The following is a 144,179-nucleotide window of genomic DNA, read 5'->3' on the forward strand; positions in this document are numbered from 1 at the left end:
GGAATGGGTATGCACTCCAATATGATGGATGTTTCAAATATGGGCCTGAATACTCTCGATAAAGTTCAGACAGTGGACAATGTAGACAAGAAGCTGCTCAAATATGACGATGACGTGAAACTGAAGATCCTAGGCGACAAACACTTACTCCTGAAGCAGAAATTCATTCTGGATGTCCTGCTAGATCTTCAAAAGCCTATGATGCTGGACCACATGATTGACAATGTTCACCTTGTTGATGGAGAGATTTATTACAAGGTAACCAGCTTTGGTTCTTTAGTTATAACAAACCAAATAATTGCTAGAAAATTTAATGCTTCATTACTGCAAGATATATATAACATATGTCCTTCCTGCTTCCAAAAATAAATACGAAATTTCTTTTTGTACATTCAGAACTTCGACAAAGTCATCGATTTCTTCCGGATGTTGAAAAACAAGGAAGTCATTCTACCGCGAGGAGTACCATTCACAGTCACAAACAAACTGCACCGCAAACAGATGAAACTCCTCTTCCATCTCTTCTTCTACTCCAAGGACTTTCTCGTCTTCCAAAAGAACGTCCTCTGGGCTCGTAAATTCATAAACGAAGAAATGTTCGTCCATGCCTTAGTCGCTGCCGTCCTACACCGTGACGATATGATCGGAGTGAAATTGCCTGCTCTCTACGAAATCCTTCCGTATAAATTCCACACTAGCATGACCATCGACAAAGCGCTGAAATTGAAGGATGTTGTAATGGATAAGAAGGATCTGATTATCTTCAATAAGTACACCAAAGACTATATGATGATGAACGATGAGGGCAAATTGGCTTATTTGATGGAAGATATCGGCTGGAATTTGTACAACTTCTTCTTCCATATGGAGTTTGGAGCATGGATCGGAGGAAAGGACTTCAACCTTTTCAAGGAACGCCGCGGGGAAAAATATTTATACTTCCTTCATCAAATCTTGGCTCGTTACAATTTGGAGCGTTTATCCAATGGTTTGGGTAACATTAAGGACATTTCTTTGTGGGATTACATTAAGACCGGCTATAATCCAATGATGATCCAAAAGAATGGATTGCCAGTGACAATGAGGAAGAACTACTACGATGTCCGTGAGACAGGCGACTACTTCCTGATGAAACGTGTTAATGACTTTGAGCGCAGGATCCGTGATGCTATCGATAAAGGCGTTTGCACTACCATTGATGGTGGGTTGGTTGATCTAAAGCGCTCAGATGCGATCGACATCCTTGGAAACATGATTCAATGGAATATCGACTCGGTCAACTCTAGGTTCTATGGCTCGCTGCTTGTTGATATCTTCAAACTATTAGGAGGAGGATACGTTAAAAACGTGGATGATTTCAAATTAACTCCTAGCGTTATGGACCACTACGAAACTGCCCTTCGTGATCCAGTAACATACCAAATTTACAAGAAGGTCATGAAGATGGTTCATATGTTCAAGGGCTATCTACCAGCGTACACGAAAACCGACTTACTTTTGGATGGAGTCCGCGTAGACAACATTCGTACATCAAAATTCATGACCTACTTCGATCTATTTGATGTTGACATTCGCACCATGATCAACTTGGATGACCTCAAAATGAAGCACATGGACATCAGCGATGACCGCATTGGTAAAATGGATAAATTCGTCATCGCCAGACACATGCGTCTCAATCATAAGCCATTCACTGTGAATATCGACCTCACTGTAGACCAACCTCAAAAGGTAGTCATTAGGATGTTTTTGGGACCGAAATTCGACGCTGATGGCAAAATCTGGAAGCTGAAATATAACCGCGACAATTTTGTTGAACTGGACAAATTTACATATGATCTGACCAATGTAGGAAAGGTTGTCATTAAGCGAGATTCACGAGACTTTGTCTACACCGTCAAGGATCGCACCTCCATCATGGATATTTACAAGATGGTTCTGTTGAATAACGATGTGAGCAAGCTTATTGACATGCACATTGACGAAGCCAACTGCGGATTCCCAGATCGTCTAATTCTTCCAAAGGGCTGGGTTGGCGGTATGCCAATGCAACTCTTCGTTATTGTGACCAAGGCAAAGGATATTGTCAAACGCGACTTAGATCATACACTCATCTGCGGTAAACGAACCCTCATCAACGAGGTTGACGATTACGCTCTAGGATTCCCATTCGATCGTCGCATTGATGAGACCGAGTTCTACACCAAGAACATGCTCTTCAAGGATGTGTTGATCTTTCACGATGACGATGTCAATATGATGCTCAATATGATGGATGTTCGCGGAAAAATGAAAGATGTTGGTGTCATGAGCAAGACTATGGGCGTTTGGGACAACCACGATACACTGATGGATACTTCCAACAAGATGAATTTGATGGATATGATGCGAATGAAAATGACAATGGTTTAGATTATTAATTTGATATAGTTTGTAACTTTTTCCTTCTTTTATAGTGAATAAATTTATATGAGCATTCCAATTAGATGTGTTCTAACCATTTCCTTTAATTATTTTCCGGCAATGTATTTTGCAATAGATAAAGTTTTCATGAATCTAATGACGAATCCTCCTGGAAGGGAGGACCCAAATACCTCCTTGAAGAAGATATTCCGGGAGTAGGTTAGGTTAGGGTATCAAGGGTAGTTACTTGCAGCTCCAAGAGCTCAATCATTTTATTAGTTGTACTGTCACCTATTCCACGGTCTACCCACAGGGTTGTTCGCAGGCTTTTGGGAACTTCAAAACGCCTTCCAGAGGTACAGAGTCTGTAAAAAAAACGTTTCCAAGATGGCTAAATTCTGAGGAGGTCAGGCAGTTGCCTCTTCCTTGTTTTGTTACATATAGTTGAGACCACACCTGTATTTCCTTCAGGTGGTAGAATAGGGGGTATTGTTTTGTTGGAGTCGTTAATAGAGTTTTCATGTCCCCCATCTTAAGGGCCCATAGAGACTCAGGGCTCTATTTCAGCCTCTGCAGGATAAACTTGACAGTGGAAATTCAAATACCACATGCCAGCTCAGAGGAGTCAAACCCTTGATGAGTCAGACTGTCAGCCTCCTTATTACCAGAAATATTCGAGTGCCCCCACACCCACATAAAGAATGTTTCATTGATTCGCCCAAGCTTGGGCAACAACCAGTGTTAGCTCCACACTAACTGGGTTTATTTGTATAACTACTTAGTGCAGATTTACTTACTTAGCATGCTGGCCGCAAGCCCAGACAAAGGGCCGGGTTTGACGCAACGTACTCTGTGCTATCTTAAGTAACACATAAGCGAAGCACTAAGGTGACGGAAGGAGATAAATAATCTTTAGCTGCTGTTACTTCACTATGGTAAATCCTACCTGACCTACCTTAGCAGTAAGTTCTGCGGCAGGCCGACCGAGAAAATCCATTCAATATCGTTAAAAATCAAAATGACCGTATTTACTTATTTAAGCCTCGAAGAAATGCTAGACGCGTAAAGATGGACCACGGTCCTGGTAAGAAATGGGCAAGGATTCTTGACATATATATATTATGGCACCCTTACTGGAAAGATGGCGAAACTAAAATGCGAATGCGATAAAATGGCTATAAACTTCTCGATTTTCGTATCCCACGGAATCAATACGATATTGGAGATGAGAATTCTCAGGGTTTCCGCGATGCCATTTAAGAAGTCGAGCGATTTGATGACCAGCTGATCATTTGATGATGATTTTACGATTCTATTCGTACCCAAGACAGGTCGACCTGAAGCCGAGAAAGATGGTTTTCGCCAACTTCTCAATACAAAGGCATCAGGGGGACATCTTGTTCTCTTTATTAAACGATTGTTTCACCTTCCTACATTTTACAGTGGGAACGATATTTTACCACCGCCGCTAACTGCAAAGCTGTTCCCTATGAGACAATTGCAACTCAATAGCAGCAGTTAATTGCCGCCAGTCGAATGGAACTGGCGATAAAACGGCGTGAGGTACGCACTGGTCGCCGCGTATCAAATGTTGGCCACTTTGTGAGAAAAAGAGAGAAATCATCTCATTTAATGGTTCCACCCACATCTGCGAATCGTCCCGGACACGATGCTCCTAGGGCAGAAGTGAGGCGGCGATTGACGAGTTGCCTCTGGCCTGGCAAGAAACCATAAAGTTGTCTTCACTTTTTCTTTTTGAGGCTCTACAACAAGTTTTTCGGTGATAAAATGCGGGGCAACCGGGAAGCAAAAAAAACGGTCGCTGTTACTCAAGCGGTAACCTGGACACGCAGCATGGCGAGAGAAATCTGTGCCGATTTGTCAAAAGCTGACATCGACGCATACAAGGTATTGGACACTTCTATTGTGTTAGTGACAAGAAAGGTACTTTGTTTACCGAGCCGAGCCGCGACAGATAGATGACAAGAATATTTCGAGTAGATTTCAACGAGAAAATTTGTTCATCCGCCACTTCCTCAAGCACTGCCGACATGTGAACCAATTCCACTTGTCAACGCCATTAACGTTCTGAAGTGGCGGCGTGGAAGACAGGGCAGCAACTTTGTCGACCAAACCAAAACCAAGTGGTCGAGGTTTTCCTCCACAATGGTGGTGTCGGGAAACGCTGTACTCACTTTGGCTTGCTCGCTGTGATTCAGCAGGCGAATGCTCTGCACCATCGGCCAAGAGACGTTACTAGAGGTATACTGGTTTGGGTATTACCAGGTGAGGTTGATAGAAGCTGAATGAAGCGTCCATGCCTAGGAGGTGCTCATTCCCCAGTAGAAGACCAAACTAATGGTGGAATAATGAACTGATAGGCCTTCGATCAGCCTGCCACCGAGCCAGAAGAGCGGCTTAGAGAGCGGTAGGTAGAGTCGATCAGAGGCAAAAAGAGTGCGCCTATAAAGCAGCCCGAAAACCCTCAAGTTCGCCGCGAAGCAAGAGGAAATGCTTTGAGGAGCTCTGCTCGGAAGCGGACGTAAACCCTTGGGTTAGTGCTTATAGAATCGTGATGGGTCGACTCAGAGGCCGTTCATCTCCGCAGGTCACGTGTCCTACCCTCTTGCTGAAAATCATACAGGGATTATTACACCAGCAAGAAGGGAGCACCGGCACATTCCAACCACCCCTGAATGTGACGGAAATTCCGCCAATCACCACAGACGAGCTGCTGGAAATCTGCGATACAATAGGAGACAATAAAGCAACGGGCCTGGACGGAGTATCGCATAAGGCCCTTAAATTTGCCGTGAAATCCAGGCCGGATATGTTCGCTGAGTTGTTCGAAGCATACATGTCCGAGGTAACATTTCCAGTGACATGGAAGCGGCAGAAGTTGGTACTTCTGCCTGAGCCTGGTAAACCTCCATGTGGATCATCCTCATACCGACACATTTGTCTTTTGGATACTGTGGGGAAAATGGGGGGGAGGGGGTAGTTAGTACAATTGATTACTCCCGGCTGTTGAGAACCAAGGCGGCCTTTCAGATCGGCAGTATAAGTTCCCTAAAGCCAGATCAACCATTGATGTCAGCAAATTGGTTACTGATTTGGCCGAAGATGCAATCCACGAAAAGGTTAGTACCAGAAAATATCGCGTGGAAATAACCCTAGACGTGAAAAATGCATTCAATTTGTACAATGGAATCTAGTACGCAAGTCCTTAGCGAAGGTTGGCATTCCCGCTTACCTCGCTGCTATCGTTGATAGTTATTTAACTGAAAGGAGGCTCTGGTATGACACTGTTGACGGACTCCAGGAGTACTTTGTTTCCGCGGGTGTCCGGCAGGACTCCGTATTGGGCCCACTACTGTGGAACATCATGTACAACGATGTACTCAATCTTCTTCTTCAGGGGGAAGCCACAGGGATGGGTTACGCTGACGACATAGCGCTGGTTGTTGTCGCATAGTATCTTGAAGATGCTGAGTTATACTCAAGCGAGGCAATCAGTCCTATTAAAAGTTGGCGGGAGAGCTCTGATCGGACACCTGCGGAGCAAAAAACAGAAGCGGCCCTCATCACTAAGCGCCGGAAGAGCAATTACGCATATATTAGAATCGGGAATCATATTATCACTTCCAAGCCGACCATCAAATACTTGGGGGGTGGTGATAGACAGGAACCTTAATTATAGGTAACACGTGCAGTATGTTTGCGATAAATCATTCACTGCTAGTATGGGCCTGGCAAGGATGATGCCGAACGTGGGAGGGCCACGGTATATCTCTTGGTTGCTTTTAGCCAGGGTGCTGACCTCAATCATGCTCTATGCAACCCCAGTTTGGAAGGAGGCGTTGCGGATGTCAGTTAACGCTAAGAAACCGAGTGCAGTCTACAGGAGGACAGCCCTGAGGGTATGCTCTGCCTTCAGGACTGTCTCAGATGATGCAGCATTCGTCATCTCTGAAATGATGCCGATTGATATCTTGGCAGATGAGATGGCGAATATACACAAAGCGAAGCCAATCGCTCCCTTATCGCAGACAAAGAGCGCTGAGAGGGAGAAATCCATAAATAGATGGCAAGAGCAGTGGGAACGCTCGGGAAAGGGTCGGTGGACTCACAGGCTCATTCTTGCCATAAAGGGGTGGTTGGAGAGACGACACGGTGAGATTACTTATAATCTCACCCAGCTGCTCACGGCGCACGAAGGATATCGCCAATATCTGCATAGGTTTAAATTGGAGACCTCATCCGATTGTCCAAATTGCGACGAGTCCCAGAGGACAGGGACAGGGGTGTGTCCAGACCAGTGTCTTTTGGAGATTTCCACCCCCTGAATAAAAAAACAGACAGACAGGCGACGGACAGATAGACAGTAAACCGATTTGAATAAGGAGAGGCATGTCACGATACAAGTAATATGAGAACACTGAGAGCGCTGGGCTTGGACAAAAGTGTCCTGTGATTTACATTGTCGGAGGCTTTAGCAAAGTCAGTGTAGATAGTATCCACTTTCTGTCATGAATTTAGGCATTTCGTCACGAAGTTAGTGAAGTTGATTAAGATGGAAGCAGTAGACCTATATTTAACAAAGCCGTGTTACTCATTCATTCAGAAAAAGTTGGCCGCTGGCATATCAACATTTTGGAGCAGGCGGAGAGGAGCCAAATGAAACGGTAATTCTCAGCGATCACGATCCTCACTTTTGTGAATGAAGACTATAGGGGCCTCTTTCCATAAGCTATCAAAAATGGTTTTCTTCGAGGCTCTTATTGACAAAAATGGAGAGGGGAAGGGAAATGGACTGACCAGCTTTAAATAAAAATTAGTTAGAATAACCGCTGTAACCAGGACCGACATTGGCGTCAAGCTTGCCAGTGAGGTACCCGACAAGGAGAGGGGTAAGAAGGGGAAGGGTGGGGGATGCGGAGCAGACTGCATCCACTAATCGAAGAGAAGAAGAAGGGGGACTGAGGAAAAATAACGATACGGTAAATCATAGGTTAGTTGGGGAAGAGCAGAGGATCCAGAGGATTAATGAAAGGATGATATAGCTGGACGGGACTGCAGAAGATAAGAACTTCTTCCTAGCAGTAAGGTTTTGTCGTAGTTTTGGTCGATTTCAATGGAGAACCAAACAATTTCCACTCTGGAAACGACAACAGTAACAACGAAGAAGATCTGATAGACTGGAAAAGGAGGTGCTGGGTACTTGGTCACATGTTAATGGAAAGGAGGGGCACACCTGATTGTCGCCAGTTAAGTTAAACTTGGCAGGATTGCGCATGAGAGCGGAATGGAGTGGGGTGATCAAACTCGAAAGCATGATGATGAGCATGAGGAGCAACGAGTCTTATTTCCATGCACAAGTTTGAGAAGACAAGATCAAGAGTGGTATTTGAATTACCTAAATTGGAGGGCCGCATAGGTGTCCATGAAAAGGAATGGAAAGGTGTGGATAAAGGAGAGGAAAGGTGTGAGGAGTTGTTGGGGAGGGAAAGATGTCCGAGGGGATAAGAGGATAAGAAGGTTGAAATTGCCACAGAGGATGGAAGGAAGAGAGAGGAGCAAAATGGTTAGGAAAGGGGGCTGATAGAATCGTAGGTATAAGAGGAGGAGGTTTTGATACGCAAAGGAAACTTAACAGTTATCAGGGCACCTCAGCGCGGATAACTTGTTAAGTGTATCTTTCGAAGGACTCGAAATCCTGTCATCCAGGTTTCAGCAATGGACATGACGAATGGAATGCTAAGCCAAATAACTTGAGACTCGACAGTTTGATCCTCCCTCACATGTTGGCAAGAGAGTCTTATATTTAGAAAATCAGAATGCATGTTCAATTCCAAATCCAAAGAGGAGTTACTACCGCAGCGGGGAATGAATTTTCCACGTCAGTAGTAAATAATATTAGCCTGAGGAAGGGATAGTCATCTTTCTTTCACAAACGAGCTAGGTATAGTCTATGGAGCAGCTTAGAGTAAAAGGATTGCATTGGCTTTATTGAGAAGGTAGTGCAAGGCGCACTAGTATCCATTATCAAGCACTTCTTTGAGTATGTCTTCTATCTCCCACTTGGAACATGGCAATAAACAATGTAGAACACTTCCATCGTCACAATTGCTATTATGGTGTAATGACCCAAAACATTAACTCGATCAAATTAATATTGAAACTGTTAACAAATGTTTGCAATATTGTTGTCCGTATACAACATTTTCTCTAGCAGCCGTATCTATCCTCCACTCAAAATTGACTAATATCTTCGCCATAACTCACTTTGTCATTGTCCCTTTTGGGGTTCGTAAACGGTTTTCATCAGATGTGACGCACTTCACCCATCTCCAATCTGCCATCAAAAACGGCAGGTAAGATTGCGACATCAAAAACCATCAATATCTCTCCGTAATCGCTATCACATTTAATTTATTTCATCTTATTATTGCCCGATTTTATTGCTCCTCCTCCCTTGCCAGCATCAGCCGCTCCCACAAGGACCCAGGTACCGTGCAGCCACCAGGCACGAACCGTGGCAGGAAGAAAGCCACTTATTGCCGCTTTAACTCCTCCACCGCGAGGCAATGATAGTAAACGATGCAAACCCAACAACCCAACAGCCTGCCAACAATTTTATTGATTTACAGCCGAACCCCCCGAAATCGCAGGAGCCTCCCACATCGGATGGGAGCAAACAAGGAGGGGACGAAATGAAATCAAAGAATTCCTCATAAATCTTTGCATAAGTCGCTAAATGAGAATAATATCGATTGTAATTTAAATCAATTGCATGGGACACTTCTGGGAGTGTGGAAGGATGCAAGGACGAGGGAGTTTTATGTGAAAGTATAAAGTAATTCGTTTCTGATTAGCTCCACGTCTCGACAAGTTTTCGCCAGGATCGTGTCTTCTTTTCCACGAGCGGGAGGCACTCGAAGCTGGAGGAGCATTGCTTGAGGGATATTCAGGTCGATGGCTTGAAAATTAGTTTGAAATTAGGTTCTGTGAGCTTTTAATAAAGAAGATTTTAATCTTTTTTTTTTCGGTAGAAATAATTCCAGAAAGGAAAATAATAAATGTCCTGAGGAGCATCAGCCGCTCAGTCTGTAGTATGGAAAGTGTGAATCGAAAATTGTTTGAAAAGTGACTTTTAGAGCGTGAAAATATTAGCTTAAGAGCAAATCAAGTGGATATCACCATTAAACTTTTATTGTCTTAAGGGGAGAGCGCGATGATAACTATTATGAAAGGAGAGCTCTCGGCATAATGAGCAGATATCTGCCTGCCAAATTTCAATCAATTAACATCCCCGAAGAGAAGAAGTAACTTCAATAAGAAGAGTTTCCAAGGAAGAGTAAATGGTGCTTGTCGATTTTGATGAAAGTAAAGGATTTACCAAGAGCGATTTCTGAGCGGATTTCGGCCCAGGACAGCTCCGTCCCAAAGCAAAATATTTACACAACACTTTTCCAAATCTCCGAATAACATGCCATGAAACTCGTCACCGCTTTCCCTTCCTACCCCCTTGAATCGATAAAGTTTCAGAGACATAACATCCCCAGGATCCGGCGAGGGCAGCACCCAATAATCATTTTTCCGTTTGTTTTTGTTTACCGCCATTCTACAGCACTGATATCCATGGTTTTACGTCTGCTCCACCAGACGATGACGATAAGGACATTATTCCATTGAATTCAACCGAAACAAAACAATTGAAAATTCGGAGTGTTATCCGTGATATCACTTTGGATTGGATGATATTTTGTCTACATATATGCCAGGACCCCCATCTGTTTATACCTCTGACCCCCTCGAAAGACTCATAGTCTCGATACAATGATCTGAGTGGTATCCCAAGTATTCAAACGAAAATTCAATAGACACAAGAGCAGGCACAAAAATCGCTTCGACTCGATGATATCATCCCATTGTTTCAAAGAAAGTTTTATGTAGTTTTGGTGTATCCTAAATGGATTCATAAATCCCCTTTTATAGAGCTTCCTCGCTCGTTTTGTAGACATTTTCTGAAATACATAGACAGATAGTTCTTCACAGGATTCGGCCTTGTGCGCCCTCTTTCCCACTTCCTTTCGCTCTCCACCGTCGGGAAATATCTTACTTGCATACACTGAATGTCCGTCGAGAACTGTTCGTCAGCGACCTTAGAGAAAAAGGATGTGTAAATGGAGGAACGGCTTCAATTTCCTAGAGTTCCGGCGGCGAGCGAGTGAAAGAAGATTAGCTCAGCCATTCAAACAAAACGACATGCACACTTGTCCTTATCCTTATCGCATTGTCTGCCGTTGTAATCCTTGAAGTTCTGCGGAGCTCACTTGAAGAGTGGCAAACATAAGCTTCAGTGCATGCTAACCGGAGCGAGGGTACTTACTTTTCAACTGCATTCGTAGCGTTTTCTGTTCCGACTGCATTTTTAAGCTTCATATCTGCTCGGCACACTGCTCCTGCATCTTTTAGCTTCTTTAGTCAAACAGCAGTGACACCGTCAATGGCAGCCAGGTCTTTGGAAAGAATCGTAGCTTCTGGCATGGTTGCAATTTACAAGTGTTTTATGTTGTGTTCAAGCACTTGCCAAGGGAGTTCAGGGCCAGAATGAATCCTCAATTGAATGCATAGGTGAACGCGTATTCGGTTCACAGAGCTTTTCATGAGACAACTGTTTGCACTGCCGAAAGCGGTAAGGCGTATAAAAGGCGAGTTATTACGAGGATGCTTAGTGAATGCAAGGAAGAAGTGGAGCAAGTCGCAAGGACGGGAGATGAATGAGCTCTTAGGATCATTTACTTTTTCTTACACCTATTGTCTCTTCAAGGAACTCTAATTTGAAGTCGCGAAAGCAAGATGCAAAGAGGTAGCGGTTCAGATTGTTTTCGATTGAATTGCAAGGAAGCCTGCAAACTTACAAGTGGTTAATGGCTTTTAGCAGGTGCTGCATTATTCCATTCAAATAATTAAAAGATGCAGGCAGCGTTCCACAATGGAGTCAAGTGAACCAACCACGTCTTTACCATCAACTTAGTTTTTTGAAAGAGAAATTTAGGGACAAATATTTATTCATTTAAAACTAGAACTATGTGAAATTGGAAGGACGCTATGCAAAGAAAACCAAGGTATAACTACTGGGTCGATTGGTGAATGATCACTGAGGAGGTGGCCGCAAACTATGAACTTACCACTTTCAAGTAGTCCCGGAAATAGATGTTCAGAGGAGACCCAACCGCTTCCCCAGTGAACAAAGCCATGGCACCCAAAAATAAAATCTTCAACAAAAACAAAAAGGATGAAAACGAAAACTATATTTCGTTCGTAACTTGCTTATTGATGCCGAAGATAAGGCTAAGCTCAAATTCTCTACTTGCTCAGTAGAGAATCAATCCAATTGGAAGTCTTGCACGTAAGGACTAAAATAGGTCCTTTCTGCAGTACTACGGTTAATTGCCCGGGAAAGATAATGCCCCCGAACAAATTACTTTAGGGTCAACCACCTTCGGGCAAATCACAACCATTGGGTTGGAGTTGGGCTCGCCAGGCAACAGTTAATCTTCATTTCCGACCAGGGCTTTCAAAGCCAATATATGGGTCTAACCTAACAACATTAATCTGTCAAGTTACAATAGTGGACGATGTAAACAGTTTAGAAAGATAACCCCTCCCTCCAGTTGTAAGGACCGCATTGTCGTAAGGCATCTAACTTGACTTTGGGTCGACAAAAAAAACAAAGTATGGTTTCTCTCACAACGACATTTGAGGGTACGCAACCAACTTGAAGACGGCCTTTAATTAATTGCTTTTAGTAACTTTGTACTGCAGAATGGGGTAAGTCGCTCCCGAAATATATATTTTCATTTAAAACCAAAAAATGTTGATTGAAGAAAGCTACCCCTTGTCTATTAATTTTAGGCTGTACTACAAGTAGCAGACGAAAATTTAATCTCTTAGAGGCTTTTTGAGCTAAGATTATGCAATAAGTGAGTTCTATGGATTTCAGATGAGGATAGCAATGGCCTTGAGCTGTGGACCATCTGGATGCTGGCGGAAAACAGAGCGGGAGAAAGAACCGATAGAACAGGAAATTTTCTTACCATCAGCATTCCTGGTTCAGATATTAACATGATTGGCGGAAGTGACTTCCCTAACTTGGAAGCCCAAGTAGTTCTGACCCTCTAGATGGTATTATACCCCCGCCTTGAGTAGTCTCATTGAGAAAGTTTTCTTCAAAAAGGGAGTCCCCGGAGCCGATGACAACTCTTTGCCGATGTCGATGCGGTGATGTAAGCCTAGCTCTGCCAAGATGGTAGTTGTGGCGTGTATCAGGAGCCAACCCCTTCGGGACCCTGGTCGGATAATGTGATTCGGACTGATGTTCATGTTCATCGCGTAGCCCCGAGCGAGTGCTGATCCATCCGTGAATTCCGGGATCAACTAAGCGTAGGTCAGGCCTTAGAGAACTGGGGTAGGAGCTATGCTCCCGAGGGTACAACCGTTCCTGACTAGCGCGGGCCGCTCCCTTGTACGCGATGCGCTGGTGAATTTTCCATGGAAAATAAATGCAAACAAATAAAAGAAATCGACAGAATGTCAGCGAAGGAGGAAGAGCTGAATGCGTTTTAGCGCAATAAAAAAATGTGTCGTCCACCGCAGCGATCAGCAAAAGAGGCAGCGAGGCCTGAAATACTAGATGTGACACTGAGACGTTCAAATAAATTGGAAGCCTTACCAAGTGATGCGACTAACGGTATGGGGACGGAAACTCTCAATACCCTGTAGTGCTCAGTCCGAATCGTTAGTCGCTAGATACGAATCGAGTAAAAGTTCAGTCGACCGTCCCAGCTGGAGTCAAAGACAAAAGGTTCATCAGGAAATACGCGGCAATGGTGAAGCGTATGCGGTCGGCAAAGTCCCTCAAGAAGAACGTCAGCAAAGTCATCAAAAAACTTTAATGGAATTAGAGGAACTACTGGACCGCTTCTTCTTCTACACGCGAACGTGGAAAGCAACGAAAGATGATTGGAAAACAGAAACAGCCGCACTTCCCGTTGAGAACACTGCAGGCGCCAAACGGACAGCGGATAGATCACTGCAAAGCGAACTAGGGGAAAAGCGGAAAGAGTACGACGTACCTGAAGTAGACAAAGTAATATCAAAGTAATTTCTAGGGCCCAAAAAAGAAGGCGGAGAAGGATAAAAGGAAACGTGGCCCGCCAGAGATCGGTCTATCGAGAGACATGGACGCTACAAACCAAAAGCCAATACCAGAAAAGTCGAGGAAGCGAAAAAGGACAAGACGGTCAAGCTGTGCTCATTAATCCGACGGCTAAGGATGAAACCCGAAGACAATTGAGAAACGGTATCTTCCATACGCAAAACGAGCGTGGCAGAGTCCTCATCGAACTGGGTTCGAAGATAACTAGCAAGAGTACGTTCTGCGAAGCGGTCAAGGGGTTACTGGAGGAGAAGGCTCTTATTTCTAGCCTAGAGCTTATGTGTTCTCTAGAAATCTAAGATCCTGATTGTCTCACAGAAAAGGTCGAAGTGGACGAGGCCATAAAATGCGGATGTCCAGAGGTAAACAATGCCGGATAGGTATCACCTCTGTACATCCTTGAGGCTAAAAGCTCGTCGTGGTAGAAGGCCGCGAGCAATATGCGAAGAAACTCCTTAGCAGCGGGGAAATCAAAATTGGATAGGTAGTATGCAGGGTCCAAATCCGGATAATCTCCATCAAATGTTACAGGTGTCTGGACTATGGACACACGCTAGGAACTTGTAAGGGAGCCATCAGGAGAACAGAATATCAAAGATGCGGCAATGTAGGTCACCAAGCAGAGACCTGCAACGAAAGCGAAAGCTGCGTTCTCTGCGGGGGTCGTGGCGGGTTTGGTGAGAACGCCGCACACACTCCGGGCTCGGGAAAGGGTCAGGGTGCGAACGGCATGATCCGCATTTTACAAATTAACATGCACCGGAGTGCAACCGCTCACCAGTTACAAGCGTAGTTCGCTGCGGAGTTAAAGGCTGATCTAGTGCTAGTCAGCGGGCAATACAGAAACAGGTATCGGGTTTCATGGCATCTCGACTTATCGGGTACCGCTGCCATCCGGGTTCGGGACGACGTTCGACTTTGTGTTCTTACCCAAGGCCAAGGGAATGGCTTTGTTTGGATTCGGTGTTTAGGGATAACGTTTCTTAGCGTGTACCTGGCGCCGAATGAGGCGATGCCGGACTTACGGCAGCGGCTTCATGCTCTAGCCGTGGTGGATGGCAGAATTTTCCGACCTACGGAGAGACTGTCATAAAGTAAAGTGAATAAGGACTTGCGGGTACTTGGCTATAAGCTTGTCACTCGGAATATTGGCGCTCTGCGGAGGCGCTGCATACTAAATACAGACCAGATGAATCGAATAGCCGGGAAAGCGTCGAGGAGTGCCCTCTTTTCACCATGAGAGAGCTCGAAGAAGCGGTTCCCAACATGGAAAAGAAGAAGACGCCAGGTCCTGATGGTATCCTGCGGAAGTTTACAAACTCACGTTGCGATAAGGGTCAGATTTCCTTAATGTTTGGGGCGTTCAACCGTTGTTTGAAGAAAGGTATTTGTCATTATCGCTGGAAGGTGGCCAGACTCGCGCTGATCAGCAAGCAAAAAGGAGACACGCAGCTGCTTTCCGTATTCCGACCCACCCGGGAAAGTGCTGGAAAAACTCATCAGAGGAAGACTCGCTAAAGCGATCCGCGCTGCCAGGGACTTATTCCGAAGGCAGTTCGAGTTCAGATCAGAGGGATCCACGGTGGCTGCTGTTATGGAAGTCGTGGATGCGGTTCATCAAGCCGAGGCGCATAGCCGCCGATCTCGATGGATAGTGCCTCTCATAACGCTTAATGTCAGAAATGCCTTCAATTCCGTAAAATCGACAGATGTGGTAGTCACATTAGAAAACTCATTTCACGTGCCAAGCTATATCTTTCGGATATTGAGGGATTAACTGAAAAACCGCTCCCTCCTCTAAGATACGCTAGAGGACCAGAGGAGGCTAGAAATCGCATCGGGAGTAGCACAGGGATCAATCCTAGGAGCGACCCACGGAAACGCTTCCTACAATAGCCTGCAAAGCTGCATGAAATTCACATTTGGGGCCTCCGCAATGGACTCACGGTGATCGCTAGGAGGACTGGACTAGTTATGTTCACTAGGAACGTCATGTGGGACAGCTACAGGCTATCCACTTCAGCAGGGGCGCAAATCCAGCTGGCAGAAACAGTCTAGTATTTAGGAGTACATTTCGACTCCAATTTAAAGTGGAACATCATATCCAGGAACAATACAATACAATACAATGCAAGGAATGCAATAAGTAAAAACTGGGAATTTTCTCCAAAACGGATACATTGGATGTATACATCCATAATAAAACCCATGCATCGTCTGGTGGCCGAGACTGAATTTTGCTAATAGCAGGAAGCTGCTAACGCAGTTTCAGAGTCTAGTCTACGTATTACTGAAGCAATGAGTACTACGTCGAATGCGTCACTTGAAGGTATCTTAAATCTACCTCCCATTCACTTGCAGGTGAAACGGAAAGCCGCTAGTGACGCATATAGACTCAATGCCATTGGAGTAGGGAGCCGGCCAATACGGTCATGCGCCTATCTGGAAATTCCTTCACAAACATCCGTAGCTCTGATGCCAGATTCGTCTTTGAAAAGACATACACTGTCATAATCACCAAAAGAGAAGAATGGTCGATAAATAGCCATGAGTCTTTTCAGATTACAGACTTGATAATCTTTACCGACGGGTCAGTTATGGAGGGCGGATCGGGTGATGGAACTAAACCAACTCCTCGGAAAAATGCCGACCATATTCCAGGCGGTACTGTATGCCATTTTATTGGCAGCACAAGAATGTTTGCGGCAAAACCGGAGGGGTCGAATCATTTGCATCTGTTCCGATGGTCAAGCAGCATTATCAGCATTAAACACCAAAGGCATATCAAGCCAGATGGTGTGAAGTTGCTGAAACTTTGCCGACTGAACTAAACATTCCTGATGAGGAGGCTGACAGACTGGTGGGGCCAGAACCAGCTTTTGGAATCTGGGCTTCCACTGTCAAGTCTACTCTGAAGGGTGAAATTGCAAGGATTGACGCAGCCGAGTGGAGAAATTTGAACTCTTGCCGGCAGGCGAAAATCTTTGTGAAAGAACCTGGGGTCGCCAGAGCGGCATTTTTGTTGTCCCTTAAGAAGTGGGACATAAACATCCTAGTAGGGCTTTTAATGGGACACTGCTCTTTAAACTACCAGATGGAAGAGACTGGGATGGGGGTTTCGGGTATGTGTAGCCAATGTGACGAGGAGGAGGAGATGGCTCTGCACTTGTTATGCAGTTGTCCGGCCTGCTCAGATCTCAGACGAAGACACTTTGGTAAGATTTTCTTGAATGAAAAATCTGTACACTCTCTGCCTCTAGAGAATGGATACCAGATGGAAGAGAGTGGGGCGGTGGTTTCGGCTATTTGCAGGCAATATGAAGAGGAGGAGGAGACGGCCCTGCACTTTTTATGCAGCAGTCCAGCCTCCTCAGATCTCAGACGAAGACACTTTGATAACGTTTTCTTGAATGAAAAATCTGCACACTTTTTGCCTCTAGAGAATGTTCTCAGATTTATTAAAGCCATTAAATAGGCGATTTACGGGGATTGTACAATAGGCCTAACAATGGCCTGAGAGCTAGGAGCTGCACCTCCTCCCAGTAAACTACACTATCTAACTGAACTGGCGCAAAGCCGGTTTGGCATTATTAAGCGACGGGTAAGGAGATGGATGACTGCTCACGGTTTCAGCCTTGCGCTGGAAAAAATCGAAGTAGTCGTCTTAACTAGAAAGAGAATCCTAACCCTGCGTCCCATATCGATCGGCGAGTTGACTATATAGTCAAAACCAGCCGTTAAATATCTTGGTTTAATACTCCACTCGAAAATGGGCTTCTTCGAGCAAAGTAAAGCAGCCGCGTACAGAACTGCAGCTTGGGGGTCCTATATTTACTAGGAGACATCTTCTTATGGGAGCAACGCAGTCGGTTCTGCTTTATGGCGCGGAGGTACGGACTGATGCCAAGGAGGTGCATCGTAAACGCTTTGCTCAAGTGCAGAGTTGCGAGTGGCATCTACTTACCATACTGTTTCAGAAGCGGCCGTGATGTAAGCTATCTACCGCCGCCGTGATGGAAAAAACTTAAGCGAGGCGGTTGCCCGTGATGAACGTCAGCGCACCCTTACCGAATGGCAAAATAAGCCAAGAGGCAGATGGACTGTGATTGACTACTTGCTGACCCAACTACTTAGCGGGCATGGGGGTTTTCAGTCTTACCTGCACAGAATTGGAAAAGCGCGATCTGCTGATTGTGTGTTCTGCAATGAAGTAGTGGCTTTCGTCAATAACTTTATGCAGAGACGGGGGAGCTCTCTCCAGACAACGTTGTCAGAGAGATGCGGAAGGGCGCTGGCAGCTAGAGTCGTATTGCACATTATGTTCGGGCTTTTTTATTGCCAAGAAGATTGAACTCGACCGGTGGAGGGACCGGATGGCAAGGGGTTCTTTGAACTAGGAACTCTCTTCTTCCCCTTCCCTCTTGTTGCTGAAAGGGATTTCCTGTCTTGAAGGTTCTCAAAGTCGGGAGAGCGGGAGGTCTACCCCGCAGTAATGTATCAAACAGGTGCAAGCTAGTTCTCTGATGACAGGGAGTTGTTTAGTTGGTAGTCCGACAGCGTGCTGTTGCGGGTGTCCAACACTTTGTGCGTAAATGCATTCACCTACCCTGAAAAAATAAAATTATGTTCCATTTTCGGAGGTCAATAGAGGAGTGAAAAAGTTTAATGATGTCCTCAATGCAAACATTGGACCCCACAACCCTAGAAAGGAGATGCTGAAGTCAGAGGTCGCTTAGATAGCAGTAAAGGCCCCAATAATTACGGTCCAAAAGAAACTGCTGGACCTGGAATGAGCTCAAATGGGTGACCTAAACGTGCTGGTGTAAAACAGAATCTTCTCCATGAAGTAATGTTTCGTGGTGATCGCGTGTGGATTTGAGCGAAAGAGTGCGAGTTGTTTTAATCTCCGAGGAGCCCCACGATTTGATAGATAAAACGGGTACGTCAGTGACTGCACTTAAGAAACTTCTTTACATTCTTCAAAGACTATCCTTGGCGGTGTTCGTGGCTTGACTTCTTGGCAAAAAATACGAAAACTTAATTTTGTCTTCTCTTTATTTAAACAAAATTTAAAATTCTGAAAAGATTGATTTTTTCTCCATTTTGTTAGATTAATATCTTTTAATCTCCTTACAACGTTAAAACTATGATTTTATTCAATTCATTGAAGACATGTGAGGTGAAAAAAGTGAAGGTGAACAATTAGTTTTCATTTTTTTTTTTGTAATTACTTTGGAAGTGGTGATTTCACTTTGTTGAAAATTTCTCGAATTTTATCTAATGATTTTGCAAAAAATCGATGAACACTTCATAGTTAGTTGATTTTTGCTTGGGTAGTCCATAATGGTCTGGGCTGGATGGATGGGTGGCGGTCGGATATTGTGGTGAGATCTGGATGGAAGAATGGGCGGTAGATGGTTGGCTATTACTCCTATATGGGTTTCGGGTGATTAGCGTTGATAGTTTGTCAAAGTTCCAGTTTATTTCCAGTTGTAGTCAAAAAGAGGAAGTTTCTAGGCCACTGTGGCGTTTCCCAACTATGAGACAGTTTTTGTGGTTCAGTTTTGATTCGGCTGTTATTGTTTCTTTACTTCGAGGACTAAGGCAGTTCTTTGCAATTTCTGTTGAAAAAAATCCCAATTCTCAATCTATATCTAGCAGTTCTCCCAAAGGACGAGGATATTCGCCTCGGCCTGTTTGCATTCAGAGAACACTCACTATAATCCTGAGTCTATTGAAATTGTTCCGTTTCGGACTAAGGTCCTGCAGCTATTGCAATCATTTGCTCTCTAGTTTAGATATAAAAACAGATGTGCGCTCAAAATCCATCTCTTTCGAAAAAATTGTTACTATCCGTTTGGTTTTCATTAAAATTTCTCAGAAAATTTTCTCTAAATGTTAAACATCAACTGACTCACTGTCAGCCACCGATGATATGCTTGGCCGGCGATAATAATAATCGTCGTAACGCGTATTGTAGTTGGAGGAACGGCGAGCTGCAGTTTTTTGCCACGGTGGCCATATTGGCTATTCTTCAATAAGTTCCCAAACCATGAGAGAGGCATCAGTGCCCCCAACGGTGACGATGGTCCGGTCACCATAGAGGAAACGTGCACAGGCCAGCATCCCTGAATAAACCTTGGCCTCGTGGTATTCCCCGCGGGGTGTTATACAAGGATACCTGAAAAAAAGCAAAATGGATCAATTTTCCTTTTTCGAGTACACATTCAATAGTCGCGTGTTCACCTGTACAGGCGCAAGTATCCATCTGCATCGCCGGATATGAGAAGGTCCTGAACGGATGATCGGGAGCATGTAGCAATTATCGTGGAATTCGATGTGTAGTACCGATTGTTCCACATTCCAGCCACCAAATAACCAACTGTGCAGTTGTGCGTCAACCACTTGACATCCTTCATTGCTATCGGGCTGCGTTCCGGTGACAAGGACTTTGCATCCCAGAAGAGCAAATCGAAATCGATTGTGACTGTTTGTAAAAAGTTTCCATCTGCACTCCAATCAAGATGAGTCAAAGGTTGCGAGCCTCGAATTTTATTCACTTTTTTGTAGGAGAAACCATCGCGAGAGACACGGAATAGATAGATGCTACCGTTTTGTGAGCCCATCGCAATCATATCGCCGACTGAAAGGGCAGAGAAAGGTTATCAAAGGATAGGGTTACATTGTCCATTGGAATCATGGAAACTCGCATGATAGAAAGAAAAGTTTCGTTTTATGCAATACTTGGATTGCTTCAAAGGGATTTTAAAAACAGGAATCCCTTCGGCAATACCAATCCGAAATTCACAAAGCATTCATCATGGCCAGCATATCATTATACCTTGATTGTACGCAATGCAGTTCAGAGGTGATCCACAGACTCGTAACGTCAACATTGCTGCCCCATTTTCCGAATTGATTACAAGCAAATGTCCTTCTGTACTGCCCGCCGCCAAGGCCTGTCCGAACGGATGGAAAGCTAAAGAAACACACTCGTAACCTGATTGCATTGTCCACAGAAGTTTCTGCTTTCGCCACAGAGCAATGTGCTTGTCATGACCGGCAGTGGCAAAGATTTCGTCCTCGGGATGTGCCGCTAGACCCCACAATTGGCGTCCGTGGCCGAATACAACTTGATTGAATCGTCGCTGCAGAGACCCTTCCAGGATATTATTACGTGTTGTACCCACGTAGATATTTCCATCGTTACGACCAGGACGTTGCGGGTAAATGGTACGTACACCACCGGCTGATTCTGGCAGCTGAAAGAATGGAGAGAGTTTGAGATGGATAGGATGTCAGGATGAACTAATCAGATTGATGCGTTGCAGTGTCCTTTGGAATGGATTTATGTTCCATGTAAAAAGGTACCCGGACAGAGAGCGAGAAGTGGCCATCCTCGTCACCTTCCATGGAGCTTACCCCGAAACGAAAGCATCCTTGCCACTGACATTCATCCTAACTCGAAGGAGTACCATATTTCGTTTCGTCACCAAATGAAATTCATATACTTGTTTTCCGCACTTAAAATTCCAACCAAATACCGAAACTGCATTCGCATCAACATTCAGCATCGTATTTCCAATACCTTTGTATCTGTGATCCGTTTATAGTTCTGCAATGAATCCCATGCGGCAATTTTCCGGTCCTTTTCACCACCTGACAGCAATGTACCTTCTGAGAGCATAATCAAACAACCAATTCCTTTGTTATGGGCCTCGAACTCCATTCGTACAAAATAGGCACCATCAGAGTCCACACTATAAATAGTGATAAAACCGTCACTGTCGGCCGTTATAACGTCCCCGTCGGGCTCGAATTGAACGCTTGTGACATGGGTTCGTGACGGTGGCTTAACAATATCGGTCCTTTCGAAGAATCCATCTTTACGACGGTGCCAGAATGCTAAATGACCTCTCCCGTGGGTAATTATCAGATTGTCGTCAAGTGGATGGAATGCGGCCCCGGTCAGTCCTTCTTGTAGAGTCTAGTGGGGAAGGAAATAGGAAAGGAGAAGAATATTAGTTTATGATAATGTGGGCTCGGAAAATGTTCAATTAGGATTTCTAATTACAGCGACTTTTCCGAGAAGATGTCCCCACTGCCACTGCCATACGGAGAGGATACTTTCGCGGCCTGCATCCACTGCGAGAATGTAGCTCCCACCATTCTGGAAAGAGGACAAGAGATTAATGCAGGAGTCTCGTTTAAATGCAATTTTAATGGACCTAAACGAGATTAAAGCTTGAAATGAGTAATTCTGATCTAAATTAGAATTAGAAATAGGCGAAATTGGAAGTAAATGGTTATCTAATGTTTTCCTTTTAAAACCAGGATACAGCAAGCGAAATCGTAAGAAACGTATGTCCCTTTCGGTGATAGCTAAATGAAAATGTCAATTAGCACCTAACCTTGCTTACCAATTGCGAAAATGCAACTGCCATAACGCCGGTGTCAAGTTCACCCATTCCGAACACATAGAGAGTTTGTAGGGAGTCTGTGCTCCAGATTCGTACATGTGCCTGAGACTTTCTATCCTTTCCGGCTCGTTGACCTGATGCAACAAGTTCTCGCGAAGGATGTACATCCATGCTATTGGAATTTTAAAGAAAATATTGTACTTAGCATTGAGCCTTCTTCATATTTAGAGATTACGAAGAATAGAAAGCGAATACCGAGAACTAGTACTTACCACATAATGTCCTCTGTATGTCCTGTGTAATGCCTTTGTGCTTCCTCGTCTCGGTCGAACATAACAGCCACCGCAGCAACATAATATAAAAGCTCTCCGGACGGAAGTACCCAAAGGTTACGTCTTGCATCGATTCCACGATATCCATGCCTGCATGTAATACAAAAAAAGGATATTTTCAATACCACTTTGGCTTCTAGCTAATATTCACACTATGGTCAAAATGAGATGATAACATTTAAACCAGAATTATGAGAGCCGATATTACATTCACATCCAATCTTAATGAACCTCTAAGTCCTGCATTTAAAAGATAGCTTCAACTATTACTTACACCCATGCCAAAGCCAATTTCTTGTCCGGTGGTGAATTATCAGCTGGTGGATGATGAATTGGTGGATAAAAAGTTCGTCTTAACCCACGAATAGATACTTTTGTCGGTTCCTCTTTCATAACGTCCAGGACGGAATATTCGCCGCTAGGACGGACAATCTCGCTTTCCGGAGCGTAAAGAATTCTGGGTCGGCTTTTGCTGCGAGCACGTTGTCTGGGTGACACCTTTGATAGATCATCCTGAACTATAGGAGCTGTAAGAGCACCTCGTGAACGAGATCGACGAATCGGTGAACTAGCAACTACCATTGATGGGCCCGTTGCTAAGTAGAAAGTATCAATATCGGCGAATTCATTGCGAAGTTGTGAAAAGCTTCGAACCTAAAAAGCGAGGTAATTAGTACATTAAAGGAAAATAGGTGGGTATAGGTAATGGTACCTCTTGGCCAGTTCCTGTGTACATCTTTTTGGCTCCTGTTATTTTGAGGACTTGGCCTAAATCTTCCAGAACTTCTTCAAATGGTTGTGATGTGCGTAAATTTAAGAGAACACGGCACTGAAATTAAAAAAGGATCAAGGATTTTCATAATAGATATTTAGTTGAATGCATTAAAAAAGAAGATACTCGTAAATAGAAGAAAATAAAGAAGAGTATATTATGCGAATGTATCAATGCTACATCCACTTCAATTTCCATCAAAGATAGATCGAGACCTATCTTGACGTTGTAGCGGAAGCAAGTACCACCTCATCGTCCCGTCGCTTGAAGCCGACCCTCTCCAGCAAGTGGCCTACATTGTGTTAATTTCGGCAGGGATGAAAAGATACGCGTGTCTAAAGAGAGCGGTAATCGACCGTCTCCAGACTCCCAAATCATTCACCGAATAAGAGCTTGATGACAAGAAACCCTCATAGGCCGTTAGGTAGGTGTACACGCTCACAGGAACGGACGAAGGTTTCTCACCTCAACGAATAGTCAAACCTTACAGACCATCCTGTTTCGTCTCCATCTTCCATTGGCGAGCCGTACCTACAGGCATCTCCAGCAAATATCGACCTTGTGACAGAGAAATAAGCATTTGACGGGCAGTCTTTTGGAAGCTAACGAACCATAACAGCAAGAACATTCAAGAATGATAGGGCGCATTAAATCTAGGATCCATTTGAACAGACTCTGGCGCTGGTTTGCCTCACTGAAAAGTAGAGCAGTTGTCCCTTCAAAAGCAATACTGGGAAACTTGGGAAAGCAATTTTCGACCCAAGCGACAGAAGTCTTCGCTAATGTTCCCGCAAAAAGTCGTCTAAATGCATTTAATCGGAACAGTCGAATTAAGTTTCTGATGGATTCAAACATAGTTATATCGCCGCTTCCAAAGTTTGACATCAAGAATAAGCGGCTCTACTGCTAACCTCTCACTTTATATGGAACGAACGACTTGTTGATCGCCTCGTTTGGCGCTCCGTACTACTTCATAGATCGCAAACGTGTAATCAGTGATCATCTGTGGTGACGTCTTGTTCCAACTCGGTGTCCTCATCGACATCTGAGGTAAGAAATTGCATGTCTCGTTAACTGGGCCTGCTTTGTACCGCACTGTGAAAGTAGCTTCCATCCCCAGCATCTTCGATATTTCAATATTCTGTTACACTTTCAAGAAATCTTGGATATCGTTGCGCAGTTCTTCATATACCACGGCCATCTTGCTTCCGGACGTACCAATGTCTCATGAGATTCACAATACAGATCTTCGACCGCCAATATAGGCTAATCGGGCCACACCCCAAAACCGTTAAGGAATGTTTTCGCGATCTACAGAAACAGGGTATCGTTCGGCCGCGTCTAGCCAGGGAACAAAATAATGCCCTCTATCTCATAGCTAGATAACACATGACGAGCGTGGGCATCTTAATGTTACACCGTCTCTGCAGAGGGTATTGGGGATTGTCCAAGGCCAGGAAGAACCACCGTCTGCTGTTAGCAATTTTTCGTTTCTACCGCCGCTCTTTTCGGAGAGCAGTTGGCTTATAAATTCCACTGAACGAGCTTTTTAAAGGAAAATTCCATCGAAGATAAAAAGTTTAGCTTAGTCTCGAAACCTGAATTGGAAGCTAAACTTCGAAGCAGCATGGCAGCGCTCGATGACGCTGTGACAACCTAATTCTTATCACCGAAAGCCGTTGGCCTTTCTCTCTAAACTCGGTGTTGGCATCTCTCTGCAGTAGGAATTCATCTGTAGAAACTTTTCTTCAAAAAGCTGCTGCACAGTGAACGATGCTGTGGTTCCAACGATTCAGAATTTCTCCCTGTTTTCACTGTTAAGCTTTCTGGTAAACCACAACCTCGCAGTTTTCAACGACCACCGACTATTGGTCTACGCCACCCAGTAACGGGGGATGACGATCTCACTCACAGAGGCGCAGCAGTTGGACATCCTGGAGCACCAGGCAAATTCATCAAAGGAATGAAAGCGAAGCGAAGCAGCCTGCGTACGTGTCCTCTACATCCAATTTAGAAACCGCCACTGAAGCCTATGCGAGTGACAAGGAATTGATCATCACTATCAATCAATAAACATACTTCAGTAGGAAAATCCAGACATCCTCGTTTTGCGCCGAGGTCCACCCATTCGATATCCTTGAGGGCTACTTGGCGTCCTGGGCTATGCTGTAGCCCTATTTGAGGAAGATCTACCTCCTCTCCTATTTCCGCTATCAATATTGCGTTTATAGAAAAAAGAAGAGGAAATTCGTCACGTAGTTGGAAAGCCTAGGCTCGTACTTCAATGATTCAAAATCAATCTCCACCGCACCCTATGTGAGATTTGAACCGCAACCGTTAGGTCCTGCTTACCACTCACTTTATGTAAATGACCTTCTGGAGTCCTCAACGTTCATTCCATTTCGGCGCCGAAAGGCTTGAATACAGACCTCATCCTTTAGGGCTATCCACAACGCGCACCACGTCAACTTTTACACAGGAAGAACTTGACTCCGAGGTCACCCTTTAGGGCTATCTAGAACGCGCACCGCGAACTTGACTCTCCTACAATGAACACAATTCTGAATTATCCTTCCACGCTAAAAAGAGGAGGATGAAAGGAACGCATTCCACCAACCTCCCAACCAACTAACACTGATATTTACATTTTACTGTTTATTAAAAACAGGGTAAAACTGTACACGGCCATGAGAGAAGTCGGTATTCCAGGTCCCAGGTCATTGGCTGGCTAACTGATTGTAAACGAAAAGTTCTGCGTAGTGTACGCTGTAATAAGAAAAAAATTTGCTATTGCACTGGTCAGGGAACTGGAAGATTGCGCAGGATGGAATGATTTCAGGAGTCTATACCGTATCACGAAAGAATTTGCCAATCTTTTGATGGCCCGGTGTAGAACGTTAACGGACGACTCATCATCCACGATGACGAGCAGCTGAAGGGTTGGAGGGAGCATTTCCGCTTCTTGTAGAAGAAATGGGTAATCACTACAACATGCGGACACGGACTGTTCCTCCAAGCAGAAGAGAAATCATCTCGCCATTAATGCACTCAAACGGTTTAAAGCCGCTGGCGTTACCGAAGTGACTACAGATACACCAAATACCTTCTTATAGTCACTTCGGCCAGCTCCCAGGGCAGAGATGAGGCAGCGTTTGAAGAAGACATTGCTCTGAACGAAACCGCTAGTTTAATTTTAGCGTCTTGAGTGCTTGGCCAAGCCTGAGCGGTACGTGCACCACAACGGTCTAGATAAGTTGCTTTCCAATTTATCCGTCCGCCATCAAGTGGGTTTCAGATAGAGAACTCCTTCAATCCCTAAACATATAATTCACAGCCATATCGTGGAAATACTACCTTATGGCTACTTCGGTCGCTCTACTTCCAGTGGAGAGATAAGGGAGCGTCTGACGAGTTGCCTCTGCCCTGGACGAAACCGTAAGTCTAATTTAAAGGAGCCCCCATTCAACTTCTGAGAAAATGTACTTTTAATGACTATAGTAATATACTATTCTTAACTTCATTTGAACAAGTAGCGGTACGGAGAAGATTTTGAGTACTAGATACCACGTTCATGGACCAGTATACCCTTTTTAGGATATTTGAGCTGAGTAGTTTCTGAGAACGGGTCATTGAAGTAACTGACTCCTCTCGGACTCCCAAACTCCTCTCGGACTCCCAAACTCCTCACGTTTGAAACCAATGTCAAAACTAATATCGAGAATGATCTCCGTTTTCCTTCTTGCTAAGGCTCATTAAGCAACATACAAGCGCAAGGGAGAAGAACCAAGGGATGTGGCTGTTCGCGAAGAGCGGCAACGCACTCCACATGAGTTGCAATTCTCTTGGTAAAATGAAATTAGAGGCAGATGGACTGCGTGGCTTATCCGCAACTTAAGAGCGTGGCTGTCTCGGAAGCATGATGGGACTGACTATTTCTTTACTCTATTTTTATGTGGGCATGGAAGTTTTCAGACTTACCTGCACAAGATTGGAAAAGCACGATCTCCGGATTGTGTGTTTGGCAGTGGAGTTGTCCACGACGCCCATCACACTTTTTTTTCTTGTGGAAGGTGGGATGGAATTCGTCAGCAGCTCTATTTATACACAGGGGATCTCTCTCCAGACAACATTGTCGAGGGGACGCTGAGGGGTACTGACAAATGGAGCCGTGTTGCCCATCACGTTCGGGTCCTTGTCGTTGCTAAGAAGATAGAGCTGGACCGGTGGAGAAGCCGGATGTTAGGGGGTTCCTTGAACTAACAGTTCCCTTTCTCCTTTTCCCTCCCGTTGGTGAAAGGAATTACCTGATTTGAAGGCTTCGCAAGGGAGGAGAGTTCGGGGACTAGTCTGAAGTAACGTGACAAATGGTTCCAGGCTAGCTCTCTGACAATGGGGAGGTGTTTAGTTAGTAGTCCGACGACTTACCGTTGTGGGAGTCAAATACTCCGTACGAAAATGCATTCACCTACTCTAAAAAAAAAGAAATATCTTGCAGAATTGAAGGCACTTCTGACATCAAGCGATACGAGAAGCCCTATCTGTCGAGATTAGCGTTTTTTGTGCCTTGGCTCGATGATCGGCTTCCACAACTTTCATAACAGCATCCACTGTGGATTTCCCTGCTCTGAACCCGAACTGCCTTAGGGATAAGTCCCCGCCCGAATCGCTTCAGAGAATCTTATCCTGAAGAGCTTGTTGAGCACTGTGTGTGAAGTATACACAGCGGTCAGTATGCAAACGCAGCTCAAGATCTGTTCTTTGCTGACTAGCACGAGCCTTGCCAGCTTCCAGCGGCAAGAAGGAATGACCTCCATCATATAAGCGTTGAACGCCCTCAACAGGAAGTACAGCCGTTTGCGGAATGCGGTTTGTAAACTTCTGCCGTGGTACTCTCACAACCTAGTGCCTCCTTATTTTTCATAGTGAGAGCTGGCTCTTAGAGCTTTTTCATGGAGATTAAGGGAGTAATTTTTGACGCATTCCTCGCTATTGAAATCAACCTTTACTGGGTGCCTGGGGAATAATGTCTGTAGAATGTGGTGCGACTGGTCGATACTAAATATGCGCGGTTTCTGCAGAGCCTCGATTTCTGGGTGGCAGGCATATAACTAAGTCGCACGGGTCCGCATTTACTTTGTTGATTAGGTTCTGCCAGCCGCGAACTTGGCTTTTATTTGCCACGCCGCAGCGTCTTTTAATTAATTTGTACCCTGCCTTCGTGACACATACCTCCTGGAGCGTGTAAACATTGTGCCAAGTGACGGAGCGTATGGCACTCCGCCGTCTACCGTCATACCATGTTTGGGGCTTCTTTGAGACAGCCTGTCGCTATCAGGCTCATATCTGAATTGACGACGATGTCAGCGGCAAAACGACCTCCCCCTCCCCTCCCAAGATGCTCTCCAGCGCGACTCTACCTATTCCTGCAGTTTCAACGGATCTGCCGATGGTCACCCTCGCAGCGTTCTACGCCGGATTGGTGGACATCAAGAGTTGGGCTTCGATCGTGATTTATTGAGAGTCGTTCGCCGAAAAGTTTTTCAGAACTCGCCACCCGTCCACCGATGGTACCAGAAACTCTGACGCAAAAGTAAGGTCAAGAATGCTTCCAGCGCAGCCCGGACGCCAGAACGTTGGCGTAGATCTGGTGTTTAAAACTACGTACGTATTCTCGCCGCTATTTCCAGAATTCGTTTGCCTCTGGCCAATTCAGGGGCCCCAGAATGAAAGTCCCCTCCTATCAGGTAGGGTGGCCTGGGTATCAACCCAAAGTCAAATGGTCCCCCGAACCCAAATGGCAGCGGTACGCGAGAAGTCGAGAAGTCACGCCTTGTTCCGATATCGCTTGCTGATTAGGACTAGATCATTTTTTACCTCCTCAGCGAACTGCGCTTGCAACTCATGAGCGAATACACTTCGGTGCATGTTAATTTTACGGATGCGGATCATGCTTACCTCACATTTGATATCCTTCATTGCTATCTTTGATGATCGATATTTATGCCAAACGTGGAACGATGGTATTCACTACACAGCGTTCTCAACGCTCCAGCCAAATTTCGTGTTAGTGGATATCACCATTTTTGAGAAAAATGTGTGTGACAGGCAATCGAACAGACAGACGGACGGACGGCCCGTGAGCTAGTGAACTGATTTTAATGAGATTTCGTGTTGTTGCATAATCATTGTCTACTGCGGATAGCACGAGAGATGTTGCTCGTTCGTTGATTTACTCATTATGTTTTCGATTGATTCTGTAGATGGTAAACTCATTGTTGGTAGAACACTTTTGAATCTTTCTTGAATGTTATCCTTTTCTTCCGACTGTAGGATGTCTTTGAAAAAATCCTTTTCTAAAGTGGTTTTGTCCTATTGCAAGACGACTTCCTTGGATAGTAGCAGTTGATCCTTTGCGAATTGTGTATCAGAATTGATGAGTGGGTATTCTAAGGTCTTTTGTAGATGCTTAGATTCTCGTCATTGCAAAAATGTATTCTAATATTTCTGCTGAAGATGTTTAATATCTTAGCCATTCCAAATGTCATCTCTTTTCAACTTCTCCAATATTTGGCATACCATGTTATACCATTTTTTCTCTGGCAAGATCCCTCGTACCTTCCAAATTGTCCGTTTGCAAATATGTAATGTGTTTGAGGCCGATTTCGAGGAGACCATCTCCGTATGCCTATAATGTTGGGTATAGAAGAGACAGAGTGTTGCCTCATGTCTCTTAAGAAAGACCAAGCTCAACTCAGTATTCATTTCATAATTTACCTAAATTGTCCTTCAATTAATCTAAATCTCACAAAGTTTTCTTTCAATGGGACAACATGAAAGAAGTAGCTGTTTCGCGTGTCGCTGCTCTGATTTATGCAACTCCTTCCGTTTAGTAATTAAGACAAGTCCTCTCCACGACAATAATATGCAACCTACTCATTATATTCTAACCCAATTTTCAGGGATATTGCCACACATTCATAACAGGAAGAAAATGTTCATTATAATTCATCATTCCAGGCCACATCTATCATACATTCACAGGTGGAAATCGCTCAGGGAAAAATTGAGGAACGTGTAAAGTGTGTCTCAGTTACATACTAATTACACATAATAATTTTGTACGGTGGAAATAAAATTTCTGCTTGTAAATTTCCTTCTCGGGGAATAAAATCGCATGTCCTTGTACGTCAAGAGTTATTAGTGGAGGACTTGAATTATATTTCCTCATTTCTAGCCGGATAAGTTGGCAATTCTAAATAGAATTGCACACGCATAAAGACCAACAATTGAATAAAATTAATTAGTTTATGCGTGAAAAATTGCGATAATTATGTGGAAATTGTGGCAATGACATAAATGAGGAGATATGAAACTGGAAAAGCCTTTGATTATATGTATGGTAGTGAAAACCTTTATATAACTTGAGAGGTCACTTTATGCGGTGGGTGTTTGTGCGATTAGCCATTTTATTAGTTACCATTATTTAAGAACTTGTACATTTTTGCAGTGCGGTTGGCGCTCAATATTTGAAATTATCTGTCCACAGGGTTAATTAGTGCTACTGCAAAATATATTTGTAAAAGGTCGAAACTAAAATGGGGAGTACGATACACACTCGTGCGATATGTAAAGTGCAATACTTTTCTAATTCGATTTGGAATTTCCCAACAAAGAGTTGGAAGCTGCAGGGAGTATCCTCATTGATTAGGTTGTAGATAAAATCATGGGTGGCTTATTAAAACTTGAATAAAATCCGACATCATATATCAGTCCCTTACTGCTTGCCCAAACTCCAAATGTTCAAGAAATGGTAGGTAGTTATCAGTGGCCCAATTAGCGCTATGGCGCGCCGTTTTGATGCCACAAACTCCTAAGACCATGACTGTTGTTATGAGTGCAGGGAGGCAGAGTTCAGCCGGCTCAGATCTCCAGAGCCAACCTCAGGAGCTCTCCCATTTTGTAGCAAGAAATCTCTCTGAGGTCCTCAAATATTGGTTTACTCAGTGTCCGTAGTCTGATTCTAGCTAGAGCTGGGTAATCGCAGAGAAAGTGCATGAGGGTTTCCCCCCTCTTCGCAGCTGCGGCAATGCGAAATGTAGGGTATGCCGAGCCTGGCGGCATGGTCCCTATGGGCCAGCGCCCCGTACTCTTATACGCATTTGCACACATCTGGCATAGGAGCTCTCGTGATTGGGTTTCGTTATAATTAGGCCAAATCCTCCTTGGCTTGACACAGGTGGTAAGCCTTCACCATCCAAGGCCTGCGGCTGCTAAGTAGTGCGAGTAGATTCCGTCCTGGACTTTCGCCACCGAGACATCAACTGTACTCGCGGAAGAACTGCCAAGAGCAGAGCTCCACCTGGCCAATCTGTCAGCCCGCTCATTCCCCTTTATGTTTCTATGACCGGGGATTCAGGGGAGGTTGACCTTGAGCCTGCCGCCCAGAATGTTCAGCTAATTTCTGCACTGCCCCACCTACCTGCAGGGTGTTGTGGCTGATTACAAGGTCTTACTGGCGGCTTGGCTGTCGGTCAGAATGACTATATTACGCTTGGGGCTCGGATCTTCGGCAGACTTCCAGTATCGTTAGTACTTCCACTTGGAATACACTGGCGAAACTTGGGAGACCATACGACTCGGAAACACTATTTGTATTTAAAAAAAAAACGCACCAACTCAAAAGACCGTCTTTGATCCGTCGGTGAAGAAAACTGTGCCATAACTTTGCAACACGCCGCCGGTCTTCCATTCTGCCCTGGTGGAAAGTCCACAGCAAAGTTTCTCGTAAAGTTTAGCTTGCGTGTAGAATAGTCCTTGCGGAATGCCCGGATTTCCGGAAGTACTTCGTCTAGGATGTTCCTATGTCTGACGGCACTGCACACTGCAACGGAGGTCTACAGGGATGAGATGCAGGTGTACATTGTGAGCATCTGCCAGGCAGGACAGCCCCAGTAGCACCTGCACTCGCAGTTCTTTAAATTCTATTAAGCTTCGTCGTATTGTATTTTTTGCTCAAAGCATACCACCATACAATAGAGCCGTACCTTAGGACTGGGGGCAACGCTGCGCTGAACATCCAGAGAACCATCCTCAGCTGGAGACTCCATTTATTTGCAAAGATTCTCTTGCAGGCATAGAAGGCTATACAGGCCTTCTTAACCCTCAGTTCTATATTCTATTTCCAATTTAGTTTTGGAACCTATCTTTGTTCATTCACCCCTGGTAGGCGGAGTCTGCTCACAGGCACACCTTTCGCAACGCTCCTTCCATGATGTCGCTCATGATAGACGGAAACATCCCTCACACTAATATCACCAATTTGTCGGCATACGCCACTACCATCACCCCGCTGCTGTCCAATATTCGCAAAATTTAAAAAATCACTATTAACCAGAGCACCGAAGAGATGGTCCCACCCTGGGGCGTGCCTGTGTTCATTCTTCTGGGCAAGTGGTCGCCTCCCAGATCCGACTGGATTATCCAGGTACTTAGCATGGATATAATCCAATGCATAAGATACCTCTCCAATCCAATACTGGTCAAAGCTTTTTTGGTGTCGTGGGTGCTAATGCTGCTGAATGCTCCCTCTATATCCAAAAAAAGCAGGAAGGATATATTATAATAGCAAACATAGAAAAGGAAAGAAGCAGGAACGATCCTCGAGTAACTCAACCGGGCACACAGGAACATCGAGTTCACTATGGAGATCGAAAAGGATGGAGAGATACCGCTCCTGAACTTAAAAATAATCCGGGAAACAGGGGAGTTCGAATTCGACATCTCGGCTTCCTGTAGATATCGAATTCAGAATCGGAGCTGAATGACGTTTGGAAACTAAACTTGTACGAGAGCCTCCGCATCTCGAAAATTCCCCTCGAAAAAACGCTAAACACGGACATGAGCAATAATTTTTCCACTTTGGTGAAATTTTAAGGAACGACTAGGAAAAAAAAGGGATAATTAAGATATCATAATTGCAGGACTAGCATTGAAAAAAAACAAATTCTAAAGAAATTTTCAGAAGAAAAAACCCAGAATTCTAAAAGTAAATCCCTGCTTGACCCCATACGGATACCTTTGAATTTTAGGGCCTTCTTATTTTCCATAGAGGAGAATTCCTATCGCAGTTCTTCCATAGTGAAAAGTGGACCATTCTTGATGCCTTCCATGGTATTAACATCACCCCGAACATTTTCGGGTGACCAATTTATAACCGAGTCTCCATGGATTCCCTTGCAACTCGTTAAGTAAGCTTTGTTCTTATCTATTGTGCTGAAGAGTCCCATTTTAGCTGATCTGCATATATATGTTGCCATTCTGATGTATGCCTTCCCCGGTCGGTTTGAACGCTGTGCCAAACAACGGGGCATGCCTTTCCTTAGGTATAAAATGCCTGCCTCCAGGGCATGGAAGCGGTGCAGGCTATCGTTCTCAGTTTCATAAATGAATTTTTGAGCTAGAGTTTCTTCAGCTCAAAAACTTTTTCAAGAGTTTTAACGAATTACCCTATGTTCGCTTTTGGACGTTCTAGCCAGAAAAGCACCGAGCTGGTGGTCGGCGAGAGTCGGGAGGTATCGATGATTGCAAGCTAACAATTTTTCGAACACTCGCGACCCTTCCATAGACAACACCAATGATTCCTATGCGAAGGTTCTGTCGGGAATGCTATTTGCAACGTGGATCCGTTGTTTAAAACTACCATGTCAGTTCTCGGCGCTACTTCGATGATTTGTCTTCCTTTGGGATCTGGATCAAAGCAGTCCTAACCAAGAATTTGCAGAGGTGACGTCTATCCGGGAGTTTGTTAGCTCTGTGAATACATGGCTGATGGCCTTTTCCACTTCGGTCCTTCTTGTAAGATAAACAAGATCTCATAATTCTCTCTAGATTAAATAACAAAGTCTTTTATCTCTGTCTATAAATTGTCGTAGGACTTAGTCCAATGAGAACAACCATGCGTTTTCCGAATAGTCTAGTCTTGGAAATCAGCGCGTTTGCCTTTCCACCATGACTTTAGGCAGAATGTTTACTATCGGCACCGCGAGATATTTTGTCTTGTCCTCTTTGAAGTTTCCTTACGATTCATCTCCCTGTTCATGTCCGTCTGAAGAAGGAGGTGCGGTCCAGTAGCTTTTCTTGTTCCGCTAGTCCATTTTTCAAGGCTTGACTGATTTTTTCTGGGAGAAGATTGCAGGCTGCATGAGAAATGTATAGGTCGCATGAAAATAGTAAACAAGGTACATAGTCGAAAATTGTATCAAATCCACATTCAGGATATTTGTTCAACCTAAATTGTCTACGTAGATGTTTACAAAATGCATCAACAAATGTTCCACTATTGTTATATGTAAATTACGTAACTGTGACCTACTAAGGCTATAAGGACAATTTAATTTCACAAAACATTATTCCTCTGACCTATATTAATATGGTTTGATTAGGCGCGAAAGTTGGGACCACCATTTAGGTATTACTTTGTGGGGTAGGCTTTCCTTTGATCATACGTGACTTTCGAACTTTGAGCCTCCCTCCTCCTTATTTCCCTCACCAACTTCTTCTGTATTTTGATCATTGCGAACGAAACGTAAGCCAGCCCTGCTTCGACTTCATCATTTCCGCAGCTATACTCTCAGGGCTTAAGCTCTTCCAAGCGCTTGATTCCTTCCGTGCATCACGAACCTTGCAGCCAAAAGTGGTATAGATATTTCCTGTAGCCGTGTCCCGTATGGCCCTGAATAATGAGGTAATTGGTTTCTTTGTGTTTCCATTCAAGTCATCCCCTAATTTTGGAAATAAGTCTGTGCCTCCATCGACCCTGCAAAGACTCGTCTCAACTGCGTTGCCAAGGATCATGCGACTCTGGCCTTGTCACATTCCTGCTTTCTGTGTATCCTTTCTGCGTGGTATAGGACACGGAACGTGTCGGCTGGGATTATACCCGTAACCACCAATATTATCTCATCTTACGCAGGTTTAACAGCCCTGGAAACTATTATACTATATCCGCCTGTAAACCGAACTTATCTGCTTCCTTCTCTTAGATTTTGTAAGCACCTCCATCCACACAGGCGATGCGTAAAGCAAAATGTATCGCACCACACCGGTAAAAGGCAATCTCCTTCTTTTTTTGGTCCACCGATATTTGGTAATTTCCAGCAAGCATCGCCAGCGCACCAGCTGGCTTTTGACATACACATGCTAGGAGCTCTCTGAAGCCCAGTTTGGCGTCAATTATCACTAGCAGGTATTTGATAGCCAGATTTGAGACGTTCATATGTTCGTAGACTTCCACCTTCACGATATTTTTCCTTCAATGGTTCGTTATTAAAACTTCTTCCATTTCCTCATTCGCCAGGGTCAACGCGCTTTTTCCAGCGAAGCCTTGTTTCTTTCACTGTCTCTGTTGCCTAGGCTTCCACATCCTCTGGGTGTTTTGTAGCAAGAACTACAGTCAGGTCATCGGCAAAGCCAAGTCATCGATGAGCCTCCTCTGGGACGAGAAGTAAAAGCACTTCATTATACACGGCATTCTACGGCAGAAGACCCAGTATTGAGTCCTGCGATACCCCCACTGTGATAATGGACTCATTGGAGCCCTCATTGAAGTCGTAGCAAAGAGTTCTCTCTGAGAGTTAATTCACGACTAGATTCACTAAGTATCCAGGAACACCTATGTCAGCCAATGCGCCTTTAATTTGGCCCCAATACGCTTTTGACATTCTCTCCCAAATGGTACAACAGCCACCGCAATTTAATGTGTCTTTTGCCAAGTTGAGAACCATGCTTAATGCGTTCACCATTGAAACCCATACTGGGGCTGCGACAGTTCATTGTCATATTCGACGATGGGTAACGATTTGTTGTAGACGGCTCTTTTCATAATCTTCCCCATTGTATTGAACAGGCATATTGGAAAACATGATACTGAATCACAAGATGGTTTGTTGGGTTTAGGAACTAACACTAACTTCTGTATCTTGTATCTTGGACAGGGAATATTGCTTCTTTTAGGGATGCCTTGAAGGCGTTGGTGGAGAGTTCCGGCCCAGTTCCTACTGCCAGCTTCAAAAGTCTGTTAGAGATGCTATCCAAAACTGGAGCCTCATTGTCATCGATTTTACCACATATTTTCAGCAATTCTTCTTTGGTAACTGGAGGTAGTACTGACTCGTTGCCCTCGACCATAGTTTGTCTTCCGGTGCTTTCGTGATGAGGAAACAGAGCGGCAATAGTTTTTTCTAGAAGACGCGACGCGAATAGCTCTCCTAACATGATCTTCGTATCCTTTTCATTTGAAGGGTCTATATCGGCATCTTCGCACGATGGTTTGAAGCAGTTCCTTTTATTTTTGCAAATCGCCTTCTTTAAGCAGCCCTGCAGTTGTCAACACATCTGCTCTCGATCTTCGCTACGGGATTTTCTCCATAGCCTCTGGTAAAAAATCCTTGTCCGCAAACATGTGGCTCGTAAACTTGCGATTTAGTTCTGCCACCAATAAATGCGTTCAATACTGGAGAGCAGTCGCAGTCGCTGGGCAGGTAGCAGCATATGCATCTGTCATCTATTGAGTGATCTTTGTGACTTTTTCAGTAGTAGTATTCAGGAATATATTAGGCCCAAGTGCTACAGAGAACGTATCCCCCTCGAAAGCTTTCACTACTCAAACCGATAACATACCCGGCACTCTGTGGGACTTCTTTTTGGTGATCGATTCGCCCTTAATCTCCATGCAGATTGCCTGGTGGCCACTATGAGTGTAGTTCTTGTTAACTTGTGAAGCTTTCCTGGAAGACTTGTTTTCCGCAAACCAACAGCGCTGCTTGGTCCTTTTAATCCTTGACCCAAAAGCCACTACGGTGACTTCGATATGGCTCACTAATTATGGCCACATTGATGTCTCTTTCGTGTTTGCAGGAAAGGATTCTGCACCGCTCGGCAGTGCTTGACGTTGATCTGTATCAACTTCATTGGCAACTTGCATTGAGGACTCTTGTGTATTTAGGGTAACTGCTGCTGCCTGGAATATGCCGATGGTCCATCTGATAAGGGATTGGAAATTTTCTCCAAGCTACATTGGTACTAATGCGCTAAAGTTTTGTGAAAAATACGAAAAGAAGTATAGCTTGAAGGAACGAGTTATATCTTAAAAAGGTACTACTACCCGGGAAGATTGTTTGAATATTTTCAGATTGTCATATTTCCTACCAAAATTAGAGCTCGATGGTTCCTTGCATTTTAAAGTTGGCCAGAATTAAAAGCAGAGGTTTTAATTAGGTAAATTCAATAGAGATATATGCGCTCCATTTTAATAATAGAACCCGAGTCCTCCAATTGAAGAGAAAATTCTGATTATAATTTTTCAGACCCAGAGTGTGACAAAGCTGTACACATCTAGCTGCATCTAGTTACAGTTGCCTATGGCAATTCTGCCAATAGTGAACGCTCATAGTTTCAGTCAACGCAATCAGAATTTCGGAAAATTGTCAAGTTATTTGCTTATTCGTGTGCTAGCACAACTATGTGTCCTCCCGTTGCTACTCTGATTACTTCGCAGGATTTCACACTAAATTTTTTTACCAACTGATATGAAAAATGTAAAACGTATCTGCCCATAGGAATACGAAACTTCGGTGTAAACTAACAATAAATTAAAAAAAAATCCTTTATTGAATTTTACAGAGGCATTGTCGCAACATAGCTATGCGAATTCATTCTTCAACTTTCAGTACCAACATTTTTCCCGATTAATTCACTGACGAACACCCTATGTAGGCGCACAGGTCAAGCTGGTCCTCGAAACTCCTGGTATTGATTGAAATTGCTCCTCGAGCCTAGCCCAGCAGGACAGCAAATCAACAAATTCCGCACTGTCGGTTACAATGTGGAATGTTTTCGTGTCTGTTTGAAGGCTCTCCATTTCTCTTTTGTTTACGGCCTGTATTGGATCATAGTTTGCAATTGTTTCCCACCCACTCAAGGTCGCTCCTAGCTGGAAAAGATTTTATTTGTGTTTTTTTCTCTTTTGTTGGGGAATTCCGTTTGGATGAGTGGTTGAGCGCTAGAGGAAACAATAACCAAGAACTCTCATTACTAAGAATTGGGAACAAAAGCTTAGTGAGTTGGCGGAGCATATAGTAAGCATTTGCTGATTACCTTCCATATTTTCTCGAAAGACAATGGTCTCGAAATAAATGAGCGCGTAGTCCTGAGCGCTCCGGCCATTTCGAATGTTATCCTTGTTTGGCTTTAATTCTTTCTCTCAGAGCTGTATATGAACTTCGTGCAAAAAAGTTAACTTCCACTAAACCCTCACTCCTTTTCCTAAAACATCTGCCAAACACTCATCCTTTTCCCAGGTTACTTAGGCAGGAGTACATGTTGTGCATGTTTCCAAAAAAAATCTCCTCATAGACCGGCATAGGATTTCGAATAATAAGAACTTTAATAACTTGAATCCTTAAACGAACTAAGTCCTCTCCTGATTTTGTTGACCCCCCGAATATTGCAACCATTACGTTAGTAGCCATTCTGACCATATCCACTGATTGCGTGGTTTGATTTCGGAGTACCAGATGAAAAGTCCTTGATAAGCCCCAGAAATTTGTTGCTGTTGTTTTCCTCTTTTGTTGTTGATTTCTATTCATCTGCGTGTGGACAGCCTTGACACAATAGTGGGCTGGGAGAGGTTTCTCGTGCACGGCCCAACTCGATTATTCCCATGAATATACGCACATACGAGTGTGGATTTCGAGAACGCCGAATATTCCTAGATGGTTATATTATGCGTAAAGGAATATAATGGTGAATTGATTATAATGTTTATGGCACACTATTTCACTTTGTTAGACATTCGCAGGGTAATATAGTGTTTATTAACATAAGTACCGGAGGAATGGTGTGAGGAAAGTTCATAAGACCATAATTAGGTCAACAATGAAATATGAAATTCAGAGGGTCATAATAAATCCGTCCTTCAGATTCGATGGAGAAATTATTGAGCCGAATAAGAGAGAGCTGCCAAGTTTTAGCAATATTTCGAGGGGACGAAACTTACCACATTAGACGGGTTGCTATGTTTTCAAGATTAGTAGATACACCTAGGTGTCGATTATATATATATGGTTGTTACAAGTCTATAAGTGGATAATAACATATCAAATCCGCTTACATGTGATTACTGTTAATTTCTGGCAATGGCCCTCAAGATTTGATGGTGATCGACCCACTCGGGTAGCCTGCCATAGTCATAGGAATGGGTCCCACTGCAAAGTATAATCATGGGCCTATCCAGTGACTTTCGTATTGTAGCTTTTGACCCTTATAAGGATATAGGTTTGTTTCTAGCCACAGTTTTTATTAAGTGGACTGGATGAGATTTTATAGAAGCTTAGATCATTCGAAGATAGCTGAGGAATTCTGCTATTCACTATTTATATATGTACAGCAGTATTGAAAGGATATGCTTCGTCTATCCTTTCAGTAGGACATATTGCAACTCCAAGTTTTTAGAATTTAGTATTTGAATATACATTTCAGGTTAATTTTGTTTGAGAGTTGAAAGGATATCGAGTCTTTATCCATTTTGTTATGCCCCAGACAAATTGGAGCGAATCCCTCTCCTTTTTTTCTGCGCTCGGACCTCTCTTATTGGGCACATTGCAACAGCCAAGGTTAGGCCTGAACAAAGCGAATTTCGTTCTGGTTATGATCTGCCCCCATATTATGAAGGATGTCATTGCTCTTAGCCTAAACGGGAGAACCGTTCGCCAAAAAATGGAATGAGTTTCTCCCGAATTGGTTTCATCTATCATCGAGTGGATGCTGACTGAGGACCCCTCAATCTTACACAAAATCCAAAACATTTACTTTTGTTTTGGTCTTATTATAAGTAAATCACATTATAACTTGTTTATCCTTGACCTTGTTCAGATACCAATATTATCCGGGAAATGCAATGCCGCTGCTCCTTTGATGATCCCTCATCCGCAGTTTCGGCAAGTAGGAATACCGAAAGTTGGACGCTTTAGGAATAAAAGTTCTTGTGTGGAAAATTTCCTATGCACGTTTTTGCATTCATAAATGGCTAAAAATTCAAATATTTCTCCACTTCATCCATTAAAATGAGTTTACTTTATATGATGAATACAATTTATGTGAAATGATAAACTTTGAGTTTCTGTCTTTCTTAATATTAGTGGCATTTCCATGAAACTTTCCAAAATTGTGAATGTATTCTTACTTGTAAACTTCCTACTTCTAGGATTAACTTAAGGGGATTTTGTGGCCAAATTTCCAAAATAAGGTAATATAATATAATACGTTTTTTCCAATATCAGAAATAAGATTAGTTTCGAAAAGCGCTGCTACTGCTCAATCATTTAATACTCCACATGATATATTCCGTACACCCCCTTTCGCATGTATGAAGAGCCCCCCTTAAACTCAAAATGGCGCCACTAGTTACATGTAAAGAGATCCACGGAACACATATCCTCACCAATTTTCGTAACAATGGCTTCATCCGTTTCCGAATAAATTGGATGTGACAGGCTGACAGACAGTCCGACTAACTGTCGTGAGGGGTTGCTAATTCTCCCATCAGGCGGATAGGGGCATACCTATTGATGTGTAAATATGCGTTCATGCACTTTTCTTTTCTTACTGTGCATGGGCTAGTGTTTGCTTATCTCTGATACTTGAACTAAAATGGTTACGGGAAGAAAACCCAGAAAATAAAACTAAAATGGACGAGTTGACAAGGAGTAAAGTTACGATGCACGGGCTCGGAATCCTAATACTGGCGGCTTTTGGAAGTGAGCAAGCGGGCTCCCGTCCGTCGATATCTCTCGACGGCAGTGCCTCGTGGGGGACAACTTGACCACCGTGGCATCTAACGGTACGAGCCTTTTAGCCTTTTGGAGAAGGAGATATTCAAACGAAGCACAACCCAGTCAAGGACACCAAATGCAAAGGCGAAGAATGATTGGCTGAAAATATATAGCTGGCCAGAAGGCGACTTTAACACCCATTACATCTGATCATGAGGTACTCCAGCAGGAGCAAATCTATCATTAGGAGAAGCTCATCAATTCTACGGTCTCCTCCAATACCACAGACGGCATGAGAAAAACCCAATGGGAGCTCAGCAATTGCTAAAGGTGAAGGAGCCTGTAAAAGGAGTAATCTGGGCATGACTCACCGGGAACAGAACCCTGACCCAGAACAACTATCTCTCGTGCAGCTTGAGGCTAAATTAATTGAGCTGTCCGAATTCGTCAAGGACAAGCACAATGTCCACTAAGGCATTAAGAACATGGTGAGAGCCATCAGAGTGCTTTATAATAGGTCGCAGGAAGAAGGAAAAATCTAAGGAAAAGCAAATCATTCCTGCAAAGCACAAGGTCATCGACCTTCGATGAAGCAAGAGAGTGGGAGACAAAGTAGGGGAAGCCTTAAGGACAACAAGCACCAAAAAAGAAAAAAAGCGTCTTGACCAGTCCAACAAACGGAGTTAAAAGTTCAGAAAGGGAAAAACATGGGTCCAAAGTGGGAATGCCGGCTATCAAAGCGAAACCCAAAGAAAATAAAAATTATGGATGGACTAAGGAAGAATCTACCGTGAGCCTCAGAAAAACTTATGACGGTGCTCAAACGGCCACAATGCAACTGCCAGTGGAGTCAGCGCAGAAGTTGTTAGCCATGGGGAAGGTTCGGATTGGATGGGTTGTTTGTCGACTGAAAGATCTCTCTAAATATGTGCTCCAAATGCGTGATCTTTGGATAATCCGCGAAGGCAAGCACTAGCGGCATTGATCGGTCTGATCGATGTCGAAGGACCCCAATGCATCTTGTGCGGAGGAAAGGAGGGCCAGAATAACCGGCATATTGCCGGAAGTGGTAAATGCCTCGGATTTAGGAAGGCGTTAACTGCAGTGAAAAAATGAGGTGAATACAAATAAACCTCAATCATTGCAGGGTCGCACAAGATTTACTTGCGCAGACCACTTACGAATCCGCGATGGAGGTTGCTATCATTAGTGAACCGTACAGAAATCTTGACGGTGTTGTATAGGTCACAGATTTGACTGGTGGAGCGGCGTCAAGCCATATAATATAGCATGGGTCCGGCGCTCGTGACTTTGTGTGGACAAAGGAAGACCAGGATGGTCTGCAAAAGCGATGGATGAGCAGACATTCATGGAGGTGTGGCTAGACCAGTTTAGTACAGCAGGCACCTCCTTAGATAAAGCTCTTAATGCTACATAAAAAAGCTCTAAAGCATGCGATGCATCCATGCCTCGGAGATGCTCATTTCCCACTAGAAGACGCAATCATTGGTGGAATAGTGAACGTGCCCGCTTTCGATCGATTTACCACCGAGCCAGATGAACGGCTCAGAGGGCAATAGGTAGAATCGATCCCGTAAGAACCTCAAATTCGCTATCCGGCGGAGCAAGAGGGAATGATTTAAGTAGCTTTGTTCGAATGACGACCTCAGAATTTGACTCGATTTCGATAACAGAAGACAAGTTGCCATGAATCCAGATAGTGGGTGTCAGTTTAAATGAGCCCTTTATAAATTCTGTGTTAGATTTTTTATGGTGATAGAACGATTATCATAGAACAATCTACTAAAAACACCTTAATACCACTATTAATAGATTTATGATGGTCAGCAGGCGGTTAACAGGAACATTCTCTATATCGATAAATTGAAAGATGGGGCTTAAACCTCCGACATATTGACTTGTATGTCAATGAAAGTAATAGATCCCGTTCCAGTATGTTGTTTCAAAATAGCTTCAAGCTTTCTTGGTAAACCACCTGTGTGACGGCGACACCAAAATGGTTAAACTGGCTATAAAATCAACCGAGAGATAAGGAAATTCTATTTCCACTTATTTCCCCTATGACGTAAATGAACTTCCCAATGGAACATTCATCAGAGCTACCCAATATGCAAGAAGAAAAGGGATGGGGATAATTGCAGGATGTGATGTTAATGCGCAACACATATGCTGGGAGAGTTCTAACATCAACACGAAAGAATTGATACTATTAAAGTGTCTGGTAAGAACTGGACTGCAGATCCTCAAGTTGGGTAATGAAGCCACTTTTTCAAAGTGGTCAGGTGAGAGGTCATCGACATTAACCTGACATTGCGACTGTTGTCGGAAAGTGGAGAGTATCAAACGATATCACGCTATCGGATTGACTTCGTAATGGGCAAGGATCCACCTCCAGTCACTCCATTAAGGAATCTACATAAGACAAATTGGGTGACGTAAAAAACAGAACTGAGGGCCCGAGTTACGATTCCTGGGAAATGCATCAAATCCATTGCTGGAATTGAGAAAACAATTCAGATGATCACACCTAGCATTAGAGAAGCTTTCAAAGAGAGCTGTCCACTCAAGACGCCGAAGAAGGATAAACCACCATTGTGTAATTCGGATTTAGCTAAGCAGCGAACAGCGAGAGTGCGCCTCAACCGGGTTCAAAAGTTTTATTCAGCCACAAAGAGGTTCAGAAAGGTCTAAAGAAAAGCATCAAGTTACATAACGATCAGCATGGAGGCGCTATTGCGAAGAAACCAACTCTTTTGAGGCAATCTCGAGCTGACGCCGATCCTATTAAAAGAACTTAGCCAGGAGCTGGGTTATCTAGGTTTACAGGGCCGAGGTGACGGCAAAAACTGAGAAGGCCATATCCGATAAAGAATACGCCTTCGGTACATTCATGGACATCGAAGGCGCTTTCAATTATCCCGCATTCGCAGCTATTTGTAACGCGGCAAGAAAACATGGAATCAATCCGCTGTTAATTATATACCATTGGCGCGTGGAATGGCGGAGAATCATACGGTCTTGCGTCCATGGAAATTGCGTGGCTCTGATTCCCGTCGTTCATATGGTTTCCGTATTCGTTTTTAAAAAGACATTCTCCGTGGTTATCATCAAAAGAGAAGAATGGCCGATAAATGACCACGAGTCTTTTCGGACTACAATTTAACGGATTAGTCATGGAAGATGGTTCGGGCGCAGGGGTATTCTTATGAAATCCGATTATGTAACTGGTCCGACCTCTCCGCAGAAGAATGGTTGCGACAAAAATGGTGGGATCGTACCATTCAAATCTGTTCCGAAAATCGGGCACCATTATCAAGACTAAACAGATAAGACATGTCATGCTAGTTGGTGTGTGGAGTTGTCATCAGTTTTTGCTGAAACTTGGCTAACTGAACGAAACATTCTTGATGTGAGTGCAGGGCGCTGGTAATGAGGAAGTTGACAGACTTGCTCGGCTAGTTTCTGAATTCGCAATGGTGGGTTCAGGAGCAGAGGGAAATTGCAAGGATTCAATCATCCGAACAGAGAAAATCGAACTTCTGCTAGCAGGCGAAAATCTTTGTGAAGGAACGCAGGGCTGCTGGCTGTTGGTGTCTATATGTTGATCGCGGCCAGATATATGCATATTTCTGTACATCCGATCGGGTTGCCCCGCTGAAAAAATACGCGGGGTTGAACGTGTTGACTGAAATCGTAACGTCCTGACCTCGTCTCTTTAAAATGAATGACTTATCGGTCGTACTTACCGACGGGCCGTCGTAGGGCATTTTTATCATGGTTTTCACCGCGTCGTGTCAGACAAAAGCGTGCGGAGCCCTCTTCATATCTTTGAAGGCAAATAGCGTACCCTGACCCTGTCGTATCGGTGGAGCTGGTCGCAACATGTCAAAATGTCGACGAAGTTCTTGGACGAAGGTAACTTGCTTGATCGGGTCATTGGAACTCTTCAAATGAACTTCTCCTGGTAAACGAAGTAGTTTTCATACGCCAGCTCGGTTGAATTTGCTGACGAATCCTCGCGCTAGGCTGGTTGTATGCCCAGCAGCACCGTTGGTAATATTTGGGTCCCCGAATCATTGTGGTCGCTTCGGGTGGATACTTTCATTGTCGGTGGAATCGCCTGACTAGACCGTTCGCCTAGGGATAGTATGAAATCGGGTACTGGTGTTTCGCCCCTGACAAGCGGTTAAGTGCTTGAAAGAGGTTGGACTCTGATTTGCGACCCTGATCGCGATAATACGCAGTGGGCTTCCAAAGCAGCAAATCCAGACCTCGTTAAAAATGCGCGCAACTATTTCGGCTCCTTGGTCAGCCATGGGAAAAGCCTCTACTTCCTGTAAAAATTGGGCATACCGTGGAACTCGCGTAGTTTTTTCACCGACATGGGTTCCAGGAAGTTCGAGATGATGGCTACCTTCTCTATTGATGGAGTGCCGCTTGCACTCGAGATGATGTAAACAAGGAAAAGCATGATGACGCTGAATTTCTGGAGGAGGGCGTAGACCATCTTGAGGTGTTCAAGGTGTTGTTTTTCATCTTTCGACGCAAGTGGGATATCGTCAATACCCGCATAGACGAAATCAAGATTACTCGCATGTTCCGTCCTTTTTCGGTGCCATTGCATCGGCGCTGTCCAGCTACTACATAGACGACGGTTGTGCGATTCCTAGACTCACAATAGCCTTGAACTATTTCTTACCAGATTGCACAGCAATATTGCAGGATGCTTCTGACAATCGATTTGAAAAGCGTTAAGGAGAACTGGGTTGAAGTTAAATTGAAGCAGGAACGTAATAGAAAACTAGACATTTTGGAAGCTCGATTGATGATGTCAATGAAGTGGGAATTGAAACGAAGTTTGTCGTCGAATATTACACTCTAGTCACGGAAGGAAGTCAGTAGGGGAAGGGGTTAGCCACCAAGAGAGTTGGAAAAGGATGTTGCGGAGGGTTTAGGTGAATAGCACATCCAGTTGCATTTGCACCAACTGACCAAAATATTAAAGTTTGTCTGGAAGGGAGTACAGTGCAGTGGTATAAGGAGTAGAAGGATAGCCAAGATGTGACTGAGGGCTAAGTTGAGTAGAGAGAATTTAGGAAGAAGAATGTGATGGTCAACAGTATCAAAGGCTTTGAAGAAATTAGTATAAATGGCATATACTTTAGTCGTGAATTAAAGCGTTTAGCATCGAAGTTGGTAAAAGCCGGAAGGTTTGAAAACGGAAGCTTTGAAACCCTGCCGTTCCTTGACAATGAAGTGACGTAGTGCGTGATCAGCCAGTTGTTCACGCATCTCTCGAGGGTTTTAGAGCAAGAGGAGACAAGAGAAATGGGACGGCAGTTCACTGCTAAAGAGGGTTCTCCGCTGTTGAGGATAGGGATGATAAAGGCCTTTTCCAAAGATGAAATTAGGAAGCCCCGATGGGCTTGCTAGGTCCAACATTGGTGTCAAGATTACCAACAAGGAACTCAACTAAGGAAGGCGTAAGGAGAGGAATGATCAGAGGTTCGGAGCAATCTACATCGAGAAGAGACGTAGAGGGCATTGTGGAATAAACACAGAAGATAAGTAAGAACAGAGCAGTTAAGTCAGTTTTGCTGATGGAATGGAGCAAAGAGAAGGTTAGACGGAGTTACAGCAATGACGGCCTTGACATTAAACAACTATCTTTTATGCGCTTTTTTAATCAGGGACTAGACAAAGGAGGCTAGAGCTTTGAAATGAGGAAAACCTCATTCTTAGGAGCTCGAAACTTCTTCTGAAGCCCTATTTCAGGCGGATGTTATCATATTAAGGATCCCCGTAGTGAACCAAGTTGGGTAAGAACGCAGATAAGTAGGAGAAAAAGGGACATAACAGATGAGCAAAGGGTATCAATCAAATGGCAAGCCTTTTAGATCGAAAGAAGATTGACCGGATGCCAAGAGATAGCATAACAAAGATTTTCATTTCGATAAGAAATTGATGATGAATTGATGATGGATATTTCACAGTAGATGGGTAGGCACACTAGTATATTTCAGGTGAAAAACGGCTGAAATAAATGCGCCTCCCTATATATACAAACGAACTATTTGAAGCATAATACTGCGATTCTGACTGACAGCTAGAAGCTATCAAGGCACTTAGATCCATTTAGATTGGCTAGAAAACTGGCGCTGGGATGCCTTAGTTAATGGAAGACGTTTGGCGCACACAATTAGGTCTAGATATTCCGAGTTCCGGGCCATTATCGGTTAAAAGGCAATATACAACGGAGGAGCTATATAGATCTACACCGGAAGGGGGAGGAGTTCATGGCCATGGCACTAAGGAATGAAGGAAGGCAGCTGACTGACTACACTGAGCGAACTTGCCAGGAATGGTACAGTCGAGGATGCTTGTGGGAGGATGTGAATCCAAACGCTTGTACGATTGTCTAAGTCTCAAGAAGAAAAGTCTAAGGATGAAAGTGGGAATACGCATGGATCATTACATGCTGAACTACCACCTATAGTTCCTAGGGTTATCTGCTGACAGTTGGTGCAGATTCTGTGGGCAGAGTAATGAAGCCTCCCTATATATTAATCGTTTGGAAGTAGGCAACATCCTAAAATTTGTGGTCGTGATATATAACTATTAAAGGACATACTAGCCCTTTTAGGAAGGGGTGTAACTTTCCCTGATTATTAGAGAGCTTCATTCATGGCGCCTTAGAGGCAAGTCAGCCTCATAAATTAACAGTTAAGTTTCGGTCTTAAGGGGGCAGTTTGGGAAGGACGTCGGCCAATGGGTGAAATCCTCTTTCGCGCCTTTCAGTTTGAACGCCAAGAGCAGTAATATTTTTCTAAAATGTTTGGCACTCCAGTGTTTACATGTCTCCAAACAGCCTTTTGAGGCCTATACTTATTCGTATTCCGAAAGAATTTATATAAATTACGTTAGTTCGCTGCTAAGCATTTTATCATCCCGCAAATCTAGCATATTAAATCCATTATTAAATATGTATATCCCAAGGATAATACGGCAATCAGTAGTCTCAATCAAGAATGGGGCCAGCGGATTTCAACTGCCTACGTTCAATGCTTTGCGTGCTGTATTACAGGATGCCAAGCAACATTTCCTCCTCTGCAAACGCTTTTATTACCTAATCCTAGTGTCGAATAAAAATTGTGTCCTTCACTACCGGATCCTAATTATAATAATCCTGTTACGACTGAGATTGTTTCCTTTCGCTCAATTAAGAAGGGTTAAAAGCCGCCACTCAACGGTCGAACAGTCAGCCAAGTTGAACTAAATAATCACAGTCAAATGCATGAATGAAGTGGATTTGGTTGATTTACGTTCAAGCGAATATGTAGACGCCAAGCAGCTGAAATACGAGTGTGTCCTTGTTTCACTATTCCATCCTTTTCTGATTCAAATATGTGCCGTAAACAGTTCCTTTCTTCGCCCATCCACGTGGCCTAATATATGGATTTTTCTCGATGTTAGATTTTCATTTTGCGAAAAAGAAAATATTAAGATAACACACACACATATGTATACTATTGCGAGGTCGTTAGAAGCTGAATTGTTTTAGGAAGCAATGGCAAGGACATTGAGTCCTGCGATCCATGCTCTAGTTTCATGCCTTCTGCCTGGCGAGTTCCGTTAATCATGATTTCGCAAAATGTTATCAGACATTCACGTTGCTCAAAAGAACAAGAGGAATATAATGGGGGAGTTTAGGAGTTCGTCATGCTACTGCTGTCCATTGTTTCCTGTACACAGTGGCTGCAACGACGAGGAGCCCATAAATATGTATGGGGAAGTCTCACATATGGTGGAATTATTATTTTTCAATGTGGTATCAGATGTGTAGTGGAGCTTTGGGTGACATACAATTAAGTACACACGAATTCACCTATGGAAAATTTACTAGGAATCCTGGTCAGTACGTATCTGGCCATATTAAAGATGCTTATATAAGGGATCAAGGTATGGGGTAGCTACTACTAAGGCTGTTGAACAAGCATACTGGTTGTAGCAGCGTTTACTGGAGGCATGAATTGGCAACTAGCATTTTAAACGGTGTAGATATTTGGTGTGGAGATATAGATATGCATATTTATGTCGAGTTTCGAAAGCTAATTATTATACACTTTATAAGGAGTACATATAGTCAAGGTCACCTCTCATTTACATTGCCAAATTTCTAAGGCCAAAATGGTGTTAAAAATTCGATCCTGAACATGTTTTACCGACGTACTTAGTATTTTATCTTCATATTTATTTGATAATAGTTTGGTAAATGGATGGCTACCTACCTGTATAGTATGATCTAAATTATTGATAATCCTTATGACTCTACCGGCGCTGCGCTTTATTGATCCAGATGTAGTAGACAATGTTCCTAGATCAGCTTCCATAATCGATGGCTTGCGACTCAATTGTTTAGAACCCCATCCCTGATTTCCAGGTGATGTATACCACATACCGTTCTTCTTTCCGTAGCTGGCAGGCTGAAATGACAGTTAGAGACAAGATAGTTATTGGGAGAAGTAGAAAATAGAGAAGCCGAAAGCCTAAAGATACCGAACTTATCCTAAATTTGATAGGTTAGTGCAAAGAGGGTGGTAAAACAACACTGTTAACAGGTACAGTGGCTATAAAATTGGCTGCAAAAGAACTGTGAACTAACAATCTATATTGAACTTTGGATTACCATACCCAATTCCGAACCGGCGATGCCAACACTAAAAACGGGGAATCTTCCTCGCTTTCAAACATTTACAGAAAAGTATCTCTATTCGTTTTGAGTGACGAAAACCGCAAAATTCCCGACGAGCTTACACAATAGAACAACAAAGATGCAGGCCGTATCTACAATCGTGAATAACACAAAGAATAGGAAGGACGTTCTCAATTTATGACTACAATAACTGGGTCGAGTTATTCCTCTAGTTCTAGACTTCGATCCGTTCACTTGCATAAAAACACAATAACTTATCAGTGAGTTGCACTTTGTAACCTTTTACATGTTCAAAGGAGTCCGCTATCATTCACACGAAGACAATGCTGATCCTTTACTTCACAGGATAGTTCGCTCATAATCCGCAAGTTACCGCTCCGTGGTATCAACTCAACCGCGATGGTGGTTACCGTATTCCGAAAGCGCTCAGCGCTTTATTATGACTGACAAATAAAGTTTTCACTTTCACAACTTTTCGCAAAACCGTCTAAATACCTATTAAGAATGTATTTAAGACACGTTAAACGTGTAATCCTAGGTAGGGGTCTGGAAGGTCCACTTACACGGAGGTGGGTGATTACTTCCTACATATTGTACGGTGGCATGTCGAGCAAATCAAACGATTGTGCTGTACACGTTACACATGAGAATTCCTTACGGTTGGTTGTTAGCGAAAGCCAAGCAAACAACGTTAGCCCACTTCTTCCTACTTTCTATCAGCAGACCATAGCCCCCTTGACCGTATCCACCCTCGAGCTCTGTAGTGTTCCAAAAAGCTCGAATTAAGTGGCATTCCGTTGAAAAAAGGACGACGAATTTGTTGCCTCTTAGCACTTGTACACACGACATACGACCGTAACCACCCTCAGTCGACGTACTGTAACCGCAACAATCGCCATGGAACGTCAGTCCGCCCAACAATAGAGGAATATGTCGACCACCCAGCGAAGTCCAAAGGAAATTCACCATTCCTGCTCCTTACAACGTGTACTTGTTCTTAGGAGTACTTTCATTGGGGCTAATGTAAATTAGAGCTGAAGTCACACAAGGGGTTCGTTTGTGTCTAGAGTCTGCGGCAACCCCCGTCGGTATATTCGACTAACACTTGTCGGTCTAATTCAAATCCATTGTACTGGGTATGGCCAGAAACCTTGAGGCATGGTCATTGTAAGAAACACGTAAGAATATGTCTCCTTTGTGGGGGGTAGAGTGCAGTTCGAAAGTAAGCGAATAGTTTCGGCTCCATCGTGAAGGTTCTTGCTAAGGAATTCAATAATGTAAACGTTTTTATCCTGGGACAATTTTTAATAAAGTTTGTTGAAAACATTTTCCTTGCACTTTTCTTTATAACAAGACAGCTATTCGCTGCTTCCGAAGATATGACTAAAAAGGACTGACAAAGTGACAATCAATCCATCTAAGTTGCCTCAACTGGGTTGAGTGCAGAGAGCAGATTTGCATGACTAACGACTATTACAATATCTAAGAGAGTTGGGAGCTGGACTCGTTTGATATCTGAGGAAGTAGTAACAGGAGCAACTATTTATTCATTGAAAAAAAAAACCGCTGTATAATGACAAGAGATTTTGTCCACAGGAATGTGAGGGCACTTGATATAAAGGGAAGGAATTAGGAACAGAGTCAAAATTTGACCCAATGGAGAAAGGAAACGAAAAGAGTCGCTTTAGTCCCACGAATATGTAGAATGTGGTGTAGGGAAATGAAATCTCGGATGCTTTAGCAAAAGAGGGTTAAATTTCCGCCACACCCGGACCGGAACCAGCAATTGGGGCGTCAGTGGCATTGGCTAATGCTGCTATCAAAAATAGGGAACAAGCTTCCCATAAAGCCAGCTGGCAGAACTTCATTGCTGCCAAATACACCAGATTTTTCCTGTCCAAACTAAATAAACTTACTGCGAAGTTTATCCTGTCAAAAAGCAGGAAGACTTGCGGGAGCATTGTGGGCATTCCGACTGACCTTAATTCACGTGAAGGACTCGAGCCAGTATAACGCCTTACCCGTAATTGGCTACCCAAAGTGGTGACCCCGATGTGATTTGAATACGCAACCTTCTGATACACCGTTTCCGAAGAGGGAATTAAACCCCCGGCCCACAAGATCCAGGCTCTCGAGGGTTTCCCGAAGCCTGAAACAGCCCCGAGCTTCGCCGTTTCCTCGGCATGTTCAATTTCTATCACCGCTGCATTCCTAAAGCGGCAAAAATTACGGCTCCAATCAATGGCCTGTTAAAGGAAGTCCTTTTAGGAGTAGTAAGCTCAAGAAGGCTCGTTTAATGTAGACAATGGAGGCAGAGACATTTCATGAAGCAAAACCGCGCTCGCTACAGCCGTCACGACCTCTTTCCTGGTACCAAATGCTCCCTTGACATTGAAGACAGACGCTTCCAACACGGCCATCGGTGTGGCGCTTGAACCGGAGTTTTCTCCGGGCACCTGGAAAATATTAGGTTTTTTTCCAGGAAGTTATCCACCGAGAGGCGATACAGCGCATACGATCGCAAGCTACTCGCCGTTTACGCTGCACACTTTTACCGCCGCCCACTTTTACCATCGCCCTCTCATATACGCAGCACAACAGCGCTCAGGCAAGGCTTCGCCACGCCAAGCTCGCCAGTTTTACTTCATTTTGCAACCCCAAGCCACACTGCGTTACATCAAGGGAGAGGACAGCATCGTTCCTGACGCTCTTTCGTGCACTTGCGCCGTCGCCATGCCGTCAATAATCAGCCCCCAGAAATTTGCTAGAGCACAGGTAGACGATGAGAAAACGCCTCACTTTTCGAGCTTTACGTCCATAGACCTTCAGCCGTTAATCATTGACGGCCACTGCATTATGAGTGACACGTCAACGGGAAGTATCAGGGCATATTTTCGCGCCACACTCCGCAAAATAGCTTTCGACCTTCTCCACAACAAAACACATCCGAGTGTCAAGGCGATGGTACGCCTTATGACACAAAGATTCATCTGGGAGGGGATCAAAAAGGGCGTCACACGATGGTCACAGCAATGCCAACGCCTGTCAACGCCCCAAAGTACATTACCATAATCATTCGGCCCTTGGAAAGTTTATCGGGCCAGACGCCCGGTTCGACCAAGTAAACCTCATTAAACTTCCATTGGTGCAGGGGTATCAATATAATCAATCGATTTTCGAGGAGGCCAACGGATATCCCGAAATCCAACCAACAACTTTGGTTCGCTACGGACTTTTACTTCAGACCAGGGCGAACCATTTGAATCGTCGTTGTTCACTGAGCTGGCCAAACTCCTGGGCGCTATTCGAATACGAACGACTTCTTACCACCCGCAATCGAACGGCATGGTAGAGAGGTTCCAATCCACGCTAAAAGCGGCTCTAATGTGTAATCCAGATGTGCCGTGGCCAGTGCTACTGCCAACGGTTCTCTTCGGGTTCCGAACGGCGTTCAAGGAGGATTTACAAGCACCCCCAACCAAAATGCTCTTCGGTACCACACTCAGAGTACCTGGCGACTTCTTTGCAACGCAAAATCACATCCTCGTCAATCCACAATCGTTCGTAGAAAGTTTGCGACACCTCATTCAGATCATCAGACCGGTCACGCCTTGCGACAGAACAACGTTACATCGCCACCGCACTCCCAACAAAACCGACGCAGCACGGACCAGTGTGAGTTCGACCACCGAAGAGCACGTGCGAAATTCTAGCCATTTTAGGACTGGCAGATTCCATTCAAGACTTGTTAGAAATAAATTATTGTTTTTCTTCGTTTTACGGTAAACGACCGCGTTTCTTTTTTAAGAGAAAAGGACTCGAGTCAGGAGGATAACGGTTCACCCGTAATTGGCTATCCAAAGTGGTGACCCCGACATGATTTGAACACGCAACCTTCTGATACCTCGGCTACACCGTTTCCGAAGAGGGAATCAAACACCCGGCCCACAAGATGCAGGCTGTCGAGAGTTTCCCGAAGCCTAAAACAGCCCCGAGCTTCGCCGTTTCCTCGGCATGTTCAATTTCTATCGCCACTGCATTCCCAAGGCGGCGGAAATAACGGCTCCACTCGATGACCTGTTAAAAGGACTTCCAGCCAAGCTTAAGAAGGCTCGTTTAATGTGGACAATGGGGCAGAGACAGCATTCCATAGAAGCAAAACAGAGCTCGCTATATATGAAGACAGACGCTTCCAACATGGCCATTGGTGCGGCGCTTGAACAGGAGTTTCCTCCGGTCACCTGGAAACCATTAGGTTTCTTTTCCAAGAAGCTATCAGACACCGAGAGGCAATGGGGCGCGTATGACCGCGACCCACTCGCTGTTTACGCTGTCCTTTCAGTCTACACGGACCATCGCCCTCTCATATACCCAGGACGACATATATTCCCGTCACACTCTGCAAAATAGGTTTCAACTTACTCCATAACAAAACACATCCGAGTGTCGAGGTGACGGTACGCCTTATGACACAGAGCTTCATCTGGACGGGATAAAGGATTTGCTCTCGCCCGCTTCATACACACCCATGAACATGGAATTTCTTGTAGGAACCGGAATAACACTTCTTGAGTTGATATCTGAAACTTCAAAACGTTAAAAACCGAGAAAACTTCAAATGTTGGGCTGATTTTGAAAAATTCATCCCATGGACAGCAAAGGATGAGGTCTCCTTCAACCAACTCTCCCTTCTCTCTCTCTGCCCACGTTTATTTGTGGACTTCTTTCCGGGCAAACCAGGTACTTCTAACAACCACTTCATGTGACACTGGTAATTGAATAATACGCAGTCCGTTATCGTTAGTATCCTTATGCTATGCGAGCCAGTGTTTCGCCTGAATACGGGCTCCATTCCTACTTCGCTGCTAAAATCCTTCCGTATGATTTTGATATCTGTTGAGCGTGAGCGTTAATGAGAATTGTATTTCTAAATTTGCCTCGCAAGTGCAGCCGTTCGCTTATGTTTTCAAGCCGATAACAGCAGGTTCCATTTTTTGGTTGACTAAAAAACCTACTCCGAGCACATGGTTTACTGGATGGCCGCTATAATATATGGTGTAGTGGCTCTTCTCCAGGAAACCGGTCCCTGTCCATCGCATCTCTTGCAACGCTGTTACATCAGCCCTATATTGGGACAGGGTATCGGCTAGCTGCTTATCAGCTTCATCTCTGTACGGGGAACCCACGTTCTATACGCAAACCATTATTCCATTTTTGTTGTCGGTTTCGTCATTGTATAGTCAAGCCTGTCCGAGGTTCTTTTCGTGGTCGGTTTTCTGTGTACTGTTATCAGCCCTACCCCCTGGAGCACCAGTTGATACAATTTGTCCCATTTTTAGGCGGAGGATACTCGCCTTCATCCTTCTTCGTCTGGACATTTTCGTCGAGGAGGAGCTCCCAGTGTCCGAATAGTTGGGTTGGTTAGAACACAAGGCTACCGTACAGAAGGTGGCGGTTCAACTCTCACAGGTGGCAGTGGGATTTGTATCATAGTTTGACGTCAGATACCAGTCGACTCAGATGTGAATGAGTACTTTAGTCAAATCAGTGCAATACTGACCATATTGCCTCCTGCAATGTACTGCAGTGTACCGTTACGGCCTTGAATGAAGTACTCTAACCCACTTCACACTTGTCTTGATCCAATTGGATTGTTACGCCAACGATTATTATCATTATTATTGGTGTTAGATCAGCAGGCTTTTACAAATTTTATGCTCTATCGTAGGTACCAATCCACATTTAGTCCTGAGATCAGTACTATCCTTCGACCACTAACAACAAATATAGTTAAGAAGGGTCGATTATATGTTGAAGGTACCAAGTTTAACGTTGTGATTGACTACGGATCACTCTTTAGCTAGATGGGCATTGCAGGGATTTAAGTTTCACATAAACCGTAGAAAAGGCTGCCACCATCTGCTACTGCTGAGCCACCTGGCTTGGATTATCATGTAGCAGCTCAGTACCGACTTTGTCAACATCCAGCTGTTTCATTTCATGCACCAGTTGGCTTCGCGCACGGTCACCTAACGTTAGCTCTGTCAGTAAGCGGTTAATTTTAGCCGTCCCACTTAGCGGCAGGCGTCTTATGAGTTCCTCCTTTAATTGCCAAAAAGAGCAGTCCTCGAGGACGTCGGAGATAGAATCAATTGCCCTCCCGTTCAGCCCGACCAATGTGTAATTAAAACATACGGCCTCCGCTATGACGCCGGCCAAAGTGAATTTGGCCTCGAGTTGGAGGAACCATGCTGCCGGGCTCCTATGCCGAAACGCCGGTGTGGGAAGGGGAGAGCGGTTAGTTACCGAGGGTAGCCTTTCGCAGAAACACACAACCCAAGAGAGAAAACGCGCAAGTGGAATGAGCGGAGTTGGAGCAACAAAGAAATGAGCGGAGGAGAAGAAAACGGTCCTGCACCGTCTCTTGCGGCGTTCTCTCTTTCTTCATGCTGACAGAAAGAGGTAGTGCCGACTTTTGCAGGCTGCCGTTATTTTTTACCTTAACAAAAGACTTTACAGAAACATAATAACTTAAAGTATTCAATAATATAAATTCATTATCTGCTGGGACAACGGTTGCAAGGTTGTAATGTTGATGGTTATATTGGTTTTGTTTGGAATCTGTTGGAAGAATGGTGCTTACACCTCCGCTATACGCTACCCTACAAACCAATAGTCTGACAACTATCAAATTTGTACACGTGTCTTTTGAAGGTTAGGGTTAACTAAAAATCATATGGATTTAATACTAGTAACGCCATCTGTGTTAGCCTATGAACTCCAGCCCACCTGCTATTATAGTGGCTATCCAGAAAACCATGTGCTCGGAGTAGGTTTTTAGTCAGCCAGAAATGAGACCTGCTGTTATTAGCTTTGAGAACATAGGTGAAACACTGGGCACTCTACTATTGCAAGGCAAATTTAGAAATATTAACGTTCATGCTCCTATAGAGGAGAGTGCAGAGAACCCTCGAAGCCTGTCCCAGGTATGATATCAAAATCAAATTTTGAGATTTTAACAGCCAAGTAGGGACGGAACATGTATCGATGCGGTACGTTAGCGTCCATAGCTTCCAATGTAAGCGCATCAACGATAACGAACTGCGTATTATTAATTTAGAAATGGTAGCCGGAAGTACCAGTTTTGCGCGGCAAGCAGTCCACAAACAAACGTAGGCCTCTCCAGATGGGACCACTTTCAACCAAATTAGCCACGTGCTGATCGAACACCGCTAATTCTCAGCCAGGCTCGAATAACAACACCGCCCATATCCCTTTGACAACCAGGTGAGAGGGAACACTGAAGCCCTCCGTAACACCTAAGGTTCGTTAAGATGAAGCATCGACAGCATCTTCCCAACCACATGAGGAACGCTACCATTGATACGGGCACTATACTTGGCTCCAATGCAACGACAAATATAAACTATCAACGGAACGCTGCATACGGGGTAATGCTGCACCCTTAAAAAACGCTGGCACGCGTAGAGACCTGTCATGAACTTCATCGAGTGGAGAAGCGACTTCACAGACGGAAAAAGGAAACGTGAGAGAACCAACAAATCAGTGAACTCGAAAAGTACAGGGAGCAACCACACCTGACGCGGAAGTTTTACCAACAAATCGACAGGACGAAGCCATCTACACCATGATGTTCATCCGGTCAAGACAAAGAGAGAAATCTGAAGTAACAACATCAAATCGCACTGGTTAAATAAGAACAATAAATGTAGGAGACTACAACTTTACGACCGTTGATAATTTCTCCTATAGAGGGTCGACGATTATTGGCAGCCAACAGAGTCTATTTCAGCTTACAAAAACTGTTCCGAGCTAAACGTCTCCCACATGGTCAAAACTCTCAATTTAGTTGAAACGCACAGCCGCTTTCAATCCGTGGTTTCCTTTGTAACATTCGACTAAGACAACCTTTGCGGATATCGGAAGATTACTTGAGACGCGTTACCATCTCTGCGAAATCCAGATATTTGGAATTCCTCATGGGACGGTCTCCCTCGACTCAGGATGGGTTACGAATTGGGATTGGACAGGTACAAAAATGCTACAGTAATATTGCTACAATCGAATTTAAGTCGGCCGTCAAATACCTTGGTGTACTGACAGGCTCGATGAAGAGCTTCTTTGACACGGACAAAGCTACAGCCAGAATATTTGCCATTAGCCGAATAATAATCTTTGTTTTTGAGGTACGATGTCCAGTGAGGGTCGTTTACTAATGAGCGCAGTTCAGTTGGTTTTTCTCTGCGGGTAGTGTTCGCCTGCTTCACTCTACAGGTGTAATTCCGATTATTCTATACGCTGTGGAGTCTTCATCAGAAAAAATGAGAAAAATATGGAAGCAGCTTGCAGAGGAGAAGCTTGCAGCTCTGAGCACATGGCAGAGGGCAGGGTACCTGGAGCTTCTTAAACCAAGAGTTGTGTGCTTTAAATTGAATAGGTGCACGCTGATCAACTTAGATCAGAGGTCCAACGCTCTGGATGACTAAAATCGGCCAACTACAGGCTAATTTAAAAACCGTTATGGTAGTGAAATCCGTATCCATGGAATTTTTCTCCGCAATAGATAACGATATTTCCACATTCCAGACAAAACAGCGAAAGCATATTCAGCGCTACTAATGCGCTGTTGAGCTATGTAAACTCGGTCGCATCCTTACAGTAAGGAAAGTACGATGGTCAGTGAAAATGAAAACCACGGCCCTTCTCTCGTTCTCCAAATTCAAGAACATTTATCGAAGATACATAAAGATAGGAGGCTAGAACTATGAGGTCATTGAAAATGAAATCGATAACAGCTATGACGCAGCCAACAGTGCCTATTTCGGCTTACAAAAACTGTTTCGCTCAAAACGTCTCACCATAGCGTCAAAGCTCTTACTGTACAAGACTATGATCTTGCCAGTCCTTATGTATTCCTCACAGAGCTGGGTTGTTACCAAGATAAATTGCGAACTTTTCGGCGGTTCGAGGGAAGAATCCTCCGAAGAATTTTTGACTCCCTACATGAGGATGGACGATTTCGGCCGGATTACTTAGTCCGTATAGCATCATGATCTAACCTGGAAAGTCTATAAGGACAATATCTATGGAAAAAGAAGAAGACGAGGCAGACCCTGCCTGAGATGGAGCGATAGATTAGATCAGGACGAAAGACAGCTTTTAGAGATATCGAATTGGTGGACCTCGGCGCACTGGAATGTCTGGAGTTTTTTACTAAGGCAGACCTAGACCGGATACCGGTTGTTGGGCCGTTGATGATGATGATTGACCAACGACAAATAAGCGTCGGGATCGAGCGGCACACCCAGGAAAATGCAAACACTGACTTTCACAATTCCGCCAGTGGGATAATTTCGGTCAAAACTGTAACCGTTTAGAGCAGGACGACTTACAATTATGAAGTGAGGGCTTCTGTCCTTAATACGTACTTGGCCCGCAATCGACTAGCGAAGCCTTGCAAAAGCGTCCGCTTACCTCACTGTTTCGGAGCGAGCGGTATGGTGATACCAAGAGTAATTCTGATCGTTCTGCGGCGCGAAAAAAAAAAATATAAGGAAATGCTTGAAAGCAAAGCAATCTTGGGAGAACAAATTGGGAGATAGATGAATCGCACAACCCATGTGACCACGGATTAGCTGAACGTGCCTGAGACTGATTATTACCTAACCTAGCTACTCAGTAGGAACGTGTATTTTCGATACTACTATAACTAGCCAAAATTGAGAACTCACGGATGTTCAACTTTATTTGCAGGAGGGGCCAAAACTTTTATGCCTGGAGGGTACCAATTAGTTGCGGATGCCTTGATCGATGCTATGCTGCAAAAACGGATGTGACACTTGCGCACAAGGAATTTTCAAAGGGCAAAAGATGGAGATGGATAGAAGAGGCGGACTAGACGTATGTAATGTGTCAAACGGTTCAAGGTTAGCTTCCTAGCAGGAGGAAAGTCTTTGGGCAGGGAGTCTACCTAAGAACAACAGTCCAACACTCTACTGATAAATGCTTCTCACCTCCCTACTCCAGAAAATAATATGCGTAAACTTGGTCAATGATTGGCAAATTCAGAAATAGTTTGCTAGTGAAATCTCCATCCATACCTCGGGAGAAAGCAGTCTTCTCAGCTACTAGCTTTACCCATTAGATTGAATCGATTCACGGAATACAGAATTTTTTTGCGAACTGGTATTCCATGAGGTGTGACTAGAAAGCCTTGAGGCTGGTTTAACGTTATTTATGTCCTGCGAATTTTCACGCGCAGTTAGTACAGCGCCTAATGATATAGCCCTTAAGAAATATGAGACCATATCATTTTTCAGTTTTCGAGTGAAGTAGAGCTATCATATTCAGTGTCACTTCTTGCAGGATTGGTCTCTAGTCCAACTTGAACCTCGATCATGGAGTGCACGATTGAGAGTACTTGATTTCGAAATTAAATCTATACGCCGGTAGGCCATATAGTTAGCGTTGTGCCCATTCGGAATTATTATTTTGATTCAGTTCAGGTGCTCCTTTGGCGAAGACCAGAGTACTCCAATAGGACGGAATTGATACGGGTTGCTGAATGTTTGCAGCATCCGAGTATGGGTGATAGTTACCCTTCCTTTACTACCCTATGTAGCAGCACAGAGAGGACATTTACGCGGGGCAGCCTAAATTTGACGTTGGCGTACAGGCAGCCATATTTTCAGATTTTTGACAAACCCGTAACGCATCCAGCGACATCAATTTGGTAACACCATACGCCGGTACAAGTGAGAAGAGTGGTAATTGCCGGTCAGACTGAAAAACATAGCTGTCTCTACTTTCGGTCACGCTGCTCCCAGGGCAGATGTGAGGCAGTGTCTGGTGAGTTGCCTTTGCTCTGGAGGAAATCATTAGTCAACTTTTTTGAAAAACTTGGGTGTTTGACCCAAAAAAGAGAAGTCCGTGGACCACAAGAGCGGAAGTAAGTTGCTTCCCAAGTGGTGCGGTCCATTTTCAAGTAGGTGCGGACTCAGGACTCCCAACATCCTTAACAAAAAAAAATTTTTTTTGTGTATCATCAGTTCGATGCTCCTGGATCTCCCATCCTCCTTCCCTAAAATCAGGGACATTTGGCCAAAGGTCATCATCAGGGAGCAGATGTTGTTAATGTAGAAGAGATATTTGGGGAAAGACGGCGTAGTCCAAGGAACTTTCCGCGTCCTCCATTGAAGACAGTTTAAAGGACATCAACCCTTAAGCTACCCTTCGTCACAATTTTTGCATATATTATATCTGAAAGAAAAGATAAGTTTCGCGAGTATCTATTTGGTTGTTGAATGCAAAATGTATTGTCGATTTTTCATCAATAATAAGCAAATCGATTATATCACAAACAATTTGCAACATGTCTCCAACTCGTTTACAAATTGCTGGAGTCATATTTTATGCAGGCATTGTACAAAGATATAACTCTCAGTGGAAAAACATGCATACATACATCTACACATCCGCGATATATACATTAAAGCAAGTCTTGCTGCTCATTTTCTCCTGGCAATTTTTTAAAGGTGATTTTGTCAGCCGGCTAGCCACTAGCCACGTGTACGTCTCAACAATGTCCTCGTGAGGGTTTAAAGCAAAGCCAATTTCCCTTTTTCTTGGATATTTCAGCATACATACATATTGTACGTCCTTGTACGGTCACGCGAACATCCTGCACCCCTTTTATCACCACTCGATTGGTCTGCAGTCACTCTACTTCGCCTGCCATGGGAAAGTTTGGTGGCAGGCAAGAAAGCGCCGAAAGTCCTTCGAACAGGTCGACTTTCCTCAATCAGTGAGAGTGTTCAATTGCAACTTCATGTTGGTCTCCACTGGAGTTTTACCACGCGGACTTTTTACTTTGTAAGAAAATGCCGAATGGTCAATGAGAGATAGGGAATTATTACGTGTACATATGCAGAAGGTGTGGTTGCTGTCATTAATGATAATGGAGCACTGTGGGCAGGTGGCCGCAATCAAGGAAGGATGTTATGTGTGCACGTACCTACATACGAGGTAGCGCTCCTCCTTCCGGTCAGGCGAGGTCGATTTTATTCGTCATTATTGAGGGTCGGTTGTCTATTGGACGGAATTTTTTAAGGACATTATCATACATAGCCACGAAAAGAGGATAATGAAGGTAAATGGTTTTATGAGAACATTAGGGGCGGTCGGGACATGTAGGTGTTAACAATTCGGTAAATTACCTTGACTAATGCATTTTCGATCAGGGATAAATGTGGGAGGGTAAGCGTACATTTGAGTATGGAAATTAAGTTGGTTAGAATTTACAAGGATATTGGAATTTAATTTAAGTTACCAAACCGCACCTGTGAAATCATTTGGTAAGGGAGCGGTTTTGACCTTTTCTCTTCCTATAAACTTTTAATTTCAATGCCAAGTTTTACGTATTCCATGTGCTTTAAGTTTTATCTCATTGTTAGTGCCCTGAGGGGAAGACAAATACCGATGAATGACTAAGATAAAATGGCAGCAGATAGGTAACATAATCCGCGTTCCAATGTGTTACCAAAAGTTTTAAGGTAAGATTGATTTCCAGTCCATCTGCGAAAAGGAAAGCTGCTTCTTGTAAGTAAGTGACTGCATATTTAATTTCACTCTCGAAAATCAATTTTCCGCTTTTCAACTCGAAATTAAAGTAGACCACCTTTGGAAAGGTCGGGTTTTTTTAAATTTTACAAAAAACGATATCATGGAAATCTAGTCTCTCCATATCGGGTGAAGTTGTTGCATAATTGCATAATAATTCTGAGTCAAATACAAACTCATAGGAATATTCGGCGGAAATCGGCAATAAAAGTTGCAAAGCAGTTTTGAGAGATACGCCATCCATCCAGAATAGCATTATCTTTAGATGTTCGATTTCGAAAAAAGCTTCAAACCAAACGGGTAACAGACTCAGCTCCCGGTTCCCTGTTTCTCCTTTTCGCGATGAAGTGTCTAACGCAAGGGACATAAGTGATGCCTTGGCTCTTCAACCTCTCAGCAATGGTCAGTGTAAATTATGTATAACCACGAGGGATGCGTGGCGGCTGTTGGCATTTTTTTCGATGATGTTGAATTTTGGTGTCGGTTGCATCGTAGGGTACAATGCTGGTGAAAAGCTGTTGTTCTGTTTGAAGCTAGGTTTCCAAATGCCATTTGTATTGTTACTTCTAGCGAGGAAAATGACATTTGCACCAAAATGGAAAATGGCAATTGAGGCAGGGCTGATAGACAGGTCTCTCACTTATTGCTTTGAATACTGGGGCAAATCAGTACAAACCAGTACTTTTATACTACCTACACCATAAAGATAGTTGGAATTACTCCTGATCTCTCTTGGGAACAGGTCCCGTGACAGGTCGGTCAAGAAAACGCATTCAACGTCTTTAGAAAGAAAATTTAATCACTCCGAAAGGCGCTTGGAGAAATTCTAGGACGTTCACCTTAGTCGACGCGATAGGATGGACCCGGTCCTGTCAAAAAATGAAGTAAAGTTTTTACCACATGAACGGCGCCAGGAGTAAGTAAATTAGTTCAAGCAAAACAAATATGTGTCTGCACGCTAAATATTGGTACCCTCAATGGAAAGACGGAGGATTTCGCCAGAGCTCTATGGAAGAAGCGCGTTTATATTTGGGCCCTACAACAAATTCGAGGGTGTGGTGCCAAAACTACAGCATAGAACGCGGACGCGGTAAACATAAAATGTCTAAAAAACTTCTTTTTGTGGTCCACGTACGAAATATGGTGTCGGCATTGCCATCTCTGATATAGCTGAAATGCCGACGATGCGATGACATCCGCACCCTTGGCTCGGTCCAGTTTTTCGACGGGCAGTCGACCGTCCTACTCCTACTACGTATTAAAGAAATCGTACCATTTTATGACCGGCTGATAAAACTGATGCAGAAAAAGATGCCTTCTGGCAACTACTTGGTACAAAGACCTGCAACGTGCCTGCCGATGACTATATTGTCATTGCAGGCGATCTTGATGTTTTTGTTGGTAGAAAGGCAGACGGTCATAGGTGCCATGGGGGAAAAGGGTTTCAAGCACACAATGAGGGCAGACCTTCACTTTGCCAGTACAAGGTTTATTAAACAATTGTTTCATCTCCCTACATTTTGTAGTCGGCACAGGAAAACGCAAATCGATCATATCCCCGCCGGCATTTTATCACCGTCATCGATTGCAAATCCGTTCGCTATGAAACTGTCGCTCCTCATCTACGGCTGTTGATTGGTGTTTTACCAATAAAAAGCAAAGCGAGGAAGGCACTGACCCGCTGCGAAATGATGGCGATTTCGTGAGAAAAGAGAACGACTTGTCTCAATAACGCGATTGGCGATCACTACGAAGGATCGCAGAACTAAATTAAAATCACGATCCACAAAATATTCTATGCAGTCTGTGGACCTACCAAGCCTTCATCAACTGGAATACTTCGCTTTGAAATGACGACGTCCAACTGAAAGTCCATGAAAAGAGTCGCTTTTAAAACAAGTTTCTCCTCGATAAACCACTCGATAATATGCCAATTTAAAATGGGGGAGGAAATAAAAAAAGGCATCCCTGCTAGCCAAACAAAGATTTTTATCATAAACTAGACATTATGGAAGGTGAGATCATCACGACAAACTGGATTTTTCAGAACACGATATCAATGCACACAGGATATCGAACACTCATGTTGCGTTAATGACAAGGAAAACAAGCCACGACAGATAGATGGCGAGAATATTTCTACCAGATTTCAACGCAAGAATTTTTTAATCCGCCAGAGGTGGCGGCGGTGGTGGTGCTCAGAGGTGGCGGTGAGGAAGACGGGGCGGCAACCCTGTCGGCCAAACTAAAACCAAGTGGCCGAGGAGAACCTCCATAGTGGTGGCACCGGGAGACGCTGTATTCACTTTGGCCGTGATGCAGTGGCGAATGCTCCAAAAGCCTAATTAGGGCGATCAGACCCGAGTCTGCACGGGGACTCATCTGAAGTGGCAATTGGTCACGAAACCTTAGCAGGGGTATACTGGTACCATGGGAACCGAGAAAGCCCCTGGACTCTCATACTTCGGGTGAACTCCCGTTGTATGTGAGGACAGCTCGGTTATTTGCGGTTGGCCCCCCTAGTGGGAGTTTCATGGTGGTTGTGGTTGTGCTCAAGCGAGAAGAGACCTTCGGGCCTCGGCGTGGTGTTGCGTTTCAACACGGGTGCCGTACTCCATAGTTCGGTAGAGATTTAGGTAATTCTTGCATCCACCAGTATGAATGCTAAGCGATACACTTGGTATAGACTGGTACCGTTGTTGCTTGTCTCAGCGGGGCTCTGATTGTGGCATTTTTGGATTTAGAGAAGGCGATTGACAGTATGCTATACGAACCCATCTAGTATGTTTTACGGTAACAACTTGTGCTACACAACCGGAGTGCTGAGTTAAACTACTCTACTCTGTTCATCAAGAAAGCGCAATTTCGGTACTCCTCTCTGTTCTTGTTATGGATACTGTTCTTGTTATGGATACTGGGGCATCCAATGCCCAGTGCCCTATACACCGCTAATACTGTTTTCGTAGCGACTCATAGCAAAGTGACTGACCTCAATGAAATAGGCACTATAGCTATGAGTTGCAGTGGCCCGCCTAGAACTGTGTGATTTAAATATCTCGAATAAACGCTATCATAAACAAGTCCAACTTAGCGAAGCGGCGTTTCACATTTTTTGTTATTGAAGCATAAACGACCTTTGGTTGTGAGTATTGCCCGGTTAGAAAAGCCAATGAATGACGCCTCACTGTAGTGAAGACTAAATATTTCGTTGGATTAGTGAAAGACGAAAAAGGCGCGTTTGCTGCTGTGAACGTGTAATTCACGCTGATTTAGAACTCACTTGCCATCAAAATCGATGAGAAAACGTTAAATATCCCTCTGAGACAACGTTCGCTTGATACACTAGATGCACCCTTGATCCAATCCATATCAAAAGCTAAAGGAGAAGAACAAGATTAATCAAAGAGTTCTGCTTTCGAAAAACGTTTCACTCTCAGCAGTGTCAAGACTATTATGGTTCAGGTCAGAATTGACAAAGCGGGATAGGAGACAACCAGGGTCTAAATAATCAAACTCAGAAAGGTCCAAAGAAGTTTTTTAGGTCAGCTAATCAACAACGAAACGAAGGATGATCCTGGTTGAAGGGTGCAATCAGTAACTAGCTTTGTTTGCATTTTGCAAAATGCACGAAAAGTGGCAAAGAAGCAGGTTATTGAGTGTTTCCTGGGTAGAGGAAATTTAATAGAGATAGATCCATAAAAAGACGAGTTCATAAACTACACTATCTACATGTTAACCATAGAAGGTTGGAGCTACTACTCGGCTAGATATATAGATGCGCTGATCAGAGAGTGGACCTGGCAGTTGATAGAACACATATTGACAAATGGCGAAAACTACATCGTGGATTATGCCATACTATCTGTGGATGGAACTGGATTCCGCACCACAATTTGAAGTTTCTGAACGCTACTTCCTCCAGGAATCCTTTCATCGCCATCGGGCAACCCTCGACGCGTCCCTCAAGTGGAATGTGACCCACGCTTCCATATTTCCTCTTGGACGAGCAGCGAACGAGGACGGCCACACGATGACTATCGAGAACTATTTCTGCGGACAGCGGAAGGAGAGGGCTACGCCTATGTGTTAGCGGAGAAACAACCTTGATCCCCAAAGAGACGAACTCCACATGGTCGGTCAATATAAGAGACAATTTCGGGAATATTAGGTGTATTAGGGTGAAGGTGCTAAATGCCTAATGGCAGTAACGGACACTCTGAACTGCAATACGTTCCAGTGCATATAACGATCCATCGTTGTGGTTTGCGATGGTCGAGGGCACTTCCGAGGCCGCAGAAGTGAGAATAGAAGCTACGAAATTTAGACCTATGCTCGGAATGTTAGAGCCGAGGTAGGCGTTTGAAGTAAAGAGCATTATTAAGTCACCGACAGTCGACCTGTCGTTTACAAAGGTCAAGGAAGAGCTTATGAAGCGTCTCGGCTCATTACAAGTAGCCAACACTTGACGGCATCTCGAAAGAGAAGAAATCTACGACTGTAAGCCATTACAGTTTTTAAGTCGACTATGTGATTTCGTAAGTTTTTTTGCGAAAGCTGCAGATCGGATGTCTACCACAGTCAGTGGAAGCAATCCTCGCGACTCAGAAGGACGTACACACGTTTATGACTCCAGGGCCAAGGTGGTGCATGTGACTTTGTGAAAAACACGAGGGCTGAAAAATAACGCAGGGCCCGACTCGGCCAATCCGCGCCAACCCTCTTCTTTACTGATGAGTGAGAAGCAACAATTCCTTATCGAAACAAGTGTCAACATCTGCGTCACTGCACGCACGAACATTTTTCAAGGGTATACAGTCCATGTACGAACTCGCAGTAGCAAATGACCCTTTGATACATATGTATGACATAGCTGAACTTTACTTCGATCTCGAGTTTGGTCGGTACTTCCTTTGGCTGACGTTACGAGGTCAATCATCCAGGGAGATTTCCTCACACATTACAGCTTATTGGTGGAGTTAAAGAACAGCCAGTTCATCGATGGAAAACATAACGACCATGACACCAATCGGCCTGTTTGAATCACCGTTTTCGGCGTGCTGGAGTAGTTTTTTAGCAATCTGGTCAACGCCGATGGTGTTCGCCAACGACCCGAGAAGGTCAAAGCGTCTACAGCTATCAGAAGCCGAACATCAGAAGTTACGTCGGTTTCTTAACGTCATTAATTTCTACAGGAACTGTATTTCGGACTGTCCTCAAACACAACCACCACTCCACGGCCTTCTTGTGGGCAACATCAAACGAAAGGTCTAACTTGACTGTGCTCCTAAAACTGAAGCGGTTTTCAGAAGGCAGAAGACGACCTCGCTCTCAGGTTCGAGGGCCTCTAATTTGAGAGCTGGAGAATCCCGTTCAGCAGCAAGTTAACCGAATGCAGGAGTCGCTAGCATTCTTTTCAAAGAAGTTGAGCCTTACTCTGACTCACTACAGCGCCTTCGACGGAGAGCTGCCCGCTGCCTACCTGGCTGTCGAGCTCTGCATCAGAAACTCAACGTCGTTGTTATGCCGTGCTTACAGGCCAAACGATGCGGCTGGATGGATATAGGGAAGATAGTTCGAAACGCACCTGTTCAAATCATCTAGTCAGTTGACAGGTATGAATCATCTCCGTACATCGCTATACTACGCTCAAGCCAACAGAGTAGTGGAGGGTTTACATCGACAACTTAAAGCTTCTATTCGATGCCACGAGAATACTCACTGTACCCACGTATTACCAGCAGATCTTCTCGGAATTCGGGAGGATTTAGAAGCCACTGCTACTGACCTTGTTTACGGCCCACCTTTCCGGCATCCTGGCGAACTGCTTACGCTACAAAATTCCAAAAATCCGGATCCGGCTTCGTTCATCTTCGAGCTGCGCCAGGAGCCAGGTGGACGATCGAACGAACGCATGGTGAACACTAAAAGTTCATCTTCAGGGACCTTGCTCTACGCAACATGTCTCCGTAAGACGCCGTTAAAGGTACAATTCAAATGTCATACGACAGTCCTTCTCCTATCACCAGCCGCTTAGAACAGACTTTCCTCGGCAACATTCATGGCAGGGAGGCAAAAATTTCAATCGACCGTTTGAAGCCTACCTACATACTTGGGAAGAAGCTGGATGATGAGCGACGAGCCATTAACACCGATGGCACATGATTTCAACAATAGCCGGCTTTGCTGGAGGACTAACAGTCAACAATACATCCGAGAAGATCTGTGAGACGTGTGCGTGTTGGTGATCGCTATCAGGCTGGTTTCGCTTGATTTATATTCTTTTCACCCTGAATTTGCATCGTGACTTTATCACTGGCGGAAGAGTACTGTGGCGGCTGGCACCATCTATTAGCAGAATTGGATTCTGCACTACACTTTGAAGTTTGCGAATACCCCCTTTTCCAGCGGTCGTTTCAGCGTCGTCGGGCAATCCCCGACGCGTCTCTCGAGTGCAATATGGTCCACGCTTCTTTCCTTTTCATGGACGAGTAACGAACGAGGACGACCATCGAGAGCGATTTCTGCGGACAGTCGAAGGAAAAGGCTACGGAGAACCGTCCCGAATATTGATACCCTGTTGCTGGAATCAAATGATTTGCTATACCCATGCGCTAGCCACCGAGAACCGCTCTGAACATCATAAATTCCTTTTGAAGATTACGTGAAATATATCATATCAAACGTGGAATGATTCATTTTAATTGCCTCTGTGTCAGTTGAGAAACAAGTGCGACCAACAAACATCAACTGAGATTCCCGATATAGCAGAGTAGGACACTTTCAATGAGTAGCTAAGTGCAGTTCAGTGGTGGTTTCCTAAAGGCGGCATTGCGATCGTCTTGGATGATTGGAATGAGAAGATATGTTCTGACGAAACCTTGGTCGGACATGTGATCAGGAGGCATTGCCTTGGTGACCGCAACAACATCTGTGAACGATTTTTAGACTCCTGCAACTTTCAGCACCTTATCATCACACAAGGCCGCAATTTGGGTTCGACTAATCGACTACATCTAATCAGATCGACCATATCGTAGTCAGAGTAATTTAGGAGTTGTCACCGGGATGTGCTCGACAAAAGAACGGCCGGAGTCTTTCTCAAAGGGGATAATCGAATTGATGATCGCTTACCTTCGTTTGTATGTCGCTACTGCATTTGCCTGCAGTCAAAGAGAGCGGTAACTACCAAATTCAATACGGGCCGCCGCCGGGTCTGCGCGATTCAGATCCCATAGAAAGTACCTTCACCCTTGGAGTTTTGAAGTTTTCGGCCAAGTCCTAAAAAGTCGTTAAGACATTTTGCTGATTTTAAGGATATCAGAGCTGCGCTGTTGCCTGCGAGTATAAGAGAGCGTGAAAGTGTCTTCTCTTGTTTGTCCTAAGTTTGAAAAGGCAAGTCCCCAATAACATCAAGTTGAGGCTGCTCCACGCCAGTGTTTTCTCTGTGCTATTATATGGCAGAGAGTGGCTGGCACTGTTACCATAAAGCTCCAATCTTTCGTCAACTCATATCTAAATTTCCATCATTCGTCGGGTCATCAGGATTTCGTGGATGTGATGAAGAAGTTGGTCATAGCACGGACCAGATACCTGTGGAAGAGTTGATCCGGAAGTCGATCCGGAGTGGCAGTAGATACGCGAAGCATTAAGAAAGTTGGTAACTACAGTGTGGGTTATCCCATGCAATGGAACCTATTATTCCATTATGGCCGAATAGTGGTTTGTCCTTGAATGACCTGATATTGAACAGTGGAGAAAGAGTGCAAGCTCCTCAGAAAATGGTGAAGTGGTTTGAACGACATTGCCAAGAAGCGACAGCGATGCCACGTAGGTGTGTACCCCACATAGGGTACTACCATATACATCTATATAGGTTCGGTTGGGAAAATGGAAGACTGAAAATAAATAAGTCCCCCCCCCCCAAGTCACCTCATACACTTATTCAGGCGGTGCCATATCTTCGATGCTTCCAAGTTTCCGAACCTAAGGAACATCTCCTGAAAGCAGAGTAGACACAGATTTGCCATGGAAGAAGACCTTTCGTCTGAGGTCTCGAACGCCGGGATGCTATACAAGAAGTGCGGGATCGCCTTACCGTGCGAATAAAAGAGCCCACCACCCCGATATGTGTCAACTTAGAATTAGCTTTTGCTTTAAGAAAATTTTTGGAGAATAATAGAGGAAGTGTACCTTCAAATTTATTAATAATATAATAATTTCAATTTCATGCAGTACTGCTCAGCACGAAATTCCACTTTCGAATAGCAATTCATGATTACAATAGCGAGCTAGTGCTCACTTCTCGACTCGTGTTCATTCCTCTCCATGGGGATATCACATTTCATGCTTTCCCGAAAAACAAATCTAGGTTAACAATCCCCTCTCGATGCAGTGCAAAATGGGGTCATTTAACTTCATATTCGCATTATGTCCTCCTTGAGGCCTTTTACAACTTAAACGGGCGTAAAATGCTTGTATTGCAACTCACAACTTTCCCCCTCCCCCAATATGAATTTTCCACACATATTTCTTACACCATTTCTTCTTGCGCTGCTTTTCTTACTTCTACGATGGAAGATAAGGATCACATAACAATCAGGACAGATTCCTAATTGTAACTTCGCATGCTAATTAATTGGTTCCCCAGGTGAATAATATTCGCCTGGCGTCGACCAGGGGTGGCGGAATTTTCTCGACTCGTCCGGGTTCTCCCTTGTGGAAAAATTCAAAAATCGCGGTCAGTGGTTTTTCTGGCTTCAAGGCGACGTGAAAAGCAATTTCAGCTTTTTGGACGCAAAAAAAATATCTTATTAGTTATTCTATGACGGCCCCCAACGCAGTTGCAAAACGGATTCTTTGAAGGGGAAGGAAACTCATGAGGGTCTCACCCTCAGTTTAGCTGCGTGTGCCCGCGATAAAGGATTTCCCAACGTTGTGGGGAAATTGGGGTCAGAGCGAGGTGTCTGGGTAAGTTATGCCATTCAAATTGTCGATTCGGCAATAAATCATCGTCTCCCGTTTCAGGTAATGTTATGAAAAATAACGCCTTATTACTTCCACTTATTACGTGTTTGGCTGTGATTTAAGGACACAGCAAATAGATGAACTGCGGCGAAGGTTAGCGCCTGAAATGGTGCTTGCCATCAAGTTCGTACTAGTGGAGGCGGCTGGAAATGCCAAATCTTAATAATATATTTCTCACTTTCGGAACCTATGGTCGTTTGTCTCCTTTATAATCCATAATGTTACTGTTTCTAGCCCTACCTTTCAAGGAGACCAGGACGTGGGAGGAGATGATTTCGGAGTACATAACCTTTCCTCTTGCCATGAAATTCGACGGATCATATCAGAGGAAAACCCACAAGAGTGAGCAGCATTGAATGATAAGATGGTTTCATTATGGGATCGTGTGGGAAAACAGTCTTGTCGTATGACTACATGCATGGAGACCGACCAGAGGGGTAGGTAATGCGTGATTAAATTCTCCTAGCACGTTGTGTATTATGTGAGGATACGCGGGAAATTAACTTGTGCCCCGGATAATACCATGAAGCACAACAGGGTCATTGTTTTACCCTTCGCAATCGCGCCCTGTATGCCACTCTCTTGGCGTGTAATACCTCGTCGCCACAATAACAGCGTTTAAGGAAACTCTGAGTGACACGCATGTTGAGAAAAATGTCAACAAGAAGATTATGCAAATTTGGTAATTGTTCAAGAAAATTGCTAGCTTTTGTAGGCATTGCGGAACAAAGACGCCAGCGACGGGGGGCGCAATTCTCATGATTGTGGAAGGAGATTTTAATTAAATTTCTGAATTGAAAAGTTTCAAGTTCAGCAAAAAATGGTTGGGGATCAGATGACGGCACACTCAGATTGGCGGTGGAAGTGTGGAGTACAAAGCGTTTTCAGGGATGAGTGAGTACACGTCTAAATGAGAAAATAATGATAATGATGATGGTAGCTAAGAGAGATGATATGCATCGTTGATTATCAATTTGATCTGACGTGATTGAATTACGTTTTGAGAGGGATTTGCTTGAGAACTTTCCTATATGAGGAACTCCCCCTCTTTTCAAACAAAGGATTTAAACACGCTCCTAAAATAATTTGCAAACTTCTGCTTACTAAGCAGATATGGAATGAAGAGGACCCAATTACATACTTTTATATGGGTTTAAGTAGCAGCACCTTTTCATGTTGGGAGGAAAAACGAAAATTATCATTTGAAAGCAGTAGGAATTATTCGCTAAATCCTATCCCTACCAGCAGACCTGTCGATGCCTTCAAATAACTTTGCATCCCTTGATCGTCATCCTGAAATTCTGCTGGATTGGCTGAAAATGTCGAATGTCAATCATCCACAATTACTTTGTAGTAAGGCAGAAATAATTAAGTCTGATTTTAGCAATGGTGATCTCCCTGAAAGGGATGAGTAATGCAGATAATAATCTAGCGTATTACTGTAAGTAAGCTGAAACTAGTTGGTTCTGAGCAGAGAATAGTCATTGACTAAAAATAATCCCCAAAGCTTTCAAGTTGTTATGATTCCAAACCTGAACCACCACCAACAGCTCCACTGCCAAACCCTATCTCTACCTTCACGTAGTGAGATCTGGAAGTTCTTTCTTAATGAAAAGCTGCAGACGGAGAAGGATAAAGGTGAATCTCCAGCGCCTAACAACTGGAAAAATTGTACCAACTGAACTCCCAAATTGGTCCTTGGGTAGGGCTACCAACCCTCCACGGAACCCCAACGTTACGAAGCCACAGAAGGAGCCTCGAACAGGATGGACTTTACAGCGACGAACCTGGCAACTACAACGAAATACGGATTTGCGCATTTTCTCATGGAAGGTGTGCTCCCTGCACAGAGATGAAGCTTCGAAGCAGTTAGCCGATATCTTGTCCCAATATAGAGCTGATGTGTGTGTGTGTGTGTGTGTGTATGGTGGGGGAGAAGCTACAGCTTCTGAGCACTCACGCCGTGTTGGCCCATTGTACTCGCCTCCCCCGTCTAACGGAATATTCCGAATTCGTTAACATATCGCAGGATTTCCGTTAGTGGATGTGATGCTACCCGTCGCAATTGGAGGACATCGGCACCAAAGATCTGATGCCTGATGCGTCCATAGGCGGGGCATTCAAATAGGAAATGCTCGGTGTATTCCGCTTCCTCATTACAGGAGGGACACGTATCATCTTCGGTAATTCCTATTCTGAACATATGCCCAGCTAGTGAATTATGGCCTGCCAGAATGCCCACAATACACCTGCAAGTCCTCCTGTTTTTCGACAGGATAAACTTTGCGGTACGTATGTTGGGTTCTGGCAGGAAAAGTTTGATGTGTCGAGCAGCATTTAAGCTCTGCTACCTGTCGTTATGGGAAACTTCTTCCCAGTTTTTGAAAATAGATTTAGCCAATGCTACTGATACCCCAATTGCTGGCTCCGGTCCCGGCATAGGGGAGATTGACCCCTCTTTCGCTAAAGCGTCCGAGATTTCATTTCCCTCTATGCCACAGTGACCAGGTACCCAGAGTAGTTCCACCGTATTGAATCTAGATGATTTTCGAGGTGATCAAAGGACTGCTCAATGCCCTCAGTGCAGCTTGACTGTCACTGCAGATTGCGATGCGCCTGCCCTTCAACCGCTCGTCAATCACCCAGTTTGCCACCCTTAGGATCGCATAAACTTCGGCTTGAAAAACCGTTGCATATTGTCCCAAAGGAAAAGCCCACTTCCCGTTTTTATTCGAGAGGTAGACTCCGGCTCCAGAACCCTCTTCTGTTTTTGAGCCATTGGTGTAGATGACTTCCGTATATCCCGCCACGCATTCCTCTGGGTCTTCCCAGTCCTCTCTACGCGTCAGGGTAACTACATATCTTCTACCAGACAGATGTATGGGGACACGAGAATCGAAAGGCATTGTAAGAACTGGATTTAGTCCTCCCAGTAACTCTTCCAATGCTCTGTGCCCCCCACATCCGTTGTTTTCCCATAGATCTAATCGAATTAGCCTATGAGCTGCTCTCATTGCAGTGCTTTGAATAAATATATCCAGGGGCTGCAAAAATTGAGTAGTGCGCTGCAGGAAATGCGTTGGACAGGGACCGGTCTCCTGGAGGAGAGCCACTACAACATATATTATAGCGGCCATCCAGTAAACCATGTGTTCGGAGTAGGTTTCTTAGTTAGCCAAGAAGTGAAACCTGCTGTTGTCGGCTTTGAACATATAAGCAAAAGGCTATCCACTTCGCGTTTGCAAGGCAAATTTAGAAATATAATCTTCATTAACGTTCATGCCCCTACAGAAAAAACTGCAGGGTCGGAGAAAGATACCTTCTCGAAGCCTGTCCAAGTTTGATATCAAAATTATACTTGGAGATTTCAACAGTCAAGTAGGGAAGGAGCCTGTATTCAGCGATATGTCGGCTCGCATAGCTTACATAAGGATACCAATGATAACGGACTGCGGATTACTCGGTTAGCAGTATCACACGGAAAGGTTGTTTGGAGTACCTGCTTTGCGCAGAAAGCGGTCCACAAACATACGTGGACCTCTCCAGATGGGGCCACCTTCAACCAAATTGACCATGGGTTGATTGCCGCCACCACTCAGCCTTGATGAATGTCAGAACATATAGGGGAACCAATATAGACTCGGATCACTATCTCGTTGGTATAGTACTCAAATTACAATACCACCTATAATCCTCTCTGACAATCAGGTGAGAGTGAATACTAAAGTCATTCACAACGCAGCCCTTCGTAACATTTATAAGGGGGAAATGGATGCAGCAATAACCGCAGTTACCAGAGATCCTGGATAAGAAGCATCAACAGATGATCTTCACAACCGCCCGAAGATTGTTATCATTGATACGGTAACAAACATACTTGGCCCTAGCCGCAAGAATAGCCGGAACAGCTGGTTTGACGATGAATGTAAGCTAGCAACGGAATGGAAGAATGCCGCATAGCGAATAATGTTGTATTCGCAAAGAAGGCGGGCATGCGCAAGCGGAGAGGCGACTTCACAGACGGAAGAAGGAAGCCTGGGAGAACCAACAAGTCTGTGAACCAGAAAAGCGCAGAGAGCAACCGCACCAGGCGCGCAAGTTTTACCAACAAGTCGCCAGGATGAAGCTTTATACACCCCGCTGCTCATCCTGCCGAGACAAAGGGGAAAATCTGATTTCCGACAGAATGGGCATATTGGAGCGATGGGTTGAGTATTTTGATGAACTGCTCAATAACCGAAATATCGGCGAGTTAGAGGTCCCGCCAACTGGAGACGACGGACAAATATCGCCACCACTAAATATAAAAGAAACAGTCCGTGCAATCTACCGGCTTAAAAACCATAAGTCGATGGAATTAAAGCCGAATTGGTTAAATATGGAGGCGACCAACGGTTCATTTATTGACAACGAATCGATGCCTGAGGACTGGCAAAGAGACATTATCATATCATGTAGTGCAGCAATTATAGAGGTATCACGTTGCTGAGTACCATCTATAAGATATTCTCCGCTATCCTGCTAGGCCGGATAGCTGAGTGGTTAGAGTACAAGGCTGCCGTACGGAAGGTCGCGGTTAAAATCTCACTGGTGGCATTAGAATTTGTGTCGTAATTTGACGTCGGATACCAGCCGACTCTGCTGCTTAATGAGTACCTGAGTCAAATTAGGGTAATAATCTCGCATAAGCGCAATGCAGTGCTCTACCACACGTCAAGGCTCTAATCCAATTGGATTGTTGCACCAACGATTATTATTATTATCTTGCTAGGCCGGATGGCGGCATACCCCCAGAACATCATCAGCCCATACCAAAGAGCAACAGATCAAATTTCTCTCTGCGGCAAGCGATGGAAAACAGTTGGAATATGGACATCAGTTGCACCATCTTTTCATCGACTTTAAGGCCGCTCATAACAGCATAGTCAGGGTAAAATTGTACACAGCCATGAGAGAATTCGGCATCCCGACGAAATTAATAAGACTGACTAGGCTGACCCCGACCAATGTGCGAGGCCAGATAATAGCAACAAGATCACTCTCGAGACCATTCAACATCAACAACGGTCTTAGATAAGGGCTCTGGAGAAAGTGATTCGCGATGCAGAAGTAAATGCGAGAGACACTATCCTCTTCAAGTCCACACATTAATGAATGCAAGACGAAGTACCTGCTGGTAATGTCAGCACCAAGCACCAAAGAACGAGGAACATTGAATCGCACTGGTCAAACGAAAACAATGAAGACAGGAGAACACAACTTTGAGACCGTTGATAATTTCTCCTATCTAGGCTCGAAAATCACAGACGAGGCAGCCCTTATGTATTTCTCAGAAACTGGGTTCTTAGCAAAAAAATTTCGAACTTTCTGCCGCGTTCGAGAGAAAAATCCTCCGAGGAATTTTTGGCCCCCTACATGATGGTAGACGATTCCGTAGCCTACATAACGACGAAATCTATGAGTGATATCACGACTGTCAGGTTGTGGATAAAATCCAACTTAATAGGTTGTGGTGGACGGGTCACTTGATACCTATGGATGAGGACGACTTAGCCTGGAAAGTCTATGAGGGCAATGTCAATGGTAAAAAAAAGAAAGAGGCAGACCCTGCCTAAGATGGAGTGATGGCGTAGGTCAGGGCGCCAGACAGATTTTAGGGATATCGAATTGGTGAACGTCGGCGCAAAACCGGGATATCTGGAGGTCCTTATTAAGGCAGGCCTAGACCGGATTGCGGTTGTAGCGCCGTTGACGATGATAATAAATTCCTAACCAATTTTTCTTTGTTCTTTGAAACCGCTGTGGTTATGATTCCGACCATGTGACAAAAAAAGTCATCTCTGCCAAGAGGCTGGGAAGCTGCAATTTTGAATTACACAGGTCTGATAAAATTTACTGCTACTCCCCCACTATAGTAAACAGTTTTTTACCAAATATCGACATGTTAATTGTTTAAAAAAAATCCAATTTGCCCAATTTTTCAGGCTTTTCAGTGGTTTACTCCCTTAACACCAGCATTGTTCCAATTTTCTGTGCTGCTATATGGGACCAGTAGGTCGAAAATAATCGCCACTTTTACTAACGAAATCTAACCAGTAGTTATCGGATGCCCCCGACATGCTGTCGAAGTATTCTGGGTACGACTCATGTGTCAGTAGACGCGTTGATGTAGTGACAGTAAACAGATCACACTTTAAGAAAGGCTGGCAGCTTTATTACTAACTATGCCATTCAATAGATTCAAATGTTTTAGAATAGCCGACGAGTGGGTATCCTTTAAAAGCACGTGGCGTAGACCAGTAGAGCAAGAGTGCACACGTTTAAGAAAGGCCTAGAAAAAATTTCAGCGAACCGACAGCCCTAGGGCAGGTGGGCGCTATGTCCAATTTAGAGGATAATGACATGGCAGAGGTGTGGAAGCATCTATTTTCAGGGTCGACAAATTTTGACTTTGGTACACTCATTCACAAATGTTGTAATGAGGCTATGTGATGAACTTAAAAGGCATTATTGTCGAAATAGATGAGCGTTTGGATCTCAATTTCTTTGCCCGATATCTGTTTGTACTTTTCTCGATCTCGCAGGGTTATTATCTTTACAAGTTTGGATATGACTGCCATCGAGTCGAGGGACGGTTTTATTGAAAATCAAATGGTGAAAACGGTGTAATAAAAAAACAGACCGCGCCTAGTTTTGACGCTTCAAAACCGAGTGAAGAGCAGATAGTAAACAAATTTCAATTAAAGCAATTAATAACCTCATAGTCAGGAATTTTCAATTTCTTAAGTCTGAAGATTTGTCGACGGGGGTGTGGTTACCTAGGTAATCAGAGGCGAAGGGTTTGATTTTCAACCATCGTGGGTTGTTTCTGGGGACAAGTAGGCTGAGCTGAGTCTCCAAATATTCCGCAAAAACTTGTACTTCTTCAGGATCACGGCAGCTAGGCTCCTTATTCCCTTCGTTGTACTCAGGCAGTTATATTTGACATCGCAGTCATTTTATTTTTTCTAAGCATATCGCCTCAAATGTTTGCGCCAAATCAGCTTGCTACTGCAACGTTTGAGGCAGGAATTGTACTAAAACTAGTAGACCACAGCAAGTTTAGAGACGCAAAAATGGGGCATACATATATAACTCCAAATAATAAAGTTAAGGAAGCTCAGCGAGGGAAACCCTCTGGACAACTAGAGGAGAAACCTGAAGCTTACCAGCAATCAAACCCCGCGGCCCGGTCTTCCGACAGCCTCGGATATTGAGTGGTCGTAGGATTTAAGATGTGGGAGGTGGCCTCTCGAAAGTGACTCTGTCGAGAACTTTCCCTAGTAAAACGAAAACCATGGACTTCAAATCATGAAATAACTAAGAAAATAAAAAAAATAAAAATTAAACTTTGATCCCCTAAACGCCGATCCTTTTTCGTGGAATCCAATTGGGTGTCAGTTTATATCGGACGAGTCAGCTCTCCTGACCCTAGATTTAGCCCATACCGCAACGGTCGTGGTCCCAATTTGTCAGTCCAAATGACGGCAAAGAAGGCTCATCCGGCAATGGCTAAGTCTCCATTTGCAGTTACGAATATCGAAGCCGATCCATGGGTTTTATATAACGACAGGAGTCCATCAGATTACGAATAACCGATGTGAACAGTTTAGAAAGTAGCAACTCCCAGCCCTAAGGGTTGCATCATCTCCATACATCAAACTCTGCTTTGAGTTGATAGGTGTATACCATGACAATTACAATTTGTTAGAGACAATGCGATTGAACTGGAAGAAGTTCTCCGAGCTTCTTTCGTTCAATAAGGGCTTTCTCTCGCTTTCAGATAAAGATCGCAATGCAGCACAGCCTCAACATTACCACTTGGATCCTGTTGGGCAGTAGAACAGGAGCAAGAACTGATAGATCGGGAATTTTCCTGACTATCGGAGTTACTGAAGCGGACGTTGAGAAGATTCCTGCACAAATGGGCTGCCTTGGACGCTAGAAGGAGTGGGTTGAGAATGTTCACTAGGAATGTTAAGTGAGCGGTTCTATGCTATACACATTATCAATGGTAGAAATCTACGGAACAGAATTTAAGGACTCTAGGGACCCTTCCTCTCTGAAATGAAAATGAAGAAAGGGTCAGGGTGAGGCAGGACAGCAAGAAACGAACTGAACTAACCCTTGAGAAACCGCCATGTTAAATGGATATTTTCGATAAGAAAAATGAGTTGAAATATAATATCAAAATTCCAAGGAATAAGTAGTTGAGTAATATTTTATCAATGGAAGGGACCTTGTACTGAATCTGGTAAGTAGTTGAAAAGAAATATGCATAATCCAACCACAATTTTCGAACTTTTAGTTCTAGGTAGACTTCTACATTGCTCCAAAAATTTGTTTTCAGTCAATTCTTCTTCTTTTTCTTCTTGTTCTTCAGCTTTTGTCCCGTTCACAAGCAGAGTCGGTTCGTCGTTATCGGTTTCGCCATTTGACTTTATCGAATGCCTGATCTGGGTGCAATCTCACGGTTTTTAAATCCCCATCCAGCGTATCAAGCTACCGCTGTTCCGGTCTGTCTTTTGGTCGTTTACCACCGACTTCGATGTTCAGACCAATCTTGGTAAGTGAATTCTCGTTAGCACGAATTGCGTGACGAAGACGCCTCTTCCGCAATTTTTCTACGATCGGTGTAGCCCCATAACGATCACGGATATCCTAATTTCGGATGTGATTAAAACGTGTCACGCCAATAGTCCAACGCAACATTTTCGTCTCCATTACCGCAAGACGCCGTTCATTGTCTTTTATAGTAGGCCAACACTCAGAACCATAGAGGGCGACAGGACAGATGACATTGCGGTAAATTTTATATTTGAGACGTTCGTTGATACTTCGGTCACAAAGAACACACACATACATATTCAAGACAAGACAGGTTAGAGGAATAGTTGAAAGATTTTCCTTATCTAGTGGAATATTTAACATTTATACAAAAGATTTTTAAAGTTTGAGTAAAAGTCATGCAAAAGTTTAAAAATATTACACACTTGCTGTACATTATCAACAAAATTTGAAAAGAGTTAGAGCTATCTACGTCAGGGGTTTCAAATATGTTATCAATCAAGAAGATTTTATCGGAAGCATTCTAGGTGCATCGGCCCAAGGCTAAGATTGTAACTATATATAAGGATCGAAAGTATCCAATGAGCACGTTTTTGTTTTGGAGAAGCATTGCATTCATAAGCACATCCTAATTATTTGGAAATTTTGATGAAGAAGCAAAAATGGTTTTTACATTTGGAAGCTACAAGCTCTAATGGCAAGCTAGCTTTCAGTACCAAGCTCTCACCTACATTTAACTTCCCTGTATTATGAGCTACCTGTTAACCTCTTCCTATTTACCTGCATGCCTTCAAATACTCGTGTATCCTGGAAAGATTTTTAAATTTGAAAATTATTTAATTTTTATCTTCAGATTTTTGATGATATTGAATTATATTCGACTCTCCTCGACCATCGATCATTCGACTTGGAACCAAAAAACTTCAGTCTTGACATAAGGAGCAAACGAACTTTACGCTGTGTTCACTTAAGATTTTGGAGAAAATGGATACAAGAATGAAATGGAGTTATTAATTCATATAAAACGACTTCTAATATTGGTTTAATTTTGTTAGTTTCACAATCTACTAAGCCTGTTTCATTTCATTTCTCGTTTTTCAAAATGGGCTGTGGTGCTGGATGTAAAGAATGCCTGCAAGAAGATGGATCTAGGGGTGTCAAGAATAATGACCCATCGACGCCTTCAACTAGGCCTGGACAGCGTGCAAATTGGCAGTGGCATTCCTCAGGGATGTGTTTTACTTTCAATGTTGTTCAACCTTTATACAACATCCCAGCACAATAAATGTTCTGATAGTATTGAAATCTTCCAATATGCGGACGATTTCCTTTGGCAACCGGAAACAATTTGAGTTCGACCTCTAAATATCCGCAAGGGCAGGTTTGTTGATGAATCCCGTAGATTGGGCCTACCAATCAACACAACCAAATCCCAACACATATAAGAAGCAGGGTCACACCCCTGCTCATTAAAGTTTGTAACCACACCCTTGCTCATGTCAAGTCCATCACGTACTTAGGCAGGGAAGTAAGTAGGACTTGTTTGGTCAGAGATCATTTTAACTCTATTATCCTGAAAACTTTAAAGGCTGGTAGGCTGATTGACTTTGCAACTAGTTTTTCTTGGAGCCACCCCAGAAGGCCATCAATCTCTGTAGATCGGTGGTAACGCCGATCTTAAAGTATGCAGCTACGTCCACTATGAATCCGCCCAGATACTTTGAAAATAAATTTAACTCTATATCTACTTGAGTTCTGAGAAGATGCCTGCGCTGATCAGAACCATCCTCTTGCACCAGATTTTTGCTACAGCTAAGGAACCGGCACTCCGTTTCAGAAGGTCTCTCTTTGCGGCAAAGAACTTCTTAAACTAAAGGAAAGGAGTTCCAAAACCTACAATTTGTTGGTACGAAACTCGAATGCTGACAATGGTCTGTCTTCGATCTATAGGTCGTTCCGGAGCTTGTTTCACATTGTAGTTTTTAATGAAGTTCCTATGATTTCAAATAAGGTGCAGGTGATCTTGTTTTATGATTTGGGAGGAACCTGTGGCAGGGTCCACGTGGCGGCTGTTTGTGGTAGGTTGGTCGATGGCCTTAAATTGAGAGGTTTTCTGGTACTGGCGTGGGGTGCTGCCTTCAGGCGTGATGGTTCGGTCTAACGCGGTGATTAATCCAAACGGAACCTAGGTCTCGCGCTTTTCCTTGAATGTTAGTTTGGTTTTGGCGCCCTGACTTTTTTTGCTGCCCTTCAGGCCATGAAGGTAATTGTGAGGGTGGGTTAGGAGAAAGTTGTCAAAATTACAGACATTAAATGGACATGCTCATGTAGAGGCCCACAAGTCTTTGGGTTTGTATTCCGCGAGATTGGTCGGGCCCTCCCCTGTTGATATTCTGAAGACAGTTTAGGAGCACTCATACAAGCAGTGGGAGGAGGACTATTTGGTAGCGTCACGAGTAAAAGGACATTTTTTTCATATTCACGCAACTTTGCATATAATTAAATGGGAGGCCACGTGCCTACTTACAGCTTTCGAGGAAAAATTACTGTATCGTCTTCAAAACAATCGCACATATAATGAAATCTTTGTCAGGGGTTTGGAAACATAACTTCGGATATATGTAGCACTTGTAAAGTTAGGGAAACTAATGAACACCTAATCTTCTGGTGTAAAGAGTATACTAGGTTTCGGTCTGCAGATGGCATAACAAATTGTTTAACCTTGAAGAAATCCTGTTGAGTAGGAATCAGTGCATGATTGATGATCTTTTATATATTTTTAAGGAGGTTAGATTATGATACGTTTTCTATTGTCTCACGGTGCGGCATTTCCCGCCACCACCGTCTTTGGTTTTTGGCATTGATACATCCGTGCCCCTCTGCGCTTCAGTGGTTCGCTGTTGTGAGTAAAGTCAGGGTGAACGTCCTGTTTCAGACTTTGCTGGATACAGTTATAATATGGAACAGCCTTCATGCATTCGTGCTTCAAGTTTTGCCGGCCTTCTGGTCCGTTCTGGGCCTTTGCGAATGGAGATTTAATATCATCACTTTAACTTCATCAACGCAATGACGACTAAACACTCCCAATCCTAAAGCATTATTGACTAAAATTGGAATACATCCTGTTTTCCTAATTTCACCGACTGCACACTAAAACCTTCAATAAATCTTGGTCATCCATTCAACTGGATAACGATTAAAACTGCTAACATGCAGCATCGCTTGAATATAATTATAAACTTAACAATTGTAAGTCATTAATGGCTCATAATCCGAAGAAAATTTGGTAGACATATGGAAACTATGAAATCCCACGCGTACAGTGAGTGACATTAATTTACGTGCAGTTTAAAGGAGGGCTCCCCATACATGCAAAGCGGGGATGTAAAAATTGTTTTGTTTTGAATGTAGTCATGTCGGATATCAAATGAAAGGTCTCAATTAGTACTTTCCGAATCTGATTATTAGTTCTGACCTGATTGATTAGTTTTGACGTAAATTGCAAAGTGTCTGGATAAGGAGTCAAAATGTCAAAGTGTTCATTAAGCAAGCAGAAAATCCGAAAAAAATCAGGGTGGTGCGCTTAGATGAAATCTAGGCCTCAAAATATGTCCCATTCCGATATCCGCTCAAATAAACTTACTAATTTACCAACTAACAACTATTCTATTCTGGATAAACCCCTTAAAATCACCTTAAGACTATCAATGTGTAACACAAAACCTTATTAAAATCGATTTACTGTCTGTCTCTCTGTCCGTCACATCCATTTTTCTCGGAGACTGTTATAACGATTGACTCCAAATTTGGTGGAAAGGTGGAAACTGAACTGAAAACTCATGAATACAGTAAGTTACATTCTTTTACGCCGAATTTAAGGGGGGACCATACATGCAAAATGTAAAGTTTTTTTCACCAAATATAGGCATGTGGAGTATCTAATGGTCTAGTCTAATGGTCTAATGGTAAAGGTCTCTAGTACTTTCCGAAGCCGGTCTTAGTTTTGAAAATTGTATAACCGGTGGGGAGGGCGGGGGTCGAAAGTGATCATCTCTTTAACGGATCCATTTTCAGAAACTAGCCAAACCAAAAATCTGAAAAGAATCAACCGGCTGCCACTATATTATGCGTCGGCTCCGAAATACCCTCCATACCGATATCTTTCCAAATAAAGTTAACAACAGTATATTACTATAATTTTTAGTAATTGGCTGCAAAACCCAAATAAGGTTATCTTAACATCACGAAGTTTTGCAGTAATGAAGGCTATAACATAGAGCATGATCCTACCAAGTTTGGTGGAAATCACACGATTACTAACAACGTCAACATCAAGATCAAATAGAGACTGTTCAGTGATAGTTTCATTTCTGTGTTTCTATTCGGGAGTAGTGCATGGAAAGCGACCACCACTGTCAGTCCAAAGCTCAAAGCCTCAAAGCCGATGTATACTGGCCTGATATTATTTGAAAGAAAAAACCGGGTCTGTGGAAACCCATGTTATCCATGAGCGATGTGGTTAGAAGATGGAAGTGACAGTGGACTAGTCATACATTAAAGAGGGGCAACAATGGCTGACGCGCTGTACCACATAAGGTGAATAGCAACCATATATAACGTGGTAATGGTAACCATTTCGGATAACACCGACAATCAGGACTATAGCGTCCCTTGGTAAGTTCAAATGATTCTCGAAAACTGATCTCATGACATCCTCGAAAAGAATTTTTTAAAAGCCAATGGAAAGTACGATTTTACATGACTGAGTTAGAATGGACTGAAGAACGCCTCAGCTACCTTATTGACAAGGATATTTTGAACATATTAGTTGGGAAGTGATACTATTGATATAAACAATTTAGATTCATCCTACGCGCTCTTTAAAATATTAGTACTGCATTTGCCTAAGTGCCAGTATCAAAGTGAACCTATCAAAATCCACTCTTGTAGTAACTGAAGTAGAGTTTCTAGGATACATATTATCCCTTTTATCATCCGAGGATCGTCAAATTAACGGAATCCAGAAAATTGGGCACTACCAAAATTTTGAAAAAAAATGAATCCTTTCCTTTCGTAGGACTCGGAGCAATAAATTTATGAGGCTTGAGTAACATCATCGGCTTAAGTTAAGCCTCGATCGATGGGACCAATGCTCTAAGAAATACACTGAAGTGGTATCTATAGAGTAGACTTGACTGGAGAAGTGCCCATCCAGATCCGCTACGCCCTTTAACAAGTTAAGTATGTTAATGATGTACATCAACCAAAGTGTACCCTGCGTTTAAAGGTACTATGGAAAAGTCAAGATGACTTAAAAGACGCGGAGGTGTTTCAATTAAATTAAAGAACTAAAAGTTTCGAAGACTTGAACAAAATTTGAGAAGCGGATTATATTGGAAAAAAGAACAATTTTGACTGGGTCACTGGCCATTAATTTGACTATGACATTTTGATCACCTTCTGGATTCTGCAAACGCTTTCAAATGCGTTAAAAAATTTTACCGGACCTGCTCCGTGAAGACGGTATAATCAGAAAAAAGGGTTTCTATATAGCCTCTCGAAGCGGACGTTTGGGACATTTTCGTTGCTTTATCCTATTTTAGCCTGTTCAGCAGCTGGTTCCGCTCGCATTGGGATTTGTTGGTGTCAATTGAACTTGTCACTTTTTTTCAATAGCGACTTCCAGGATAATGTGGAAACAGTCAACGTTCCGCGTTGACTCTACACGAATAGGGCTTCTTCCGAGAGAGTATTCCCTCAATTGCCACCTGCAGAAAATCATTGTAGTGGGTTCGGCTTCGTTAGGAATGTGGCGGCCACTTTCTATGCAACTGCCCAGTATCCTCTTATTCCTCGGAAATGTTGATCCTTGACAGGGAATCCACAAACACCCTATTTTTATTAGAAGTCCTTAGATTTATAAAAGCCTTGGAGCGCTCTACCAGAAAATGGTCTGAATAGACGTAAATACGGATAGTTTAATTATCCTTATGCATGAGGATGGAATGCTTGGAGCTACAACTTTCCTCATTCTTTCAACCTAACCTATTATAAGTGGCCAGTTTGAGGACAAAAATACCGAGATGGTTGAAAGTCAGTTTCGTGTTATCATGCGTCGGTCGGTGATTTCACTCATAGATTATTGTAATTAGCCTCGTTGCAAGCTTGTTGCTTAACAATGGATAGTCCAAGGTAAAACCAGGGATTGACCCAGGTGGAGAAAGTTAGGGGTTTTTATCATTACTTGCCTCAAGTACTCACTCGCTGTTGAATTCATATACCACCATCTCCTGTTGCGATAGTTTAGTGCCCTAAAAAAAGTGACTTGAAGTGCTGCATACTTTCCTTTGATATCGCAAGATAGATGCCAGCCATTCCAGATGCTTTGAAGTCCTCGAAAGATATAATTGCACTCCTTCCACTTCACCGGCAACCGCCGTTTCCTCAGTGCTCTGGGCTTGTGCAATCGATAATTATCTCCTACTCAATTCTATCGCCATCTCTGCAGCATGGTTTCGTGAAACATAGATATACGGCTTCGAACCTTCTGGTCTTTACCAACTTGGTTGCTAAATGCTTTAATTCATGACAGGAGGTACATGTTATATACATTGATTTCTCTAAAGCCTTTGATACCGTTGACCATAATATTCTCCTCCTAAACTCTCTTTACTCATCTTCCCTCCTTCAATCATCTCCTGACTTTCTTCCTACCTCTCACTTTCATAGTTCCTCATCTTGCTCCTTCTCTCCATCCTCAGGTGTTCCCCAAGGCTCTATACTTGGCCCCCTACTCTTCCTGTTTTTTTATCAATGACCAGCTCTATCCTCTCCTGCCCATGTTTGCTTTACGCAAACGACCTTCAATTGTTTGTCTTTGTTTCGCATCCACTGCACTGTGCCCTCTTACAGTCCAACCTTAATAGTCTGGTCTGTTGGTGTTCGGTCAATAAGCTGACACTGAATGTCAATAAAGGCCATTGCAAATGCTATTCCCTTAAACCCTCCCCAACATCCTCAATAGAGCTTCAAGTCTGGTTTTATCGTACGTTCCTCCTCCGACTTTACCTCAATCAGACCTCCTTAATACTCTTCAACTCCTCTGTCAGAAACATCCTTGAATATTCCTGTGTAATTTGGTCCCCCTTCCGCATCCGTGACTATCGCTTTGTTGAATGCAAATTCACTCGGACCCTCTTTTACAAAAAGAAGCTTCTACGAGTTGACGTCACGACTCGGCACACTATCTTCTTTTCCTGCAGCAGCGCCGTATCTTCCTTGATACGTGTACTCTTTTCAAACTCTGCAATTGCCTAATGGACTGCTCTGCCAATTCTTTACTTTTCGAGAGATTTACTTTCGATCCCTGATCCCGAGGCTATGACGGTCCTACAATGCCCTAAAGCTTGGGTCCTTTGACTCTGTCTCCTTCTTTAGCTTTAAGCGTGATATAAGCAATTTAGTTGCTCCTGTCTCTGAGGACAGTATGTAACAAGGAATTTGTTTTCTATATATTGTTTTAATTAAATGAATAAATAAATATACTGATTTTCCACAGTAAGGAGTTAGGCTCGATTAAGTGAGTATTACAGCATCTCGGCTTTGGCTATCGAAGAAGTGACAACCGGAAACATACCTGTAGTAAAAAAGCTCAAATGTTTGGTTAGTCTACAAATACTTTGGATGGAGGAACATTCCTGGCGGTTTTAGATGGTGGTCACGGTCCGAAAGGATCAGTGGTGGAAATGGTGGTTCAGAACTTTCAGCGGGAAACTGAAGCAAGCGACGCTATAATATCTGAGCGGAGTTTGCGATGCAGCAAGAAACCAAACTACTGGTGAAACCAATAAATCTCGCTGTTGATACCAAGCCTTCCAAACATAATTACGCCATGACTTCCAAACCATAGCAAATACGCATTTTATTTATAAAAATTTGCAAACAAAATATGAACGTCAAGTGAATCTCTTCTTGTTCCACATGTTGTCGTAAAAGGGTTCCTTAGGAAAATGAATTTAAGGATAATTGGAAGTGAAAACTTAAATAAGGTGTCATAACTTGAACTCTGACATTTTGGATGCCATTACACGTTTATATACTTGCATACAACTTCAATAAAAATAATTTTCACCCCCGAGACTTTCCAGCACGAAGCAAATGTACATTCTAACCTACTTTCCCAAATCTCTATCCACAATCCCAGCTTTTTCTATTCTCTTCTTCATCCTAACCTGAACAGATGAATAAATTATTTCCACATGGCACAAGGAAAAAGGAGGTTAATCCTTCGTCTTCTAGCGAAACACACAACTGTAAATTGCTGCGCCACCCTCGCTCTATTTGCTCTAAACAGCACTTCTCCCCAATGAAAGTCATTGTTTCACAATTGTTACTTGCATGTTGAGCAAACCGAGAAATTTATGACATGATGGGGCACATTGTCCTGGGAGAAGTACCAGCCCCAGTGGGAGTCGAGAAATGTGAAATAATTATTATGTTAATAAAAACATATTACGCTAGCTGGGAATCTGGCGAGCCACTTAAGTAAGCACCGCTTCACTGGGATGATCTATAGCCTTTTTTAATCGGTGCGACACAAAAAAGGACATAGTTGACTCTCTAAGTAATATGGAGTGCCTACTTCGCAGACGAGTGCATTATGCAGTACTTTTGAGCGTTGGCATTTAGAATAAATGGAGCATGTCGAAAAAAACGGTGATATGTGATACGGATAATTTGCCAGGTATGAATAAGTGGAGAAATGGAGGAATGTGGATGCATGTGGGTATCCTTCTTGGCGTGATGGACTGCATACGTTAACGTAATTCGTCTTAGTGAAAATAATGGAGCAGTTACCAAAAAACTCGTTAAGTGTTATGCAAATTTTCACCTCTAGCACACGAAAAGGTGAGAAAAGGCAGGTTGAATGATACAAATGAAAAATTTAGGGTTTATTATTTAGAAATCAACTGCATACTCTTGTCGGAAACTAACTCCTTTGTAGTGTTTCTTTATTCATCATGATTAACATTTACGATTAATTAAACATTTTTATAGATATGCTGGAAACTATGACAGTGTTGAAGCCTGGAATCAAATGCATACATCTAACCGAAATGTGACCTCAGAGTATTTTCATTTCTAGTCAAACAATCCCCTTCTTAAATCAATAAATTATATTTCAATTTCCCGAACTAAGGAACCTTTGGACTTAGAATTAGTACACGGAACCCTTAAGAAAGAATGAAGGTTAGCACAGTGAAGGAATGTCAAGAGATTGACTAGCGAGGTCCTAAAAAGCAGATTTGTTACCCAATGGTGACAGCTCAGAAGAAGAACTTGCAATTGACTTGCATGTCTGATGGGAAAATTGGGACCCTGAAAAAGTCAGACTGCAGACAATGGATCTCCAAAAGAACATTGGAGAAAATAATAGAAAGAAGGGAGCTTAAAACACAATTCCTGATTCGAAATCATAAAAACATCAAGCAAGAATCCCCAACTGGGATCCGCTCTAGGCCCCACAATAAGGATTTGCATAGACGGTGGTGCGCAAAAATCCACCCATTCGACACATCTGGCAATTATTGGCATCCGAACGCACGAAAAGACCATGATAATGCTCAGAAATTTATTCGAACGGCCGTGTGTGGGTGTGCGTTTGTGGTGGGGAAGGAGCTACAGCCTCTGAGCACTCAGACCATGGTGGCAAATTGTACTCGACCCCCTCGTCTTACTAAATGTCCCGAATTCGTTATCCGTTGCAACCGGAGCACATCAACACCAACGATCTGATACGGGGGTAAACCTAGGCTTAGGATAAACTTTGCGGTACCCATGTTTGGTTCTGGCAGGAAAAGTTTGCGAGTCTAGCAGCACTTAGGCTCCGCCATCTGCTCTTCCCAGTTTATGAAGACAGTCTTAGCCAATGCTACTGATACTCCAATTGCTGCTTCCGATCCTGGCATGGAGGAGGTTGAACCCTCGATCGAGAGTAGTTCCACAGTGTTGAATCTAGAGGTAGAGTTCAAACGATCAAAGCACTATCCAACGCCTTCAATGCAACCGGCCCATCACTGCAGATTACGATGTGCTTGACCTTCAACCACTCGTCAATCGCCCAGTTTGCCGCTGTTAGGAGCGCATACACTTCGGCTTGAAAAACCGTTGCATATTGTCCCGAAGTAAAAGCCCACTTCTCGCTTTTATTCGAGAGGTAGACTCCGGCTCCAGAAACCTGTTCGGTTTTTTATCGGTGTCTGGGGTTTCCCAGTTCTCTCTATCTTTATGGGTAACTTCATATCTTCTACCAAATAGATGAATCGGGACCCGAGAAGAAGGTATTGTAAGAACTGGATTCAGTTCTACCAGTAATTCTCCCAATTTTCTATGATCAGTTCTCATTGCAGCGCTTTGAATAATTATACCCAGGGACTGCAAATGCATTTAGAGCTGGACCGGATGTCGTGCTCATGGCGTCGGTAATACCCAGACACACAGTTCTTTGTAGTGGGGCTAGTTCGCGGTGAAAACATTTTTGTCTCACCTTAACACACCACATTACGGATGTATTAGCAAACATCCGCCACATGAGTCCTCATTTTCAGGCAAAGGTCCGTCAGCACAGCCCATAGGCTGTGAGATCTTTTTTCAACCTTATCTGTACATGTTTTTTTCAAAGAAGCTTTTCATCTAGAATCAATCCCAGATATTTTACTTCTTTGGAGAGTTCATCATCTTTAGGAGGCAAAGTTCATACAGTTTTTTCCTTTTTGCAAATAATACCAATATAGTTTTATTTGGATTAACTGAAAGTCCATGTCTGAGGCACCAACTGTCAGTCAAATCAACGGCACGTTGTATATTTCTACACATCGTTTCCAGATCCCGATTAATTGCAAGCACAGCCACGTCATTAGCATAAGCTTAAGCTTGTATTGGCAAATTTTGCAGTTCGCATAATAGTGAGTCGATTTGCATACTCCACAGTAGTGGTGATACCACTCCTTCTCGCAAAGTTTTTGGAAACGCGCACAGTCAAACGCCCCTTCAATGTCCACGAGCATCCTATCGCGTACACACCCTTCATAGTTACACCCTCTACCTTTGACAGGCGGTACTATGTACTGCAACTCAGGCAGCTTTGTGTGGGCGAAAATAAGTGGTGTATATGTAAACAGCTGCTACCCCCCACCAAGTTTGACATTATCTGAATTCAAGGAAATGCTTGATAATCTTGCTCTCGACGCAAGGGGACGAAGTCCAAAGGTGATTGCTGGTGATTTCAATGCTTGGGCCCTTGAGTGGGGTAGCAGAGAATTAAATGCCAGGGGCCGCAGCTTATTAGAAGTTTTCCGCAAATGGACTTAGTTTTGGCTAACGAAAGTGCTGTGAACACTTTTCAGAAAAGGGGGTCAAGTTCGGTTATAAACCTGACCTTTGTCAGCCCTACACTGGCGCCTGGTATATCCTGGTGCGTCAGTGAACTCTACATCCTCGGCGATCATCAGACAATCTTTTTTGAGACATGTGTCGAGCCACAGGGGAAAGACCCATAACGCGCGAAACCGAGCAAGATTTCAGGCTGGTCTGCAAAGGTTTGAATGAGCAGACCTTCATACAGGTGGGTTAGATCAACGCGATAAAATAGGCGCTTCTACGGAAAAGTCGTCCATGTGGCCCAATGCATCGCCAAAGCATGTGACGCGTCCATGCCTAGGAGGTTCTCGTTCTCCAGTAGAAGACCAAACTACTGGTGGGATGGTGAACTGGCCAGCCTTCGATCAGCCTGCCACGGAGCCAAAAGCGCGGTTCAGAGAACGGTCGGTATAGTCGATCAGGGGTTAAAAGAGTGCACCTATGAGGCAACCCGTAAAACCATCAAGCTCGCCATCCAGCGAAGTAAGAGGACATGCTTTAAGGAGCTTTGCTCGGAAGCGGACATAAATCCATGGGCAGTACTTATAGAATCGTGATGATTCAGAGGCCGTTCACGATTCAGAGGCAAATCACGTGTCCTACCCTCATACCGAAAATCATCCAGGGGTTATTCCCACAGCAAAAGGAGGACACCGACACATTCCACATGATGGCCATTCCGCCAGTCACCAGAGACGAGCTGCTGAAGATCTGGGGTAAAATAGAAGACAATAAAGCGTCGGGTCTGGAAGGACTACCGAATAAGGCCCTTAATAATAATAATCGTTGGCGCAACAATCCATATTGGATCAGGGCCTTGAAGTGTGTTAGAGCACTTCATTCAAGACCGTAACGGTACACTACAGAACACTGTAGGAGGCAATGTGGTCAGCATTGCGCTCGCCCGAGATTATTACCCTGATTTGACTCAGGTACTCATTCACAGCTGAGTCGACTGGCATCCGACGTCAAGTCACGATACAAATCCCACTGCCACCAGCGAGATTTGAACCGCGGCCTTCCGTATGACAACCCAGTGCTCTAACCACTGAGCTATCCGGACACTTAAGCTTGCCGTGAAATCCAGACCGGACACGTTCGCTGAGTTGATCGAAGCGTGCATGTCCAAGGGGATATTTCCAGCGGCAGAGAAGCGGCAGAATTTGGTACTTCTGCCTAAGCCTGGTAAACCTCTAGGTGAACCATCCTCCTGCAGGCCCATATGTCTTTTGGACACCATGGGGGAATTGTTAGAGTGGGTAATCTATAATAGATTACTCCCTGCTGTTGAGAACCGATGCGGCCCTTCAGATGGGCAGTATGGGTTCCGTAAAGCATAAGAGTCCGGAAGATTGACCATTGATGCCAACAAATTGGTTACCTACTTGGCCGTAGACGCAATTCACGGAAAGGGTAGTACCAGTAAATATTGCGCGGTAGTAATCCTGAACGTTAAAAATGCATTCAATTTGGCCAATGGGAACCAAATACACAAATCCCTAGCGAAGGTTGCAATTCCCGTCTATCTCACTGCTATCGTTGATATTTATTTAACTGAAAGGAGGCTCTGGTGTGACACCGATGACGAACCTCACGAGTACGCTGTTTCCGTTGCTGTCGCGCAGGGCTCCGTATTGGGGCCACTACTATCGAACATTATGTACAACGATCTGCTTAATCCTCCCCTTCCGGGGAAAGCCACGGTGGTGGGCTACGCTGACGACATAGCGCTGGTTGTTGTCGCAAAGCATCTAGAAGATACTCAGTTGGCGCAGCAATCAGTACTGATAAAAGTTGGCTAGAGCGTTCTGGTCTGCCACTTGCGGAGGAAAAAACAGAAGCGGTTCTCATCATAAGCACCGGAAGAGAAATTACGCCTGTATTAGAATCGCAAATCATATCATCACTTCCAAGCCGACCATCAAATACTTGCGGGGGGGTGATAGAGAGAAGGCTCAATTATAGGCAAGTATGTTTGCGACAAATCATCTACTGCAAGTATGGCCCTGGCAGAGATGATGCCGAACGTGGGAGGGCCACGGCATACCTCTAGGTTGCTTATAGCCAAGGTTGTAACCTCAATCATGACAGTTAACGCTAACAAACTGAGTGCAGCCAACAGGAGGACAGCCCTGAGGGTATGCTTTGCCTTCAGGACTGTCTCAGATGGTGCAGCATTAGTAATTTCTGGAATGATACCGATTGACACCTTGGCAGATAAGATGGCAAACATATACAATGCAAAGCCAATCTCTCCCTCATCGCAGATGAAGAACGCTGAGAGGGAGAAATCCATAAATAGATGGGAAGAGCCGCGGGCACGCTCGGGAAAGGGTTGGTCGTAGCGGTTGGAGAGACGACGGTTAATTAGAATTTCACCCAGTTTCTCACAGGACATCCCCCGTCCTCACTAATACCTACACATATTTAAATTGGGGACCTCACCTGACCGTCCGAATTGCGATGGACTCTCAAAGGATCCAGCGCATGCATTCTTCCACTGTCCGAGATTTGTGGAAGAAAGGAGGAATCTAGAGGAGGCTCTAGGTGCTGGTACTAGAAAATCTGGTGCCGAAGAAGGTATCTCATCAAGAGAATTGGGATGCGGTTAACTCCATGATCCCATCTATCCAAAACAAACTGAGAAAGCCAGAGAAGAGGAGAGAAAACGTAAGCCGCATATAGAAGAAAGGTGACTAAGCCAGAGTGCAGTGACTTCGCCCCGGGATGTAATAACTTATGATGGTTACGCAGGGCAGGGAGGGAAGCGGGGATTGTTTTAGGGGGTAAAAGTCTCAAACATTCGTGTGTTCAGACCAGAGTCTATTGAAGATTTCCACTTCCCCAAAAAAAAAGACTAACAGTAAACTGATTTTAATGAGGTCTTGTTTTACACAAAACCTTAAGAAAGGGCTAGGGAGAAGTAGATTCTGCTAGAATGGAATTTTAATATTTCACTTAAATGTCAATTATTTTCGTTAATTATGATGTCAGCATCTTATTTGCATGACTTCAAATGCAGTAAATCTGCACGAAATTAATAAGACTGAACTGAAACTTGGCGTACATATGCGAGACATTGACCTCTGTACTGGTGAAAGTGATATGGTGAATAAACTTAATGGGGGTCTTCAGTTAATTTCTAAAAGTTGGTAATGTACTATTGGTAAGTTTATTTGAACAGATATTGGAATGGGACATATTTTCATCTAAGCGCACCTTCCTGGTTTTTTTTTCTGATTTTTGGGTTGGGTAGTTTCCAAAAATTGGTCCGTTTCACCTTAAATGTGTTTTTTTTGACTCCTTACTCATGTACTTTGCAATTTACGTCAAAACTAATATCAGATTTGAAATTGCGGCCCATGTTTTTTTTTACAGTTGATATATAAGTTAAGAAAAGGACTAGGTGTTTTTCCTTATGCTGTAAATATTTTTATTTTTTCCCCCGCATACAATTGTTTCGGAGACCACGTGCCTCCTTCCTCAGTGCTAGTACCTAACTAGTTAACCTATCTTAAACTACCCATATTTATATCGTAGCTTTTTAGCTCTACTAATTACGTTATAAATAATTTTCTGATCCTACCCATATTTCCCCCTAAAATAAAAAATAAAAAGAAGTAACTTGAAAAATCGGGGCCCTGCGGAAACCCTATTCACTTAAGGCCGAGCAGATCGACCGTATTGTAAGGGCACCCCGTATGGGATGATGACGTCGCCGCGAAGAGCGCGGAGGACGGTCCACTTTTCTCTATGAAAAAGTTGGAATAGGCAGTTTTCTCTATGAAAAGCAAGAAGGCGCCAGAACCCGGTGGTATTCCAGCAGAAGTATACAAACTGGTATTTCAAAACCAGACCTACTGCACGGCGTATTCAACGCTAGCCTGAAAGAGGGCACTTGCCCTGTTCGTTGGAAGGTGGCGAGGCTTGTGCTGATCAGCACAGCGAAAGGCAACCCCAAGTTGCCGTCTTCATACCGCCTACTATATTTGTTTCATACTGCTGGAAAAGTGCTCGAAAAGCGCATCGGAAGTAAACTCACTGAAGCGATACGCGCGGAAAGCTTATTTATCTCCCCGGCAGTTTGATTTTAGAGCAAAGAGATCCACAGTTGATGCTGTCATGTAGGTCGTGGATGCCGTCCGACGAGCGGATGCACATAGTCGCCGAACTCGACGGGTGGTGCTCCTCGTAACGCTTGACGTCAAAAACGCCTTTAATTCCGTAAGATGGAAAAACATTCTATCTTTTACGGATATTGAGGGACTATCTGAGGAACCGCTCCTTGCTCTATGAAACACTAGAGTGTCAGAGGAGGATGGAGGTCACCTAGGAGTAGGCCGGATATCTGGAATGCTACCTATGATAGTCTACTTAAACTCGGCATGCCAGAAGATTCGCGTATGGTCGGCTATGAAGATGATGTCACGGCGTTTGTTGCTGGACGCACTGTTGAACAGGCACAAAGCAGGCTCAGCATACTGATGCGACGGGTAAACGGATGGATGACTACTCATGTTTTCAACCTTACACCGGAAAAATGACTACGCAGTAGTCATCCTGACAACCAAAAAAAAAAAGACGACCCTGCGTCCCATATCGTTCTGCGAGTCGATAATCGAGTCAAAACCAGCAGTAAAGTACCTCGGGCTGACTCTTGACTCAAAGATGAGTTTCTTTTTAGCAAATAGTCTGCAGCTGGAAGGAAGGTGGGATGGGGCTCGTTATCAGCTCTATTTAAAAACAGGGGATTCTTTCCAGACAATATTATCGAAGAGATGCTGAGGAGTGCTGACAGGTGAAACCGTGTTGCCCATTACGTTCGGGTCTTTCTCGTTGCTGAAAAGATAGAGCTCGACCGGTGAAGGAGTCTGATGGCGGGGGTTCCTTGAACTGACAGTTCCCTTCCTCCTCTTCCCTCCCGTTGGTGAAAGGAATTCCCTGCTTTGAAGGCTACGCAAGTCGGGAGAGTTCGGGGACTAGCCCGAAGTAATGTGATAAATGGTTCCAGGCTAGCTCCCTGACGATGGGGATGTGTTTAGTTGATATACCGAACCAGGAGTCCAACACTCCCTTTAAATAAAGTTAATAATAATATATTACTAAAATTTTTAGTAATTGGCTACAAAACCCCCCCTTAAGTTCATCTTAGTACCACGAAATTTTGTAGTAATATTGGCTATAATATAGAGCATACCGAGTTTGGTGGAAATCGCACTATTAGTAACAAAGTTATAATAGATCAAAGTGGTCATTTCTTTACAAATTCAAGATTCTGAACATCAATATCAAAGTGGATACTCTCACATATGATATGCATATAGTACGTGCTACGTACTAATGGGGCAAACGCACACTCAAATGCCTTTATATAAGAAATAAACAAAAGCTTTCACACTTGAAGCGTCCAGCTTCCGGTTTTCCGACTTGTTTTTCATTGCCCGAGATTCGCAGCTCTTTGGCCATTGGAAACTACAACCGGGGAGCAATTTACACTCGAAAATATAATGGAACATAATGGTGAAAGCAAAGGGGATATGGACCGAAGTCGAAAAGGTGATTGCAGCCATCGCTAAGAAGCTTAGACAGGAAATAGTCAGCCAGAAGAATGAACGCGAGAGAAACACGAATGTTAACACGACGGGAGTCCCGCGAGGAGAGTGGAAGAAGGAGGAAGTGGTTTTATGTGGGTAACAGTCCACATAACCATGTGGCAGGACCCTGCGGTAGCTTTTGAAGCTTTCCACCTTCCATCGACCAAAAAAGACACACAGTCAGAGAGACAGTGAATCGATTTTAATAAGGTTTTGTTTTACACAAAACATTAACAGAAAAGATAATCTAGCAAAGTCGTTATAAGCGGACAAGATGTACCACAGGCTATTGGGCAAGAATTCCTAGGTGGCCATCGACAACAATTTACAAGTAGATCCTAAGGTCCATATGGACGTACGGCATAAACCTGTGGGAGTCATACAAACGTTCCAAAATAAAGTGCTTGGAAGCCTAGTAGACGCTCTCTGGTTCATTCGTATTGAGGATCGATATAGGGATCTGAAAGTGCAGTTGGTTAGTGAAGTCATCAAAGACCAAGCAATTAAACATAACCACCGAACATTGATCGATATCACTGATATAATGAGACGACTGGAAAGAATAAAGCCGAACGACTTGCTAAGACAAAGGATGCCTCGAGATATAAGCTCAGTAGCTGAGGAACAGCCAGTTACTCAGAGAAGCAAACCAAAGTGCTGGGGTGGACCAGAGGGTCTTTTCTCAACAAAAAAGAAACCTAAATATGCAAAGAAAGCTGCTGGATGGGGAAATCTCAGTCTAAGCGTTGCGAGAGGTGGTCCTAGTAGGTAAAATTCTCACACTATTAGGGATCGTGAACCCTGAAGTTAGTCTTTTGAAGATTACCACTTCTTAAAAAGAATCTTTCGCCGTACCGTCATTGTGGGTGGAGATGGATCAATTTCAAAAGACAGGATAAAGAGAGTTTGATCAAGGAAAACTTTCGATAGCAAATTCGCAAAAAGACAATCTAGTGTGTTGATTGGAATCCAAGTGTGAGTTTGTCCTATTGAGGCATCAACCACGAAACGAACTAAACGTCTGCGTCTTGCGAGAATAGATTGAACTAGACTTGAAATATAGTCAAGTAGGTTTCCACATTTCGTCAAAACTGAGTACTCCGTCTTGCATTTGTTTTATAAATACTGAAGATACTAAAGGTAAGTTCATAGTTTACAGAAATTCGTATGGTCATGATGGTCATCCGTTTACCAAATGATAATCAAAATATCTGTAGTATTCACTTTCATCAATGCGTACTAAAAAAGATACTTTGATAGTATAGACTTGTTGAAAAAATCTCAATAACGGACGATGGACATCTTTAATTATGATAATTCTTGTATAGGCCTAATTTTTAAAAGCAATGAAGTGTTAGGATTTATTGAATAGTCACCATGTTGAACTGTAAATGCGTAATAGAAACTCGAGGACTTGATTGATGTTCAAATTTAATTTAAATTAGATACTACGATTTAAAAAGTGTCAGCTTGTTTCTAATTAAAAACAAAACTGTCACTTTATTTAAGAAATACTCGGAAAAGAGATCTTCCACTAAAAATTTATTACTTACGCATAATCAACTAAATTCCCAAAATTTACTTCAAAAATAGCTGCAAACTTTCGCGTCACTAAACAAAAACTTTTGCCCCCATTAAAAGCGAATCTAAGATTCAACCACGTGCACTGAATCAATTCACTGTCTACAGCGATACCACTTGAATGTTCAAAACTTGGAACTGCTAATATCACTAACAAACACCGCCTACACTTTAATTGAGAAGTCAATTCAAAATTGAAAGTTTTCCGCGAACGAAGCTCGGAAAAACCTCAGCTTGTCCTTTCTGGTTGCCCCACTACGTCAGGTTCCCCGCCAAAAAACCGCCAACGAAATTCAAATTCTCATTCCGTTCCATATCAAAAAAATATCACTCGTATAAGTAATCGTATTCTAATGAGTATAATTTCATTTGGATTCAAGAAAATGGGGGACGAAAAAGGATTTACCTGAAGGGGACCAAAAGTCGCGTGCATACGGTCAAGTGAAGAGAGTCCTAGAATGGTGAAGGGTTGCTTGGCCCATGGATGGAGAGCTTGCCTAATAGTATTGATAGTGGTTGGGCAAAACACAAGAGAAGAGAGTGAAAGTGCGGAAAGTCCCTAGGCACGTCGACAGGTTCTGATTTTTGCCAGCGATTCGACCTTGTCCTGGATAAGATTTGGCCAAACATTCGCGCTGGCCAAACGGTTGAAATTTGTTCGCGTGTGAAAGAGTCGGTTGCCTACTTTTTTGAATTCCCATTTCACGACAGTTCATACTCTCTTTGAGTCTTGACCATTACCTCCCCTTCAGGTTGGGTTACAGTTGTTGGGTCAGTAGTAGCGTCTTGGTTGGGTTTTCCAAACCTCACTCCATTCCTACCGGGAAGTTTATCCTGACTTTGATTTTCTTGCATAACTGATTTTGCGTGTTGACCACTGGGAGAGGGTAAAATATGTAGTCTGAAGTCGGACGAGTATTGGGAAATTCGAAGCTCAAAAGCTCGAGCGAGTATAGTGGCCACTTTAGCCTCTCCTCGGCATTATTCAAAGAAATTCTAATTTTATTGATTTGACCGCAATATAATTCAAACGAACTACGTCGCACGGCACTTTCGCAGCGACACAAATTTACGGATTATACGTGTGTAATAATTAGTAGGTTAGATTTTATGGGAGAGGTTATTACAAAGGTTCGTCGAAAGAGATGTGCGTCATGTGGTAAGGGCGGGTGTATGGTGCGAAGAAAATATAGTTTCAAATCGTGCTCTTGACTAGAATTCCACAGAAAGTACCTACCTTGAATGATTTGAAGGAAGATACCACATATGAGGCTCCGTCTTCCAGCTCGTCCAGTGTATATTTTCGATCACCGTCCATGGAAAAAACATAGCGTGCACCACGCGGCAAATCGATTTTTGGTGAAATTTTGTCCAAAAGTCCTTCCAGTGAAGTAACATCACGACCAGGTCTAAAGCGGAACTCAACACCAGGAAAAAATGGGTCACCGTTACGGTAGAAAATGCAGCGTCTTGCTTTCCAGTAGGAAAGGTTAGAATATCGACTGGTGGCACCACCCGTTGCTCCGCCAGTGGCTAGTTCTGGCCGCGATTTTGACCGTTGCATCGGTACTGGGCCCTGCGATGCGCTTATTTCACTCATATTGTCCATTACACTTGGCGGACTTGCACCGCGACTATGCGCTCCGACACGAGTACTCGGCGGTCCTCCCCAAAAGCCTGCAGTAACACCTGGTCCTCCGCTTCCACCCACTATCGGCACAATAGCGCCCGGTCCACCGGAATTGTCGTAGTCCTGATCGTCGTATTCGTCGTCACTTGGTCCACCGCCACGTCCGTTTGTCTGACTGATATCTAGGGAATCGTCTTTATTATCGTTTGAACCGCCACCGCCTCCACCACTCCCGTTACCGCCACCGCCTCCTGCGGTACCATTAGCGCCCAGATGTGATGCGTTTCCCTCGAGAGGTGTAACGGCACTGGCACGTGTTGGTGATATTCGTTCGTCCATTGCATCAGGTGTTGTAACCTCATTCGACATTGCTTTATTGGTAGGAAAAAGCTGCTAGAGAGCCTTAGGGGGTCGGCTAGTTGGTCAGTTGTCCGGCCAGCTCTAGTTGTCTTCGACCACTCTCTCCCCACTAGATATTGACCTCCTAATTTCTTTTGAAAAGTACTAAAGACTTTTATCGGTTGTAATCTGAATGACTGTGGAAAAATCGCAAGAAAAGCGTAATTGGAGCGATTTATGGTTCGTCCCTTCGCCAATTTTCTAGGCGAGAACAGCACAGCACGGAAGTCGCACCTGCAAGATATCGGCTGATAGTGGCTTAATACGGACAAGGAGCGTATCGTGTCGGGTTGAGAAGTAAACAATTTGAAATGTTTAATAAGGGCAACTGATAAGGAGCGTTAGAGTCCTTTCCCGTACACACTTTCAAATCACAGTACAAAAAAAATCACGGCAAAGGAGCAAGCTCTCACTGTCAGGATACTTTTACGAAAACTTTATCGCACTTTCTTGCACATAGGATGCAATCCTGTCCCTGTGCACAGTTGGACCATAAATTTCCAGCTCTTTTTAAAATACAACTGACTTTATTTATGCCTCTCTTATTAGATTTCCACTCGAGTCCTGAATATATCCTGAACGACAGAAATTTACGCGAAACTAATGCTCCCAGTTTTTATGCCGTACTTGAGTGTTCCATGGGTAGCGGTCTATTTGTATGGCCACAACAAAGTCGTACACTGACCGTTGCTGCACTTTGGTCCTGTTTATTTATAATAATGGAAGTAATGGCGGAGAAAATCCATGGAGCCAGTTGAGAATGGACGATGTGGAAAGAACTACTAAACCGCACGAAACACAATGTTTCAATTCGTTTCGGAATTGAGGTCCTTTCCCGTTCGAGTTTCTTCACTTGAAAAATTCGATTGGCTCGAAAGTAAGTATGCCCGGTCGAACCTGGTGTGCACCGGTCCGTCCTGGTCAGGTCGGTTTGGAGAAATGTCCTTTGGGATATGATGTCGGCACCAACCGAACGGGCCAAGAATAATCACAACAACCGGAGGCTAAGCTCAAAATAACAGTAACCGTCACTGGAATCCAGTGAGTAGTAGTCATCTAACGTTCTAGTTCTTACTCCTGTAAGTCCTTATTCCCTTTCTCACTTCGTCCAGTCACTGGCCGGCGGTTTCATTACAGTCTAGTCTTAATAGTAGTCGCATGAGGCCGAGCATGACTTTGTGTACGACACGAAATGCAAATTTCTTTTAGAACAATTTGATTTTCCGTCTTTTTTCGTGGCCAGGCGTAGTTAAAGAAAAGGAAGAGAAAACTTCATCTCCTTCACCTCGACTTCTTGGGAGAGTTGGCTGTAAGAGGGGAGGGGTGAGCGGGCCGGGAACTCGCTACGACGTTAAGTGAAAAAACTTAAAACCTCACCCCCAGGTTCGTGGTCAGTTGCTCAGGAACAGGTCGTGCTGTTCCTAGATTAGGTTACAATCGGTTATTAAGTAGCCATCAAGCTCTGCTCGTACCTTTCAGCCCGACCAACCTTATCAGGATCTCGCTGGCGGTGTCCCCGTTATGCGAATCGGAAATAAAATGCATAGGAAGGGTGGTTTCATTTGGAATTTTCATATTTATGAGATTTATTTATGGTTTTCCCAGCGGCTGAGTTAGCTGGAGGGCTCACAACAATTTCCCAAGGAATATGGAAAAGTTTGAAAAGTGGGCGGAATGTTGGACACCTCGAGGGTTTATGAGCTGCGAAGAGAGGGCACTTGCGTGTCCAGTACCAAGAAAAAAGTCCCATAAGTTGTGAAATTTGAGAAATTGTTATGGAACTGATTTTATCTGTGGACTCAATCTTTGAACAATTCATTTCTGACCCCCGAGGACGGCTTTTCGGGTGACGGACGATTCAGGGTGCGATTCAGGTCCGTTAATCTTTTTGCAGACACGGACAATGTAAATTTGCTCATTAGCAAGTTTGATTAAATAATGTCCAGGGCAGCGCTGAAATATGAATTTACTTTTGATTTCATTGAATGTTTCCAGCGGAGTAAGAAATTGAATTTGCTCCAAGTTGGGGCTTAATTTTCTGTTGGTAATTGAATGGGCAAACATGATTATATCAGCAAGTGAAATTGGATGTATACGTACCTGCGTACAAATGGGCTCATTGCGGATGGATTTACCCATAATTGGATATTGCAATGATTTCAGCGCCATATTAGCGGGACCTCAATCATTGGAATGGCTGAGAGCGAATTGTTTTGATTACCAATAATTACGTAGGAGCCCAATGCAAACAATAAGGAATTAATTAGGCATACCTCGGCATGGTGACTTGGTTTGGCTAACATAATATTAGGTGATTGAGTTATTTTGTATGAAAATATCCTTGATTGAATAAATAAGAATTGAGCTCGTGGACTGACCTACAAGAATGTAACCTTGGTTCAGTTTCCAATTTTGGGATCACGCAAATATGAAGAAATTCCAGAAACCATTTCCGCATACCAGAAAGCGCCTTACAAAACCAGGCAATTGCTTGAGATTTTCCTCGAATTCAGATCTGAAAGATTCATACAAGCGTATCTACCAGATGAAGCAATCATCTTAGTGACGTTTCAGATTATGTTTGGAGTCACCATAAAATATATGCGTAAGTATATGCTAGGGGTCAAGCAGGATAGATTGACGTGGAATATAGCTCCCTGAGGCCAACCTATCTCTCTTTGCGGGTGAGCTATCTATTCTCTAGGGTGATGTGTGGCTTTTCAGGGGCGAAACCTCTCGTGTACCAAGACCGTTAGTGAGTGTTGATAGCCACACCCTGTACAAGGTGACCCTACTATTAACAAATTTAGCGTGGAGAGTCGAAAAACACCTCCATCAATACAATCAAATGAGTACTAGTAATAAAATAAAAAAACTGTAGCCAATAAAGCGGGACCCCGTACCGCACACTGGTTATCCAGGAGGAGGCTCATCTCCGAAATATTGAGAGCCAGGTGATTACACCCAAGAAGGGAGGAGTTGGAACGTTAAGCAGTGGATCCAAGGGCAACATTGGTATACTGCAAGGACAACAACCAACAAACATCACTGCTCAAAAAGCAAGAACTGACAAAAGCACGTTTGAGTTAAATATATCAGACGTCAGGAAAGAGACAGGTCTCAGTGGCGTAGGTACTAAATGATACCTGCGCTACCTGAAGGAAGGCCTGAAACCAGAAGAGGCCCTTAAGAAGGCTCAGGATAGACCTAAGCCATCCTTATCGGAGCCAAGAAAGTGGGGAGCAGCAGAGATTAGCGCGCATGAAGGGAATGCTCCCAAAAAATTCAAACCTGAACCCAAGGGGGAGAAAACCCGGGCAAGTAAGGGGTGAAGGCAGGAATCAGAAAGCCCGCCATTAGCTATGCTAGTGCGGTCAAAGGCATTCGAATGGCCATAATGCCAAAAATGTTTTCCGAGCAAATATTCACTCGTGAGGAGCAGGGAACAATCGAAAACCTTGTCGTCAGGCAGATGTGCAAGGGATGCCTTGCGAAACCTGTGATACCGGGGATAAGCTTTCGACCAAGTCATATACTGGTGGACTGCGCGACGAAAGACACTGTAGAGTGGATTAGGACCATAGCTCCCAAATTGCCTGGCTGGGAAGGAGCAGAACTGTCAACATGTGCTGGGGATGATATACTAGTAGCACACATGGTGACAGTTTTTTTCCCAAAAGCCGCGACAATAAAGACGGGAGATCTCATAGGCTTCCTAACCGCGGAGGATCTCCATACATGGTACGCAGACGGCAGCTTAAGGTTCGTTTTCCTCTGCTGACTAGCATGAGCATATCTTCCCGTGAAAAGTAAAATGCCATCCTTCCGGCAAGCGTTGAAGGCGTAGAGCAGTCTGCAAGCTGGTGGAACACCAGTTTATATACTTCCGCTGGGATACCGTCAGGAACTTATTTGTCGAACAGCGAACAGTCCTTGATACACTTTGTATTGTTGGCGTCAAACCATACGAGATGTCTAACGAATAATGCCCGTTCAATGTGGCCAATTTGGTCACTACTAAGTATGTAGGTTTTCCCCAGAGACCCGATTTTCCGGTTAATAAGCTTATAGTCGAATCCCCACGGATGTATATTTAGCTCGTTGGCTAAGTTCCGTCAGCCTTGCTCTTAACTAATCTGGATTCTGTCATTGTATTACATACCTCCTCCCGGGCGTGTGCAAACGGCAAAGTTTAGAAAGTCCTTAGGTTGGCAATTTCCGACGTCCAAAAGTACATAAAAGGCTTATCATGCCTGGGGCCCGTCTGGGCGTGAAAGTTTCAAAGATCATCTTCATCAGGTTCATCACTGAATTTACAACAGTGTAAGCTATAGCACGGCCACCCCTAGAAGGCGCTCCAGCGCGACTCTGCCTGTTCCAAGAGTTTCGACAAATTTCCCGATGTTCATCATCCAGATGTTCCACGCTCAGGAAGAGAGCCAGGCTGGTGCATGCCGTCCAATAGCGTCACCCACTTCGAATACCATATATTGGTGGTGACCTGCTGAGAAGCGTTCCAGGTTCCAGAACTCGCCAGTCGTTAGCTTATGGCGCTAAAGATTGCGAACCAAGGGTTACATTTGGAGCATTGGCGTAGATTCGAAGTTTAAAACAAACCCGGTTTTCGTCGCGATTTCCTGAATATGTTTTTTTCTCACTCAAAGACTATAGCATTGAAGTTATCCCACTTTTATTTTTACCCATCCCAAACGTTTTCCAGAGGATCGAGTCTGCTATTAAAGTCCGGTACCGTCTCATTCGGCGTTAAGAAAACGCTAAAGAAAATTATCTCTTAACACAGGACCCCGATAAAGCCATTTCCTTCGCTTCGGGCAAGAACCAGAAGTCGAGTGCCTTCTCGAAACCAGATAGGAACCATGGCCAATAGATTGAGAAGCCACGAAGGTGGACTTGCTTCTTTCTTGCTCGCTGGTTAGCACTAGATCAGCTTTTCCTCCGCAGCGAATGCTAATAGCCCGTGCGCGGTTGCATTCCGCAGCATAATGGGATGATGCTAGCTGCGACCTAGCCCTTTCCAGATTTGCCCTGAAGACTGAACACTGCAATAGGTGCAATGCCCCCCTTCCAGACGCGCCACAATCCTTGCAAATAACACAATCCTGTTTTCTGCTGCAAGTCTGCGTTTGGCAATCTACCGTACGGTATCTTCAGTGTGCTGTCCTCCTGTTGGGTTTCTGGCAAGTTGTAGAAATGTCTCGATAATCCTAGCTGTAACACTCGATGAGGGTTATCTGCAAAGCTAACCTGCATACTACCCTATCCAATTTTGGTTTTCTCGCTGTTGTCGTGTATTTCTTTGTAACTTCCATCGCAGCCATTTGTGGGTTCCGAAAACTCCCAGAAAGGATACTTATCCGAGCGGTGGTTACTTCTGGGCGTTTACACTTCGTGCCTTTCTTGACCTTTTCTGCAGGCAGTCGAGATCTCGCATTTCTAGGGAGTGCATAGGCTCTAGACTAGAAACGAGCGGCTTCTCTCCCAGTAGGTCTCGCAAAACAAACTTGTTGCTCGAATTTTAGAATTTTGTTGGGTTATCTGATTACCTTTTTAATTTTTGTTTTTTTCTTAAGCGAAGTCAACAATTCTTGCTTTAACTGAACTGCTATTACTTTTCGTCGTTTTGTTAAAAACATGGAAAGAACATCAGACGCTGCGTTTCCTCTGCCCTGGAAGTGGCGTGATGAAGCTGCCCGCAGATGTTATACGCTCCCTGTTATAATTCGCAAAACTCGATAAGGTTGCGAATTATATTCAACGTAAACCCACAATTCGGACTAAAGCTTGGCCAGAGAGGAGTCCGTGGACCATAAAGAGTGGGAGCAACTGGCTCTCCCATTGATCCGGTTCGCCATTAAGTGAATGAGAACATAGGACTCCTGCTTTGGGCCTAATTCCTCGAGGATTCAGCCACCCTTCTATTTCCGTATGGAAGACACTTCTGCTCCATCGTCACTTATCTTATAACGGATTTCACTGAAAACTTCCCTCCTCTAGTCCTTCTTTGTTTTCTCCTTTTTTCCGTTTTTGATTTACCATTCGTAATCGTCTTCGATTTGGACAGATGAATTTCTGACGGCCTTCTTTTTTTGGGCCCTGAAGGCTACTTGGATGAAGACGTCATCTTCCTTTTCCTGCTTTCTCCTCAATTCACTTTACAGTGTGATTTCTGAGATCCATTTGGCATTTACGGTGTACCCAGCGGAAAGTGCGATTGTTTCTGTTTTCCACGCGTATTTCACTATGATTACCTGTAGAAGGCAATGCGGTGTAGTAGTTCTTTCAGTTCCATTAGCCCGTTCTTCTCGGGGAACGTTGCCGACGGCATGTGCTTCACCGCTATCCTCTTCGGCTCTAGTAAGAAAAATTGACTGCATTCCCACTCTGCTTGCATTCAAAACTGCCTGCTCAGGTCTATCGATTTGTTCTATATTTTATTGCGGGAATGGGAACGCGGCTAGGTACAGGAGCTGCCATCCACGAATTGGCAGAACTTTGCAACACTTCCTTTTTATTTGAGTATCTTGTCGACTATTTCAGATCTCGTTGCGCACAGCGAAAGTGCGCATCGTGAGTGGCTCATTTCTATGGTGCGCGCAAACTCAGTCAACTCTTCTTCCTTCCCTGCAATTTTGTCAATTTTCTTTATTTTCGAACTCCATAGGAATTTGACCACTGCAAGGGAGCGACCCGCAATTGCCAGAACCGAGTGTGCCCTGGAGACAAAGCCCCTACTCAAGTTCCCTGGGGGCTAACCTACGCTTAACTCGAGACTACTATCCAGGACGCGAATGTACTGCCAGTTAGAAGGTCAGAGCCATTCCTTGTATCGCTGACCCTTGAGGGGACCTTGCGGAGGTGAAGGTAGAATGATGAGAGAGATGACGTCCTTTATTACTTTAGATTGGCATTGAACCGAAGGTTCGCAAACACTGTTCAATACGAGAGAAAAGTTGAGCTGTCAGAAGGAGCGGTGGCCGGGGGCCAATCATCAAACTGGACAGTAGCTCTATTTAAGGAGCAAAAGTCATTCTTGACTAAAATCATTTTTATGTACGCAATTAACGTGTCATAAATGAAAATGATAAGACTAGAAATAACGAACAATAAATAGGCCAGATAAAATATGCTAATCCACATCTCATCCCTGAAGCTAAAATCTACGGCGCACACGACATCTTGCAGCCATCAACATCATTTCAATCATTCTACTTCGTTCCTGCTAACCGAAGTATTTCACAGAGGACAGAGCTTTAGAATATTACTTTTCCGTCAAGGATAATCTGTCCGGTTGCCAAACTTTCCCAGACAATTAATGGTCGACAGCTGTGTTTTGACTGTTAATATAATTACCTAGTGCGGCAATTTATATTTCGGAAAGTCCTGAGCACGTTCCATAGTGACCGGCTTCCTTTCGAGTTTGTTTATCTCCGCCAGCTCAACAGCTCAGACAGAGTTATGGAAGGACATCATTATGACCAAAGTGTAGAAAAGCGGAGCGAGAACTAAGCTACATCTGCACAGATGATTCCTGATTAATGGACTTTGCTAGGAGACTTAATGAGGATACGGTTGTCCGCACGGAGCTTAAAGTCAACTCCGAAATATTTTATTAAATTTACTGCGAAACCAATCAGCCAGATGGATGCCTCGAACGAAATTATGAGGCTATAATCCTTCGGTTCAGATGAGCTCGTTTGTATGCTTCGCTGTCTTGAGGATAATTTTCCAAATAATTATTTGTTTTTTCCTCATTTATATGAAGTTCGCGAAATTTTCCTGAAGGGCTCCTCGGAGCTGAAACGTAGTATGTTCACACAGATTCGCTGCTACGCGTCCTGTAGCCGGAAGAACACATCTTGAGTGACATCTGCTCCGTCTTAGACACGAACGTCCGTCCCTCAAGACGGTGATTACATTTAAATTCAGCACTTCAGAAGAAAAACTACGTAAAATATATCTGCGAAACTAATTACTTGCAGTTAATAAAGCTAACGGAAGAATATTAATTTGGTTAAGATAAAAGTTTGCGAAGTCACGGGAATACAGGATACTTAGCCAAAGGAGTTGAGTGCGGTGTGCTCTGTTACATTTGCTGGATGAGCTCATTAGAAGTTCCATTTCGCGAAAGGAATTTGAAATTTTGCTATGTGAAGGATAATAGGATGAAGAAGAAGTTTGAAATTTTAATTCAGAGGGAATAATGTTTTGTGGATATACTGAGCAGAATGAAAGGATAAAGTTTTGGACGTTAGAGTCGAAATTAAGGGTCGTCGAGAGATTTGAGAAAAATCAGGTTCTTCTGTACAAAGTAGAACAATGTTGATTCTACTTCCGCCATGAATCTGCATTGATTTCCTGACAAGGAGTCTCCGCTTCGATACACCGAAGTAGAAAGCTGCTTCAGTGTAAGAGCAAACCATCAAACTGATTCGATAAAATTCTCCTGAGTTTGCACAGTAGGGACGGAGTGGTTTAATTAAGATTTCATAGCGCTACAATGTAGGCTCCCCATGGATTCGTACCACTCTTCGTTTCGTTTCCCTTCCCAGGGAGGGTAAGATTCATACTCCTGAACGTAACATACACTAGGAATTTTCTCACGTCGATATTCTCATCATCATACACTCATCGTCTTATGTTTATCTTAGATATTCATTGAGTGGCTCGCATTTCTATGCAATGAATCTCATCATTCAGCGAAACATTAGTGCGAGGACATGAGTGAATGGTGTAAGAATGGGGAATCAGTGGCAGATGAAAGTGCCTTGCACTTACATATAAGTTGTGCCTGCTACTTGTGGTATCACCACTAGAGAAAAGAGGGTATTTAGGGTCTAGTCGTTGACGATTTTCAAGAGCTTTTTTCAAAATTGATGATTTAAAATAGTCCTTGGTTACCAAACTATTGTTTTTAGGGGGGTGGACAGTATCTAAACATGGAGTCTATTAAGTTCTCTCTCTCTCCAGACATCAACTTGTTAGCAGTGCCACACTTAGCTCAACTAAATATTCCTCCCTGCATTATATTGTCCTTGCAGAAAGGATCAAGTACAACCTCCAATTTGCCCCCATCTTCACTACGAGTTATTTTCCTGCCGTGTCGCGGGAGATTCAAACAAGGTGCTCATATAATGAAATGCAGAGTGAAAACCAGAATCTAAGTTCAAAGAATAAGTAGGAACATGATCTCGCAGGATCCAATGTGCTAACCGCCGCACACATGACAAGATGTGCTGAAATTACCAATTAAACCGTTTCGCAATAAGCAAGGGAAATTACCATTGAATTGTGGTAACGATGCAATGGTGGAAGAAGCCACCTTCGAGCGGGATTACATGTTATTATCAACGTGGGAATTAAGGATAATGTTGCTTAGAATGCCATTAGAAAGAGCTCGAGGTAGCATATTTGCGCCAGTTTAACCTTAGATGGGTATATGTACACGTTCCTTATGGTGTCACCAAATTGAAATGCGCTAGATTTGCACTAATTGTTTCAGCATCAAGATCAATATTTTACTTCCTTTATTGCAGTCAATGGGCGCCATATCATAATTACCTACATAACTTGTCACGGTGGGGAGGGGAGGAGATCACCTGAGAAATTATGGAAAATAAATGAAAATAAGCGGCAGGAAGGGGGCCGGTCCTGTCGAGAAATGGGCAAGGGTTCTTGACGCATGGACAACGTCAGGACGTATGCAAGTTAGTCCGAACAAAACAAATACGTGCCTGCACACTAAATGTTGTTACCCTAACTGGAAAGGCCGAGGAACTCGCTAGAGTCCTTCGGAAAAGGCGCATTGATATCTGCACTCTGCAAGAAACCCGATGGAACAGCGTGAGAACGCACTGGGCCGCGACGCATTAAACGGTGGCGATTTGATGAGAAGAAAGAAGAAACGATCTCACTCACACGACTACCGAATTGTGGAACCAAATGAAAGACACGATCCACAAAGCGGCCTGTGTAACCCTCCGGGTCACCAAACTAGGTAAGCGGTACATCAACCGAGATATTTGGCTTTGGAACGATGATATTGAAATGAACGTCCGTGAAAAGAAACGCCTCTAACACAAATTTCTCGACGATAAAACACCGGCCAATTGGCAAATTTATAAGAATGCCAACCAGGAAGCAAGGAAAGTAGTCACTGTCACCCAAGCGGACCGTAACAAAAATCTTTACGATAAACTGGATAATCGGGATGGCGACGGATATCTGTATCGACTTGCTAAAAGCCGTAACGAACGTACACAGGATATCGAACACTTCTGTTGCCTTAATGACACCAACCGTCGAGTCGCAATGGATGGATGGCGAGAATACTTCGAGCAGATTTCAACTGAAGAATTTGCACATCCTCCACTTCCACAATAATTGTCGACATTTGGATCAGTTCCACTTGTCAGCGCAACTTGGTGCTCAGAGATGGCGGCGAGGAAGATGGGGCGGCAACCCTATCGGCCAAACCAAAACCAAGTGGTCGAGGAGAACCTCCATAGTGGTGGCACCGGGAGACGCTATAATCACTTTGGTTTGCCGGCCGTGATTCAGTAGGCGAATGCTCCAAAGGCCTAATCAGGGCGATCAGACCCGAGTTTGAAGGGGGCTCATCTGAAGTGGTAAATTGGTCACGAAACCTTACCAGGGGTATACTGGTACCATGGGAACCGGGAAAGCCCCTGGACTCACATACTTCGGGTGAACTCCTGTTGTATGTGAGGACAGTTCGGTTATTTGCGGTTGGCCCCCCTAGTGGGAGTTTCATGGGGGTTGTGGTTATGCTCAAGCGAGAAGAGACTTCGGGCCTCGGCGTGGGGTTACGTTTCAACACGGGTGCCGTACTCTTTAGTTCAGTAGAGATTTAGGTATGTCTTGCATCCACCAGTATGAATGCTAAGCCATGCACTTGGTCTAGACTGGTACCCTTGTTGTTTGTCTCAGCGGGGCTCTGATTGTGGTCACAAAATCAATCCGTGTCTTAAGAAGACCGGATTAAGTCGTCATGACAGGCGCTCACGTTAAACCCTCAAGGAGTTAACTGTCAGCGCAACTGAAGTCGAGGAAGCAATAAAACGAATGAAATCTCGGGGAAAGCCACAAGACCTGAAGACATCAAGCGAAAAGCTGGTACCCAACACTGTGGCTCAGTGAATTTTTTGATAGCGTTATTCAGGAAGGAAAAGCACCATCTGACTGGCAAGAAAGTGCCACTATTCCAATACGAAAAAAGAAAGGTAGTCCTGCAGAATGTTCAAATTACCGTCCGTCCCATACCATGAATATTTTTGAACGCATTCTTGACAACCATATTCGTGGAATCGATAAAATAACCGTAAATCAAACTGTGGAATTACTGACGCAATACACGCTGCGCGGTTACTCATGGAGAAACACCTTGAGAAAGATCGCCCTCTTTACATTGCATTTCTGGATCTGGAGAAAGCGTTTGACCATGTGCCACATGAACTCATCTGGTATGCTTTACGACAACACTTAGTGCCAGAAGAACGCATGCGCTGGGTTCAATTGCTCTACCACGATCCGAAAAGTAAAGTTCAAAGTATGGTGGGTGTATCAAAACCGCTTCGTGTCTCTGTTGATGTTCACCAAGGAAGCGCCCTCTGACCACTTCTCTTTCTTCTTGTTATGGACACCGTCACACTGGATATCCAACGTCCAGCGCCCTACACACTGCTTTGCGCAGATGATGTTTTCCTAGAATCTAATAGCAAAAACGATCTCGCGCAACTGGTCTCAGATTCAATCTAAAAACAAGTCGGGAAACCGGAAGCTGGACGCTTCAGGTATGAAAGGTTTTGTGTATTTCTTTGTACGTAGCACGTAATATATGCATATATTATGTGAGAATATCCACTTTCGGATGACATTGACATTCATAGTCTTGAATTTACAAGGTAGTGACAACTTTTACGTATTATAACTTTGTTAGTAATAGTGGTATTTCGACCAAACTTGCTCTATGTTATACCCTATATTATTGCGAAATTTCATGTTGCTAACATGAACTTAAGGGGGGTTTTGCAGCCAATTACTAAAAATTATGGTAATATACTATTATTAACTTTATTTGTACAGATATCAGTATGGAAGGTATTTCGGAGCCCAGGCACCATACAGTGGCACTCCCTGATTTTTTTCAGATTTTTCGGTTGGGTAGTTTCTGAGAATGGCCCCCTTAAAGGAATGGTCACTTTCAACCCCCCGCACTCCCCACCTTTCTAATAAATGTCAAAACTAAGACCGGCTTCGAAAAGTACTAACCGAGACCTTTAGTTTGATACCCCACATGAGTATATTTGACGAAAAAAAAATTTACACCCCCCTTTTGCATGTATGGGAACCCCCCCCCTTAAATTCAACGTAAAAGGATGTAACTCACTGTATGCGTGAGCGTTCACAGGTCCCACCTTTCTACCAAATTTGGTGTCAATCGCTGTGACCGTTTCCGAGAAAAATGCGTGTGACCGACAGACAGACAGACAGACAGACAGATCGGAGAATGCCGCAAGGCCTGTCTCAAGGCCAGAAGGCGCAGTCAGCGAAATAGAAACCGATCTGGATACGAGCAGTTACATGAAGAATATAAAAACGCTCGGAAGAAACTACATGTGGCCATCATGAAAAGTAAATGCGAACACTTTAAGCGACTGTGTAATGAAGCTGACACGAACCCCTGGGGTGACGCTTATAAAACCGTAATATCGAAAGTTAAAGGCAAACGCTCCCCATCGATCTCTTCCCCTACTCTGCTTGATGAAATAGTAACGGATCTTTTCCCACAGAATGTGAGTACCGCTAACCTTCCCACTGTCGAGATAGACACCGCGGAAGTTCCCACGGTAAGCGAAAAGGAGGTCCTCGAAGCTGCGGATAAAATTGTTGGAAATAAATCACCTGGCTTGGATAGCATCCCCAATAAAGCTCTGAAGGCAGCAGTAAAAATAGCTCCAAATATGTTTGCCGAGGCGTTCACCACATGCCTTAAAGAAGGAGTATTTCCTACACAATGGAAGAAGCAGAAATTAATTCTAGTCCCCAAGCCAAACAAACCTTTGGGTGAAGCTTCGTCCTACAGGCCGATATGCCTTCTAAATAATACTCGGTGTGGCCTCCATTGGTTTCGCGGACGATATTGGTGTGACGGTTGTTGCACGCCTTCTCGAGGAAGCCGAGCTCTATGCAAATGAAGCAGTCTATGAGATTAAATCCTGGTTAGAGAATGCTGGTCTACAGCTCGCAGAGCATAAGACGGAAGTAGTACTTATTACCAAGCGGAGAAAGTGCACTTCCATGAAGATCAAAGTTGGAATGCAAACAATTTATTCAAAGCCTGCACTTAAGTACTTAGGTGTAATGATTGACCAGAGGTTGAATTTCAGATTGCATGTGGAGGGTGCAGCAACCAAGGCATACAACATCGGAGCGCTGGTTGCGAGAATGCTACCAAATATAGGTGGCCCAAGGCCGAGCCGTCGACTCCTTATTTCAAGGGTGGTCAGTTCGATCCTACTGTATGCAGCCCCAGTATGGGCAGATGCACTGGAAAATATAATAAATAAAAAAAAGATTGGAGCTGCGTATCGCATAAGTGTACTCCGAACATGTTGCGCTTACAGAACAATTTCTAATGAAGCAGCTTGCGTGATAGGAGGAATGATCCCGATTGAGATTCTGGCGAAAGAAATACAACGACTTTACGATCGAACGTACCTCACCGGAGAATCTCCTGCCCGTCGGCGACAGTTCGCACGAGCTGAAACTGTCGCGGAATGGCAAGAGAAGTGGGACGAGTTAGAAAAAGGCCGTTGGACTCACAAAATCATATGGGATATCCGGAAATGGATCGAGCGACCTCACGGCGAAGTAGGTTTCGACCTAACTCAATTCTTGAGCGGACACGGAGGCTATCGAGCATATCTGTACCGATTTGGGCGCGATGATTCGCCATATTGCCCACAGTGTGTAAACATTCCAAAGGACGCAGAACACGTCTTTTTTCACTGCCCCAGATTCGAAACCCAAAGGGCTACATTAGAAGCTACAACCGGGGAGCACTTTACACCCGAGAATATCATGGAGCTTATGGTGAAAGCCAAGGGGATATGGACCGAAGTTGAAAAAGTGATTACAGCCATCGGAAAGAAGCTTAGGCAGGAGGAAGTCATCCGAAAGAATGAACGCGAGAGGAACACGAATGTTGACATGAGCGCAGAATAAATTCTGATCCAGCCCCGCGACGTAATACCAAATGGGAGTCCCGCGGGGAGAGTGGAAGGAGAAGGAGGTGGTTTTAGTGGGTAAGAGTCCCACATAACCGTGTGGCAGGAGCCTGCGGTAGCTTTTGAAGCTTTCCACCTTCCATCGGGAAAAAAAAAAAAAAAAAAAAAAAGACAGACAGACAGACAGACAGACGGTAAACCGATTTTAATAAGGTTAAACCTTAAAAATGAATTTTTGACGGCCGATCCCCAAGAAACGAGCACAATCACTGTCAGCGACAGTGATCTGCCCAGAACTGAGCGATTTAAATATCTCGGGTCAACGCAATCCGCCAATGGAGATCTGCATTATGAAATTCCTTCACGCATTAACGCGACCTGGATGAAGTGGCGTTCCACAATGGGGGTTCTTTGTGATCGACGTATCAGCGAACATCTCAAATTTAAAATTTGCCGCAATGTCGTCGCACGGTTTGATCCGAAATGAGGATATACGCGATCGTTATGGGGTTAAACCGATTGTGCAAAAATTACGAGAGAGACGTCTTCGATGGTATGGTCACGCAATTCGTGCTAACATGAATTTACTTGTCAAAATTGGTCTAAACATCGAAGTGGATGGTAAACAACCAAAATGCAGGCCGAAACAACGGTGGCTTGATACGATGGATGGTAATTTAAAAGCCTAGAAATCGCACCCAGATCAGGCATTCGATAGAATCAAATGGCGAAACCGATCAGGATGAGCTTACCCTGCTTGTGAACGGGACAAAGGCTAAAGAAGAAATGAAAATAAGCAGTAATTAATAATCAAAGCTAGGTGAGACTACCGTGCCAAAGGCTGAGCTGCCACCACGGTTGAGGTATAGCTAAGAACGAAGACCTTTAAATACCGGGCATTCTCAAACTGAACTCCAAAATTGACCCTTCCTTTCTTTCTGCTTGACAACTTCGTCCAAGGCAACCATTGGAGGATATCCAAACCCACCCAGGGAAACTTTGGAAAATAAGAATTTAGACCGACAATCTGTCCCTACAACAAAGACAGGATATGAACAAGTGTTTTACGTAATACTGTACTTCTCTCAACGATGCATTGAATAGCGGATTACTGAGCTATCGCCACCATCTGGCATCTAGAGGAAAAGCGATCTCAAATTATAATTCTGGAACAGTTTAGTCCATGCTAATCTAAACATCCTTCCACATTTATTTCTAAGTGCAGACCAGAGTAAAACTGATGACCGATAGTTTTCCTAACTACTAGCGCTCACGATCCTAAGAAGTTTTTGGGAGAAAACGGGCTGCTGACTTTTCTATAAGGTTAGAACCGAAACACTTAAGAATTTGGCTCACAGCATCGGTTGTTAGGCAAGGGAAGGGGCTACAGGAACTGATTCTTGCAAAATGACTGGATAGCTGTAGGGGTAGGAGAGTATTCGTTGATTCGGACATGCAATTGTCGTCAAGATACATAATTAAGAAGGAGTCTGCCGAAATATATATATATGGTTGCCAATCACGCCTTTGTAAGTTATAGCGCGTTAACCAGACCTACGTGTCATTATTTCTGATTACCTAAAATGTCCTTCAACTCCCCCCATGAACTCCTGAAATCCCACCACTCCTTCTCCACTATTCTGTGCTGTGCTGCCCTTGGTATGACCATCTTGGGAGAGCGGATTCTACTGCATCAATGAAATTTTCGTCCTTCCTTAATGTGCGATCCATTGTCACTTTCGCCTTCTGTTCAAAATGTGTACGAGTGCTGGACCTGCGCGCCACCACGTTTTTCGTTTAATATAGTATCAGCGTACTCCGAACACACGACGCAGACAAGTATTGAGAAAGGCTTGGAGTTCTTGAGTAGAGAGGTTCACTTGCGATGAGCTACTCCCATATAGCAACACGGATAGAACATTAGCACAGAACGATCTCAGTTTGATCTTGGTGTTGAGATAACTGCATTTCCGGATTTTAAACAGCCCAGCGAAAGCAGATCCATCCAGTTGCCAGAAACTTCGCTTCCTATATCTATAGGAATTGATTCGATGCTCAGTTTATTAACGTAGACAGAATGGGATGACCAGTTGCACAGAGAACTTTAGTGTTGTTGTTTTTTATCTTCAGTCCAATTCTGCTTGCCTCTCTTTTCAAATCCCGAACCATTTGGTCCATGTCCCGGTAAAAGAGCAAACAGATGTTACCAGCGCACCCGAAGTGTCTGAGGAAAAATGAAATATTTCACAGAGTTCCTTCACGCCCTCCGGACAAGGCAGCATGAAGAACGTCACCGATAATATGAAGAAATAGTATCGGTAACAGGATGCAGCTCTGGCGGATTCCGCTTTGGACCTCAAAATCGTCCGAAATTTTACCACGTTGCAGCACGTAACATTTTGCGACATGTTGCTGTGATAATATCTATTAATTTCTTCGGAATATTCCTCCTTCGTAGAGCATTCCAGATAACCTAGTGTTTACGATATCGAAAGGTTTCCCGAAATCGATGGAGGGATCGAAATATCGCGCACTGTTCCAAAATTATCTCTATGGTATTAATGTAGTCAATGGGAAGATCTGCAGCGGAAACCAGACTGCTCTCTGTCGATAAAGCCTTCAAGATGTTCTTCGATACGTTCCAGAATTATTTTACCTATTATTTTTGCGGGAGCACGTAGATACCCCTCCAAAGTGGCACTCAAAACGTGTGCCTTCTTTGGAATTTTAACGGTCATTCCCTTCTTCGACTCTCTGGAAATGTCTCGGATGCAAACATACGAGTGGAAGTAGCAGATATGTTGTAACTGAAAGTGTGACTGTATATAATTCTTCGGAAGGACCATCAAACCCAGCGGCTTTACTCCAATTGAATGCATTGATGGCCGAAATGATTTCGCTTCTACTTGGAGGAACAGTCCGTATCCACAAGTTACAGTAGCTAACAATTCCATTAGCAAAAGTAGGAACCTCACCTCACCTCAGTTGCTTGTCATCGTCGATAAGAAGTCGACCGCTAACGTCCTTCACGGGACCATCGAAAGATCTTTCGCGTTGTGCTGTACACTTCTGAATACTATGCTAAACTTCTCGGGATTTCGCTCAGTATAGAGTTCGAGGTCGTCATGACGACCATCACTCGTAGTAGTCAACAGAGCTTTCAACGGCTTCCGTTCATCAATACGCTTTCATGATTCCGCAGTCAGTCAAATCTTATGAGAGCCCTTCGGAAAAAAGGCATTTTTGATGGCAACCCAATGTTCATCAATATTCTCAGGTGGGCTATACAGTATATCGGTCAATTGAAACCCAGATGGTCGCGCATGAATCTTTCGATCTCGTTACTTCGGGTTCGAATCCCGGTTGTCTTGGATAGTAGATTTGTCAGTTGCAAAGTATTCAGTGTGATGATAATGAAACTGAAGCGACTCTGATATATAAGGTGGCGCACATAGGTCTGTGATATCTTCAATAAAACCGAAACACGCTCCACTGATAATTTGTTGTAAGTCACACTCTTTTCTGACATTATTTCCTAGCTTACTTGCAGTACATATGAGCCCCAACCCCAAGTCCCTGTAGTGACAGACAAAGGAAACTCAGATGCTATAAGGAAACTTACTAACAAAGGCCCCCGGATAGAATCCGGAATGTTGCCTTGAAAATATGTTTTTCTAGGTTTTTACGGCATGCCTTAAACGGTAGGGAATGTTGCATACAAAAACTGATCGCCACTCCAAAGCAATTTACACCAAGGATCATATAGATCGATATTTCTGGTCAAAACCATTGGTAAACTACTAGGACGAGTAATTTACAGTAAACTATTTTTTACCCCAAAAGAAGGTGGCCTTTCTGATAAACGTATTTTATAAGATGAGGTTAACTGTCTCTCTTTTGTTGGAAGGTGGAAAGATTCAAAACCTGCCGTTGCCGCGTGCTTGTATAGTTACTTACCACTTTCCTCCCATGGTCCCTTGCCCTCAACATATTATGGTTCGCCTTCGTTAATTTTTTCGCTGTCCTCAAGCTGTTTCTGAGGCTAATATTTTTTCCACGATATTTCTCCACATCCTTCGCAATCATCCTGCCTGTCGGTCAATAAGAGGAGTCATCACGGCCGAAGAGATAAAAGTATACTTGATACCCTCAGCGTATGCTTAGAAAGTGAATTCGATGGTAGCTAACTACTTTAAGCGATCGTTGGATCTAATTAAAGATATCTGGTTTAATTTCCAGTCCATCGTCCTTTAGGCGATTCGTCCGATCTTTTCTGTCACCCCAGAAGAGGTTTAGTCCCCGCTTATTGCTGAGGATGTGTTAAATGGGCGTTGACCCTCGTGGCTAAGATGTGGATAGGACCATGAAGTCCTTCAAAAATACCGTTCGTAGGCCCACGATGTGCGCAATGCATTTAATCGGCGTGAGGCTGCACTTAAGGTTTCGTTTAAAACAAAATATTACTAAAATTGACTTACTATCTATCTTTACTGTCTGTCTGGCTTTTCTTGTAAGGAGGTGGAAATCTACAATCTCTCTGGCCTGGGTACGCCAAAGTGGGGGATTTTAACCCACTAAAAGCACCCCCGACCCCCCTGCCCCTGAAACCACCATAAGGTATTACATCACGGAGCGGAGTTAGCTCACTTTAACTATTTCTCCTGCCTTCTATGCGCGACGTTCGTAACCGCGCTTTCCTCACCTCTTCCGCTTTTCAAAGTTTGTTCTGAATTTATGCCATCATTGAGTTGATTGCATCACAATCCCCTCCGATGTTTGCATTTTCTTTACCACATTTTCCCGTATCAGTGTTTCACCTGAAGTTTCCACTAGGTTTCTTTTCTCGTCCCTGAATCTCGTACAGTGAATATGTGTTCTGGGTCGTCAGGGACTTCCTCGCAGTTTGGATAAATGGACGAATTGTCCAATTTGAATCTATAGAGGTATTGACGATAACCCCCATGCCTCGTCGGAAACTGGGTGAGATTATGATTAATCTCCCCATGCTGTCTCACCAGTCACTCCTTGATGGTAGGGATCAGTCTGTCCAGTCCACCGGCCCTTTCCCGAGTGCTCGACACGTTCCAACCATCCATTTACTGATCTCTCCCTTTCGGTGTTCTTCATCTGCGACAAAGGAGAGACTTTAGATTGCATATACTCGTCATCTCATCTGCCAAGATGTCAATTGGCACCATTCCAGAGATGAAGGCTGTCCTCCTATAGAACTCGCACAGTTTTTGAGCATCACATGATATCTATAATTCCTTTCCCCCAATAGAGGTGGCAAAAAGCAAGATCGAGCTCACCACCCTGGCAATAAGTAGTCGGCATTATCCCTACCAGGGCCATACTCGCCGTGGACCCCTTATCACAAGCATATTACGCATGTTGTTTAAAACTTAATTTCGTATCTATCATCATTTCCAAGTATTTGATGCTCGTTTGGAAATGATGATGTGATTGCCGATTCTAAATTGGGTATAGTTTCAATTCCGGCGCTTTGTCATGAGGACGGTTCCCGTTTCTTCCGCCACAAGTGCCAGTCCAGCGCTCTCTAATCTGGCCTTAACAGCACTGAGTGGATAACTTAACAGCTTCTAGATGCTTTGCGACACCAGCCATGGTTATATCATTGACATAATCCAACACCCTCGCTTTGGCAGGTTCCAATTAGCCGGATTAAATCCATTCCTCACGTAGTTTCATCGCCACGCAATATTTGCTGTTACAACTCCTTCCAAGAATTGCATTTTCGCCCAAGCCAGTAACCATTTTGATGGCATCAAAGTTGACCTGGTTTTGCGAAACCCAAATTATCGGTCTGAGGAGTCTCCTTCGTTTTCGACGATCGGGAGTAACCTGTTGTAAATTACTCACTCCAACATTTTTCCCATAGTGTCTAGAAGACATATGGGTCTATAGAAGGATGGTTCGCTTGGAGGTTTGCCTGCCTAAAGCAGCAGTACCAGCTTCTGCCGTTTCCATTCTGTAGGGAATATCCAGTCGGACATGCACGCTACGAACAATTTTGCGAACATGCCCGGTCTGGATTTTACAGTGAGCTTAAGGACTCTTTTCGATATATAGTCCAGGCTCGCAACTTTGTTGTTACCTATTCTGCTGCAGATCTCCAATAACTCGTCCGTGGTTACTGCAGAAATTGCCGTCATATCCAGATATCTCTGAAATATGTCAGTCTCCCTCTCTTATTGGGAGAATAACCCATGAATGACTTTCAAAAAGAGAATAGGGCACGTGATCTGATCTCTCAACCGTCCCATGACAATTCTACAGGCGCTCCCACGGATTTACATCCGCTTCCGAGCAGAATTTCTTACTATATTCCTTCTTGTTCCGCTGAATGGCACGCTTGAAGTTTTTGCGGGCTACCTTGTAAACTCCTTTTGTTCTCTTTTTGGCTCCTTTTGTTCCTTATCACTTCTAACTACTCTGAACCGTTCTTTTGGCACTTTGGGAAGCTGAGTGAAGGCTGGCCAATTCACTATTCCTTCTGGAAGGGAAAAAGATGAAAACATCATAAGCGATGCCGACAGCATAAACAAACGCTAGCATCCTATTTCAAAAAGCTTCTGATTCAGACACCTGGCGCACCCATATAAGTAGCCCAGGTCGATGGCGCTATTGGAGATCCTAGCCCCATTACGCATCCTACGACGGCAGAAGAAGTTAATTTAACCGTGTGCTCACTGAAAACAAAAAAGCGCTGAGTGCGGACGAGATTCCGCGATCGTTATGGGGTTCCACCGATCGTGGAAAAATTGCGAGGGGGACGTCTTCGATGTAATTCGTGCAATTGAGAATTCAGTTGCCAAGATTGGTCTGAACATCGAAGTCGAAGGCAAACGACCAAAAGGCAGGCCGAAAGAACGGTGGCTTGATACGCTAGATGGGGATTTAAAAGCCTCAAGATTGCACCCAAATCAGGCATTCGATAGAGCTAAATGGCGAAACCGATCATGACGAGCCGACCCCGCGTATGAACGGGACAAAGGCTGAAGAAAAATAAGCCTATTAATTGCGATGCACCAATTACTGCTGAGAAACTGGGAAGACGAGTAGATCCCAGACAACTAGCGCAGAAGCATCATCTGTCTCATCCATGAAAATAGAGGTAGGTTGCTAGCCTGTTCGTCCTATAAGATGCTGACGAAAATCCTGGAGAATGGAGTAAGACCATACGTGCAACGATTCATTGACGGGTGCCAAGGCGGTTTTAACCAAATTGACCACGTGTTGATCGAACGCCGCCACCTCTCAGCCTTGATGAATGTCAAAACATATAAGGGGGCCAATATAGACTAGGATCACTATCTCGTTGGCATGGTGCTCCGAGCTCGAATAACAATACCACCTAGAATCCCCTCTGACAATCAGGTGAGAGTGAACACTGAAACCATCCACAACACAGCCCTCCGCGACACCTATAAGAGGGAAATGGATGCCGCAATAACCACAGTCAACAGAGGACCTGGAGATGAAGAATCAACAAATGATCTTCACAATCACCTGAAGAACGTTATCATGGATACGGCCACAAATATACTTGGCCCTAGCCGCAAAAGAAGTCCGAACGGCTGGTTTGACGATGAATGTAAGCTAGCAACGGAACGGAAGAATACCGCATATCGAGTAATGTTGCATTCTCAAAGAATGCGGGCACGCGCAGAGACTTATCACGAACTCCGTCGAGCGGAGAAGCGACTTCACAGACGGAAAAAAGAAGCCTGGGAGAACCAAGAAGTCTGTGAACTAGAAAAGTACAGGGAGCAACCGCACCAGGCACGGAAGTTTTACCAACAAGTCAGCAGGATGAAGCCTTATACACCTCGATGCTCATCCTGCCGAGACAAAGAGGGAAATCTGATTTCCGACAGAATAGGCATATTAGAGAGATGGGTTGAGTACTTTGATGAGCTACTGAACAACCAGAACATCGGCGAGTTGGAGGTCCCGCCAACTGAAGACGACGGACAAATACTGCCACCACCAAGTTTAGGAGAAACAGTCCGTGCAAATCATCGGCTAAAAAATCATAAGTCGCCAGGAGCCGATGGAATTATAGCGGAATTGGTTAAATATGGAGGCGACTAGTTACACCAAGTGGTTCATCAACTTGTGCTCAAGGTATGGGACAGCGAATCAATGCCTGACGATTGGCAACGCCCAGAACATCATTGGCCCATACCAAAGAGGCTTCACTCCAGGCAAATCAGCAACAGATCAGATTTTCTCTGTGCGGCAAGCGATGGAAAAACTGTTGGAATATGGACAACGGTTGCACCATCTGTTTATCGACTTTAAAGCCGCCTATGATAGCGTAGCTAGGGTGAAACTGTTCACGGCCATGAGAGAATTCGGTATCCCGACGAAATTAATAAGACTGACTAGACTGACCCTGACCATGTGCGAGGCCAGATAAAAGCAGCAGGATCACTCTCAAGACCATTCGACATCAACAACGGTCTAAGACAAGGGGATGCGCTATCATGCGTCCTCTTTAACCTGGCCCTCGAGAAAGTGATCCGTGATGCTGAGGTAAATGCAAAAGGTACGATCCTCTTTAAGTCCAGCCAACTACTGGCTTATACTGACGATATCGACATCATGGGAAGAACCACCCGAGACGTACAAACTGCCTTCATCCAGATCGAGCAGGCGGCGATTGGCGCGAGATCTTGGGCTGCACATCAATGAAGGCAAGACAAAATATATGGTGGCAACGTCAGCACCGAAAACGAATCAACCAACAACATCAAACCGCACTGGTCAAGCAGGAAGAATAAGAATAGGAGAATACAACTTTGAGACCGTTGACAATTTCCCCCATCGAGGGTCGACAATCACAACCGATAACAGCTACGATGATGCAATCCGCGGACGGTTGTTGTCAGCCAACAGAGTCCATTTCAGCTTACAAAGACTGTTCCGCTCGAAACGTCTCACCATAGGGTCAAAGCTCTTACTGTACAAGACTATGATCTTGCCAGTCCTTATGTATTCCTCGGAAACTTGGGTTCTTAGCAAGAAAAATTGCGAACTCTTGGCCGCGTTCGAGAGAAGAATCCTCCGAAGAATTTTTGGCCCCCTAAATGAGGATGGACGATTCCGTAGCCTATATAACGACGAAATCTATGAGCGATACCATGACCGTCCGGTTGTGGATAAAATCCGGCTCAATAGGTTACGGTGGGCGGGTAACTTAATCCGTATGGATGAGGATGATCCCACCCGGAAAGTCTATAAGGGCAATATCTATGGTAGAAAAGGAAGACGAGGCAGACCCTGCCTAAGACAGCTTTTAGGGATATCGAACTGGTGGACCTCGGCGCAAAACCGGGATGTCTGGAGTTCCTTATTAAGGCAGGCCTAGACCGGATACCGGTTGTTGTGCCGTTGATGATGATGATGAAGGCGGTTTCAGGCCGGGCCACTCTAACGCTGAACAGGTTGGCTGATCCTTTTGAAGCACGCACTGCTCTGAGGTAGGGCGATGGCGACGCTCTTCAATCTAGCACTCGAATACGTTATCTGAGAAATGTATACCAACACCAGGGGGACACTACTCATTAAGTCGACACAATAGTTAGCGTACGCAAATGACATCCACGTCATGTCCCGGTGTCTAACCTACCCGGGCGGAGGGTGAACTTCTGCATACCCTTAACACTCCTGCGAAAGAAGTTGGACTACACACCAATGAGGGCAAAACGAAAATAATCAAGAAGTAAAATGCCAACTCATTCGAACATCAACGTAGGGGACCCCAACATCATTGGCAGGTTTAATAAGACTGGCGAGGTCAAGCGATGGATATAGCTAGTGAATAAGAATTTCTTCCCGATTCTTCCCATTCTTCCCATTCTTTCCATCATACTACGAGCCTATGCTATGGGTGCGAAAACTGGGCCCTAACCCAAGTCTCCGAAAATTTTCTAAATACATTCGAAAGGAAAGTCCTTCGGCGAATTTCCGGAGCAGTGCGCGACAGTGATGGATGGCGCATCCGGTACAACCATGTGTATGAACTGTACGATGCGCTAGAAGTCTCGAAATTCCCTAAACTTCAACGCTTTCAATGGACAAGGCACGTCCAATGAATGAGTGACGATTCCATACCTAAAAAGGTTATGAACGGACGAAGTGTCGACAGAGCAAGACTACGAAGAAGACCGAGAACACGGTGGGAGAGCACAATATATACGGGCGTCGAGCAACTACTGTTTTCCAAGATTGGAGGACGCGATCACGTGACCGATATAATTGGAGGACAACGATCCAGGCGGCCAAGGTCTGACGTCGAGCTGTAGTGCCACGACGATGATGGTTATATATTGGTACGAAATTTTGTGAAACTTGGAACTGTGCACCCCCAAACAGTAGTAGGTAACATCATTTTACGTCGAGTTAAAAGGTGGGGGGAGTCCCCATACATCCTACTTGTTCAAGAAATACGCAAAACCTTCCAAAGACCTTGCTTCTGATTCACGACTTGTTTAGATTTCACGCAAATAGATGCTGATATCAAGGGAAGATATCTAAAATAACAAAAGCTATTTTTTTTACAAAATATGGGGATCTTTTTACTAGGCTCTTTGCTCTGTCGGAAAAAAATATTTGCAGAAAAGTAGGGTTACTCTTTGCTGGTTCCTTTTTGAAAAGCGTCAGGTGTTCATTGCAGTGTTTTAATTGTACTAAAGTGGGCGTGTAACAGCCATTATAAATATGCGTCCAAAAACTTGTTCATAAGTACATATCTACCTCTGGCATAACAAAATACCGCAATTATTTGTCCGTAGATTTCCTTTCGTGTCCTGTTACAACACAAACCTCGCAAATTTCGAATTAAAAGTCCCTAATCTTGCAGCAAGTCCTTGAGAATTTATTTACATGTAAAAGGAAAAAAGCGAGAAGGACAAGAGTGGGACTGTAACCTGTCTTCTCCTTGTCTGTTCACTCAGGTTGATTCTCGTATTTTTGGCAGTTTAATGATCCATAATAAAATTAAATAAATGTTTTTTTCCGTTCGTTGTTTTTTTAGCCTTCTGCCTCGTTTCATAAAGGTCCCATGACGATTGTGTGCGTGCGTGTGGAGTAGGAAGGAAATACTTGGACTGAATAACGTCTTTTCTTGAAGGGATACCTGGGTTACCCTGGTGGATTCAGGAAACCTTTATTGAAGGTTTAGTCGATGGGATGGCTTCATTTTGAAAAGAAGGTCAAGGAATTTTAGTTTTGATACTGGAAGCTTTCCAGAAAAAAGGAAAGAGATTCAAGACTTCTCGGAAAGTTCTGGACGGAATTGAAAGACACAACTAAGAGCAGAGAAGGGTAGCACAAGGACACAGTTAGCTCGTTATTATGTCTGACATGAGGGTATATGACAACCGCGTAAATTGTTCTTCTCAGAAAGAGAAAGTTAAGAAAGCAGCAACACCGCTACCTTCTCCCTTAAATCCTTACAAAGAAAAGAAACAAATAGGTAGCGACGTGGAATTCCATATTTCATTCCATGACCACAGCACATAAAAGCGGATGGTGAAGATTTTCCCGTTTTCTTTGCCCATGCTCTCCTTGAGGAACTTTTATATTCAAACCGAGAAGTGAAACTATGATACAACGAAAGCGACAACATGAACTTTAGGATGAATTTTGATTACAAAATTATTCTCAGAAATTAGAGCTCTGTAATTAGATCTCATGAATTTTTCCTTAATGTTCGGCTGTACGTTGGTGATGCTTTCGGTGGATAATTTGCGAAAGGCACGCTCGATTTGTAGTTCATTTTCGTTAGGGTAAGTGTGCATAATTCGAAATGGTGGAGGGCAGTTAGTCGAAACTCGGCCCTGCAAAGGAGAACGTAGGAAATAGGACAATTATTTTTCAAGGACTCCTTTTTCGATTTTTCCCCATTATAAATTTAGATGAAGCGTTTTGCGTTGTTGATATTTGTTTCCTCCTGCGTGGAAGGAGTATTGATCCGAAAAAATAAACAGATTTTCTCATTGAATTAGTATTGCTATTTCTGCGTTACATTTCCTTGTAAGAACTTTTTAGGGCCTCGCAAAAACCCCCAATCAATAGGATATTCTTGCTAAGCAACATTTTCTATTTTTGATTTCAATATTTTCACAGAATGAAAAGAATATGTCGAACTTTCCAAATAGAACATTCAAATTTTATCTCTCGTACCAAAAGCAAATTTCAACGAACTAAGAAAGGGAACTTCCGAAGTACCTGAAACTTTTCGAATGTCAGAATGAGGTAAATTGAAAACTTCCCTCCAGTTGTTAACCACCATATAAACAAACGGATCCAGCTGTATTTTACTCTGCAGAAACTACGGCATTCAACTTGAATTGCCTGGACTGAACTTTTTGCACACTTTGCCAAGACCACGTTTGCGAACTTCGAAACTCAATCGCCTTCGGGACTCCTAAACCACCCTTGCTGGTATCACGAATATCCATGTACATACCTCTGTGCATCCTTTGACCATCTCACCAGTAACATTACAACTTTACTAGTTCCAACTCAATGCCCAGATGGGCCGTTGAGTTAATGTTACTTAACTTTATGGAATTATGACTCCCATTGAAGTAAATTCTTACGCATAAGAAAGCAGCAATGTGGATCCTTTCCATGGTCTTCGGACGAAAAGTTTATTGCTTCCAATTACGGCGATACACTAACTATACAAACAATAAAAACGCATTTAGGAGTTCGGAAATCAGAGCGAAGAGAACTACCTAGATGAGAGGAGAAAGCATAAGTACAAAGCGTAATAAAGTACAGTCGTAAGGAAGGAGGTAGGAGGCTATGAATAACCCTGAATGAACAATTTCTTCACATTCTGCCTGACTGGTCCTCTGGAGACCAGAAAGACATAAGGATGTCTTCAAATTCAACCATTTCCTAGAATGAGGACATTTCAACGTTTACGAGCTTATTCGAAAAGCATCACTTGTCAACGTTGAGTTAAGTGACAGTACTTGCTGAGGGGTTTTCAATTTGTAATTTTTGAAAACGTTGTCTCGATGTCACCAGGAAATTGATGCCCATCCTCACTAGGATTAAGAAAATTAATGTTGAAGTGGAGCGATAAAACCATTGAAAAGAATTAACTAGGCACCGAAGCAAGGAGACAAAATTGTAGATAATTATAGGGGACCTGGATTGGTTCTTAAGGAGGTGGCTGTTTCACCAGCTTGAATACTAGCTGACATTCGGGAGAAGAGGGTTCAACTGCGGCAGCAGTGTCAGCAACCTGAAGAACATAAAAAAACAGTACCATCATCAGCAAGTGGCATCAACCAGCATTAATGCAGAAAACGCAGCAACAGAAGGGATGTCCTGGAGATAGTTCTAGACGGGGATGAAATAACGGATGAGGACTTCAACTTCGTAGCAGCGGGAAAAGGAAACCAAGGAGGAAGTTACCGTTTAGTATGTAATTGCTCCACAGGCATTCCCTACCCATTCCAATTCGAACCAGCCGGCTGTCCTGAAAAGCAAAAAGGAAAGGGGTATCAGTTAAATGTACCACAACATCTGCAAGTTTTGAGGATGATTGAAAGATTGGAAGCAACCCTTAAAAGCACGAGGGCGGACACCATTCGAGGACCATGGAAAGACTTTCGGTCTTCTTAAAGAGCTATAGCCCACCGCCACAACAAGTATACCCCCCGTCCTTAACTATTAGAAGCCTTCACCGGGAAACACACCGAGCCGATATTCTACCGGATATGAAGCCTAAATACCACCAGGTTAAAATACGTTAATTCGCAAGCTTTGTGAACTCTCCACTTAGCGAAGCCTACGGTTTCTATTAAATCGCAAACGGGGCTGTTCGTGGTCATCTTCAAGTTCACCTAAAAGTTCATTGAAGTGAAAAATGTGAGTACCTTAACTGCCAAAGCTGCGGACACATCGGTATAAACTGCATGATTGCACACAGGTGAATGAAGTACAAAAAACGCCATCCACGCGGGAAATATATGAGACTCAAAAGCGTTGTGCCGCACTGTTGACAAGCAGCAAGTTATCGTAGGTGCCTAAACTATAAAGAGATTCTCCCGAATCAATCAAACGGTGGCATAAATGTCATAAAGCTTGACAAGTCCCAGAGTCTTTCACACTCAAGCCATCTGTAAGACTCTTCTAAAGGCGGTTGTTCAACTTGTTCCCACTCTACCCACCGACGCTTTCCGCAAATTGGTTGGTCATCCCCAACAACGAACGGCCGCCAAAGGGTAGTATAGCTCCCAGAGCGAAACGTGGATTGGTACTCACGATGGAGCGTAAAACCAACAGGTCTACTACCAAACCCTATCTCCACCTCCACGTGGTGACCGCTAGGAGATCTTTCTTCATGAGAAATTGCGGACGGAGGCGAATGAAAGCGAGTCTCGCGTGCCTAAAAACGGTACAAAATATACCAACTGGGGCTCCAGGTTGGGGGTAGGGTAGGGTTGACAAACAAGAAGGAGCCCCGGATAAGATGGATTTCAAAATGGCGAACTCGGCAACGACAACAGAATAAGGATTTGCGCATTTTCTCGTGGAGTACGTGCACTTCCTGTTTAGACCAAATGCTGCTGAACAGCTACCCGACAGCTTGTTCAAATATAAGGGTGATGTTATAGCGTTGCAAGAGATGCATTGGACATGGACCGATTTCCTGAAGAAGAGCCACTACACCATATATTAGAAGGATACCTACTACGAAGCAGTTCAACGAACCCTCGAAGCCTGTCCCAAGTATGATATCAAGATATACTTGAAGATTTCAACAGTCAAGTAGGAACGGAGCCCGTATTCAGGTGATACTTCAGCTCTCATATGTTACATAAGAATACCAATGATAACGGACTTCAGATTATTCAATTAGTTGTGACACACGAAATGGTTGTTGGAAGTACATGGTTTGAGCGAAAAGTGGTGCACAGACATAGTTGGGTCACTCCAGACGGGACCACTTTCAACCAAAATGACCACTTGCTGATCGAACGTCGCCATCTTTCATCCTTGATGAATGTAAGAACATATAGGGCGGCCGATGCCAATATAGACTCGGATCACTATCTCGTTGGCACGGTGCTCCGAGCTCGAATAACAACACCACCCAAAATTCCCTCTGACAATCAACTGTGAGTTAACACTGAAGCCATCCACAACACAGCCCTCCGCGTCACCTATAAGAGGAAAATGGTACGGCTGGTTTAACAATGAATGTAAGTTAGCAACGGAACGGAAAAATGCTGCATACCGAGTACTATGCATTCCCAAAGAACGCCGGCACGCACAGAGATTTATCACGAACTCCGTCAGGCGGAGAAGCGATTTAACAGACGGAAGAAGGAAGCCTGAGAGACGATTCCGTAGCCTGCGTAACGACGAAATATATGAGCAATACCGTGAGCATTTGCTTGTGGATAAAATCGGGCCGCCAACTTAATGCCGGTGAGTGGGTCACTTAATATGTATGAGTAAGGATAATCCAGCCCAGCCTTCCCTTCTTGACTACCTCCTATTGTCTGAGGATACAGGACAAAGCTTTCCCTGCCGGGCATGTCCGACCACTGTGGCACTCAATCTCTCCTCAATTTCTGCACAGCCAAAGCGAGTAATGACAACTGTCAGATCTTTCGCCCAAACAACGTGGGATAAATTCATCTCAGATTTAGCGCCAAGGCTGAACTTTAACTAGTTGTAAGAGGCGACTGAAAGCGATCGAAATTTGTGGGCTAGCAACCTGCAAATTTGGAAACTTTATTGCTAGACATCATGCCGCAGACCTCTGGCCATCGAAAACAAGCTATTGTTTGTTTCTGGAATTTGTGCTCGCTTTCGCCAACTCGAGCGCAAATTCCCACGATACAAGTAGGATATTCTGGGTGTATGCGAAGTGAAATGGTTGGATTCCGGAGAGTACTCGCCTGCCTTTCGCGGCACCATACTTTTGTGCTCTGAAATCCAAGTGGTGGCAGACGCGAATCCTAAGTCGGATTATTACTGACAACTGTGCCGTGGGGCATTCTCTTGATCTGAAAGCCGGTTTCTGACAGGATTTTTACTGCAAGATTCTGGTCCAAGTCAAGGAGTATCAGAATTGTTCAGCGGATATAGTAGAGATGGTTGCTCTCTAGAGGCCATTATACACAGTTCAAGGGAGGTTTTTAAGGCTACGATCGTGCCAAGTGATCTGAATACCAACAATTGTTCTAACAATACCTTTCTTGAGCATGTAATGGGGAAGTGCAGTCTCGGCGACCGTAACGGCAATGGTAGGTGGTTTGTAAAGCTTCACACAACCTCTTCATTGGGGGTACATGGTTTTAGCAAAGAGCCAGCAATGAGTTCAGTTCAACTGATCGATACCGTACGAGCAACCAGACCGATCGCTTCCCGATCAGTAGAAGATTCAGGAGTTGTTTCCTGGATGACATCGTCCTCGTTGGCTTGCTTGTTGCGTCCACCATTTCTCCCACTTATTCAACATCAATCGCTTGTATGGTCCTGATATCGCTCGAGCTATCTTGCTGATCGGACTGCAGATGCAGAATAACCCGTCTGCGAGTGCCAATAAGTATTTGATGTTCTCATCAAAAATTATATTTGTTGGGTTGTTGGGAAGGTCGTCGGCCACGTCCCGAAGGGGCGGCATAAAATCTAGCTGACTACGGAATCGTGAAAGCGGATCGAAGAATAGAAGGTGTTGAGAGCCCCATTGACCGCTGCGGATGATAGCAGGTACGACACGCTCAAATTCCGATACAGTGCGAAATCTCTGGAACCTCAGCGAATTGTGGCCTTGAGAAAAAGGTATTTAATATTCCACTGGTCAAAAAAGAAGAAGATGTCGCAGAATGGCATGATTTCAGAAATGTATAATTCATCACGAAAGAATTCATATTTCATCGCGCTACTTGACAGTTTCACGGCAGAGTTATTTATCGCTGCACCAGCAGTTACGGTAGATCTGTTACTTCCACTCGTATGGAATACGACACCTTTCCACGAGAGTGAAAGGGGTGAATGGTCGTTCAGATTCCAACCATTTTGGGTGTGACAATTAGAGGAGTATCTGTGTGTGCTCCCTGCCATCGTAAAGATAATAGCTAGAGTAATTCTGGAACGCATGAAAGAACACCTTGAGCTTAATCGATAGAGAGAAGGCTGGCTTTCGCTCAGTATCTTCATTGCACCTGCTCTTCTTCGATTTCGAGAAGGATTGTATGTGGAGTACTCTGCAAACAAGTGGCGTTGCGGCGAAACTAATAGCCATTATGAATGTGGCATATGGTGACGCAAAATGTCACGTATTGCACCGAGGTAAAATCCCAGAGGATTTTGAGGTCCAACGCGGAGTCTACCAGGATTGCCTCCTGGCACCAATATTATTTCTTCTTGATATCGGAGACGTTCAGCTCGACTACTTTGATCGCATGTGCCTGCTTTCGCACCGAATCATGGACCTATTCTAAATAGTTCTGGATTTGAAAGGAAAGGTAAGTGGAGTTGAACTGAAGATAAACACGAACAAAACCAAGGTTCTCAGTCTGACGAGTCAACGCATTCTCCCTATCTGCATTAATGGCCGGAGCATCGAAAGCGTCGCTCAGTTTTCGCACCTAGGAAACGTGATATCTGCCGACGGTGACACCGAACTGAATGTTGCCTGATACATTAACAGCGCTAGATCCGCTTTCGCGGCCCTGTCTAAAATCTGGAAATGCAGCTATCCCAACATCAAGATCATGTTTAGACTGTTCTGTGCTAGTGTTCTTTCTGTGTTGCCATATGGGAGCAGCAAATCGAAAGTGACCCCAAGGGGTGTGGCAGCCGGTAGATCATACACCAAGGAGGGACGGCAATTACATTGCGGGCTACTCCATGCAGTGGAATTGCCTCTACCAAGATGGCCAACAAGTGGGTCGCCTCAAGCGTGCTTGGCGTAGGAGAGTAGAGAAGGAGTGCAGACGTCTTGGGAAATCGTGATGGGAGATGAAGAGCATTTAAGATAATCGCGAACGATAACACGTGGGTGCGGTTCCGCATGGTGGAGCCGATTCTATATTGGCTGAGAATTTCCGAAGATGCGAGGAAGACATGATAGCGAATACAACCTATAAGTGAAGGAAGAAGGTTAGTGTGGTTTTAGTGGGTCAAAATATATGTGCCAGTGCCGAAGAAGAAGATTTGAAAAAAGTCTAACAGAGAACAGACATTAAATGGATTTTAATAGTGTTGGTGTTTTTACAGAAAGTTTTATAAAAAAAAATAAAATCGTGGTGCGTTTTCAGCTGCGTGGAAAGCCGGCCAACTGTAGGAGAACTATCTCATTACACAGATAGTAGGTTCACTAAATAGTCCACCAGAGCGTATTAAAGAGCTCAACAGAGCTGCGCCATTAAAATGCTATTATCTGCTGCGTGGAAGAAACTGTCAACCACTTCTCCAGGTCATCAAAAGTGATTATTAGCAGAAACATCAAAGAGGGTTGATGAAAGAAAAGGACTATCAACTCAATTGCTCATTTGCGGTAAGGTCTAATGTAACATAATAAATCCTCCGGTAAAAACTATTAGCTGCACTGTAGTCTGCACCATGACTGAAAATAGTTTACGGCACAGATAACCAAGAAAGCAAAACATGCCGCAAATAAGGGTGATTTCAGTTCAGTATACTACATCCTGAAAGGGGTCACAGGTTATTGTAAATTCCCTAGTAGCCTGGACATCTACATTTACGTGAAGGTCTTGGGGACTTAACATGAGTACCTACCATGTATGCATAATCACACGGTCGTCTTCGAGCACAGATTGATTTGGTGGCCAAAATCAGAGACCTGCCCTCCATGGCCGCAGTACAATTTATAGTAAGTGTTTGCTCAGCAGTCATACCAGTGGATACGCGGCCTATATAACACTTCGGCCACAACTTAGGGATGTGCGTCCTCCAGAGGGCCATCTCAATTCTCCTGATACCAGATAACCTCTGGTAAGGTTTCGTAGCAGGAGCAATTTCAGATAAAGGCGACATTACTCCTCAATGGCTTGATAGGGAGGGTGAAGAAAGTAAATTAAGTCCTCATTCATCCCGATTGTTTGTCTCGCCGATGGAATGGACATTATAATTGTTTTCACGATTGCGTCTCCTGACGAATTTGAAAAGCCAGAAGTATCATTTGCCTTGATCCCTGTTGAGAAGTTCGTCTTTCGGTGCTTCTGGTGTTTTTGGTATATTTTTAAATACAGGAAAGGTCCTTTTCGATCTGAATGCGGAATTAGTTTAAAACGGTCTCCTCAACTAGAAATTTCTACACTGATGTTAGTTAGAATGGCACTGGTAAGCATTTGGTAAATTTCTGGTTTTGCCGTATTCTCAGACAGACTTTAATGTGGATCGACAAAATTAAAATGAAGAATAACACTAAAAACGGCGTCAGGATCCCATTATCCTACTTTGGTTAAATACTAAATATCCACTGCAATTTCGTTTCAATTCTTACAAAAGAAGAAGCAAGGCAGATAGTTAGTTAGGTATCTGTGGCTGCTTCGAGGAGCCCAGTTAGAGCTGTGGTGCACCGTTCTAATGCAACCATAAAATCATAATTGCTATGGTAATAGCTAGAGGAGCAGAGACATTGCTTCCTGCAGAACAATGTGCATTCGCACGCGGCTGTCATAAGAGCTCTTGCGACCAGGTCTTGTATGCAAGCCAAATTCTCTTTGACTTGGTTCAAGTTGTGGGCCTTCACTATATGAAGTTAGCGGTTATTCCCCCTATGTTCCTGCTACCGGAAACCAAGAGGAGGATGACTTTGAGCGTGCCGCCCAGATTGTTCAGCGCGTGCCTTCACTGCCCCACTAGCTTGAAGACTATCACCACTGAGTACAGAGGCTTAATAGTGGCTTGGCTCTCGATCAGAATGGTTATGTTATATTTTGGGTTCGGACCATGCCGCAGCCATCTACAGGTTTCCAGTATCATCAATGCTTCCGCCTGGAATCCTGGGAGACCGTACGACTCGCCCAAGGCCGTGTGTATCCGAGGAACCTACTGCACCAACTCCACAAGTCATTTTTGAATGGTCGCCGGTTTTCCACTCTGTGCTGTGTGGGAAGTACAGAGCTCAGTTGCTCGTAAAAGTCGGCTCACGTGTGGCGTAGTCGGGAAGTACCTCTTCTGGGATGTTATCTAGCAGATTACCCAAAACCTCACATGAACGTAATTTGGTTCATCCGCTGAACAAATCTCACCCTTATGTTATATTGGGTTAAAATTTCATAAACGGATTTGTAGCATTTCTAGAAAGTAACGTTAAATCTTTGAAAGTTACCTTTGGAAAATTTTTAAGGAAAATCTATGAAAGGAATCAGTCAACTTCTACATAAAACTGGAGCAGGCGATAAACTTTAAGGCGCTAATTGTAGTAAAACTCTAGGCCTTGAGCGAGGGAAGAGAATTAATAAATTATCTGGAAAATAAGATTTCCACTGCAGCGTAACCGTAACATTTCTTACAAGTCATGAATTTTAATCTTATCGCTTGTAAACCGTGGTATGTCCCTAATAATCCGTCAGTAACGAGTACATAGTAATAACGTAAAGTCGTAAAAACGTGCATAGCCTGGTCCCAATTTTGATTGCTATAATCTATAATTAAAATCCGTTGACATGCAAACTCATTGAATGAGTAATAGGACCGTGTATGATATTTTCCGCACACAAAACTTTGCATACGTGCAAATGGCATCCCGCCTCCGCAGTTGGGATACCTCGGCCGTGGAACTGTGATCCTGCGACCCAACCATGGAAATTCCCTTTTGGCCAAGTTATATAGTACATTATTCACTGATTCCTACTCCCGACTAGCAATCTATGCGGTCAGGTCATAGGACTGTAATGAATAACTCTCATGCTCAAAACTGTTCAGCACTTAATTCCGAAATGTTATGTCAATAGTAGTAAAGGATTAATGGCGAACATCCACAAATGGTTGACTACGCTTTTAGCAGGATGGTACCTGGAGCTTAGCATTGTTGCCGGACAAAAGCTTACACCTTTATCCGATTATTCCACTAATTAAAACGTTCACCTCCTGTAATTTGTTCGGTGGATGGAAACTGTGCAAATAGTCGTCCTGACAGCATTATCATGTAGCAAGTTTTCACCTCCTCATGAGCACCGTCCATTATCGCCATCGCTACTGTTTCAAACCTAAAACGCGGCGCGGTATAGCTGTCGCTGGCTCCACGAAATGTGGATCAATGCGAGTAATTCCATCATGAATATTCAGGAATTATGAACAAATTTGCAGCACGTATGGGGCCGCGGAGAGTAATAAGGAAGATTATCTGTTGAGTCCTGTATTTAGTTGAATTTCAATTATGCAAAATGAAATTTTATTCATCGATCGATACATTATAGAGCCGTGGTCCTGGTAGAACTGAATAACATTTTGAAAGCAAACACAAAATTATAATATGGTGACGTGAGAGAATCGTATACCTGGCATGAATCCTTTGAAGTAGTTTTACTGAGGAAGTTGAGTAGACTTCCCGACATTAAACTACAATAGAAAAACCCTTTGAAAATAGAAAACCAAACACCTAGATTAAATTCAATATGACTTTTTAGTCGATTTTATGTACATGTCAGCGACCATTAGCGTGGATTACATAACTGTACTGTTGTATACGCGTCCTTTGGAATTTCTCCACAAAAGGTACATCATATCGATCGCGAATATCCTCAGTTTATTCGTGATCCTAGTGCTATATGGCATTGTTTTAATGCAATATCGTTGTCAACATTACCGCGAGGTGGCGCTCATTTTTTTTGGTAGCTGGTGAGCACCGGGAGCCATAGATGGAAATCCCGCGAGAAATGACAATGCGGTAAATTTTGCACTGGAGATATTCGCTGATAAGTCGGAGGACGCTTGATTTTTTCCACGTTGCGTGATGTGTGAAGTAATTTCATAGCGTATTTCTCCGTTGGATGATAGCATTGATCTAAGATACTCCCACCATAGCATTAATCGGAGATACTCTAAAATACGCATAATTCTCAGCAGAATGTCAATGTCAATACCGATTTCATTGGGTCAGTAACCGAAAACTCCGTTTTATTTGAAGACCATTCGAGGTAGGACGATCATTTTACATTTTGACAAGTTGCTCAAGATCGCCATTATTACCAGGAAAACATCATCGGTATAAAGCAGTGACAGTGTCCATCAAAAGAACAAAGAGGATTGGCAAGAGGGCGTTTCCATGGTGAACATGAACAGAGACACGAGAAGGTTTTGATATAGGCATTTCACTCCAAACAACAGTGTTTGTTCCCGCTTTCTGTTCGATTATCTTTACAACTATGATACTATGCAGTTGACATGAACGCCTTGGGGGTTTCCATTCGTAAAACGATGGGTGGTGGAGTCCTAGTCGAACTAGACCCAAGGACAACAAATAAAGTTACGTTCTGTGAAGCAGTCAAGGGGCTTCTCGGAGAGAAACCTTTGGTTTCCAGCTTGGAACCCACGTGTTCTCTGAAAATCCGAGATCCTGACTGCCTCATAGAAAAAAACGTACTCCTGGGGGGCGGTGGCGTTTCAGCTGACACTGTCGTAAATTCAGTTATGAGCCTGATAACCTTGGACTGCAGAGCCTTCATGCCCAGGAGGGCATCGAAACGTGGCAAACCTTCTACGTATTGGTGGACAATGGAAATTGCAGAACTCCGGAAGGAGTGTCACAGGCTCCGCCACTTAACACAACATCTAAGCGACCGAGAGGAGGCATATACCATAATGACACGGAGAACAAATAAGCCAAAACGAGACTCCGCAGCGCAATAAACAAGAGGCAGGATGTGGTTGACGACGTGAATGAGAGCCCGCGGGGACTCGATTATAAACTGGTAACCCAAAAAATCGGGCCTTCGCGGAAACCCTGTTCTCTTAAGGCTGAGCAGATGAACCGCATTGTACGGACACTATTTCCTGCGCACCCCGGGATCCACTTTTCTCTATGAATGAGTTGGAACAGGCAGTCCTCTCTATGAAAAGCAAAAAGGTACCAGAACCCGATGGTATTCCAGCAGAGGTGTACAAACTGGCCATACCTACTGCTCGGCGTATTCAACGCTTGCCAGGGGGGCTCGTAACGCAGCTTTGCGGTTGGTATCTGCGTACCGAACTGTCTCAGAACCGGACGTAATGGTGATCGCGGGAGTGATCCCCGTGGCCCTTCTTCCTAAGAAACGTCAAACCATATACAAGGGCAAAGGAGAAGAACCAAGGGAGGTGATTGCTCGTGAAGAACGGCGACGCACTCTAGGCGAGTGGCAGCTCTTTTGGCAAAATGTCACTATAGGCAGAGGGACTGCGTGGCTCATCGGCAACTTGAGTGCGTGGCTGAATCGGACATGAAATGCACATGGAGTTTTTCTGTTTGGATTGTGTATTTTGCAATGGAGTTGTGGACGACATCCATCCCACTTTTTTTTCTTGCGGAAGGTGGGATGAGATTCGTCAACAGCTGTATTTAAACACAGGAATCTCTCTCCAGACAACTGTCGAAAAGATGCTGAAGAGTGCTGACAGGTGGAGCCGTGTTACCCATTACGTTCAAGTCCTTGCAAAGAAGATAGAGCTGGATCCGTGGAGGAGCCGGATAGCAGAGGTTTCTTTGAACTGACGGTTTCCTTCCTCCTCTCCCCTTCCGTTGGTGAAAGGAATTCCCTGGTTTGAAGGCTCCGCAATGCGGGAGAGTTCAGGCATTAGCCCGAAGTAATATGACAAACATTTCCAGGCTAGTTCTCCGATGATGGGAAGGTGTTTAGTCGGTAGTCCGACGACGTACCGAACCGGGAGTCCAACTCTCTGTGCGTAAATGTGTTCACCTGTCCTAACCTAAAAAAAAAGAAATGTAGGCATAATCCCACGGTCTTTGTCGTACACGAATTAATTTATAATTTTCTTCGAGTATACGCTCCCAGGGTACTATCGCGGTTTCCACGGTACCAGACAACTTCCGAGTGAAACTTCGTCGAAAGAGTCACTTCAGGTAAGTGCCTTGAAGGCTAGGGTCTGACTGCCCTCCTTGAATACAGGAGTGGCAGAAAGAATTGCTCCAGACGTCCACAAAACATACAAAAGTGACGGGTGAACAAATAAATTTTCAGTTGGAATGTGCTCGAACTATTCTTCTATCTGTTTGGTCATACTTTTCTTACCATTAACGTAACAGAAGTGTTGCATATCCTCTATATGTTGTTGTATACTTTCGACAAGTCTGTGTGGATTCTTCTCGTCCATCAGAGTATCCAATTTATTGTAAAGACTTTTGTGGTGGACTATAAATTGTCTCGGTTGATGAATCACTTATTGGCATTGTTAAATCCAAGGCCAAGCCACTTTTTGAATCGTATTCTTGGTTCGAGTCCAGGGGCGCTCATATTGTCCAGCACAAAAATAATTTGATCATTTCATTTCCTTTCTAGCCAAATCGTCACTATTCGATTCGGGGTAGACCAGTTCGTTCCTACCACAATTAAATTCTCCCTCCTGGTCGTGGTAATCTTATATGTAGTCCGGATAGCTGAGTGGTTAGAGAACAAGCCTGTCATAAGGAAGTTCGCGGTTCAAATTTCGCTGGTGGCAATAGAATTTGTATCGTGATTTGACGTCGGATACCAGCCGACTCAGTTGTGAATGAGTACCAGAGTCAAGTCAGGGTAATAATCTCGGCGAGCGCAATGTTCATCACATTGCCTCTTACAGGGAACTGTAATCCTGTAGTGTACCGTTACGATCTTGAATGAAGTGCTCTCACACACTTCAAGGCCCTGATCCAATTGGATTGTTGTGCCAACGATTATTATTATTAATTTTATATGGATGAGGCAACTTTGAGCTACTGTAACTTTCACTAAGCTTGGGAACGTTATGCTTCATACTATAGTCTATATTACTACATTTTTATGGCGTAAGGATAAGCTTGAGGCATATTGAGGGTATTTTGAGGCTTGGACACCCTAAAAGGACATCACCATCGTGGCAATACAACCCGGCGTTGGGCTCTGGCCCACTGGATCGTTGTCCTCCAATTATGTCGGTCACGTGGCCGCGTCCTGCAATCTTAGAAGCCTAGAAGTTGCCCGGGATCCGTATATATTGTGCTCTCGGTCTTCTTCGTAGACTCGCTCCTTCGACGCGTCGACCGTTCATAACCGTTGTAGGCATACGAGCGTCGCTCACTCATTAGACATGCCCTGTCCACTGATAGCGTTGTATTTTAAAGAATTTCGAAACTTCTAGCCCATTGTACAGTTCATTCAACTCATGGGTCTACCGGATCGTGATGGATGCTGCCATGACGGTCATGAACTGTTCCGAAAATGCGCCGAAGGACTTTCCTTTCGAATGTGTTTAGCTAATTTTCGGTGGCTTAGGTTAGGATCCAGGTTTCGCATCATATCATTGCACTAGTCGCATGATGGTAAGTATGGAAAGGACCGAGAAAAAAATCTTATTCGCTAGCTGTATTCGTCGCTTGACCTCGTCAGTCTCATTGGCGTCCTTTGACAGGCTGAAAGCTGTCTCCAAATTCAATGTTGAAGTCCCCTACGTTAATACTCGAATGATCTGGCGTCCTACTTCTTGATTACGTAATTATTCTCGTTTTGGCCTCATTGACGCCTGGTCCGACTTCCTTCGCAGGAGTGTCAAGAGTATGCAGAAGTTCCTCTGCGCCGGTCAGATTTCAAGGCATAATGTCAATGTTATCTACGTACGTTAACAATTGTGTCGGTGGTATTGGTATTCATTGCTCAGATGGCGTATGCGAGTCCTGGGTTGAAGAATGTCGGCGCCAGTCCATCGTCTTGCTTCAAACCAATACGTATTTCAAAAGGATTAGTCAACCTGTTCAGAATCCCGACCTATGAGATGGAGTTGGTCATAGTCATCTTCGTCAGCCGTTCTAGTTTAGTTGGTATATCAAAATGCAGCATTTTGTTTTACAGTATTTCACGATCTATACTGTCCTATGCCTGGTTGAAGTCGACAACGATTTGGTACACGTCGACGTTATATTCTCAGCACTTTCGCAGGGTTAGTTTAACGGTAAAAAGCTGGTCGGTTGTGGAGCGACCCGGGCTGAAATCACCGCCAATAAGTCATTCGGCGTATGGTTTTATTCTATTCTTCAGAACTTTCGCCAGGACGAACAGACTAGTGAATTGCCTTCGTAGTTTTCACAACGCAATCTATCTCCCTTTTTGTGGATGGGACAAAGGATGCTCCTGCTCCAGTCTTCTGGGATCCCGCCGCCCTCTCAGATTCGCAGCAGTAACTGGTGGATAGTATTTAAAAGACCCATTTCATGGGATTTTAACAGCTTAGCCGGAATCTCGTTCCCGCCCGCCGCTTTGGTTGATTTCAGTGACCACACGCTGCCGTAGGATGTGCAATGGGGTTAGGATTACCAATACCGCCATCGATTTGGACTCCTGTACCGGGGTGCCAGGTGTCAGATTCAGAAGCTCTCCCCCAACGTTTGTCGATGATGTTTCCATCTTTGCCCTTGCAGAGGCTAGTCCTGGGTTAATAACATTATATTCAGTAGTCTATATGCTTGTCTGGTATTTTTATTAGCTGGTCGTGATCGATTTCGTCATTTGGCTCTATCAAATGACTAATCTGGATGCTTGTTACTCCATCCGATCATATTGTTTCTAACAACATTGAATGCATTTTCTTGGTCGGCCTGTCGCGGACCTCTCACTAAGAGAAATCAGGTAGGATTCAGCATAGTGGAATAACTCCAACTATACTTTATTTATCTCTTTCTCTGGTCTCACCATTCTATTTTTGTTTTACTGAGGATAGTAGAAAGTATGCTGGCTCAAACCCTCCTCCTTTACCTGGATATATTGTAGGCTTCGTTCGTCAAACCAGTCAATTCGCGTTCGCCGAGAATGGTATCGCACGACCTTTTTTGCGACTTTCTTGATCGTGCCTTTAAGTTCTCCCCACATGTGAACATCGGTGTTGCTGATGTCGTCTAGCATAGGTGATAGTTTCCCCTACAGGGCGGCTATATATAACTTCGCCATACTCGCTCAATAATTTATCAGCCGCTGATTCCCGATTGGTGCACTGAGGACGGTATGTTGCCTTCACCAAGTAATGGTCTGAATCGCGGTTTGCTCTTCGATAGGATCGTGCATCCAATACACTGGACGTCCACCTTTTACCAATTAAGACGTGGTTAATTTGGTTGACTATACCATCAAATGATTTCCAGGTCCGTTTGTGAATGCGCCGGTACGGGAAACATGTGAAGCCTACGACAGGATTCCTACTGCTAGCATTCTTCATAGAGATTATGTCCTCCAGTAGTTGCCGATGCCATTCGTTTCCGATTTTCGCATTAAAATCTCCTAACAGTATTTTGACATTGTTTGTAGAGAGACAGTCAAACTGTGTTTCCAAGCGTGCATAGAACTCGTCTTTCACTGCATCTTCTTTGATTTCATTCGGGGCGTGCACATTGATGAACCAGAGGTTGAAAAGACATATCCTGATAAGAATCGCATACAACCTTTCGTTGATAGGTTTGAAGTCGATGACGTGCAGCTTGAACTGTTTGCTCACTATAAATGCAACTCCTAACTGCTTGTGGCCCGATGGTTTGCTACTTTTGAAAATACCAATCGTATTTTCTTCCTAGACTGTAATCATGCTGAATTTGTAAATATCGACCTGTTGAAGGAGGGCCTTGACTTCCCCTAGTTTGTCTAGGGAGCGTACATTCCGGGATCTAAAAGAATAGTGCGTTAGATGTTTGCTTGGTCGCCGTTGTTTATCCGTCCAATCCGAAGCAAATGTTTCAGTTTTCTTGACATGGATTAGTTTTACTTAGATGGGTTCTCGGCCCATCACAAAACCTTTTCCAGGGGGGTTCGAAATTGCGCCACCCTTGTCATGTCCCTCCTTAAACTATTGTAAATTTTTCTATGTAGCGTACTGCATGTGTGCGGATTCACAGTTCCCACCTTTCTACATAATTTGGTGTAAATCGGTATAGCCTTTTCTGAGAAAAGCCCATGTGACAGACAAACAAATATTGAATCAATTTTAATAAGGTTTTATTTTACAGACAGCCTTAACGAAGTATCGGTTGGATCGCGTGGGTGGAGTCGTAAAACTCCAGACTCAAGTCTCGTAATCAACACTATTGATCCACGTCACAAAACATCCTCAATCAATGCTCCGCTCGCCTTATATTTTTAGAAGACGCAGTCTTTAGTTCAGTAGTTCTTGCCCTTCTCACCTGTACAAAGAATTAAAAGAAAGCTTATCGGCACTCCTTACTGTCAAATTTCCTTAATCTCCATTTCTTTATCTACGGAGATTTTAACCTCTCCATGTTCATCTGACATAATCATTCTAGCCTTCCTCCAACAACCTCTCCTACCCCTCTTCCTTCCAGCAACCTACCCCACTGTTCCTTCCTGCTCTCTTTCTCTTTTTCTGCAAGTCAAAAATGACGCTGACCACGCCCACTTGAATTTGAAGCGGAACTCCTCGTTCAAGCTGCAAAACCGGGCGTAAATGTGCTGAATTGAACTTCTACCAAAAGTCAAGTTTGACGAGCTCATCTCAGCCTTATTGCCAATCAACTGGAATCATGTATTATCTAACCCAAGGTGTGATGAAACTTTGGCACAATTTTTAATATCCTGCCCGATCTTCTCTCCTGTTATGTATCTCCTTCTCCTACTTTGTTCTTACCCAACTTAGTTCACAACGGAGATCCTTAATAACATCCGCTGAAATATTCAATGCGGAAAAAGTTTCGGGCTTCTAAGAATCACGTCGACCTTGGTCACTTCAAAGTGAAGCTGATGATTAAAAAAACTCATAAGAGATACTTGTTCTGCGTCGAGGCTACCGTTGCCTGTGATAACTTCAAGCCCTTTTGTTGTATATTCTCGTAACCCCACCCAATCTTTCCCTTCTTCAATCAATCAGTTGCTGATAACGATTCTGCGATCTTCTCTGTTCTTACTTCTCTCCCGCGTTTAATCCTTCAACCACTGCGCCCGCTACGCCCTTCTAGTTGCAAATTCCTCCAAATTTCTCACCATTCATCTTCTCACACCTTACTTAGTTGAACTCCTCATTGGTAATCTCGTTCCGTAATGTCGGGCGTAGTCCCGTTGGCCTTCCTGACGTCTTCCTTGTGAACTATAAATAACACATTTCCCT

The 144,179-nt window shown here is 43.9% G+C and overlaps 2 protein-coding genes across 6 annotated transcripts in view; one reads left to right on the forward strand and one right to left on the reverse strand.

The window, feature by feature from the left end:
• Positions 1-2,482, forward strand: part of LOC119648846 (hexamerin-1.1-like) — a 2,883-nt gene extending 401 nt beyond the window's left edge. The window contains exons 3-4 of the mRNA XM_038050720.1: positions 1-258; positions 397-2,482. The exon at positions 1-258 is cut by the window's left edge and continues 35 nt beyond it. Of these exons, the coding sequence (XP_037906648.1) occupies positions 1-258; positions 397-2,412 (2,274 nt within the window). The 3' untranslated portion in view covers positions 2,413-2,482. The remainder of the gene's footprint in view (positions 259-396) is intronic.
• A 16,198-nt stretch (positions 2,483-18,680) lies between these two features.
• On the reverse strand, positions 18,681-101,608 carry LOC119650294 (echinoderm microtubule-associated protein-like CG42247). Of its 5 annotated transcripts, none has more exons than XM_038052926.1 (11): positions 99,814-101,608; positions 49,289-49,483; positions 23,092-23,208; positions 22,654-23,033; positions 22,320-22,469; positions 22,048-22,219; positions 21,702-21,797; positions 21,216-21,614; positions 20,469-20,889; positions 19,874-20,270; positions 18,681-19,808 (listed from the first exon to the last, which is right to left on the reverse strand). In XM_038052926.1, exons 1-11 carry the CDS (start codon positions 100,573-100,575, stop codon positions 19,655-19,657), a joined length of 3,243 nt encoding a protein of 1,080 aa, XP_037908854.1. In that variant the 5' UTR covers positions 100,576-101,608; the 3' UTR covers positions 18,681-19,654. The 5 variants fall into 5 exon arrangements, with proteins under 5 accessions (XP_037908854.1, XP_037908858.1, XP_037908857.1 ...); XM_038052930.1 differs by lacking the exon at positions 99,814-101,608 and adding an exon at positions 98,549-98,767; XM_038052929.1 differs by lacking the exon at positions 99,814-101,608 and adding an exon at positions 80,764-80,785.
• Between the last annotated feature and the right edge of the window lie 42,571 nt (positions 101,609-144,179).

This window comes from Hermetia illucens, chromosome 2 (assembly GCF_905115235.1).
Source record: "Hermetia illucens chromosome 2, iHerIll2.2.curated.20191125, whole genome shotgun sequence".
In the NCBI taxonomy this organism is placed as follows: domain Eukaryota; kingdom Metazoa; phylum Arthropoda; class Insecta; order Diptera; family Stratiomyidae; genus Hermetia; species Hermetia illucens.

Excerpts from the sequence above, each read along its gene's own strand:
- LOC119650294 (XM_038052926.1), bottom strand. The coding sequence starts at position 100,575 with ATGTCGAATGAGGTTACAACACCTGATGCAATGGACGAACGAATATCA. Across the intron at positions 23,034-23,091 it reads ACACAGGAACTGGCCAAGAG|GTTCGAAGCTTTTCACAACT; the intron begins GTACCATTACCT and ends CTCGCTTTTTAG. Across the intron at positions 21,798-22,047 it reads CAGTTGCATTTTCGCAATTG|AATGGTGGGAGCTACATTCT; the intron begins GTAAGCAAGGTT and ends TCCTCTTTCCAG.